The 139,008-nt window shown below is 44.2% G+C and overlaps 14 protein-coding genes and 3 pseudogenes across 17 annotated transcripts; 8 read left to right on the top strand and 9 right to left on the bottom strand.

Annotated features, from left to right (window-relative positions):
• The first annotated feature begins 754 nt into the window (after window positions 1-754).
• LOC133895605 (BTB/POZ domain-containing protein At1g21780-like) lies at window positions 755-3,488 on the top strand (annotated as a pseudogene).
• LOC133895604 (PI-PLC X domain-containing protein At5g67130-like) lies at window positions 3,044-8,401 on the top strand. Its single transcript, XM_062336038.1, has 7 exons — window positions 3,044-4,239; window positions 4,331-4,468; window positions 6,579-6,677; window positions 6,777-7,077; window positions 7,171-7,394; window positions 7,498-7,584; window positions 7,901-8,401. Exons 1-7 carry the CDS (start codon window positions 4,051-4,053, stop codon window positions 8,084-8,086), a joined length of 1,224 nt encoding a protein of 407 aa, XP_062192022.1. The 5' UTR covers window positions 3,044-4,050; the 3' UTR covers window positions 8,087-8,401.
• Window positions 8,402-9,249: 848 nt separating this feature from the next.
• On the bottom strand, window positions 9,250-13,895 carry LOC133895603 (tubby-like F-box protein 12). 2 transcript variants are annotated; one of them, XM_062336037.1, is made up of 6 exons: window positions 13,476-13,895; window positions 11,540-12,150; window positions 10,916-11,003; window positions 10,231-10,363; window positions 10,103-10,130; window positions 9,250-10,063 (listed from the first exon to the last, which is right to left on the bottom strand). In XM_062336037.1, the coding sequence occupies exons 2-6, from the start codon at window positions 11,903-11,905 to the stop codon at window positions 9,365-9,367; spliced, it is 1,314 nt and encodes a 437-aa protein (XP_062192021.1). In that variant the 5' UTR covers window positions 11,906-12,150; window positions 13,476-13,895; the 3' UTR covers window positions 9,250-9,364. The 2 variants fall into 2 exon arrangements, with proteins under 2 accessions (XP_062192021.1, XP_062192020.1); XM_062336036.1 differs by having other exon boundaries at window positions 9,250-10,130; window positions 11,540-11,986; window positions 12,085-12,150; window positions 13,476-13,890.
• Window positions 13,896-14,512: 617 nt separating this feature from the next.
• LOC133895930 (serine/threonine-protein kinase STY17-like) lies at window positions 14,513-16,782 on the top strand (annotated as a pseudogene).
• Window positions 16,783-18,342: 1,560 nt separating this feature from the next.
• LOC133895639 (glycine-rich RNA-binding protein RZ1A-like) lies at window positions 18,343-20,649 on the bottom strand. 2 transcript variants are annotated; one of them, XM_062336100.1, is made up of 4 exons: window positions 20,498-20,649; window positions 19,769-19,886; window positions 18,549-19,109; window positions 18,343-18,371 (listed from the first exon to the last, which is right to left on the bottom strand). In XM_062336100.1, the coding sequence occupies exons 2-3, from the start codon at window positions 19,877-19,879 to the stop codon at window positions 18,570-18,572; spliced, it is 651 nt and encodes a 216-aa protein (XP_062192084.1). In that variant the 5' UTR covers window positions 19,880-19,886; window positions 20,498-20,649; the 3' UTR covers window positions 18,343-18,371; window positions 18,549-18,569. The 2 variants fall into 2 exon arrangements, with proteins under 2 accessions (XP_062192084.1, XP_062192083.1); XM_062336099.1 differs by having other exon boundaries at window positions 18,343-19,109.
• Window positions 20,650-31,033: 10,384 nt separating this feature from the next.
• Window positions 31,034-32,363, bottom strand: LOC133896049 (transcription repressor OFP13-like). The gene has a single exon (XM_062336566.1). It carries the CDS (start codon window positions 32,279-32,281, stop codon window positions 31,469-31,471), a length of 813 nt encoding a protein of 270 aa, XP_062192550.1. The 5' UTR covers window positions 32,282-32,363; the 3' UTR covers window positions 31,034-31,468.
• Window positions 32,364-46,046: 13,683 nt separating this feature from the next.
• LOC133895398 (uncharacterized) lies at window positions 46,047-52,321 on the top strand. Its single transcript, XM_062335693.1, has 14 exons — window positions 46,047-46,447; window positions 46,954-47,108; window positions 47,632-47,735; window positions 47,888-47,954; window positions 48,200-48,292; window positions 48,371-48,535; window positions 48,629-48,769; window positions 48,860-48,937; window positions 50,395-50,507; window positions 50,599-50,659; window positions 51,090-51,257; window positions 51,346-51,447; window positions 51,697-51,786; window positions 51,868-52,321. Exons 1-14 carry the CDS (start codon window positions 46,180-46,182, stop codon window positions 51,928-51,930), a joined length of 1,668 nt encoding a protein of 555 aa, XP_062191677.1. The 5' UTR covers window positions 46,047-46,179; the 3' UTR covers window positions 51,931-52,321.
• A 160-nt stretch (window positions 52,322-52,481) lies between these two features.
• LOC133895927 (SWR1 complex subunit 2-like) lies at window positions 52,482-59,121 on the bottom strand. The gene is made up of 11 exons (XM_062336455.1): window positions 58,864-59,121; window positions 55,072-55,143; window positions 54,877-54,920; window positions 54,547-54,796; window positions 54,304-54,379; window positions 54,078-54,197; window positions 53,873-53,941; window positions 53,697-53,739; window positions 53,166-53,231; window positions 52,934-53,007; window positions 52,482-52,813 (listed from the first exon to the last, which is right to left on the bottom strand). The coding sequence occupies exons 1-11, from the start codon at window positions 59,119-59,121 to the stop codon at window positions 52,695-52,697; spliced, it is 1,191 nt and encodes a 396-aa protein (XP_062192439.1). The 3' UTR covers window positions 52,482-52,694.
• A 15,458-nt stretch (window positions 59,122-74,579) lies between these two features.
• Window positions 74,580-75,757, bottom strand: LOC133896196 (casparian strip membrane protein 2-like). Its single transcript, XM_062336747.1, has 2 exons — window positions 75,207-75,757; window positions 74,580-75,116 (listed from the first exon to the last, which is right to left on the bottom strand). The coding sequence occupies exons 1-2, from the start codon at window positions 75,542-75,544 to the stop codon at window positions 74,771-74,773; spliced, it is 684 nt and encodes a 227-aa protein (XP_062192731.1). The 5' UTR covers window positions 75,545-75,757; the 3' UTR covers window positions 74,580-74,770.
• Window positions 75,758-78,878: 3,121 nt separating this feature from the next.
• On the bottom strand, window positions 78,879-81,430 carry LOC133896179 (vesicle-associated membrane protein 714-like). Its single transcript, XM_062336728.1, has 4 exons — window positions 81,062-81,430; window positions 80,438-80,628; window positions 80,177-80,340; window positions 78,879-79,248 (listed from the first exon to the last, which is right to left on the bottom strand). The coding sequence occupies exons 1-4, from the start codon at window positions 81,279-81,281 to the stop codon at window positions 79,158-79,160; spliced, it is 666 nt and encodes a 221-aa protein (XP_062192712.1). The 5' UTR covers window positions 81,282-81,430; the 3' UTR covers window positions 78,879-79,157.
• An 8,931-nt stretch (window positions 81,431-90,361) lies between these two features.
• LOC133895795 (uncharacterized) lies at window positions 90,362-93,551 on the bottom strand. The gene is made up of 2 exons (XM_062336311.1): window positions 93,116-93,551; window positions 90,362-92,032 (listed from the first exon to the last, which is right to left on the bottom strand). Exons 1-2 carry the CDS (start codon window positions 93,443-93,445, stop codon window positions 90,623-90,625), a joined length of 1,740 nt encoding a protein of 579 aa, XP_062192295.1. The 5' UTR covers window positions 93,446-93,551; the 3' UTR covers window positions 90,362-90,622.
• A 6,838-nt stretch (window positions 93,552-100,389) lies between these two features.
• LOC133894850 (probable ascorbate-specific transmembrane electron transporter 1) lies at window positions 100,390-103,362 on the top strand. 2 transcript variants are annotated; one of them, XM_062335030.1, is made up of 3 exons: window positions 100,390-100,730; window positions 100,910-101,387; window positions 103,341-103,362. In XM_062335030.1, exons 1-3 carry the CDS (start codon window positions 100,520-100,522, stop codon window positions 103,345-103,347), a joined length of 696 nt encoding a protein of 231 aa, XP_062191014.1. In that variant the 5' UTR covers window positions 100,390-100,519; the 3' UTR covers window positions 103,348-103,362. The 2 variants fall into 2 exon arrangements, with proteins under 2 accessions (XP_062191014.1, XP_062191013.1); XM_062335029.1 differs by lacking the exon at window positions 103,341-103,362 and having other exon boundaries at window positions 100,394-100,730; window positions 100,910-101,655.
• Window positions 103,363-103,494: 132 nt separating this feature from the next.
• Window positions 103,495-110,729, top strand: LOC133895926 (single-strand DNA endonuclease 1-like; annotated as a pseudogene).
• Window positions 110,730-111,045: 316 nt separating this feature from the next.
• Window positions 111,046-113,740, top strand: LOC133895924 (uncharacterized). The gene is made up of 7 exons (XM_062336454.1): window positions 111,046-111,147; window positions 111,703-111,837; window positions 111,915-112,042; window positions 112,122-112,157; window positions 112,479-112,537; window positions 113,054-113,197; window positions 113,557-113,740. The coding sequence occupies exons 1-6, from the start codon at window positions 111,046-111,048 to the stop codon at window positions 113,059-113,061; spliced, it is 468 nt and encodes a 155-aa protein (XP_062192438.1). The 3' UTR covers window positions 113,062-113,197; window positions 113,557-113,740.
• Window positions 113,741-121,274: 7,534 nt separating this feature from the next.
• LOC133895922 (uncharacterized) lies at window positions 121,275-122,139 on the bottom strand. Its single transcript, XM_062336452.1, has 2 exons — window positions 122,026-122,139; window positions 121,275-121,958 (listed from the first exon to the last, which is right to left on the bottom strand). The coding sequence occupies exons 1-2, from the start codon at window positions 122,137-122,139 to the stop codon at window positions 121,275-121,277; spliced, it is 798 nt and encodes a 265-aa protein (XP_062192436.1).
• A 5,801-nt stretch (window positions 122,140-127,940) lies between these two features.
• LOC133895921 (uncharacterized) lies at window positions 127,941-132,627 on the bottom strand (the record flags this gene model as incomplete). The annotated part of the gene is made up of 10 exons (XM_062336451.1): window positions 127,941-128,383; window positions 128,598-128,694; window positions 128,897-129,027; window positions 130,187-130,296; window positions 130,389-130,473; window positions 131,104-131,209; window positions 131,410-131,526; window positions 131,792-131,874; window positions 132,051-132,149; window positions 132,361-132,627. Coding segments are annotated over 10 exons (1,395 nt in total), but the record flags the coding sequence as incomplete, so codon positions are not given.
• On the top strand, window positions 132,615-138,062 carry LOC133895335 (choline transporter protein 1-like). The gene is made up of 10 exons (XM_062335578.1): window positions 132,615-133,272; window positions 134,608-134,966; window positions 135,071-135,216; window positions 135,609-135,792; window positions 135,912-135,985; window positions 136,071-136,184; window positions 136,382-136,738; window positions 136,893-137,153; window positions 137,373-137,600; window positions 137,697-138,062. Exons 1-10 carry the CDS (start codon window positions 132,635-132,637, stop codon window positions 137,886-137,888), a joined length of 2,553 nt encoding a protein of 850 aa, XP_062191562.1. The 5' UTR covers window positions 132,615-132,634; the 3' UTR covers window positions 137,889-138,062.
• Window positions 138,063-139,008: the final 946 nt, after the last annotated feature.

Genomic DNA, 139,008 nt, shown 5'->3' with positions numbered 1-139,008 from the left:
AATTTGAGTTTGAAATATATATGCACGTTGCTGTTAGGATATTTTCTGTTAGGATATTTTCATCTCCGTCTCTCACGATCAACATAGTAGATGCAAATACAAAAATACAAGTAGACATAGATGTATGGAGAGTCTCTATTTCTTTCACTGTCATAAAGAGAACTCCTATTTAATACCCAACACACTAAATAAGTTATTTAGCATGTTGGCCACCAAACCAAGCAAATCCATGTTCACAACCGTAAATTTTTTTTTATGAACTACACTATTTTTATGGCCAGGAGAAGTTTTTTCGTCTCAGAATGGTTTTTTTTTCTGGTTTTAGGGATGGTGACTTTCTGATAGTTGGTTTTTCAGTCTTGGAATGAGTTTTTTCATTGAGAAATAGGGATTTTTCTGTTATTGGATTTTTGGTCTCGGAATGAATTTTTCTGATAAAGAAATAATGAATTTTTCTGATAAAAATATAGATGTATGGAGACTGTTTCGACAAGTTTAAATTGGCTAATACATTAAATAAGGTGACCTATATATATAAGGGATACATATTTAGGCACGGAAGCTTCAAGTTGGTTAGGGAAGCTCGTCCTTCTGAAAATCAGCATTTTAATACGATCTTCTTCTTTTAGTTCTAAGACGTTTTCGTTACAACAAGATTGGGGAGGTGATAAAGAAACCATGTCATGAGAGAGAGAGAGAGAGAGAGTTCAGCATCAGCATCAGCATCAGCATCAGGTAGCGTGCCTATCCGATTCCGAGTCGATGAGGGCCAGGCCAAAAGATGCACCGAGGCATCGTCAGTCCTCACCCTTCTGAGTGCTGACACTCGCTGGGCGGCACGGCACCCCTTTGCCGTTCGGCGACGCCACGATGAGCGGCGGTGGCCTGTGCAGGCCGGACTCCGGCGTGGAGACCATCTCCCGCCTGGCGCATCGACACCTTCGGCCCCTGCTCCCACCGCCGCTCCGACCCCTTCAAGCTTGGCATCTGGAATTGGTAACTGCCTGCACACTACTATCGATCCATCACTTCACCCACCGAGTTCATCCCCTCCAAGCTCCCACCTTTCCAAGCCCCGTGCCATAGTCCCACCAAATCCCCGCCCATTCGCTACAAATCCGTGCAATTCCAAAGGTTTTGGGTGCCACTAGGTTGGAAATCTTGATGTCGTAACACTTTGATTAGACTCACCCAGCTCTGGTTGCTGTCAATTCTTTCTCATTCGTAGTGAAAATTACTCTAGGTACCTGTCGGTGGAGAAGAGCCATTCCATATACGTGCGGCTCTTCCCGGAGCCCGGCCGACTGGCCAAGGAGCAGCCACCGCTCGTCGTGCCGCGTGTCTCTTGGGCCGGCCCGCCACGCCGCTCCTGCGTCTCCCCTGGTATGCTTCTTAGCTGGCTGGATAACTGAGCTGTTCACCGCATCAGTTCTGATGGGTAAAGGTTGAACCTTTGCTTGCTGCTGCATTTGTAGCTCAGCAGTGCGGTTCTTGTATCGGTATACTAGTAATCCGTAGAGTGAGTGCCCATCTTTAGGGTACACAGCAATATTTGCTTGATTAGCTCATCGTTTTGATGACGGCTGTTTTGACTAGAGCGGTCATATTCTAATTCCGGTCATGAAATTCCTTTAGGCAACAAGTAGATAGAAAATGTAGGTTTCAAGATAATTTTTGTTATCCACTGTCATCTCTGCCCAGTGAATCTCACTTAATAATGTCATGTGAACCTTAAGAACTACCGAGAATAAGCCAATTCGGAGAAGCTGAAAGTATAGTCAGATGAGGACGCTCTTCAAATTTACTTTGGGGGGGAACATTCCGAGGCTCTAAATAATTGCTAGTCAGAAAGTAATTTGAAGCTCACTGATCCAGTAAACAGCTTTGTTCTGCTACTTCGTGAAGAATAAGAAATGCGTACTGTGATTGTGTCATTGTGAAGGAGTATTGAGTATGTGGAATCTTGAGGCAGCTCATAACCCAGAAAATATGGTGATTATATTTTGGTGTTGGTTGCACTTGCATAGTTGCATCCTTCATAAATATGAATGAAGTGTTCATATTCCATCTGTCTGGCAGGCCTTCCTACTCTCCTAGCCTGGCCAGATTCCCGCAAGTCTCTAATTCCAACTTCTATTTGACGGACTGTTTTTTGTTATCAATGAAAAAGTTGGGGAGACTCTCCCCCTGAGTTTCTGAAAAGAAAAAAGGACTGTTCAATTGTTCATACCTTGATGCTATCCAGCATTTAAGAGCCTAGCCTGATGGGTTTCATTGCGACATGTCTGCCATTCATTTCTGTTATTATTCTCTGGTCTCCTTGCTGGTGGTGTAAAGACTTGGGTGAACTTTGCTGATAATTCTCTCAGGCGCTGTGAACATCACTGTTCTTAGATTCTTACCCTTTTTTCTGACAGTGCTGGAGCATCTTCTCCGAAGCAGCGATGACTTTGTGTGGCAAGCTGATGTGATTGCAAGTAACCCCCCCCCCCCCCCAGTTTTATTCAGATCACTGTAGAACATTATATAGGCTCCTCTATGCAGAAACTTCCATGACTTGCAAGATTCATCATCAGGAGTCCTACTGTTAGAACATTGCCTGGTGCTAATAAATGTGCTAACATTTTCGAATGTGCTCACAGGCTACTGAATCATCATCATCAATTTGGCCAAATGAAGGCATGGGGCAGAACATTGCTAGTAAGAGTCCTCTCAGATGTCTTTCCCGCATGCTCACGGAGTCTATCTATCCATGTGGACGTCACCATCAACACGACTGATGGTGTCCTCAAGGTCCATAAGGCTATCCTTGAGCATGATCTCCCATCTTTGAGAGCATGTTCGTGCATGATATCAAGGAAAAGGAATCGTCCATGATCAGCATCAATGACATGTGCCTCGAGTCCTGCTCAGCATTGCTTGGCCTCATCTACAGGACCATAAAGCAAGACCAGTTCTGCAAGCACCGCCTGTCACTGCTTGCTGCAGCGAATAAGTGTGGCATCAGTGACATCAAGGACTGCTGTGAGGAGAGCCTGTCGGAGGATATAAACTCTAGCAACGTCCTCGAGCGGCTTCACGTATTGTGGCTGTATCAGCTCGAGAGGCTGAAGAAAGGGTGCCTTACCTACTTGTTTGTGTTTGGGAAGATATACGATGTGAGATGAGATCCACAGCTTCTTCCACCACGCCGATCCTGAGCTGATGCTGGAGATGTTCCAAGAAGTTCTCAGTGTTTGGAAGCCGATATGAGGTCCGACCCTCTGGGGAACTGTCAGTACAGCATTGCGCTTCCAAAGCTTCCCTTGTGAGTTGTACTTGTATCCCAGTTAAAGCCTGTTGCGATGTGGAGAGGAAGCTGGTTGTGTAAATAGGGTACAAATTTGCAATGTCTGCTAGGAATCTTAAGTACTGATGTCCAAAGGCACCTTCCTTGTACAGTTTGTATGTGATTTCCATTGTTACAGGCAGGCAGATGCGTATGTTTATCTGGAGGCAACTTTGGTGTGCTATATACGACTCTTACTGGAGAATTGATCTGATCTAGATGGTATAGGTGCTCGTTAATTGTTGTCTGAAATGGTACTCTTTTTTGGTTGGTTGGTAGCTGGTCGCAGACTGTGGGCGCTTGCTGATCATGGCAGGCAGGCAGACAGGAATGCTTATTTGACTTGGCAAACCCGGGTTTTGGCTTCGTCAATGTGGATTACACAAGTCAGACAGTCTGTTCTCTGTTGCTATCATCTGACGAAGAACATTTCAGCTGTTCTAGATAGATGGATGTAATACAATACAGATGCCGTGCATACTAGAGGTGTTTGATTACAGGTGGCTGCATGTTAGGAAAGACACGGAAGGCAGGTGGAAAAAAAGAAGTTTTTTCATGCGTCTGGAGGTTGAAGAGAGCAAGCGATTCCAAAGGATCGAGGTGGAACATGTACACGGTTTCTCGCTGTTCACCGCGTTGAAAGCGGAGGAGTTGTTGAGATCCACCTAATCGCCTTGCTCCTTCCTTGCCCTGCCTAGCAACCAGTACGACCCATCGCATCTATGGCGCAACGGCTGCTGCTGCTCTTGGCGACCGTCGCCGCTCTGCTGTTCGCGCCTGCGGCCGCGGCGCAGGTGGGCGACACGTGCTCCTCGGACGGCGGCTGCGGCGCGGGGCTGCACTGCAGCGCCTGCGGCTCCGGCGGCGCCAAAATCTGCACGCGCGCCAGGCCCATCGACCCCGCCACCCACGTATGTTCCTTCCTTCCTCCAATCCAATCCAGCCATGCTCCTCTCCTCCGCTGCTGACGACGCACCGGTCTGCCCATGGACTCCATTGCAGGGCACCGGTCTGCCGTTCAACAACTACTCGTGGCTGACGACGCACAACTCCTACGCCCTCGCCGGCGCCGCCTCCGCCACCGGCGCCGCCATCATCAGCCCGACCAACCAGGAGGACACCGTCACCGCACAGCTCAAGGTACTCCCCGCCTTCGCCCTAGTGCATTTCTTCCTTACCGTCCCGTCCCACCAGGGCGCCACCGCCGGCGGGGCCGGCTGCCTGTGGGGCTCACCGTAACGTGCGTCACACTCACACGGTCACGCCCTTTCCACTGTAATGCTTGTCTTGACCTGTCATTGGATGATTGATACATACTCTTACTCATCTGCTTCACCTGTCTCTTTGCTTAATCTCATCTCGAACCTCACCACCACCTTCTTCTACTCCTGCAGCTACAAAACTCATACTCTCCTAAACTAATGGACTCAGTGCAAATCTAGTGAACCTTTCTTTACTCAACAAAGCCTAGGCCTTGTTTTCTGTTCAGACTATACTTGCACATCTCCACAATCGTTTTCCTAGCCGTTGTTCTGCTTGATTTTCACCTGCCATTGTTAAGTTAGAGGTAGGATCTCCTCGATCCACTGCACCTTTTGTCTTTCGGAGGAATATTATCACCAAGATCCACAAATGGAAGGCTGCGCAGCACCCAAAAGAACGGCTTTTGACACTTCACACATGCTACACGAAGCCTTTTTTTTTTCATTTGATGTCAGATGTCTGCCCTTTGCCCACGGACTTGTACTAATAGAGCTTTAAAAGATGAATATCTAAGACAAATAAGCAATTACTTTTTACAACGTGCATATACCAAGCTTTTTTTCAATTTACTTTATGCAAGCTCATGATATTCTTTTAGTTACTGAATACAGTTCAGCAGCTTTCTTTGTTACTGAACAGCAGAATATTTTTTTCGCATATGGTTATACTTCTGTTCCAGCACTGTGAATTATTTTATGAATGAATCATGTGTCCATGTGTGCTATTTATTTTTTATAAAACAAACTCCAATGCCAAAGATGCAGACAGTGGCATTTAGGCCTCAACTGCTAAAGTAACCACCTGAAGGCTGAAGAGCCTTACTTGCCTTTGCTTTCCCCAGTTGCCACCTCACAGAGATTCTCGTAGGTATGGCTCAAATTCCAAAGATTAATAGTGCTTGGTTAGTGGCCTATCTACTGTTTATTTAGGCCTCAACAGCTAAAGTAACCACCTGAAGGCTGAAGAGCCTTACTTGCCTTTGCTTTCCCCAGTTGCCACCTCACAGAGATTCTCGTAGGTATGGCTCAAATTCCAAAGATTAATAGTGCTTGGTTAGTGGCCTATCTAGTGGTTAGTTTCAGTCATGCTCAAGCACTACTACCTTTGACGCAATTCCAGTTTTCAAAAGTGCTTTTCTTAAGGCTTGATATCTTGAGACATGAAACCAAAAGATAGGAAAGATTAGAGAACAATGCAATTACTGTTCCACTTTATTCTTCCTCACATGCTGCACAACCAATAAGAATAGAGGTGCCTAAACTGCTAAAGCCACTGCAGTTTTCCCTTAACATCTTGGGAATGATATGATGTAAGTTAGGAATGGTATCACGCTCATGGCATGTCTTTGGTCTCTACCTAACTCATCAAACCATGGTGGCACTCACTGTATTCAAAAGCAAAGGTGATACAACTCATTAGTTTCTGGTTTGATTGCTTCATATTGTCAAACAGGCCTCCCAAAAGTCATGTCCAGTTCTGGTATTTTGCTGTGAAGCTATCATTTGCTTTGGTCTTAAGAAAACTAAGGGGACACACTTTCATAGTTTATCATGCCACCCTGTCCCTTTTCTTTTCAATTGGTTATCTGGAAGTCGAGATTTTGTGTAGCAAGGATATAACATTACAGTTGTTGCCATGTTAATGTTAGAGGCTTCGAACGGCTCTTGTTTTTAGCTAGTATTTCGGTCCATGTTTCAGAAGCAGGCTAAAATTCAGCTAAAGTAATCACAGAAGCCCTCAGGTCCTGTGAAATATTCTCCCTGACCCTCCTATATATCACAGAAGCTTCCTATGTTCTTCATAACTGGAAAGAATAAAGAAGACAGCTGAAGCCAACCAACACTACACAGTTTAGCAGGCTGTTGCTAATGTTTCTTATTGCTGTGAATGTATTTGCCTAATTTTCCAGTGCCGCACTGCCTGAATTTTGCCTCGTTATTTGTTTTTTTAAATGCTAACCATGGAAGCCATACTTGATTATGTGCAGAATGGTGTTAGGGGCTTGATGCTCGACACTTACGACTTCAATAACGATGTCTGGCTGTGCCACTCATTTGGTGGGCAATGCTACAACATCACTGCCTTTGTAAGATTGTCAGCTAAACATTTTTCTCTCTTCTATCATGAAAAATAACTTTGTCTTATAACTCTAATATTGAGGAGTTATTCTCTTTTTTCTTGTCAGCAACCTGCCATCAATGTTTTCAAAGAAATCCAAACTTTCCTTGATGCAAACCCATCAGAAGTAATCACAGTTTTCCTGGAGGACTACACCACTACAGGGTCCTTGCCAAAAGTATTCAATGCTTCTGGTCTTATGAAGTATTGGTTCCCAGTGGCAAAAATGCCAAAGAGCGGTGGCAACTGGCCTTTGCTCAAGGATATGATTAGCCAGAACCAGCGCCTGCTGGTCTTTACATCAAAGAAGTCAAAGGAAGCAAGCGAGGGGATTGCATACGAGTGGAATTATGTCGTGGAAAACCAGTGTAGGTTTCAATACATGATTGGTTATGTTGGCCTGTGAAGTTCTGAATTTTTCCATGACATTTTTATTAAGCAGTTTTGCTTTATTCATGCAGATGGAAATGAAGGTATGGTAGAAGGTAAATGCCCCAATCGCTCAGAGTCTCCGCCCATGGATTCCAAAAGCCAGTCGCTTGTGCTGATGAACTTTTTCACGACTAACCCAAGTCAAACTGGGGTTTGCATGAATAATTCAGCGCCGCTTATTAGCATGCTGAAAACCTGCCATGACGCTTCGGGCAATCGGTGGCCCAACTATATTGCTGTTGATTTCTATATGGTATGGCAAAGATATATCGGAAGTGTTTCGCTGGTTAACCTGAATCCAATTTTTCTGATCATGTAGTAGCTCCATTATTAACTCTGACCTTTGGATCGTGCAGAGGAGTGATGGTGGAGGAGCTCCCTTAGCTACAGATGTGGCAAATGGGCATCTGGTATGCGGCTGTGACAACATTGCATATTGCAAGGTAAGGGCTTGTGGAATTTTTCATTGGCCTAGCAACTTACGTTATGTTTAGTAACAAAATATACTGCATTGTAAAAAATTAAGAATAAGGGTAACATGGAAAACTGGTGAATAAGAATACAATGGTGCAAAGTTTTTTTTATCGTGTATGTTTTACACTAATCAAAGCTAAGCTAAACAGCTGGTGGTAGGAATGATGGGAAATGATGAAAAACCCAAAACCCAATGATGTGGTGTTCAGTGTTATAGACACAGTTCACATTTGACCTGTGAACTTCTCCCATTTCATTTCTTGTAATTGTATGCTAATGCTGCAGGCCAACTCGACGTTCGGAACCTGTGTGATACCACCACCTCCACCGCCATCACCACCCAGGGCCGGCGGCAGAGGCGCAACAGCAGGCGGCGATGCCAGTGCGGCAGCAGCCCGGCCTCATCTACCCTACCAATGTGGCTTCTTGCTCGGACTGGCATCTCTGCTGCTTCTGTTGTTACTCTCGTAAGGGCAGCACTTGAGCTGGTGGTGTTGTCCTGTGCTCGATCGGTGATCCATTCCATCCTTGTGCTGCTTTTGTAACATCCTGGTCGAGGCAATTTGATTTGATTGGTTTGGTTTCGTTTGTAACCTTGATGACCCTGAGCACATCATGTGCACGCCTGAGCCGAGCCGAGCTGTATATTTGAATTGTTATTGAGCTGGTAGATACGGAGTTTAAATCATTTTTCCTTTAATTGTGTTGTTATATTTGCATTCTCAAATCTGTGTTACCCGGACATCCTTGTTCAAAATTTTTTGCCGAGTCGGACACTCGCGTATCCGTATCGGATTTCAAGTGTTATTTGGCGTGTTCTAAATTTTTTTGCCGAATCGGACGTCCTGACACGACTCGGATTCCGACACCCACACCTGTGTCAATGTAATACAGTCTCAAATACATGCTACATGTGGAGTGAGACGAGCACGAGTCCAGGGCAAGGATCCAAGAACAGGAATTTTAATATTTACAGTTACCGGTATTAGGGACTTTTGCTAGATAAGGGTAAGAACTGCAACATCAATGGTACACATGATGGTCGTTGAACCAAACACCCTACCGGCACTCCAGCAACCGAAGGGACTAGAAAAGTTTTGCTGTTTGCAACCGAAAGAATTTTTTCAGACGCCTTTCCTTTTACAACTTTGTTCAAACTCTTCGCTTCCTCCATCCATGATTCATCCCGTTCTTCTTTCTTGGATTCTTAAAGCTCGTGCCTTTCTTGGTTTGGATCGGTTGGTTGGTCCTCCTTGGGATTGGCTACTGTGGCAGTTTCGTCGCTGCTCTTCTTGTTTTGTTTTTGGTTTAGGCCATGTGATCTGTTCTGTTCTGCTCTGCTGCTGAAGAGAAGGGAACAGGGGCGTGGATAAGCCGATTAGGCCCTGTATGTTTATATGGATGAATACCTAGTTAGTTAATCCACATGTGTGTGATTTGTTTATTTAGTCAATAAACCACAGAGTGCATTTGGAACCTTATATTATTTTTTTAGTTTTATTATCAACTGACATAGTAAATGCTATATTGTTAGAATTGTGATTTTAACTGCGTGCTATATTCCAATCATTAAGACCTCGGATCAACCAAATAGAACTTTGGTCTTTACTTAGTTCTTTTGTGAAACTTAGATCAACCAAACTAGAGGAACAAAGCACTAAATTAAAGCAGCAATAAACTACACCTGCACACACAGATAACATAATGCTTATTACACACCCATTCTGCAACCCTCTTCTTATCTCTGATCTATTCACAAGCCAACTTGGTGTCAAAGCTAGTCAAACATAAGGTAAAGGCCTGGAATGCCGAGAGCGGGTACCGGTAGTCCATTGTGAACATGTCCTTGGCGACCTTACCAAACTGCAGGATCACCTTATCATGATCGGAAGCTGAAGATGAACTTGAAGGCTGGGCTGGCTGTGAAGATTCAGAAGGCGCAGCATCTAGCTGCGGTGCAGCTATCAACTGGAAGTTCTTCACAGAAGCCACGGTCACCCGACCATGGAAGTTGAGGCACCAACATTGCAGCTGCTCGTGCCACCTTGGCTCTTTGTTGCGGAGAACCAAAGGCCTCTCCTTAGCCTGGCCATCGACCTCATCTTGCTGGACCCCTCCACTTATCTCCGAGAAGCGAGAGCTGCTGAATTCCAAGGAGCGGTCTGTAACTGAGAACCTTGAGCTGGAGGAGGCGTTTGCACTGCCAAAGGATTCTTCAAATGAAGATGAACCAGGGAGGAAGAGCTGGCTGGGTTGGCCTGGCACCACGCCTTCAGGGTCTAGCGCAGAGGCTGGGATTGAATGCATGGTGCAATTCATACGCCTGGGCCCCCTTGTGCCAAGCACGTTTAGCTCATAGTTCACCCGGGCAATGGGGTAGCTACCAGTGGGTACCTTGGGGGAGACTCTCCTAGAGGAGATTCGACGGCTGCCACGCTCACATGATACAAGGCTCCCGGCGTTGTATGGCGGCTGTGTGTCGTATACCACGAATTTGGAGCCGAGAAAATTTGACCTGTTGGCACTACAATGTCAGGTCCAAATGCACATCACCATGCCAAACTCAAATCATTGGAGGTTAGATTAAAATACTGTCGTCAAGTAAGGTACTTCACCTCATTTTTCCAACATAGCCATAACTTGATCGTGATATATTTTTAGGATCCACAGAAATTATGTACTCGGTATATGTTGCACGACGACTCCTCTTAGCTGCTAGCAGAAATTTCCCATGCTCGCTGAGCACAGCTACATGATTCAAAGCATATCAATAGCATAACATTCAGCAAAGTTACTTGTGAAAATAGTAGATCATAACTTGCTAAGGGTGTAAGAGAAAAAGATCAACTCTCTTGTTATCAATATTACATCAGAACTTTGATGAGAAGAAGCATTCATAGAACATATATTTGCATCCAGGGTTGCACACACGCAATCGCCAATTATTCATATAATAAATCACAAATTTTCTATTATAAAACTCCTCTTTGTTACCAGGGGTAGCGGAAAAAACATGTACCATGCTAGGTTACTTTGTTCATATCTAATATTCACAGATAATGAAAAGAATAAAACATATAGCAAAAGCCACAGGAAGCAACATGTTTAAGCCTGAGGTGGAAAATCAATAGTGCAGGGAGTAGCTACGGAATTGATTTCAGCAATTTCCCTGTTCATATACAGTTCTGAGTTCTGACAGTACAAAAGGCATTTTGCATTTTCATAACAAACTTCCAATTGTACCTAGGATTGATCAACAGGTTATTAACGAGGAAAGCAGAGCACATAATTTGTTCTTACCAGTGCTAAGACATAGGTAGAGATAATACGTTAATGTTGATTTGTCCCTTCTTATAAAGCACTGGATTACTCCATCTCTAGGTCCTGGCTGTGCATGAAAAAACAAAGTTAGACAGGTGCAAACATTTTTAAGTGGGCATAGCATACTGCAGAAGCTGGTCTCCACCTCTCAACTACAAGAGAATAAAATTGCTATGAGCCAGTACTTGATAAGCATCAGAACAGCTATCATCTCCATTGCATTTACTTGTCACTTTGACCTTGGAACAATTAGCAAGGCAATCACCTTTGTTACCTAATATGACCAGAAGTCCCTTGAACAAATGAGCAAACTAGATTTAATAATTTGTCCTGGGCTCACAGCTTGGAGGTTGGGGCTGGGGTGAGGAGATTTTTTATAAGGGAAAAATGGGTGAGAACTGTGTAGTGGCAAGTATTTGTGAACAAATGAAGTGTTCAGTAGTATCAACTATTCGCAAACGGAGGCAGTATATCAATTTCTTAAGATTTTGAGCCACAGGCATTTATTTGTTCCAACTATTTGAGAATATAAGTAATTAAATATGACACCAAAATACAAGCTAGTAATCAGTAATAAGACACCAAACTGAATTCAACTTTTACCTGTTTAAGTGATACCGGAAAAGTGAGCTTTCCACAAAACTCCGGACTCGGTACTATATCCTTACAGATCTCTCTCCATGTTCTGCAGACCTCTGCACAAGCAACAACGTCTTTGCGGGATGGCCAAGTGCTCTCGCCTTCCTCAAGTCTTTTCATTACATCACGAAGCAACTCAGGAGGGAGACCAACCCACCTGCTTTGATCAACTACTACAGGTCTATCGTACAGCTCGCTTAGAGATCCAACAGACTTCCCTCTGTGATGGCTAGACAGACCAGGGAAACCTGAAATTCTCACCTCAAAACTACGTCTAGATAGGCTACCAAAGCTCTCCTTAACATCATGGATTATGCTGCGAAAGGACATATCTAGTGAAAAATGCACAACAACCAGAAATTCACCAAATCTCTTATGGTGACCAAGATCTTCAAAGTGAGCTTGCTAGCACTGTGTATGCCAAAGATAAAGCATCAGTAACTCCTTGTATTCTATAATACACCCCAAAAGAAAGGAAAAACACTGCCAACAGTATACCACAGTAGTACCTTAACTTTTCTATCAGCCGGCAAACCTTCTTTGGTTTACAAATCCAAGACTACCACATAAGAACCCTGAAAACGGGACAAAGAAAAGGATTACTCGGCAATGTCGACAGCAATAACACAAAGCTGTCAGCGTCACCGCTGAAAACTAAGTTTGCAACAAAATAGGATGAGCAGCATGTACTATATAGTATAAACTAAGCAGCCACCAAGGAAGATGATTAGAGCGTATGAACAAATCCAATCATGCGAGATCAAGTCAAGGCTATTCTAGAGAATACCATTCCCACTTGAATAGTCTAACAGCATCTATAAAGTCAGTGGACCACCATTTAACTACTTGTTCTTTTCTCACACTTAGGGCTATCAACGAGCCAAGCTCAAGCAAGCCTGTCGCCTCAAGTTTGAGTTTGATAGAAGCTCGAGCCGAACTCGATCCGAGCCAAAGATCTGACCGAGCCTACAACCAGCCTTAAGCTTGGCTTGTTAGGATCTCGAGCCAAGCTCGAATCAAGCCTAGCGCGAGTTGAGTTTAAGTAGCTCACGAGCCTCGAGCTTTTTTTACCCACATGTGTATGTAGTCACATGGTCTTGAGGTTGGGCAATTGGACTTTGGATTAGATGGTGAGGTTAAAAAAAATGAACTTGGCTAGAGTGAATAGACACCGGCTTTACCTTGACACGGACAGTAATTGGAGTTAGCTAAGCTTTTGATGAGCTATTCGAGCTCGAGCTTGAGCTCGACAGCCTCACGAGCTTGTGACTAGGCTTGAGCTTGGCTTGTTAGGGTCTTAAGCTGAGCTCGAATCGAGCCTATAGCAAATCGAGTTCAAGTAGCTCGCGAGTCTCGAGCTTTTTTTACAGCCCTACTCATACTTAACACAAGATCACAACTTGAGCAACCAACCTCTCTGATGGTGAAAGGCCAACAAAACACGCTATTAGTTAAAGGCCTAACTACATCATACATTCATACCAAGGTGCAAAAATTTGACCGCCTTTTTGCAAAGAGTAAAATTTGACCATTATTGTCCCTACTTTGTGATCTGCAGTACAGTGCACTCCTCAATTATATTGTTGCCAAGTACAGGATCTACAGGACTCTTCAAAGAGTTCTAGTTCAACTTGAGCACTGAAAGGTTTTTGTAGTTTGACAAATGAAAAACGGGCCCAAGACAAAACAAGAGATTTCATCTATTTTTCGAGCAATTCGCAGTGAAAAGATGTTGTTAGCATTAAGAAGCCCAAGCTGAGGTCTGGGCCGTCTGGCACGAAAAGAAAAGCGAGAGCCTGGAATGAACTAGGAATTTCTGCGGAGAGTAAAGAATCAGATGCAAAATCGAAGCTTTGATGCTAGGGACCAACGCAATCAGGAGAAGGAACAGAAATCTTACCCTTCCCGAATCGAGCTCCTGGAATTACTCACAAATTTCAAACAGAAACTGTCACAGAGATCCGACTTTCCTACACAAAGCCAAGCGATTTCTCCAAAAAAAGGAATCAGCAAAAGCGCCCAGCTTTAGACGCAGAAACCTCGCAAGCTTTTTCCCCCCAATAGAAAGCTTTCTGCTCCGAATTATCTTCCAGAGCACCCGATTTCAAGGCGCAAGCTTTGATCCAAAAGGGCGAGCTTTTGACTAAAAGGAGACAAGACAAGCCTACGTCGCACAGGAAGAAGTCGAGCCTCTCGATCTGGTGAGGTGTAGGCGCTGTGAACAGAACAGAGCGCAGGACAGGGAAGATTGAGATGGACAAATCACAAACGGGTTTTGGGGAGAAGAGGGAGGGAAAATGGGGAACGCGGGAGGCGGAGGAGCAAATTGTGAGGGCCGAATTGGAAAATGACGTAGATTCTATTCGATTCTATTGCTTTTCGGTTTTGTTTTGTTTTGTTTCATGAAGGATTTGGATGATTTCTTTTCTTGTGCAGAATTATTCTTATTTTTATGCTGCGTTTGTTGTGTATGTAGATGGTGGAGTATTTGTGGTTACTTGTGATCAATCCCGTTTCAAACAGTTAGCCATATGCAATGCATTGGTGAAAGCTACATCAGCTAGCCATATTTGACTTGGATGACCTTTGATTCCTCACTTAATTTTATCTTTCGGGAAGGCATTGGTTTCCTCAACTTTGACTTGGGACGCAAACGTGATAACATGGTTCCCATCTCGTGCATGGTATTGACCTGCATGCACCGATTTTTTATTTAAATAACTGGAGCTCGAGATATCTAGCTCTAATATTATATTAAACTGTAGGTATAAACCAACTCACTCAACAATCTTAGCCGATAAAAAAAGATAAACAATTCACTTATAATTTAACATTAAATAGAAAGCATCCGGAGTAAATGCATGCATATATAATGTGTTAGGGTAGTGAAGAAGCACCTGCTGTTTTTATTTAGTTAAGTTCATTGGTGCTACGGTAATGGTGGTATACTGGAGTAGTAGTACATTCGAACTGAATTACTGAAAAAGTAAGTTATGAGCAAGCTAGCTTTTGTAGATGAATGACTCGATATCCGAAAGAGAACATCATGCATGTACTAACTATATAATATCCATCCGTAGCTTAATTATATATCAATCAGACTAGCAATGGTATGGACAAAGAGCATTGGGATATCATTTTAAAGAGAAATATTAGGTGCACAAGAGGCAATCTGTGTACATATGCACAAACTCATATGTGGCCTTCGGATCTAATTTGAGTGGAATTTCATCATCCCACTTGGGCCGACTTAAGCCCAATCTAACTTGTTCGAATGAAAAGTTGTATAAGTGGGTTAGAGAATTTCTAACTCTCATTTAGGCCATTTAGATTGGAACCGATGATCAAGATTGAGTTTGGTATATGTGCACCAAAATGCTCTTGTACACATGATATTTTCTCACAAGTTGTTAACTTGTAGATCTATTTCTGGAAATAGGTTGTAAAGATCACAGACTTTGGTGTGACGCGACTTGGAAGTCAGGAGGGCCAAATGACTGCTGAAACTGGAACCTACCGATGGATGGCACCAGAGGTATGGTTGAGCTCTTGTTTATCACCCTTTAAGATTTAGTTTCTCTTTCCTTAGTATAGGAATCTTTGATGTCCTGTTTACTTTTTCATTGTGCCTAGTACTTTATTCTTCATCTAGAAAAGAAAAAAGAGTGCGTCGTTGTTACCAAATGTGCCTACAGTTCTACCCAATCTTTTGCTTTTAGTCAATCTCTAATCTGCTCATGAGAACTTTAAGGGCAGCTTGGCTCACATCATCACTGGGATGGTAAGGCCAGCATGTGAACTTCTTAAGTTTCTCCAAGAACTGCACGAAAGAGGAACCCCTTCCTCCGTAACGCATGGTCCAGAGGATCTAGCTTGACATTTTGTTTAGACTCTTTCACTCTGTAGAAGTTTTAAACTACTTGAAATTCACGGTCCAATCCTGCAAAAGTGGCTTTAGTGACTCAAGTTGTCTATCCTGTTAAAATTTAAGATCAGACCCAGTGCAATTCACTTTTACTCATCGCAATGGTTCTCCGAAGTCCATTCAGGGAAAAAAAAGAAATACAAAGTAGACTCTGAAAAATATTTCTTTTTTTAAACATAATTCCCTGGCAAATATTTCCCATCGTTGTCACTGAAACAAACGGACAAACAAATAAACCCCAGACTTATCTTGTATCTCTATATCTCAGGTTTAGATTTGGCTGATTCTTAGAGAAAAAAACAATTTTTTTTATTTTAAAAATATTGCAACCTTGAAATTATCTTTGTACGGTTTGCTCAGAAGAGTTGGTTCTCTTGACAGATAATTAACCATAAGCCTTATGATCACAAAGCAGATGTATTCAGCTTTGCTATTGTTCTATAGGAGTTGGCAACTTCAAAGGTAGGCCCTGGTGTTGAATGCAGCTTGCGGTTACTTCCGAATCATTTGAACATGAGTAAGATGAAGTTTTAATTCTACTATAGGTCCCCTATGATAACATGACGCCCTTGCAAGCTGCATTAGGAGTAAGGCAGGTACGTATCTGTTTTTTATACTGGCTATGCCCATTTCCTGGATAGATTCCTTTTGATATACTTCTTTTAGAAACACAGGGCAAAAACCACCCTGGTGCCATTTTTATATCACCATGAAACCAACATCGCAGTTTAAAATCTACAAATCGGCTTTCTGAAATTAGACAAATACAGAGAAGATCCACACTAACACAGCTGCAGAGGAGCTGCTCGAGCGCCTCCGGGGAAGTGCCGGGGCACATGTGTTTCTTGATGACACATTCCTCATCTTGCAATAGGGATTCCGCTTGGACATTCCGTCAAGCGTGGACCCATGATTGTCAAAACTGATTCAAAGGTGTTAGGACGAAGATCCTGATGTACGTCCGACTTTCGCAGAGATCATCGTGGAACTTAAAGACATCTTACGTCATGTTCAGGTAATATAATCCACTGAAAATATTGCATTTGTAGAGCCGCTGCACTGCTTGTATGAGAGTCATATCGCTAATGGGCGGGGCAAATAAAGCTTCAGATTATTTCCCCAAATCTTTTTCAACAACCCCGATTTGAGCATTGTTTTCAGCAGGACCCTAAGGGGGCGAGTCGTCGTTCTAGGGCGAAGATGCAGAAGAAATCAGAGTGCTAGAGAATGCATACCACCAAAGGAGGGGTTACACAACTTGTACCTGCCGCTTTCTGCCCAATTAGAACACGATGCAGCTGCCTCTGTGGTAGCAAGTTAGGATACCTTTTCGGTGTTGTTATAGAATCGGATGGAACAACACCCGGCGTGCAGTATGGAATGAAATTTGCTGAAAACTGAAACTGGACACCCTTTTTCGGGGAAATGACAAAAACATTTCCATCCGTTTCCACCAGCGGCTTGTCGGCGTAGGCGTGCCGCCGTGAGCGTTTCCACCAGCGGCTTGTTCCAAAATGCATTGATCCATCCGTTCAGTTTTTCAGTCTCGATCGATCGCCGTGCTTGTACAGAATGCATCGGATTTGGATACATATATCCATGCATGCTCCAAATCACCCAACAGCAGCAAAAATCGCAGCTCATCCACAGAAATGAGACATGTCCTTGGGTGGTAAAAAATAATTTATACTATCGGTACCTCAAAGATACCAAAAATAAGAAGAGCAAATGATGATCCGATTCAGGACACATCTTCAATGAATTTTTTTCGCCAAATAAATTAACTTCAACAACCTAAAATAAGGAGTATGTACAGAAACAAAACAAAAGGACGAGAATTTTGTGCACAATCCCTTTTCACATCTAACATCAAGGCAATATCTACCAATATTCCATTGACAAAATAGCACGGCTGAACACAACAATCTATATGTTCCGCAACCCTCAATGTGCAATTATACACAAAAGGCAAAATTTCCCCTAACTGTGAACTCCTTTTCTGCCAAAGAATTACTTCCCTCTTCATAAACCTCCAGCTACAAAGGTCATTTTCTACAATAAAAAAGGTATGCACACTTGGATTACGGCACAAATGAGCCCCCCAAAAAAACAGCACCTGTTCCAGGTTCTCAAGGTAGCGTTATGGAATTGTAGGAGTCCCAAGGCACAGATGTTGAACAAAGTTGAGTATATGATGCTTGCCAGCAACCGAAGAAATAAAGATGACATGGTGAATTGAGACTTCTCAACTCGGATATCCCGACAGGAGCACGAGTGGCAGAACTCAACAAAGGGCACTTCAAAGCAGGATAGGTCCACTTTTGTCAATGAATAGAAAGGTTTGGAGATCTTACACTCGCTTAACAGAGCACATAAACATATCAACACCGCAGAACAGTACTACTGAGCACTCAGAAGTCAGAACCACGGCCAAACAGCAAAATATTAGCACTAAGCCATGCAGACCAATAGGAACACAAAGGCCAAATGCCTGCGAAAAATTAATGTGAGATTCACTGCTTATTAAGAAATAATAATAAAGTAAAATCTATCCTGTGAAATAAAGTCAAGATTTTTACCCGTTTTTCTTTTCCTTTTTACAGTTTGTGAAGGAATATTTCAAGCAGATGGTTACCCCAACACGGCATGCTGCTTCCTCCCTCAAGATCGCAATCAGACTAAATAACAAACCATCAATGTTCTCCAACATCCTTGGTATCAAGACTGTGATTTCAATGGTATCCGCAAGTGATTCAAGCAAAGAACAGAACCAAAGGCCAATACCATGACAGGATTTTTACCATCAGATCAAAAGAGAAACATGGATCCCACATAACAATCAGACAGAAACAAGGCAATCCACTGAAACTCCTGAGGAACCGGTTACAAGCCAAATGCAGATAAGGACATTGGTAAAAACAAGCACTAGTTAGCACAGCTAACAAGAGCATTGAAACTCTTATCAGAGTACAGAACAGCAAGTCATTTGCTGCATTATGTAACGAAGCAAACATACAACTTGCTTAAAAGCATAAATAGCTTCCATACCTGAGAAACAGCCTCCCACCATCAAGATCTGTATCCATCTCGGCTGGGACGTTCATAAGGACCAGACTTGTCACGGTTGTATCGATCACTGCCACCACCATTGCGGCTTCCTCCATCACGGCTCCCAGAATAGCGATCACCACCACGATCAGGACCATAGCGGCTGCTTGCACTGCTGCCACCATACCTGTCACCCCTGCTACCGTACCTGTCCCCTCTGTCACCATCATCAGAAGGGCATTCCCTCGCAAAATGGCCAGGCTTGCCACATTTGAAGCAATCGCCGCCGCCACCACGACCTCCACCAAAATCACGACCACGGTCACGACCACGGCCATAGTCACCACGGTAGCGGTCACGATCACTGCCACCACGACTATAATCTCGATCCCCATCATGGTCCCTGCCTGAACTTTGAGGCTGGGCTCTTTCAACGGTGATATTCCTTCCATCCAGATCCATACCATTCATCGCCTCAATTGCTTCTTTCATGGCCTTCTTGTCATCAAAAGTCACAAAGCCAAAGCCACGTGATCGGCCGGATAACTTGTCAAGAACCACCTGCAGATTGACACATACCGCACTTGAATTCTGATACTAAGCATTCAACCATAGAGCCAAAATACAGAAATAAAATGGTGAATCCAACCAGGTGTAACAAAGACTTGCATGGCAAAGCCAAAGAGTATTAGGCCACATTCGGAATGCATGGTTCCGATTGGAACTTGGAATTTTGCAGTAAACCCCCCACATCTACTAAGGGTAGATGTTTCATTTCCTACGAAATTCACGTGTTCCAAAGAGGGACATCATATAGGGTGCAAACCAGCACTGTAAAATGCCTGCATCTGATTTAAACATAGTAATGCTGCAACATTTATGAGTCTCTTCTTTGCATGTTAACTAGATTGAAGCTAAATTTAAAGGAGAACATTGGATCCTCTCATAGAACACAAGGATGAAGGATATGATACGCTAATATGCACTTTACAGAAAGAAACATGTGTAGTCCACCGCAGATTAATGAAAAAAATAGTGATATTGTCACACAAATTGACTGAATACACAGCATGAATAAATCAATCATAACATTCTAGCTGCAGGGACCATGCAAATTGTGCAAGAGCAAAACTGTGATTCTTGGAGCAGAATATCCCAATACATATATACATTGATTCATTTAAAAGAATCTTGCATATCAAAAGAAATTAATATGGTACCTTTGCCTCAGTCAGACGGCCAAATTTCCCAAAGGCATCTTTGAGACCTACTTCAGTAGTGGACCAGGAAAGGCTCCCAACGAAGCAACAGTACTCACCCGCATCCGACATTTGGCAACTGGAAAACGCAATTTTCACTAGTTACTTATATAACAACACTGGAGGGGCTTTACTTGGCAGTGCTGCTTAAAATGTTTCAGCGTGATAAATAAAGCACTTAAATTGATTTGGTCAAGGTCCATCTAATCTAATCACAAAATTTTCCATGACAGCAATTGTGGAATCATCCATAATAGGGTAGGTCGAATTCATATGCCACGATGTTTTCTTTGCTTTTGTGATCTATGATGATTTGAGATATCATATGCCAGATTGACTATCCGATTTGTCAATTTCTTCACCGCAACTGATTGCAGATTACCAGTCCCGAAATTAGGTTAATTGCCAACCCTTAGAAATCCAGTCCCCAAATTACCAGCTTTTGTTGAGCCCGAAAGGGGAAACCCTCTATTCCTCACAAACATGGCTACGGCTACATATTTCAAGTAGAGAAACCAACCCAACAGACAGATGAGGGATCAAAATCCAATTTTTATGCAGTGCTATGCATCAGGCGAATATAGCAGAAGAACACATGGATCTGTGTTTCGGGAAACAGCTCAGATCTAACAATCTGACAACCACAGCGCTGGTAAAAATAAACATCAGATTAGATTGGAGATATGGTACCTCGGTCTGCTGCGTCGGCGTCTGGAATGTCTCTAGTCCCCCTGTTCCTTTTGGAACTGTGTGTCTGTGAGGTTTGAGACAGGACGACGAAGAAGGCTTCTTAACGTACGCTCGCAATTAGCGCCTAATTGATCAAGACTCCAGCCAATCGCAACGCTTGGTTTACTCTTTTGATTAAGATTAACCAGAGCGTTTATATGGCCACTTGATTGGTATACTCCGTATTTGCCTTGCCACGTATGCAGGAGCAGGGCGGATAAGGACATCAATATCATTGCTTCTTCGCTGCCGTTCGATTATGTCAACGCTTCAGATTGCGCACAGTTTGGAAAAAAAAAACACGATCTCATCTTTTCTTTCTTTTTTATTATTAGCAGTTGCTAGTCTATGCCATGAAATTTGCCTTGAAAATCATCCATGGACACCACGTTTTGAAAAAGTGTGGTGATAATGAAGCTTTTCTTCTCCAACCTACGATTAATATATGTAATAAAGATTATCAATCACATTTCTCGTGGCAAGAGTCTCAAGTGGAGCTATAGCTTGCTACTCCATTTCCTTTCAAGTCGCATAATCTTTGGTGCTATATAGCCACGCCTACGCCGACAGCGCGGTTGAAAAACATGGCGACGAATATGGCGTCAGCGAGCCGTCGTCGTTCACGTAGGCGGCGTCAGCGTTGAGCAGCCTGTAGAGCGGGAAGATGCAAAGCTCGCGAGGAACTCTTGGCGAGTTCGCACGGCACGACCAACGAACCCCCGCGCGCGTGTACAATGTTTTACTTGCACGGATGCGTTTGCCGTCATCTTCATCGTCGCTACACATCTCGGCAACAACATTGGATGGCGTATCTGGATGCTCAACTGGCTCAGATCGATCGAAGCACGATGCGGACCAGGCAGACCAGAAGGCATACAACAAGTTGATGCAGGACCGCTTCGACGCACTTCAGCAATCATTCGAGGCATGGAAGCCGGGGCTCGATATGCACGTCCAAAGTCTTGATCACGCGGTGGAAGATCTTCCTTCTCAGGTGAAACAGATCGAGGAATATCCAGTGTTCGTCAGATGAAAGCACCTGTTGTGGCAACGCCGCCCATGGGTGGGGGTGGGTGTTCCGGGACTGATGGCCACCACGACTATGTTAATCACCAGAGGTTTGCATCTGGGTGTCTCACCACCTTTGCGCCACCTCCGGTCACAGGTGCGCAACACTCTTCTGACCCTCACTACTCTGCAAATTGTTCAATGGATGAGCAATTTTCTAAACCCACTACGCCAGATCGGCGACGATATGGCTCCAAGCTCTCCATTGCTTGATTCCGTGGGAAGACTCTTGTACCCACCTCTGCAATAGTTTCGGACGGGAACAATATGAAGACCCCATCCGACAACTCTTCGAGATCCAGCAAAAGCACACGGTGGCGGAGTACCGTGAGCAATTTGAGCCTTTGATGCACTTGATCCTGGCACACGATCCATCGTTCGACGTTGTTTTCTTCACCACCCGTTTCATCGATGGCCTCAAGGATGCCAATCATGCTCGTTGTCTACTCTGCAGGAGACGGTGGTGTCAACCACTCGTGTGTGCATTGATCGAAGTGGAGGTACGGTGTTGCAAACTCGTCCTCCGATTCACGTTCAGACAATGCCTCACAGTCCGGACCAAAAGGGATCAGCATCCGATCGCCATGGCATTGAAGCAGAACAAGCACCAGATGACTGACTGGCTGCTTTCCAGGCTTATCGTCGAGCATGTGGACTTTGTTTCAAGTGCGGAGAGAAGTGGAATCTGCACCATCAATGTGTCACACAAGTGCAGCAACACTTTGTCGAGGAATTATTGGAACTCTTACAATGTTTAGAGGATTCAGTGCACCAGCTCCCTGACGAAGATCAAAGCTCTGAAGTTGCCATTCTGATGTCTATTTCCAAACTGGCAGTTTAGGGGGAGGGACCGCGTACAATGCGTCCATGTGGTATGATTGAAGATAAAGATATTCTCGTGCTTGTCTATTCTGGAAGCTCTCATAACTTCATGAATATTCAATTAGCTGCACAACTTCGTCAGATGCAAACTTCAATCACACTAAGTTCAATCCGCATAGCAAATGGTGGTCTATTGCATTGCAACTCCCAGAGGTCTCAGTGTGAATGGTGGGTCCAATGTATCTCTTTCATTAACAATTTCCGTTTTCTTCAATTGGGAGATTATGATTTGATTCTCAGGATGGAATGGTTAAGCAGTACAGCCTCATGGTGACTGAATGGGCAAATACTATAGCTCTTTTTAGTACTGTGGCTCAGTTGTGACTCTCTAAGGTTGTAGGAACGAGGTTTATGACTAGAGTAGTTGAATAGGCACCTCAACAAGAAGACAGACAATAGTTAAGATGAGAAAGGCATGAAAGACCTTCAACACCGGTTGCCCCTCCATCGCCTCTATCTCTAGTACGCGATGGTAGCGATTTCTCTTTTTGTCGTGCTTCGCCGAATGTCAAATCTCCTTCTGCACCATATGAGCAACAAAAAATATCCAACAAATCTAGCCACAGTTTGTCAAAATGGCACCTCCCAGAAAGCGCAAAACCAGCACACAGAAGGACAAAAAGAAGGTAGAAGAAGAACCTATGTCAAACACCTACGTGGTAGGCCAGCTGTTATTGAGCAAGAAAGTATTAGAGCAATTAGACTGGACAAGTATGATTCTGCACGACCTATACATGAAGAGGTTTCATGAGGAGAAACATTTTTCTCCTTGTTTCAACACCAAGTATCAACGGCAATATTTTCTGTAACCAGTTGAAACCTTCCTCATGACCTTCGAGGATTTATTCCTCCTCTACTGTCTTGACAAGCTGGACGTTGGTCTACTGAGATGCTGGACACTATAAGTGTTATTAATCGCGTTCTATGCTTAATGAACCGTCTAACTCATTGATATGCTCATTCATCTACATTACTCTTATATTTAGACTTATGATTCAAGAAACCAGGAGAGGGAATCCAAGAATCGAATTCCTCGACTCACATGTCGTATATGGGTCAACGATCACTTGGTCTCCGGGGGAGATCGAGAAATACGTCGCGGAGGCCATGGTCACTCTCTGTGGATCGAAGGACATTATTCTTCTACCGTACAACTACTGAGATTATTGGATGCTAGTTTGTATCTATACACACAATCAACACTACATATACCTCAACTCAATGTACTACGACCGAGAGAGGTATTCAGATCTGGCAGACTTGTTGACAAGGGCGTTCACGAAGTATGTTTCGATGGACGGGATTGTACGGAGAGATAAACCCTTGACGACCCACCAACATCAGTTCCTGGTAATAATTTCTCCATCGCACATCATTTTACCATTATAATATGCATTCTATAGAACTAAATATACTGTGCATAAATTTATGTAGTGTCACAGGCAGCCACAGAGTACCAACCTCTGTGGGTTCTATATTGCCCCGTATATGCTTCAAATCGTTAGTTCTAGTCCACCAGTATATCGACCGGTTAGTGTAATTATAGTATATTAAAATATATTTTTTATTGTTGTTCCTAACTACTTAAATTTTTTTCTACAGACGTATAAAATTTCTATAGGTAATCTCGTGAAGTCTGTAGGCCGCTAGGGACTGCGCGTACCTCTTGCATGCATGTCCGTCGGCTTGCTGGTCGTTCTCGATCATGTTAGATTCACTCGTGCCGCGCCTATTCATCTCATGCTCGATCATGTTAAAACTAATACGTACACCACGAGCTGTCGACCTCGATCGAGGCAACAAAATGAAAAGGGTTTGCAAATCGATCCAGCTAGATTCACTCGTGTTGCCTTCTTAGATACATAATTTATATGCTCTCTGAACCAGTACTTACCTTGTTTTTATCATTTAATCCAGCATGTTATATATTTTTGTCCGTGGAGTATGTAGTGTTGGGAATACTCCCATATTGTTTGTGGAGAGAAACGTAGCATAACTTATAAGTACGAGAGAGTATATATTCACCCATTAATATTGGACTAGTCTTTTGAGAGAATATGGCCCAAGTATCACTTTATCGTTGCTGCTTTAGTTAGGTCTGCTCGTTTAGCGGCCCAAACTCGTTCAGTGGGACTGAACCGGACGCTCGTGTGTTTATCGGTCCAAAGGCTCACATGCGTGAGACGCGCACGCGTGTATATGTGTGGTATAAAGATAGTGTGCGTCCTCGTTATACTTTTAAAAAAATGATTGACTATCCGTTTGAACCATATTTCTCAAAAAAAAAAGGGCGAGTTATGATGTTCCAAACAAGAAGTTGTAATTTATCATTAATTAGCACTTTTATCATCATTATTTCGTTACAAATGACCGATTCTTAACTAGCACCGTAAAGATGTCTTTTTCCCAATGATTTTTTTTTTCAAAAACATGCATGAGCATGTTTTTTCATTAAGAGGAAAAAGCAAAAGCGACCGTTCCACCGCACCTAGACGAGGAAGAGCGTTGAGTACAAAATGAAAGGATTACACGGTCACTACAAGACGCAACCCGAAGCTAGCTAGAAGAGTTGAGATCAACAACCAGCCTAAGGAGGCTGGAGAAGCAACAGAACTGACTATTGCCGGACTGAACCTAGCAGCATCCTTCATCCATAATTCTCCTGCTGAGAGCACCCGCCAAGGTAGAAGTACGATTAAAGACTCGTTCATTCCTCTCCCTCCAGATGAACCAACAACCCAGCACAACAAGGGAATCGAAGCCGCGCCTAAGATCCTTTGGGAGCTGCTTACGTGACGGAAGCCACCAGTCTACAAGTTCCATGTTCGCCCGTGGAATCAGGCGATCGAGACCTGCCGGTCTTAGAAGATGGAACCAAACCTCTTGGTTATAGGCACAACCAAGGAGTGAGTGGTGGATAGTTTCTGGAGCCTGGGCACAGAGAGAGCACGGACCATCATTTCTCAAGTTGTGCCTTTGAAACCGGTCATTCGTCCAGCAACGACCATAGAGCGCCAACCAGAAGAAGAATTTGCACTTTGCCGGCGCCTTAGTCTTCCAGAGCTGTCTTGCTCCAGGGAGCTCCGTCTGTCCATGGAAGAATGCCCTGTATGCCGATGAACCAGAGTATTGTTAGTTTATTGACCATCTCCAAATGAACTTGTCCGGGTCCTGTGACAGAGCAACCTACTCCACGACTTCCCAGACGCGAAGGTATTCAATCAGATCGCAACGGTGAGGAAACCCATGATGTCGCGCACCCATCGACGGTTACACAGGGCGTGCTCGACCATTCTTAAACATGAGATGCGATTGCTGGCTGCCTGGAAGAGATGCGGTGCCATCCGTTGAATCAAATGGCCGACCAACCAATTGTCCATCCAGAACAAGGTCTTGGCGCCATTACCGACCTCCACCCTGAAGGAAGCTTGGAACATGGAGCGGATGATGGACTCAGAAGATGATGGCAAGGAAGTCCAGGTTCTTGAGTCATCGACCCAACTGAGCCACTCCCAACGCAGGCGTAGGGCAAAACCAAAGTATGAGAGATTGAGAATGCCTAAATCGCCTATGGTGAGCGGTCGACAGATGCGTGCCCAAGCCACCAAGCAATGACCACCAGACACCATGTATGTGCCACACCAAAGAAATGCACACCGAAGCTTATCGATGGCCTCTAGCGCCCAAGGCGGCAGGCAGGTTGCAATGGACATGTAGATTGGGATCGCCGATAGGGTCAGCTTGGTAAGGACATCGCAACCAGCGGTGGTGAGCAAGCCTGCCTTCCACGCCGGAAGCCTCTCAGCCAACACATCCACGAGTGACTGAACATCACACTTCCAGGGTTTCTTCAGAGATAAAGGATCCCCAAGGTATTTGACAGGAAAAGCGGCCTCCAGGTAGGGAAAAAAATTGCTTCATGGCTATCAAGTCATCCCCCTTGCAACAAATCGGAGAGAACTGCCACTTGTTTACATTAGTGCGGAGGCCGGATGTAGCAGCAAATGCATTGAGGATCACCTTAGCCAGCACCACATCCTGTTGACATGGTGAGATAAAAATGACCAGGTCATCAGCAAAGAGTGAAGCTTTGTGTTTGAACCTGGCCACACCGAGGTCCCTGAACAACTAAAGCCTATCCACACACAAGAACAATGCATTCAAAGCTTCCATCGCAAGCACAAACAACAACGGTGACAATGGATCCCCTCGGCGAAGATCGCGACCATGGAAAATCCAGTGACCAGCACATCCATTGAGAAGGAACTTTGTGCTCGTGGTGGATAACAGAATAGCGATCCAGCTGATCCACTGAAGCGAGAAGCCAAGGTGACGAAGCATATCAATGAGGAAAACCTAGGAGACAGAGTCAAAAGCCCGTGCAATGTCCACCTTTAACAGGATGATCAGTCTCTTTCTTTGGTGTAGTAATCTCGCCCCCGACTGGACCATTAGGAAGTTGTCATGAATATGTCGAACTTTGATGAAGGCAGATTGGTTCGATTGTACAAGTTGGTGCATGAATGGAGCAAGACAAATGGCAAGCATTTTAGCGAGTAGCATGCAGACACTGTGAGTTAAGCTGATAGGGCGGAAGTCCTTGATCTCTTGCGCCTCTTTCTTCTTCCGCAGTAGGATCATAAGAGACTCATTAACCAGGTGAAAGCTCCTGCCATCAACCGCCCAAAAAGCATTGAAAGCCCGTAAAATGTCCCGCTTGATCACTTGCCACGCTGTTTTTGTAAAATGTCCCTGTGAAGCTGTCAGGCGCTGGTGCTTTCTCCGCTGGAATCGCTTGGATAGTCTTCCAGATCTCTTCTTCAGAGAAGCAAACATCAAGCTCGGTGAGACCAAGAGATGGAGTGCCCAGCGAGCTTAAATTCAGAGCTAGCGACATTGACTAGTGCGACCTGAGCACATCACTGAAATAGCTGAACACTGCGCCTGTCTTCTCTTCTTCAATCACAAGAGATAAGCCCTGAACCTGTAGCGATTCAATGAAGTTTTTTCGTCAACGGTGGCAAGCCTACAGGTGAAAAAACATAGTGTTTGCATCACCCTCGGACAACCACATTATACGAGAGAGCTGGCGTGCAATGGTGCATGCCAAAGACGCGAGGCCCAGGCATTTGCATTTCAACTCCTTCCGCAGGACGTGCTCTTCAGGCAAAAGTTGTCTTCTGTGTGACACCAAATCAAACATGTAGATGACCTCTTTGGCAATTGCAAGTTGTAGGCGCACATTGCCAAAAAAAAAATTTAGCTCCATCGTTTGAGCGCCTTTGAAGTGTTGCGCAATTTATAATTAAGAGTGTGGAAGGCATCAGCGTCCTCAAAAGGACACTACCAGGCCTCAACAACTGTTTCCAAGTAACCTGGGAAACATGGCCAGATCGACTCAAACCGGAAACGATTTTTGAATGTGGACCTCATGTTAGTATGCAGTAAGATTGGAGCATGGTAAGAGCAGTGCGATGAGAGATTGCGCAGATGGTGATCAAGGAAGCCATCCTCCCAGTCCAAATTGACGGAAACACGATCGATGCATTCAAGCGTCAGGTGCTCATGCTCGTTGCTCCATGTATAGAGGCGCCCATGGAGATGGAGCTCTTTTAGTTCCAGATCATTAATGAAACAGTGGAAATAACCCATCGTTCGTCGATGCGAAGTGTTATTGTTTTTATTCCCCGCTTTGTAAATCATGTTGAAGTCGCCACAAATCAACCACGACCTGACACAGCCATGCCTCAGATCACAGAGCTCCTGCAAGAAGATGACCTTGTCTTGCTCCTGATGAGGTCAGTAGACCGAGGTGAGCCACCAAGACGACCCGCTGGGCAGCGAAACTTTGATGGTAAGTGAGTAATCTCTAGGTGTGACGTTTGTCATCGACCAAATGTTCGTGCGCCAGGCAATGAGGATGCCTCCACAAGATCCAGTAGTAGGCAAGAAGCAGTAGCTGAAACCGACACCTAGCATCTCCAACATAGTGGTGTTATCAATTACATGAAGCTTAGTCTCCTGAAGACAAAGCATCAAAACACGCTCTTGATCAACTGTTTCACGAACCACATCGCAACGTGCCTGGGCGTTAAGGCCACGGACGTTCTAAACAAGTATGTTTTCACAATCCAAGAAGAAAAATGAGCGACCAACCCTCTACAACAATTAGGCGGTCATCGCATGCACTACGGGCCCCGACGTATTCCTAGGAGCACCTTTAGGGAACAGCTCCCTAATTGTTGCCCAGTGTGAAGTAGATAGAGGCAAGTCGAAAGTGCGTTCATATTCAGCCATCACCGCCGTATTCGGCGACCGCGAGTTAGAAGTGATACCGAAGCTTTGCATCAAAACATTTTAAGCTTGGGTGATCGGGTTGGACACACACGACCTCTGCACTGCCACCCACTTGCTTTGACAGGGCAAGGACATAGTGACATCGCTAGTTGCTGGTAAACACGCCCGTCTCCTGGGAGGTTGCAAGAGCAGCACCGGCTGTGAAATTGGAGTGGACACCGAGCATATGAAGTCTGCGACTGTTTCTCTCATGACCGGATCAGTGGCCTCCACCTGGAAAGGCAAAGGAAGTCGCAGAGCATCCGACAAGGCAGTCGGAGTTCACAAATCCTGAACCACCGACGCCGGAGCCTCCAATGACTGGGCGGGATCCGGGAGCACTGGAGAAGGGGTGAACTCGAGCATAGAAGCGCCCCCCGCACAAGATGGGGGACTGCATGGGCCCGATAGCTGTGTATTTTCTGGGTGTGTCCAAACACCTGATGGGTCATGCCTAAGACCAGGCCCAGCCACCTGCCGACCCAGGCCCAAAAGGGAGTCCTGCGAAATAGCCGTGTCCGCGGTAAGCGACGCAGCGACCAGATCAAACCCTTGGTCCGGCACTGGGGGGCAAGGTTGTTGCCATGAAACCTCATAACCATGGGGTCCCAGGGTAGAGGTGGCGGTAGGTTAGGCGCTCCGAACAAGCCAACCCACTCCTCCAAGGTGACGTGTCGCGAGCGGGGTGAACGGGCAGAGTACTCAACACACATAGGGTCAAAAGAATCTGTGGGAAGTGCACTGTCGACCTCGGAATTATTGGGAAGTGCACTGTCGACGTGCCTGCCCAATGATTTTACACCAAATGATATAAATCCGATCATAATTATTGGGTTCAAAAATATGATTCACTTGATCTCGGATTATAATTATGTACTTCTGAATATAGATCGTAACTTGCTACTTCTTGAATCATTATTACATACTTGTTGGGATCGTAATTAGACAGGGGTGAGCAGAGTTGAACTATTTCTTTATAGCAAATATGATCGTAATTAATTTTAACTTGTAGTGAACAGAATCATAATTTCTTGAGTTTTTCATCGAAACTCGCCTGATTGTAATCAATCATAACTCATAGTGACAACAATCGTAATTACAAAACAATCTGATCCCAATGTTCTAAAAACTCGCCCAAACATAGCCTTCATGGATCCTATTTTGTTAAGCACGTTTTTTTTTTCCAACAATATGCTAAAAACATATCAGCAATTCAACTTGCAGTTCAAGAGATATCGCATTTTCAAAATTGAAATCAACCAAAGATTTCCTCCTGCTTGGCTAGAGAATTGGTGGGTTAGTGGTCAATGTGGCAATTGATCTAGATGTGCCTTGCATAATGCACTAGTGTTTGTTGGTCTATTAATCTAGATTCATGATTAATGGAACAGATGCACTGTGTGATAGTAGTTTATACAGCCCTGCAGGTACGCATCATTTTCTTTTGGACCCATATATATATATCAGAAAGTAATACATACATACATACATACATACATACATACATACATACATATATATACATACTATTTTTCGAGATATATATACTTCTTCATAAGTGAAACATTTTTTTAGATATATATACTACTTTTTCAGAACACTCATTAGAGATAGAGTATGTACTGGGAGTACAGAAAAAACTTCCTATACACACACATGGACAGGGCAAAATATCTTGGGTTGAAAAGTATTTGGGCACAGTATATTCTTTTCTGAATTCTAATAAAAAAGACCTTAGCTGACACTCGACTTTCCAAATAATAGCACGTGTGTGGGCCTAGCCGTACTATTCAACTTTTCAAATTTAGCTTCTGCTTCCTGTTGAAGAATCCCGAACATGACAAATTAAGTGCATCCACAGACTGGAGCACATTTCAGTAGCTCCATGTGTGCAGTGACATATGAGTGCATTTGCATTTGCTTTGCCTTTCAAAAAAAGAAGCATTATATTAGGGGAGACATTATATTGGTAGAATTACGTGCAAGATTAGCTGGTGTGTGTACACTCTAATGAGCTCTAGTAACAATTTTATCTCCAAACTGAGTAAGGAAAAAAGGCCGTTTCAATTTAATTATGTCATCAGATGCTTGGCTCGGCTCCATTACAAGCTGGGGAAGGAATATTAATTCTTGATGTGAAAACGTTGTCATTTCACCACACTTTCGATCAATGTGCCCCAACACGGTCGTGCATAAAGGAAAGGTCTTAGTTTGACTGAGAAAACAGTGTAGTACGTGTATACTGATCAGTTACTGACAAAAAGGAGTGTACAGCTAGCTAGCTATTGGAGTACATTCTCTTTACCTTTTAAACTTGCTGCTGCAGCAAACAAGACGTACGATTGCACTGCACACACCAATTTACGTACATGCATCTCTCACTCTCAGAAATAATTAACTGCAAAAGCTGGTGATCAAATTACAGTTAATTCGTCTAGCTATAGATCAATGAGCACTTGAGGTGATCGATCATGCATGCTGCATTGCACTACCCGGCCGTGACTCCATCTCCATATGCTCAAAACTGTGATCAAATATAATATAATGGAGAGAGGCCTAATCAATTGTCTTGTTGATTAATTCGTCTCCCTAGCTGCAGATCCTCCTTGCTTGCAATATTCACAGTATAATGGCCTCCTCAATTGATCACAAGGAGGAGGAGGAGCAAGCGCTGGAAGAAGAGCAGTTGGTGGGGGAGGCCGGAGCCGGAGAGGAAGCTGGGGAGGCGGTGCTGAGCGCGACGAGCAAGTCGACGAAGGCGCCGACGATGAGGCTGTGGGTGCTCTTGCCGTTGGCCATGAGGTACCACCCCAGCATCTCCTCCAGCCACCGCCAGTCCTTCACGCCGTGGCTCATCACCATCGCTTCCATGGACTCCCGGAAGTCGCGGTACGGGTTCTGCGACTCCACCGACATCGCTGTCGCACCCCCGAACGCCACCGTTGCATTGCTCATGGTGCTGTCATTGTGGCCGTCGTCGTCGTCGTCCACCACGGCCTTCATCTTGGGCTTGCTGGCCTCCTCGATGAGTATGCAGGAGGAGGCCGCCGCGCCTGGCTCGAAGAAGAGGCGGTCCGAGCGCAGCGCGCGTATGACGGCCTCAGCCTCGGCCTCAGAGGCGTCGACCGGGGCAGAGGCCTCCGACGCCGTGGAGAAGCTGTCGACGGAGGCGAAGGAGTTGGAGAAGCAGGAGTCCACGGAGTCGGGGAAGTAGGCCGAGTTCATGGTCTTGTAAGCCTGCTTCATCATGTGGCGATGGTGGCCGTCTTGCCCATTGACCTGCTGCTGCCTGAATGAGAGGGTTCTTGGGTGGCCGCAGGACGGCCATTGCCACACGGATGAGGAAGAGGCAGACAACATGGAAGAAGAGGAGGAAGGGCACGGCAACACTGCACCGGTGGTGTCCTTATTGCTGCTGCTGAAGAGAGAGGTGAGGCCACCGAGCTGCTTCTTGACCATGGCAGCTGGCCAAGTATTTTATCTATCAGCTTGTGCTTGTGTGAGATGGATAGCAGAGGAGGCTGGAAATCAATGAGCCGATCGAGGGAGGGGGCAGGAAGAGGGGGGGGGGGGGGGGCTGGGGAAGAAGACAAGAGTAGATCGAGCGGAGCCGTTGGACAACAAGGAAGGTGGTGCGGTGCGGCTTTTATTTGGAGGGAGCTGTGTAGAATTGTATATTATCTTAACAAGCTAAGCTAGTAGTGCAAGAAAAACTAAACTAAAAGAGCAGGGTAGGTTACCTAGAGAGCAGAGGATGGTTGCTGTCTAGTTTTCTAGAGAGAGAGAAGAAGAAGAAGAAGAAGAAGAAGAAGATGCATGCCTGCCATGGAGGGAGAAGTTGTGCTGTTTGTTTCTCATGACTAGGGGCGCTGCCGCTTAGTTGAGGAGCTTCTTTCCATACCTCTTCGATTCCTTCCTTCCTTTGTTGGCCATGGATCCACGTGGAGCCTTGCTCTTCCATCTACCTAGCGACTCAAGTTAGTACGCCGTCCATCCATTTTGTCCAAAGATAAATATGCACCTGTAATGTAATGTAATGGTCCTCACATTCTCTATTGGTGCAGGCAGATGAAGTCTAATGGCTGGAGGAGGTTTGTCAGTTGGGAGCCGGTGGCTTAACAAGCTTTTCTTCTTCTTTTGTTTAATCACAAACAGAACAGATGAGTTCACAACACATGACAAATTGTATTAAGATACTGCTACTGATTATATTATATTAAAGAGAACCCCCACTTGTTGATCACATTTCTTGATTAATAAGGTCGGACGGATGAAAACAAATTGCAGGGTAGCAGAAAATATATAGGGTAGCAACCAACAGGCTGCAGGGGGAACATACATGCATGGCCGGCGTGTCGTCTGTAGCAGCATTTCTTGCAGTGCGGGTGCGGCTATCCATCCATCCATCTGTCATGTTTCAGTATGGATGGGTCTCATCGCCCTGCAAAGTAATCTTAATCTTTCGCAGGTGAGAGTTAGGCTGCTCACTTGTTTGCCGGTGGTAGGCTGCTTGTGCCATGCTTCAGATTCTCCCCTCCCCAAGAATATACATGGCCCAGCTGCACACATCATAAACAAATTATGTGCATCATACACGTATGTTGCTGCCAGAGTTCAGTTGATCGATCCCAGCAATTCATCTCTGATAAAGCGTAGGGACAAGCAATTTCAGGCAGGCTGCAGCTTCAGTTTTTATTTCCTTTCTTTTATACAGGAGACAAAGAGCACTCTCACATTAACAAATTAGCAAGGCGAATCTCGAAGAATTAAAAAATTGTCGCCTGTACACATATATTAAGGAAAAATGATTTCAGTTCTGTTCGGCACTGTTTCTATCCACTGTGCAGCTCGGTGACAAACAAAGAGTTGCACATTTTTCAGAAAATTCCTGTCAAGGTTTATGTACAATTATACCCAATTGTTGAGCATATAAAGTGCATAAAACAATCTGAAAATTATGATTTCCATTATATAACTGATAGTCAGAAAATGACAAGTCAATTAAGGGGCAAATGCGGATGGAGTTTGCCCTTCAATTCAATTAGATAACATCAGAGGAAAGAAGAATCTGACAAATGGAAGGTACTGTTTCACTAGTCTCTTCTGAAGCTTATTAACCACTGAAGTTGCAAGGCCTAAAGATCGAGACAAAAACATTATGACAAATAAAAGGTTGTGAGTGTTTTTTTTTTTTTTTTGGAAACTCGCAAGAGCACTGCCCATTCTATTAAAAGAGAAGCACAATACAAAGTTCAAATGCCATAGGCAGCCGAAACTGGACCTGGGCTAGCGGCCAGGAGATCACTGGCCAGAGGTAAAAAGAAAGAAAGATGCTACAAGATGGAAACAGGGAAAAATAACTAAGAAAAAACTAAAGAGACAACAATTTGTCACTCCTGGGCTTCCTCCGCCTCACCATTGACGCCATGTCATCACCACCCGTATGCGAGTGAAGCACTGTCAATCTCCTCTTTAGCTCTTAAGGCTACTTTAGCTGGATTAAAATTTTCCCTTGAAAAATTCTTCTATTTCTTTCTTTCCAAACATTCCATCAGGTGTAGAAGTGTAACGCCCTGATTTTCAACAAAACCCGGAACACTACCAACTCTCAACAAAAACCTAACAAGTCCAAAAATTATAAGAAATTTCGGTAGAGTTTTACCTGTAATTACTGCTTTTTTGGATAAGCAAAAACACATTCATCACAGACAAGTTATATATAAACGAAAAGTAAACATAACGGTCTAAAACTAGTACCCGAAACATCTCACGGACTCGTTACATTACACTAAAAGCAGCCACGAGCTGCAAACTAACCAAGATAACTAAGTACGACGCTAAAGGGTTATGAATACAACTATAAAGTGATTTAAGTGTGATCACTTGCCACTACATGATGCTATTTCCCTTTTCAAACATGTCGCGAACGGAGATACCTAAAAACCAAATGAAACACAAGTGAGTAAAAACACTCAACAAGTACAGTTATGAAACCGGAAGAACGAACACATCAACAATGTCAAAGAAGAACGGGAAACACTGGGTTTTTCCTTTTTCTTGAAAATAGCAAGAAGACAATAGTTCCCGTCGATACGGACCATCCTGAATTTCCTTTGCATTTACCGATAAAGCTGAGCAAGTGGGACCAACACTCACTCATAGGATCATGAACATAAGAATCAAATTGTCCGGTAACACCAGACCATAAATGATAGATAAACAGGAACAACTTGAAACTGTAATACTGACATGAATTCATTCTTGAACTTGAATCATATGAATATAGGAAAATTCAAATATTGAATAAACACAATTGAAAGAGATCAGCAAAACATTGGTCAAGCAAAGCAAGCTAATTATGGATTCGTCATGCACTTGCCTTAACCGTGACAAGAAGTCAATCTCACACCGCTAGCACCGACGCTTCCAAAACCTGAGGAATAAGATCGTACTCAGAAGTTGTCCCAAATGACCACGTGACTAAACGTTGGATGTCGGAACTTCTCTCTCTAGCTGAACCCCAAAACCCCGATTGTACCTTTTTCTCGGGAATTCAACTAACACACGAGTTTGCTTGCTGACCGAGTCGTAACGCTCGTTCCGCTTAACCAACGATAAACAACTGAAGCATCTTCAAGGAATTTCCTACAACTTTGCATTTATGACTTAGGCGACATATTAATCTAAGTAGGTCAAAAACCGATAATTAAGTTACTGCGACGAGGAAAACCTACTAGATAGCACACTGCTTTTAACGTTTCTCCTAAATCGTTTCTCCAAATCGAACAAGATCGCGCCACTAGAACAATATCGACGAGACCTACGACCGTCGCTTTAAACACAAAGCCGGAACTGGCTCCACTCATTGCCAGCCTTCGAATTTACTCTTGTGGCTAGACTGTCAGGCTTCCACTCTCGCGTCCAATGACAAAATTAACCACCAAGCTATCGATAAGCATCTAGGGATTACAAAGACATTACCCTCACTGTGTGAATCACGAACTGACGACACATCCGACGAAATCCCCGAAAAAAATCCCCTTCTCCCTCCTTTTTCTTCTTTCTCTTTTTTTGTTTTTCTTTCTTTTCTTCTTTCTCTTTTCTTCATTTTTGCTCCTCCCACTCGGCAGCACGGCTCGGCACTAGCGGTGCGATCCGGACGACGGCGAGTGGCAGCGACAACGACGGGGGAATGGCAGCCGGCGACCAGGCGTGAGGGGAACGACGACAACGTAGTAGGGCGACCGAGAGACGGTACGACACGGCACACGCGGGGTTGAGACCGGTGGTTAACAGAGCAGCGGTGGCCGGCCGACGCGATAGGAGGTGGCGCGACGGAGTCGAGCCGCGGCAAGAACGACGACAGCATCTTGGACAGCGGCACAGACGACGGCGATGGCATCATGACGATGGGAAGCAGCACGGCACAGGCGGAGACGACGTGGTCGGCACTGACGATTGGCACGAAGGGCCGAGGACGGCGGTGACCGGCGACCGACGCAGGGGATGGTAGGCGGATGGGCTAGGATTAGGGTTTGGGGTGTGGCTGGTCTGGGCTCGGGGCGATGGACGGGTCAGCTTGAGGCCCTTTTATGCGGTGGCCGACCACTCGGTCGGTTGTGTTTTTTTTTTTTGGATATTGTAAGAAGATTGCAGCCGTATGATCCCGTCTTCGCTGTTGTTGCATGCTTGCAGTCATTTGATGAAGAACAGAAGCAATGCCGTCTATATGCGTGGCACTGAAATGCGATTGTTGCATTCCAAGCCAAGCAAACACATATGCATCTATTGCTCTTGTAAATGTGCATGTAACTAAAAGGTGAGTTAGATTTTCTAGCTCGATTTTGCATAGGGGGCATAAAGGGTTGTGATCCTAGCCTCTTCTTTCTAAGTTATCAGCTGTCAGGATTTTTTGGTGTATAGCTGTCTATGCAAAGAAAAAGATCTTTGGTTCTGTGTGTGCTCTCCATAATCCAGATAGAACAAAAGGCTTGTGCGATCCCCTGAATTGTATTCTGTATGCAGAACGAGACGTGTATTCGGCGCTGCTTGTCCATTTCCATGTAATTGAGTCCTTCTGGTCTGGTTGCAGGACAACTGATTGTAATAAAATCCAAATGTCCACAAATTCAAGCAATTATTGGGCGTTGCCTAAGTTTCTGAGTGACTTGATCCAGGAGCTATTTTGCATTTATGTGTGAATGGTTCTTTTCTTAAAATGCGCAATCTTGTACAGGTTAGGCGCCCGATCTTTTAGCGGTATCCCCTTGATCCAAGGGCATTGCCAGAACTTTGCCCTCTTACCATCTCCAAGTGCAATTGTTGTAGAGGCAGCGAACAATGCCCGACCTGTGTGCTCACATGGGATCAACATGCCAGTCCATGGTCTTTCATCAAATGCCCATGAATACCATAACCATGGATATGGTCTAAATTTGGTCTCCTCCAAGAAGTATGGCTAAGTATGAGACCAAATTTAATGCTCACCTGCAGGGATGATTTTGTTTATCTCATTTCCCCATTGAACTCCTCCACACCCTATGGCATGAAAAGGAAGGCTCCCTCCAATACAAGGCAGGAAACATGTGACAAAAATTATTGCATTTTTCTTATAAGTTGGTGATGCATCTGGACTCATCATTCTATGCCTATCTATACTAGTATTAGTAAACACAAAGGTTATATTAGCGACAACAAGAGTTGTATCGAATGGGACGTATGGAATAGACCAATCATCTTCTAGATCTGCAAAATCAAGAGTGTCCTTTAGTTGATACTAGCAGCAGACCAATCAACTACTATAAATGATCACCCGTAATACTAGTCTATGATCTGTTCCATGCATTAGTAATCACTGAAGCTACTTAGACGACGTCCCTAGTCTTTCTGTCTACATTATTGTGTGCGTACCTCGATGCATTGCTGCCATGCTAGTCAGTGATCGATAAAGACTGGTGCAGTTGCCAACACCTTCACTGTAGCATGCATGATCCTGCAGATTCCCGTGTCCTGTAACCAAACTGTTTGGAACAGTATTACCGCAGCTTTAAGAATCTACATGAAGTACATCTACCAGATAGGTTATAATTAGTGTAAAATTTGGAGTTAATTAAAAGGAAAAGAGCACTGCTACACGTACATACAACTCTACTCGAGTGCAACTCAGGATCCAATGGCTAAAATTACTTGCATGAAAGCTCATAAATGCAAATGCATGGCTGTACTGAAATGGTTGTCCGTGAAGCATTTCTGAAAAGAAAATACGGAACTGCAGAAGGGTAAACTGTTGCAACTTGCAAGGACCACGCACAGTCGTAACACTGTCTGCTGGTAACGGATCCACTGTACTGGAACATGTCGCATTGGACAACAGCTGCTCATTAACTGGTAAGAGGTCTGCTGTGCTATAACCTTCCATACCACGGAACTGCTCATTGCGATTTCACAAGGTCGTACTCCGGTCCCTACGCTTCTATGATGGATTTTAACAGGGCTAAGGGCAAATGAGATCATGCAGATGCAATAATGCAAAGTATGGCTCCACAGGCACATGACTTGGCCTACTCACGCTGCATGCAAGGCCAACTAACAAGGGCCAAAGAGAGAGTACCATTTTTTTAAACTCAGCTTGCTTCTCCTGACTATTCTCTCTTTGTTTCGCAGCCATAATACGAATCTTTATTATTATTTTCTTTGAGCTCAACTAATCTGACAACTAGCTAGCCAATCTCAATTCAAACTCTGTACCTACCTTGATATTTCTTTTTTTTTTTTCCGACCGCGCATGGTAGCTGTGTGTCATTTCATTAAAGAGAAAGAGAGAAAACAAAGTACAAACACACCACCTTGAGATTTTCTGAATGCCCCTTTCTAGGTTAGACACTCCAAACCAACACATAACCTTAACCTCTGAACAAAATCCACAAGATGCTAAAGAATTTCTCAGTTTGAGCGAAAGTCAGACAGACTCAACAAGGAATACTATGTCCTCATTTGGCTTAAGAAAATACTTTACTCTATTTGTCCCAAGCATAACTGCACAATTGAGAAGGTTAAGGTAAGGATTCTAATGTTCATCAATTTTAACAGGAAACTTTATTCCTTCACTTCATGAATTCAACTTACTCCAGTTTGTCTAATAGGTCATTTCTACTGTCCCTTTATATAAAAAGGATGGAAAAGAAAAAATTGTTAAAGCTGCATACAGAATCCTACTGTGTTTGTGTAGTAACAGCCACTCTTGGATTTTTGTATTCAGAGAGCGACAAATTAAAAGGACCCGATTGAACAGCTGTAGGATATATAGGAGTCTGAATATAGAGGATAGCACTGTTTGCATATGTCTGATTCAACACGGAATCGAAATGAATGCGCCAAAATTGGAAATTTTCCCAACAGTGCAATGGCACAGAAGGAAAGCTCCATCCATTCTTCCAACCGAACGTGAATGATTGAGACTCAAAAAGAAACAAGCAAAATGATGAACCAGATATTATATTGTGATCTCTTCAGTTGGGAGACAATAGGAATCAACAGGATTCTTTATTTTCTATGATTTCCTGTGTGATCTAAAACATGTTGTGGATAAAAAGGGTTCTTTATTTTCGTATGATTTCCTGCGTGATCTAAAACATGCTGTAATTATAAACTAATATATTTGTCTATTGGGGTTTGCTTCCAGACAACTTCCAAGTTTTTATCTAATCAAGTCAACACAAACCAACTAAATTGATACAGAGTTGCATAATCCAATTGAACAGAACTCATATAACCATATCTTTTTCCAACACAAAGGGGACTAAGGGTGAACCAACTTAAGCCTGTGATTAAAAATCATGTTTTAGTTTGTCTGCTATGTGGAGTACAGACAACCTACATGTGTCAGTTGTTGGACAGGTCCCCTCCATCGTGCAAGCTACAGTTCGTTCCTGAGATAGCACAATCCTATTTTTTTTTTCTGATCAGCTGCGCAAGAACCTAGGAAGCTAACCTTCTTAGTATGGGCACAACAGGTAGAATTAGCACCCTATGCTTTATAAGCTGATTTTTCACCTTTCAATCTTGTATCAGAGGTAACTTAACCAGAAGAGGATTTATAATTAGCACTGTGACTAAACTAGTTGCAACAGTCACATAACAAAGGATGCTCCATGCCTACAGGCTTCATCGAGTGCAAATATGTTTTGGTTTTTGCCTCTGAAACTGAAAGTACTTGTGGTCGCGGTTGTCTTGTTTTGCTCACTTCCCCACATCACAATTAACCACATGTTCTTCTCAAGCATATTAGCTGCATCCGAAAAAACCCTGTGAAGTTTTCAGAGAAAAGTTGTTTTCTTCTGGATCCAAGCAATGAAGCTTTGCTGGCCCTGACAACACAAAGTGCAAATTTTCTGAGAAAGTTTAGTCATGATCGGGGGGTCATCTTTTGTCTGCGGTAACAGGCTAGTCACTTCACCTCTTTTTTCAACAAATTGCCACTGTAAGTATTAAAGTTGTAAGACAGTAGGGACCTTATTGGCTATTGTAGGACAACATGAGCTGTGCTTTTGAAGGGCACAGGCACACATAAGGAGCATTTAGACTTACACAGTAACACCTGAACTCTAAGAATAAGAATTCTTTTGCTAAAGCCCTGAACACTCTGATAAGTTAGATGGTTATCATGTGGTTTTTCTACTATGATTTTCCAGACTTGGAACCCATGAGGATGTTAAGCCTTACAATGATGACACTAGCTAATTGTCCCCATCCTCCCAGAAGAAACAAAAAGGATGCTAATAGGCTAGACATACCATGTGAGATGTGAATGAACAAAATATTTCCAACTTTTCATTGGCCTGTTTTGGGTATGAATGAATCAGGCCCACTGGGCCTATACGTTGGGCTACATATTAGCTGGGCCAATTCGTTACCTATATTCAGACATACTCTATTGCTGCTTGGTTTGCGAACTGAGCAGTAACTCAGTTGATTTGTGCCTCCGGTAGAGGGACGATCACTCGGGCTCAAACCTAGTGTGCATCAATTTGTGGATACCTTCGTGAGAAAATTGCTTTTAATGAGTTTCCTGACTAGTCAAGGTTTGGTACTCTCTTACCTTAAAATTAAAAAAAATGTCCGGGGAGTCTCTCCTCGTGGTGGAGAAAAAAAAGTTTCTGAAACTTAATTTGTCTCCACAACATAGGGGACTATAGGAGTGCAGTGCAGTACATGCAGAGGAGATATTTGCAGTTCCGCAAAGCAAGACAAGTTAATATGGTGCTTGACAGTGAAGTGGCGTGCATGCAAAGTCGGCCATCTAAAGTGTCATGCGATCAGTAAGAAGGCAAATTTAAGGTGACAGGAAAGGATTAAACAGACAGATATGTGGTTGTTAGAACAAGTAGTAACAGCAACACATAAGAGGAGAGCAGGATTTGACATTTTGATTGGACTGGACTGCCTGATCGAACCTTTTGCTCTCACATTACATTTCATGCATCTAATTAAGAGGCCGGGACACAAGTTAGGTAGCTGTATGATCTCCTTTTTTATGAGAAACAGAAACTGGCCGGAGGTTGATTAGTCACGTTACTGGAAATGCAATTATTTCTACAAGACAGGGCTTTATGAGGGCGGCTCTATCTGTTGTCGGCAGGCATGCTTGATGAGCAATATAGTAGCTCCAGCAATATAATGGGCTAAATATATGATCTATCAAGATCCAAACACGCAGTAAAAAAACGACGAAGCAACAGAGGGCAAAGCGCCCACCTGAACATTCGGGACCACGCCCTAATTACTCAAAATCAGTTCCTCCGTCACAAAATCTATAATTATTTTGTGACTAAACACGTGAATATATCAAGCTAATTAAGAGATCGATCTTACGTAGATCTATACTTAAGTACACAAACACCAAAATCATATGATCTAAATAAACACAGGACAACGTACGGCATCATGGACAATCTTAACTCCTTGCTCCGGAGAAGATTAATATGCTGTATACATACCTCCCAAGAGAGGGAAAAAAATAGAGAGAGAAAGAGACAGGCTACACAGAGAACAGAAGTATAGCAAGTCCCCTGTTAATATCTGTATCATAGTTCATACTAGGTGATATGCTACGATTAAATGTCCAGAGATCAAAGGAGATACGCCCTAAACCTTTTCGTGTGGAAGTTTGCGGTAAAATGCTGCTACTGAACACCGATAAAGTAGATAACAAACTCCAGAGTCTTGGGTTGCATGCATCTATATGCCCGTTCTCAAACAAGTCAATTAGATCTTGTTCGTGCTGTCACACTTGTGGAAGTGCAGCAGCACGGGGCTCTTGCACTTGGGGCACTTGGGCTGCTTCTCTTCCTCCGAGAGCATCACGTACATGAGGCACTGGGGGCACCCAGCCACCACCATCGGCGCTGCCGCCACCTCCTCGGCATCGGATGACACACATGAACTCGCCGGCGACTCCACGGAGGCTTCGATGCTGCCGTTGACGGGCATGGTGCTCTTGGTCTGGCTCATGCCTGCTTCAACTTGGCTTCTTCCTAAATCCTAACGCAGTGTAAAGCGAGAGTGCAGTGCAAGTGCCTACAGGGAAGAGAGGTGCCCTCTGTGTTGTGTGAGTATAATGGCGCACCTCCCAGACCATTATATAATGGCTTGAGGAGGAAAAGGTGATGGCACTACTTTAAACAATCTCTGTCTTGGAAAAAAAAAACTACGGCCTCCAACATGAGTGGCAAAAGTCTAGAATTTTCTCTAAAGGAACAAGAAACAAGGGATTCTTGTCATGCTGAGTCATTTCGAGGTGCCGCAGCAAAAAAAGACATCTACAACTCCTAACTCTTTCCCTCTTCCAGCCCTCAAACTTCAGTTGGATGCAACACCAAATAACCTCATGAAAGAAGGGAGCATTACTTTCCCCCACTTCTCCTATGTCATATCAACCACTTCGGCGCACAACTTCCTCAAATTGTTGAAAATTTATTCTATAACTTTTTTCTTCTTGAAGATTAGTCATTAGTCTATCTCTATGTGAGATAGATTGAGACCTATAGCATTTTCTTTAGAATAGCAAAGGAGCATATCCCAGACTTCCTTTTCTCGGATAAGATATCAAAATCACTGCAACTGAGGTGAAGTTTTCATGAAAGAGATGAGGACGGCAATATAAGTGAAACCAATTTAACCACAAGCATAAATGAAGCACGCTTGTATCCCCTGTGAGTCTGTGAACAAGACTTGAATGTAGAGGCTATGTTTGCAAAATGAAAGATACAGTACAGCTAAGATTTGTGCAGCTCAGATCACAGACGTACACACAGAAGGTGAAGTTTTTTTGTTAAAAAATTAAATAAAGCTTCTAGCACAATGAGAATTGTTAAAAAAATCTAACATCATGATGTTAGTACTCAAGATTGATTAACGATCCTAATCAACTGTAAGCAAGCAACTTACGATTAACCTTTGAAAGTAGGTATCCAAATGGCTAGAAGTGATAATAAACTATTATTAGTAGCAGTTCTATTCAAGATTATTATTGATATTTTGTCCACCAAGTTAGTTATGTGTTTCTTTATACGTTCAATAAATAGAATTTCTTGATAACACATAACTCTCAAGAAATCTGGGTTTCTAAGCAACATTGATGCCATCCTGTGCAGGAGCATTCAAGTGGAATTGTCTCTACTAGGAAACAAAAAGAAGGCTCTCAGCTTGGTCAGGGCGTACAAATCGAAGCAAATTGGCTGTGCTACATTAAGATTGTTTGATTGAAGCAGTTGTACTGGTATGTGTCAAACCCTTGAATGAGAGAACAGTTATCACCTGTACATGATTGGACTTGAGCTTAAATAGTTTAGAGGGGGGTTTCTCCTTTGAAATCAGGCTAATTGCAGCGATGGTATACTGTAGAAGACACCAGCCTCTGAGCACCCTATTACCCTAGTCATTCTATGACAAGAACCTAAATAATGTGATGGTTGTAACAAATTTGCACTGACCGCTTTTTATAATTTGAGAAGATTTATGGCCTGTGATCATGGAGTCGTGTGCATTATGTCAGTTGTAGATGTCTCTATCTTTTTCCACAAATCAAAAGCCTAAACGGTGATTTGCCAGGAAAGTACTTCCCCATACACCATGAAGAAAACAGCCTGTTACTAAAAATGAAAAAAAAAGGGGGCAAGTTTGCCCAAATGAGTGTGGCTATGAAAAAAAAAACTAGTACAGTAGAATATCTTTCCAAGTGCAGAGTGCAGACGTGTAGTAGTATCAAGGAACTGATGCGGTTGGACTATATCTTGTGATATAATTGGCAAATCCTTGAGACGAATGCACGCAATTGTAACCGAATGAATTGCAAACTGAAATTCCAAATTTGCGAGAGGCATCACCTGGTTGAAGTTGAAAGCCTGAATCTGAATGGCAGATGGGCGTCGCATTGGGTCGGCCACCTCCTCTCCTCTCGTCGTGACCCCCACCTCACCTCCGGCGAGGCCTTGCCCCGTCATTGGATTGCGGCGCGGCGTCGGGCTTGGGAGGGAAGGATTGGATTGCGAACTGAAACTGATGGGGAGGGGTCCGGCCGGCCCATTAGAATATAAGTACCTTTTTCAAATAGACCCCCGGGGAGAGCAACTATTGCATAACTCCTCCTGCCTCATATTTTCTTTTTGTGTAAGTTTGTGGTTTGAATTTGGGATGCCTGATATTTTCCAGCAGGGGCAATTGTGTTCGTACCTCATATTTTCTTTCTGTGTACCTCTGTTTTGAAATATAACTGTGATTTTACCCTTACCTTTTAGATTTTATGATTTTGCTCTTTTTTTTTCTTCAGAATAATGAGTTATTTGTCTTTGGTTTCAACTCCCGCTAGAGGTAACCCAATTAAAAGAATTAAAACAAAAAAGATAATTATTGAAAAATGTCCAAATGATCGTATTGCCCTCCCACTCTCTTCTCTGTCCCATCCATCCGTGTCACGGGCGGGCGCACCATGCGGGTGGCGGGCAGGCGAGCTCGACGCGCTGGCAAGTGGGCGAGCTCGGTGCGTGGGCAAGTGACACGAGGGCGGGTGTGCAAGGGCATGCATGTCTTTTTATAATTGAATTCACACCGTTAAGTGCTTTTAACGGAATAGGAGCAAGTGCAAGTGCAAGTTTCAGTTTGAAAAAATAGGAGAAAAAACACAAAGTTTAAAAAGTAAAGGTAAAATCATAGTTGCACTTAAAATTAGGAGTATGAACACAATTGCCCTTTTTTAGTATGGACTTTGATAGTCCAACTGATGCAACGAAAAAGATTTAAAAAATTTACAAGTTGAGAGCTAGAGTAATTATGCAAAGAGGAATTGCAAAAACTCACTTGTAAGTCAGGGGTTATTAAATACCCACATATATCTTAATTCCATACAGTCTAACTCCTGCAAGTTTTATGTCTGTTTTAATTCACCTCTATGTCCGGTGATCGACCAACATGGTTGTTGTATGGTCTCGAGGCGTGGCTCGGCTCGTTTAGCATAGCACCGGGAGTTGCTAGAGATGCTCCGAGCTTAAAAATTGTAGCAGAGCTCACTTGAGTGGAATAATCCATAAAGGGCGACGATGACAGTCAAATTTAGAGAAAATAGACGAATCTTGATGGTCACTGCACTAAACTCTAAGTAAACTCATAGATGACCTTATCTCGGCAAGTCAAGAACTTAGACGAAGGCTGGAAAGACCACAACGGTCTGTCAACAAGCATGAAGAGGTATTTGAAAATGCATAAGTCTTGTAAGTGTTAGACCATAAAGATTGAGACCCATGTGGCATTCCATAACCTACTCGTAAGTGGATTTTTATAAAAAAAAATTATACAAAAGAAACTAAAGGATGTAGGCGGGTATTTAAAAAGCTTGTAAAATTTGCATGCGTTAGACGGTAAGGAATTGAGATATATGTGGACTTTTGAAAATCTCATAAAGAATTGAGATGTAGGTAGATATTTAGATTATGTTTGTTTTTGCTGTGGTTTGTTACAGTCTAGATTTTGCAGTGCGGATTGTAGGATTTTATAATATAACTTGGCTTGTGGATTGTGAGAATCAATTTTTAGATTATAATGGTTTGTTTTTTACTTTTACTTTTAATCTATAATCCATAATCAGAATAAAAAAACAAATAAAGCCTTAAAAACTTAACTTGTCCTTATGCAAAAGAAACCAAAGAGATGGGAAATTTGGTAAGTCCACCCCACGATGAGCCGTGTAGTCACCAATTAATCAAGAGCAGGCGACATCTGCATCTACATCTCCGCCCGCCGCCGCCGCCTCCTCCTCTTCCATCTGCTTCTCTTACTCGAGCTGGATCGCTGAAGAAAGGAAGGCGATGTCTCCCTCCGGCGAGGTGGTGGCCTCCATCTCCTCCGCCCTCGCCCTCGCCCTCGTCGTCCTCGCCTGCGTCGAGCTCGGCGACGCAGCCGCCGCCGTCGGCGTCTACCGCCTCATCCAGTACGACCTCGCCGGCGCCCCGCTCGGTTCCCGCGCCGCCGCGCTGAACCACCACGCCGCCGCGTTCCCGCCCCCCGCTGGCGCAGACCTCTCCCGCTCAGCGCTCGTCGCGCCGCTCCTCGACCTCCCGCTGTCCTTCCTCAGAGGTAAAATTCCGCCTCCCGCTCTTGCGTTTCTTCTCTTTCCTACATGTCACGTAATATAGATCTCTTCCTGCCTCTAGACGGACTTGCGCTCGCATTGCCTACTTTTCTTGTTGGATCGACTTGAGTAGTGGACTTACGATCTTGCAGTATTATGCTGCTAAGTGCTGTTGCTCTAGTATTGGAGGCTGGATCACGACCAGGATAGGCATTGTGTGCTTCAGCATCCCGAGCTTGTTTTTAGTTGCGATCTGGAATTCTGGATTGGTTGCTACTTATTATGCCAAATCTGATGTGCCCATGTCGCGTCACAAACCATAGGGTTTCCAGTACCTTTGCACATCAGCACCGGGATTTGAATTGTGTCTCAAATACAAATACTGCCAAACGGAAAGAAAATTCATGTTTCCAGTTCCTGAGCTAAAGTATGCTTTGATTTCTTACGTAAAAGTTGCTTGGATTAGTACTGCCAAACTCTGTTGCTGAATAATCTTACAATGTCTACTCAGAGTACCTGGCGGAGAAAAAACATCTGGGAGGGTTGCTCATTCTTCTCCCGACAAAACTCAGCAGCAAGGCTGGTGCAGGGAGCAACGATGGCAAGGGGCAAGTAAAGGGTGTACTGGCTGAGCTGGAAAAGTTGCTTGTTCATGAAGAAGTTCCAGTAAGTCATAAATTTCTCTTTCTCTTTGATTGAAGCAAATAACTGAATATGCCTCAGGCATTTATCGCTCTAGTGTTGCTGGACATCTATATGTTCCTCTATTTGTCCAACAGGCCGACGTTTATAATATATAGCTCCATGGGTATAAATATATAGCGCTTCAAAGATTGAATTTTAACACAATTATTATGCATCCAGCTTCTTTAATTGGTATGAATAACGGCTACACCACTCAACAGTCAAAATTTTGATTGCATTTGAAAACCTGAATGATATTTTTTTAGTGTTGGCTAGCATTTTTTATTTCAAGTTTCACAACCTTTAAATTGTTCTTGGGTTTACGATCTATATTTGTGTTCTCCTTTATTGTGTAATGTTTTTATTACATCATTTTTTTGTTGGTTTTGCTTGTCTTGTTCATTATTTTCTAGTCCAAATATGTCTACTCCCCACTTGCCTGAGTAATCTACTTCTATATTATTAAGCGATCTATTGACTAAATGACGTGCATTGATTCATGCAGTATCCGGTGTACTTCGCTTTTCATGACGACAATTTTGATAACCTGTTGGCAGATATCCGTAAAATTGCCTCTTCAAATCAACCAGCCTCTGCAACAACAGGAGGGTAATACTCATAAGAAATTTATCATATTTTAAAGAGGCCAGCCTTTTTGCACTTTGAACTTTATAATAACTCGACTACAATGTATGGGAAGTTACAAACTGTCAGTCTCTTGCATGGTATTTTCTTTTGATTGTCTTTATCTGGACTTGTAGTTACAAACTTGTTGTGTCCTCGGCGGAACCTAGGAAAGTGTTATCTCCGACCATTTCTAATATCCAGGTAGCCTCTCTTCTAACATCAATTTACTATCTGGTTAACCATTTGTCAAGTTACTTTTATTTTCTTTAGTTCACTGTAGTATCTTGCGGATGTTTTCCCCCTTTGAGAAGCAACAAACAAACACGGATGGCTATATGTTGGAAGTGGTCGTTCCAAATTGATATTCGTGTTAACAAAAGAATGCTGCTTGCAATGTTGTCTTTTGAAATATGAACACACCTAAGCTGAATCTTTTCACGTTGCAGGGATGGTTACCTGGTTTGAAAGGAGAAGGCGATACTGAACAGCTTCCGACTATTGCCATAGTTGCAAACTATGACACCTTCGGTGCTGCACCTGTATGTTCATCCAAAAAATGTTCCCAGAATATTCCTTATTATTCTTTTAGGTATCTTGCATAACACGTATCTTCTCAGGCACTTTCTGTGGGAAGCGACAGCAATGGAAGTGGAGTTGTGGCTCTTCTAGAGATTGCAAGACTCTTTTCACGCCTCTATTCAAATCCTAGTACTAGAGGCAGGTACAATATTCTATTTGGGTTAACATCTGGTGGACCCTACAATTACAATGGAACTAGCAAGGTAAGTACCCATCTGCGCCATTAAGAAAGCAAGTCCTCCTTTGTGGCATCTGCTTGAGCAACTTACAGCTGTATGTTTTCGAATTTGATACAGTGGCTTAGAAGTTTCGATCAGCGTGTACGCGAGAGCATCGACTACGCAATTTGCCTGAACAGTGTTGGTTCCTGGAGCAGTGACCTCTGGATGCATGTATCAAAGCCTCCAGAAAATCCCTATATCAAACAAATCTTCGAAGTATGTCGATCATTTCATGCTTGTTGCTCCATAACCTCAGTTATCTGTAAAGATAGTCGTATTGACATCTGTGAATTTATTTGCTTTCAGGATTTTTCAGATGTCTCTAAAGAAATGGGTGTTTCAGTTAGAATCAAGCACAAGAAGATTAATGTCTCAAATCCTAGAGTATGTACTTCTTGATGTTTCAAAGATAAATATACCCTCGCATTAATTTTGGTTCCCATCAGGAATGAACATAGCATATACAATATGCATTTGGTGACAACATCTTTTGGCAATAACTAAGGCTATTTGTTATGTATTCCAATGCATTTATGCATATACTTGTCATTTGTCGAATGCTCTATAGATTGTGTTTCATTGGATTTGCTAGTTGGGCTGTTGGTCATATTTGCAAAACCATTGCTCAAATCAAATGGAACTTAATCCTACATATGTTTGCACATGCTACACATAAGGTGATGAATGCAATCTCATGGAGACACATGTCCCCACAAAAAAAAAAAATGCAAAAACACACTTATGTTAAATATAAGTCACAGAAGTATTCTATCACAAGATGAATACCATTCAAAATAAATTATTGAATGGACGCCAGCGAAATTTTATTCAGCCCAGCCAGCGCCAAGACATGCTTTCCATTCAATATAATGGCCTGTTTGTTTGGGCTTCTGCTTTTGGGCTTTTATGAAAAGTTGTCCTTTTGGCTTGTCTGAAAAATATTTTATCACAAGATGAATACCATTCAAAATAAATTATTGAATGGACGCCAGCGAAATTTTATTCAGCCCAGCCAGCGCCAAGGCATGCTTTCCATTCAATATAATGGCCTATTTGTTTGGGCTTTTCTGAAAAGCTACTTTTGGCTTGTCTAAAAAGCTGCTTTTGGAAATAAGCTGTTAGCTTCTCAGCACATAGCTTATCTGAAAAGCGTCTCTCAGCGAGCTTCTCAGTTTTAGTTCATTTTCCTCAGAAACAAGCTTCTGGCTTCTCCAGAAACCACTTCTCCAGAATTCTGTTTGTTCTTTCTTCTGGCTTCTAGCAGTAGCAGAAGCAAAACCGGAAGCAGGAAACTAACAGGGCCTAGGTCACAGAAGCTTTCATTTGCTTGGCCATTATGTTAGTTTTCTTGTTTGAATACCTGAAAGAGTTCTATATATTAAGTATTTGGAATAAAGTACTTGTCTCTTATTTTGTTCTCATCCAGTTGTCTATGGCAAGTAGAATTTTAGTAATCTTCCTATTTTATGGACATCACAATCCACACCACCGTTAGTGCATCTTTGCACCACATTCACGTGTGCTAAAAATATAGCACTAATCAAGTTCACATGCCATCTACATTAAGCACTAGCTATATACTGATTGCTGAATTAGTCCTTTTAGCATGATAGCATGACATGGAATTTTGAATGCATTGAATGATTAAGATTAACTGAATTGGCATGGGGACCAGTTTAGAAAACAGTGCAGAACAAGATAATCTTTTAGAAATTCAGATTCTTGTTTAATTTTTACTGTATTGGAATCAGGAAGTGCTTACTTGGGCTATTAAAATGTCTATCACATTTAACTGTCTTATGTTTCTATCTCACCAAGTGGCATGTTTTGCAAACTTGTAGGTAGCATGGGAACACGAGCAATTCTCAAGGTTTAGAGTGACTGCACTTACTCTTTCGGAAATGTCGGCCCCTCCTGAATTTTTGGAAAGCACTGGTGGTCTTCATGACACTAGGTGAAGCCACTTCTAATGCATCTTGATTCTTTTCAGTGCAACTAGTTCAATCTATGCTAAATTTTTACTTGTATGTTCTTTCTTTTTGCAGAGAATCTGCAGATGTTGAGTCAGTAATCCGAACTGTCAGATTAGTTTCTGAGAGTCTTGCGGTAAGCTAAATCATTTGCTTCTGTCAGCTAGTGCTTGGACAATTATTCATTCAGTATTTATTTTTCTGTGTGCTTGTGAGTGTTAGTGTGGATACACTAAACGCATGAGTGCCCTGTTTTAGGTATCCCCTCTGGCAGGATGCTTGTAGGGTACAAACATTTAGCTTATTTCTCACTGTGCATGAAGCTTCTTCTGTTTGTGTTGCTTGGTGAAATATGCAATATGTCAATGGAGAAAGTTCACGCAATTTGGAGAGTTGATAGCAATATCTCCTGTTCATCTATATTACTATGGTCTGGACGATGTGTGTAGCATGTTTAAATGTTATGAGCAAAAGTCATCGGAGGCTTAGAGCTTCAAAACTGTACTATGATGATGATGATGATGATTGAAACTAAAACTGACTGGCTTCCTCTTGCTCTTTTACAGAGACACATCTATGGACTGAGAGGAAAGAACATTGATGTATTTGCAGAGAATAGCAGCTTAGCCATTAATCCTCACTATATCCAGTCTTGGTTGGATCTTTTATCACGGACACCACGGGTTGCACCATTTCTTCAGAAAAATGATCCCTTCATAGCAGCACTGAAAAAGGTCTGGATGCCTCTACCAATGGTTTCAGTTTTCAGTTCACCAGGTTCATAGCTTTCTTGCAACCCATGACGATCGTATGCTGGTGCAGGAACTGTCTGGACACACTGCTGATGTGCATGTTCAGAATGATGCCCTCGATGGCATGTTGACTTTCTATGATGCAACGAAAGCAACTCTAAATGTATATCAGGTATATAAGCTCCGTGGCATTTTTTCATGTTTTGCCATCATTATTTAATTTCGTATCTAAAGGCTTATTGTGAAGAGCATTCCTCAAGCTTTATAATGGCCTTATTATATTTTGTCCCACTGTTTGATTCCTTGATGGATTACTTGACACAGATGTATATTCAGATCTTAAGTTCATACCCACTTTTAAGTTGCTTTTGTACACCACATTGAAATTACCTGACACAGCCTTTGTTTCCTCAACTCCCAGGTCGCGAGTGTTACTTTTGACCTGCTGTTCCTTCTGGTGCTTGGTTCCTATCTAATCGTTCTCTTCAGTTTCTTAGTAATTACTACACGGGTATGGATCGTTTGTTTACTCTGGACAGAATTTGAAGCTTTGATTTCCTGCAACTGAGAGCGTATCATTTTGCTTGAACAGGGTCTTGATGATCTTATCAACATATTCCGGCGACCTCCATCACGCAAAGTCAAGGGAGCATAGACTAGATTGTCTTTTTAAAGTGTATTAGTATCGAGAATGCATGCCTAGTTAGAAGAGCTAGACATCAGGATGACACAGAGGCAAGCTATCTTTCCACAGCACATAGACATGTAATTGCAAAATCTTACTGTTTCTTTCTCCAGCCAACGTGAGTGGCTTAAAATTCCGCCAAGGGAAAACTTTTCTTTCTGTTGTGCGAGGAATTTTGGCTGTAATTTATCTTTGTTTTATTCTCACAATTTTGGCTACTGCGAGCCTAAGGCATCTTTGCTTGAATAATTTATCTTGGAGGTGTGTTATGTACCAAAGAAGCGCCACGCTGTGCTCCCAACTCTGTACTTGGATGCAGTGAAGCGCATCTTCTCTGAATAAGGAGTCCATTTTGTAACAAGCTTGACTGTTACTAGGCAATCTAAAACTGGGGACATTCAGAGCTTTCCATGAATAATTCATACACATAATTGAAATCGTACAGAATGCCAGTTTACAAGGCCTTCTGGATTGTTGCACAGCTGCTGTTTTGCACTTGTCGAGCACTGCAAAACCATGTATGCACAGAGATGACTGATGATGCAGTAATACACAGTTGAAGCTCACATCAACAAGTTCATAGCTAATTGTTCTGACAATTCATTAACTGACAGAAATATATCGAGATTACTACAAGACACCGTTGGCGACAGCACGATCTCAACTGCACAATGCATCAGGATCTAATGCTAAACACAACACCTATGTTTCACCCAGTCTCCGGAGATCTTTCGTCAGTCCACCGTCGTATCAAGAGCAGGTATTCGTCGGAAGCGTCCTCCAAGCCTTCTACCTGCTGATATGTTTGGCGATCTTATCTCGATTCTTCTCTTCTTAGGCGTCAAATGGTCACCTGCTGATATGTTTGGCGATCTTATCTCGATTCTTCTCTTCTTAGGCGTCAAATGGTCACCTGCTGATATGTTTGGCGATCTTATCTCGATTCTTCTCTTCTTAGGCGTCAAATGGTCACCGGTTATTGATTCGAAAAGCTCTCCCATATTCGACATATTTGGCCTCTTTTTATCAGCCTCCTCTTTCAGGAAACTGAATGCATGCATCAATTGAGAAAATGTTAGCATGTTTCGAATACACATTCAGAAATTAAGCATTGTTTTAGTTAAGAAACAGATTTTAAGTCACCAGAGCAGGCAAGCTGACAGAACAACATAGGAACCTGCAGTTCGATGAGATGAAAGGTGTACCTCTCCCGGATGATTTTAAATGCTTCCATAGTTGCATAAGGCAGCCCTGTCTTCGGATCACAGTATCTACAGGAAGTAAGCCTCACATAAGCATAACAAACTCTCAAGACTCAAGTCTCAACTCAATGCTTACTGCTTTTGGTTATATAGAAAATCCTGTTTCAACCCTACTTCTGCAGTAGCATTTCAAATTCCCGAATCAAGAACATGCTGCTAACTGCCTGGTATGCTCATTTGAAATCTGTCACATAATGAGTGAAAAATAGCTAAAACAAAGGATGTAAGCAGGATTCAAGCAGTATAATGCCTCGGTTTTCAGCTCATAAACGCACTGGTAAGCTCTGAGTGATCCAAAATATATAATAAAACCACAGACTCGAAGAAAATCCAGCTATCAAACGAAGGATGCATGTCTGTCTAATTTATTACTTGTAGTCAAGTGAAACATTATACAGCAAGAAATTCATGTGCGAGGAAAGGAACATAGACGGCCAATAAGGGATATCATAAACAGGTGTCATAAAATCTTACTTGGCAGGAAGTCCTGTCACAACACAAACAGATTTCTCCGGATCTGTAATATACAAAAGTATTATGAGAAGACGAGGGTTAATACAGCAATTTGAATTCAAACTGCTAAGCACACATTTTACGGTAACTGTCAGAGTCAAAAGAACAAATAATACAGTACCAACGAAACTACTTACAAGGAGCTGACGTAGTACAAAGTTCAGAAGCAAATGATGCCCCATTTATGAATTCCAGATGCGATTCCCCTAATTGAGAACAGTACTGATAATTAGGTAACTGGAACACCTAGGATATGGATTTTTATAACGTGAAGAGGGAATTTGCTAAGTTCACAATTCATATGCAAACAAGTGATTGATGATAATCTCATAAAGCAGTTACCATCTCTTGACCAAAATCGAATTGTAGGACCGCCATAAGTGTCCTTATGAACAACAGCTTTTTTCTTCACTTCCTCCTCCCTTGCAAGTACACGTTCTAGATTTCTCAAGTTCATGATCACTGGAAAGATAGAAAAAAGGTAAAAAAAATTTGGATAAGCATAACCAATGCTGGTAAATTCCACCTATATCTTTTTGGATAAGGTAAAAAGGAAAAAAAAGCAGACCTGTTTCAGCTGCTTCCAAAAGCATCTCTTCTTGCGTCATTCGCTTTTCTTCTCCCTCCTTTTTCTTCTTAATTTGCTGGAACAGTTTATAAGATGAAAAGAATAGTCAACATAAATCCTAAAATGCCATAGGATGACAAATTAATTTGTGTATTACAAGATTCTGTTGTCCATGAGTAGCGCTATGCACATGTAACATTTGATGTATTACAAGAAGCAGAGAGCTTGCGCATGGATACATACCTTCACTATTGCTTCTTTTTCAGCACGCATCGCTTCTCTTTCAGCTTGTCTGACGATGACTGATGTTCTGGTTGATTTCCTGATTGTCTTCTCATTCTCGAATTCATCAGGAACATCTGCTTGTCTGGATGGACCTGGCTTATCAGACTTGTCAGTTTTTGCGTCATCTAGTTTTGGAACCACCTTCTTCTTGGTTTTGGTCTTGCTCAAAGTCTTGCCAGGGAATATTAGCCGCTTTTTGATAGGTAATCTGCTTCACAGTTGAGTTCGGACATGAGAATAGAATTCATAACAAGTTTACATGATGTGATCTAACACTAACATGTGTACCTCTCACGTACTTCCTTTTCTGGTTCATCATCAGGTTCAGATTCCTGTACAATCCTGAGAAGTTAGATTGTCATAAGCAGTAAACAACTCAGTGAGATCTTAACTAGAAGCAAAGACAAGAGCTGTGTCCACTAATGGAAGCTAATACAAATAAGTCAACAGGATGGATGGAAGGAGGATCAGGAGGGATCTCACATCTTCACCAAAATCGCTGTCGAATTCGTCGCCAGCATCCTGCTCTTCCTCGTAGTTGACATCGTTTTCTTCCTGCGAGGAAAGATTGATGGAACAATTAAGTAGGAGTATTTCACACATGACGCATCAGCAAGTGTAAGTGCAGCAGCAATGTGTATGTATATTGACCTCGACCCATCATGGTAGGTAGGAACCAATCCTTGAGGGCGTCTTGATTCCAGAAAACCTCATCCTGCTCAACCTCGTCCTCGAGGAGCTTGCTTATCCTGCGCCATCGAATTCACTTCGTTTCAATCAGGAGCACGCTGACTAAGCATAAGGGAGTGGGGGCGCAAGGACAAGTAGACGCAAAGGAGCAGGGAGAAGGACGGTCGAGTAGGACGGGCGGCTCGTCGTCGTCGGCGTGGACGTCCATGGCGGCGGCGGCGGCGAGAGAGGAAGGGAAAGAAAGAGAAATCCCGTGAGCCTTCCTTAACCGGGGTGATGCAGCACCGTCAGATCTACAATTCATGGTTGAGATTGCAGACGCTTGCAATTTACTAATGCATTTGGCCCATTTGAAATGCTGAAATTTCATATTAGAATTATTATTATTATTATAAAAAATCCGTGCTCAATTTTTCTGTCATCTCACAGGTTCCAAATATAGGCGAGAAAAACCATCCAAATATGATACGGACGCAAAAGCTAACGACAAGTGTGCTATTTTTTTTTACGATTTCACTGTTGTTAGACATTCCGTGCTGTGTAAACTATGTATGGCTCTACTCAATTAATTTCTAATATATTGTGACGCCCATTTTCCTTGCCGCGGCCCAGCCCAGCAGTCGCCCGCTTTCGGCCCAGTCGCCCGCGCGCCGCTGCCCAGTGGGACCCGCCCGTCAGCTCCTTCGTCCCCGCCGCGCCCGCGCGCCGTATCCGAACCGAACCCGCAGCTGCCGTGCGCCGAGTCCGATTTCGTCGCGCCGTCCGCCCTACGCGCTGCACCCCGCAACAGCCTACGCCGCCCTCGCCTATATAACCCCAGCAGCGTCGCCTTTTCCCCCCTGCACACGCGCAAGAACACCCGAGAAAGCCGAGCGCCATAGCCGCCGCCGTCGCCGAGCCTTCCGTCGCGCCAAGCCCTCCCCGCCGCGTCCGAGCTCGTCGCCAGCTTCGCAGTAGCGGGAGGAGCTCGTTTTGCTGCTCACCGACGCCTCTCCGCCGCCGGACCGAGTCCTCGTCGCCCGCCGGTAAGCATCGCCGCCCCTCGCCGTCGCTAGCATCGCCCGAAGGTCCCCGCGGCCAGCTAATCCTCTCTCCGGCACTGCATGTCCCCCAGGAAGCTTCCCCGCTCGTCGGATTCGCCTCTCCGCCGTCGCAGCTGGATCTCCGTCGACTTCCGAGCGCCGCCGCCCGCCATTGTCGTCGCCGACCACCGCCAGAAGCTCCTCGGCCGTCGACAAGCTCTCTGTGAGATTCCCCGTGCGCTCCCCGTCCGTTTGCGCCTTTCCCCGTAGAGTTTGGTAGCCCGTAGCGTGGTTTAGCGTGTCTCCGGTGATCCTCCGGCGAGATCCGAGGCGGCGCCGCCGTGTTCCGATCGCCGCCGGCCTGTTTCCCCCCCAAATCAATCTCAGCCGTCGGATCCCCTTTGAACGCTCCTGATTAGATCGCAAGATACCCCTTCGCTAGCCGTCCAGATTGCGCCACGTGTCCTCTTTAACCTAGTCAGCAACAGAGACACGTCAGCGCGCCACGTGGATGTCCCTGTCCTACGTGGCAGAGCCCAGTCAGCAGTGGATGCCCAGTCAGCAGCCCAGTCAGCCTGTGACGTCAGCATTGCGCATTAATCCGGATTTTCAGTATGAAAATAATTCCACCTATTCTCGGAAAATAGGGAGATTTGCAAGGAGACCCCTAGGCTTCACTGTTTTTGCATATAGGCCCTTAGATAGTTCTGGATAATTGTAATTAGGCCCCTGGATTTTAGGGTAATTATGTTTAGGTCCCTGAACTTTGCACTTAAGCCCCTAGAACTATCTGTTTTACAATTTAGACCCTGCAAACTTTCAGAAAAGCCCCTGTAGAGTAGAATTAGTGTAACTTTTCCATACGACCTCCGATTTAGGTGATTTTCGCGCCCCCGAGATCGTAGCTGCGTGTACTTTCCGTTCATAGCCTTTTTAGAGTTAGTTTCTCCTGTTTAGTGTGTTGTACTTAGCTGTTTTGCTATTTCTTTCCGGTGTGTTCTTCGGCTTAGGAGGAGAGCAGAGTGCCAGCATTCAAGACCAAGTTTTTGAAGATTCTGAGCAGCCAACTTACGAAGGCAAGTGTCCTTGATCACCTTGATTTAACCATAGATCATTATAGTTTACTTTTCCTTAGTTGCATGCTTGTCTAATTTTGAATCCCATGAATAGGGTTTACTAGAATTTGTATGGCCAATTCCTTGTAGCCTCTTTTGGGGTTTTTGGGTCCTGTAAAAGGGTAGTCATGCTAGTGCAGTCGTGGATTAGAATCATTATGAACTTTGATTAATAACTATGGAACAAGTACTTGGGAGAATTGATAATCTTGTAGTAACTTGAATTTAGGGATCCCAACTGGATGGCTAGTATGTGGTGGAGCTTTACAGCAGGGTTTGTGTATGTTCTTGTGTGGGATCCTAAGGACCGGTTCTTGGAGCCTGTAACCTGGCAAAACAGCACAACCATGAGGCCTATATGGGTACGGCCTGGCTAAGTAATTAGTGTTCTTCGCATTCTGTACGCACCAATGGTTGGTTCGGTGGCACAAGAGGGGGCCTCTGCAGTGGATGGGATCCCTGTTAGCGGTGAAACCTCAGTGGGTGCTTATAGATGTGGAGATACTTTGTAACAGCCTTGTAGTGAGACCCCGGCCATACACCCCGGAAGTGTAAGGCAAAAAGGGAATCACGACTCGTGGGTAAAGTGTGCAAACTCTGCAGAGTAAAATAACTGATCGATCAGCCGTGCTCACGGTCAAGAGCGGCTTGGACTTCTTCAGGATTAGATGGGAACTTTAAGGGTTGGTTTGGGTAGTCGGGAGGTGGTACTCCCGATGAGTCGGTAGCCGGATATGGGATATCTGGTGAGTCTGGTAGTCGGATGGGATCCGATGGGTTATGTTCTTATATTGTTGGAATAAAAATCTAGTAAATAGGATTGCTAGGTTGTTTGAGTCTGTTTTAGCTGAGCATAGTCGCAGTAAATCCCCAAGTTGACTTTTCCTTGTCAATAGCCTGCATGTCATATTTTTCCTCCACTTGCTGAGTACTTTATGTACTCACGCTTGCCTTTTTCCCTACCCTCAGATGCTGCTCAGAAGGTGAAGTCTTCGAGGAAGTCCCGGGCGAGGACGCTGATTTCTAGAAGGAAGAAGGCGTTGATTGAAGACCATGTCCTAGGCTGGTGTTTCCCCCGGACAACGCCTGTGGATGGATGGGTGTTCCGCTGCCAATTGAAGATTTATTCGTATTTTCTTTCAGACCTACGGGTCCTTTTGTAAGGATTGTTTACGTTATTTGAGACACAGTTTATGCTATCACTAATGACGTCGCTGCATGTATGTAAACTTGATCCTGGCATACATGTGGAATACATCTGGTTGTTTCCTTTAAAACCGGGTGTGACATATATCTCTTCTTTTTGGCGAGTATTATGTTAAGTTGATGTTGCTGATCTCATTTATAGGTGTGATTGGTTTATAACATGACGTTTATTTGTTTTCTGTGAACACCTACACAACTGCTCGATCATCGTCATCCATCTCACAAATTTTCTAGCTAGCAACACTGTCATCGTCATGGTATCTTGTCCTCCACCGTCGCTCCTCCTCCACCTCCGGCTTCTCCCCATCGCCACCACCGTCATCAGAGGAGGTAATGACAGCCTCCTCTACTGACATCTCCTCCTCCGACGATGACCTTTCCTCCTCCCAGTGTGACGAGGACTGACAACGTTTCATGGAGGGCACTCTGCCCCTGTGCCACCCGTCGATGAGCTTGGAGGAGGACAAGGTCAGCGCAGAGGACGACGTGGATGCAACCATGTACATATTAATTATTCTAAGATTTTTATGAATAGTTTTCATTATTGCTACATCAAAGTGTAAATAACGTCAACAACAAAATAAAACAGGCCTTCTCAGCACTTGGACGCCCGACATGGTTGTCGCCTCCCTAACGTGTGCCAACAAGTTATTTGGGCACTGAGTATGCAAGAGAAGCAGCTTGTTGGCACACCCAAAGCCGACATGCACTATCGGTGCCGACACGAGGTGTTCCCACTTACACGCTCATGGAGTGCCGACTGACATCTATTCTTGTTGTTTCTCCAATCATACCATACTGTTGCAATTGTTTATTAAAATTGGGTCCTCCTAAACCCTCCCTCACCTTGTGACCTTGGTGGGGGATTTTCCAGTGCGGCTCCATGTCCTCCTCCACTGGTAGCAACGGCAGCGTCGTCCCCGACTAGGTCCTCTTCAATGCCCATGCAACTACGTCAGTAGCCTTAAGACATCATAAGAGTGAATTTAGGCCCTTGAGTGTAGATCCAATGGCCTCGTCGACGAGCTGCTACTACTACAGAACTGGGCTTATATATCGGCCCATCATTGCTAGTTCATTAGTCGCGCGGGAAGAATCAGCCATCATAGCTTATGAACCGGCAGTGATAAGGGTCATCACTACCGGCTAATGGATTGAGCCAGCAGTGATGCACCCACACCTCATCACTGTCGGCTTAATCTATTGACCGGTAGTGATATCTTTGCATCACTGCCGGCGGATCATATGAGCTGGTAGTGATATCCTCCTCTTCCTCACCTTCTTCTACCTCGAGCTAATAGAGTCTTTTCAGTATTCTCTCCCTCACAAAATCTCCTATGGCAACAACCACTTCATCCTTTCTCCCGCATTGATTCTCCCACCACTCAAGCTTAATTTTGGTAAAAAAGGAGGTCTAGATGAGCTCTCTCTAGCTATCCAAACAAATTCTCTTCTTTCCTCTCCATTTGCTCATTTACCTTTTCTTCAATTTTTAGGACAAGTGAACTATGGATTTCCCCCCAACAGAAAGCAAGCTTCTAGCAGGAGTCTCTTGAGCTCAAGTAAGTTAAAATCTCTAAGGTTAATCCTATATTTAGCATTTTAAGTCAATATATTACCTAAAAAACCAAAGTTAATCTTATCTCTATAGAGAACTAGACAAATCTTCAAAGATCCTAATGAAACCATAGGAATAAATTTAGAAGTCTACAATATAGAAACTTTATGTATGAGCATATTTATTTTTCATTTTTAATAAATTAGGAAAATTATCCATGATATTTAGGTATGTAGCAAGATCCAATTGTATTTTTTATATTTTATTTAATTAGCAACCTCCAATATAGAAACTTTAGGTATGAATGTATTTATTTTTCATTTTTTTTAATGAGTCCTAGATAAGGTTTGAATAATAAAAAAAAAATTAGGGATAGCACCAACAAATACTCATAGGAAGTGAACGCGAAAGCATACAAAAGGCCTCCAACCTGGGCTAATTCCTGGTAGGAGATGGCGAGATAATTTATTTGTTGGTGATCGCAAAATCTTCTAGATATTTTGAATTTGGATTGTAGATGGACAGAAGATGAATGTACGATGCGAGCCGTGTGAGCACAGAGTACAAGAACGGCATGGAGGGTTTCCTGGTAGCAGCCGCGACGCATAAGTCAAATACACAGTCTCAATACATGTGCTGTCAATGTGTTGATTGCGAGAACAAGAAGCAGTTCTCCGCCACCCAACAGATACATTCCCACTTGATGCCAAGGGGTTTTATGCCTAGCTATACCCGTTAGACCGAGCACGGTGAAGCTGAGATCGTACAGGAAGGGTAATACATTGGAAGAGAAGACGAAGACATGTGCACTGATATGCCGGTCGACGAATACATCGATATACCGTCTGCCAGAGATACGTTGACCGATGATGATCTAAAGGAGATGTTGGTCGACACCGACATCGATGATCAGAAGCAGATGTTGCTCGATGGGGAGGGGAAATTCACCAATGAAAGAGAGTTTCAAAAGTTCCAGCATATGGTAGAGAACTTTAAAACACCGTTGTTCCCGGGCTGCGAGAAGGAGCACACAAAGTTGCATACCGTGCTTTCACTGCTGCAATTGAAGGCAAGCAATGGGTGGTATGATACAAGCTTCACAGAGTTGTTACTGTTCTTGAAGAAATTGCTTCCAAAAGAAAATGTGTTGCCAGAAAACACATACCAGGCCAAGCAGGTTGTGTGCCCATTGGGGTTGGAAGTACAGAAAATACATGCATGTCCAAACGATTGCATGTTGTATCGCAGAGAGCATGCAGACTTACAAGCGTGTCTTGTCTGTGGTGAAGCACGGTACAAGTGTGACGGTGATAATATTGATGGTGAAGGAAAGAAGAAAAGACATTCCGTGAAGGTGGTGTGGTATTTTCCTATAGTCCATCGTTTGGAGCGTTTATTCGCAAACAAAAAGGCATATCGAACTGATGCAATGGCACGTCGATGAGCACAAGGATGATGTAATGCTAAGACACCCCGCTGATTCTATGCAGTTGAGAAAGATCGATAGAAAATATGAGAAGCCCTTTGCAAAAGATGTAAGGAATATAAGATTTGAGTTGAGTACAGATGGGATGAATCAATTCGGCAACATGAGCAGTAGTCATAGCACTTGCCTTGTGACTCTATGTATGTACAACCTTTCACCTTGGTTGTGTATGAAGCGGAAGTATATTATGATATCGGTGCTAATACTAGGGTTGTCGGTGTATTCGGAACCAGGGGTCCCTAAGTCCCGAGACCAGGCCGGCCATCCGCCACATGTCACCACCCTGCAAGGTAAGAAGAAGCTAAGTCCCGGGAGAAGGTGCTCGGGGCCGCCGCCTCTGGTCCCCGAGCACCCCAGTTCCCCGATGATCCACAGAGCCCAAATATCGGGAGAGAGTGCTCGGGGCTGCACGTGGCAGCCTCCGAAGACTCGGTTCCCCGAAGGTCTCACCCAAGTGCTCGGGAGAGAGTGCTCGGGGCTGCACGTGGCAGCCCCCGAGGACTCGGTTCCCCGAAGGTCTCACACAAGTGCTCGGAAGAGAGTGCTCGGGGCTGCACGTGGCAGCCCCCGAAGACTCGGTTCCCCGAAGGTCTCACCCAAGTGCTCGGGAGAGAGTGCTCGGGGCTGCACGTGGCAGCCCCCGAGGACTCGGTTCCCCGAAGGTTCCACCGAAGTGCTCGGGAGAGAGTGCTCGGGGCTGCACGTGGCAGCCCCCGAGGACTCGGATCCCCGAAGGTCTCACCGAAGTGCTCGAGAGAGAGTGCTCGGGGCTGCGCGTGGCGGCCCCCGAGGACTCGGTTCCCCGAAGGTTCACGCAAGATCATTCGACGACCCGAAGGGTCCCATCATCGGGGTGTCAGCCAGTCAAAGGCCCAATGCCGCATTTAATAGGCACGCGCGGCCTGACATCCTGACATCCTGACATTCTCAGCTGCCCACGCCCCAGTGTCAGACCCTGCCATGCCTACTCGGTTCCCCGTCGCCAAAGTGTCATCCAGTCAAGGGCCCGCATTTAATTAGCACGTGGCAGCCCGCGAGGACTCGGTGCCCCGAAGGTCTCACTGAAGTCCTCGGGAGAGGGTGCTCGGGGCTGCACGTGGCAGCCCCCGAGGACCCGGTGCCCCGAAGGTCCCCCCAAGATGCTCGGGAGATAGTGCTCGGGGCTGCACGTGGCAGCCCCCGGGGACTCGGTCCCCAGAAGGTTCGCGCAAGATCGTTCAAAGACTCAAAGGGCCCCGTCGCCAGAGTGTCATCCAGTCAAGGGCCCGAGCAGTCTGAATTGTCATCCTGTCATCCTGTCGGAGAGTGTCATCCAGCCAGACCGAGCACCGACAGCTCGCTCCGGGGGCCTGAGCTCCGGCCTACTCGAGCAGCTCGAGTGATGGGATTACTCAGAGCGCCCCGAAACTCGGTTAGTACCCGGGAGCCCGTTACGACACCGAATGCCACTGCCTACCATGTCGGACGTAAGTCAGCGGCGACTGCCCGCATGTATACCGATTGGGATTCTTTTATCAATGGGAAAAAACGAGAGAGCGAACTTTTTCTCGCACAACCGAGCACCTCACCAGACAGGTTAAACATAGGGAATCCAGAGAAATAATTTGCCATAGTGATTGCTTTATTAAAATACTGAATGTACGATATTTACAAGGTTGGGCGACAGCGATTTACCATACGGGGCGAAGCCTCCAGATTGCTCGGGTGAGGAGAAGCCCCCGGCCTTATCAACCTGAACCGCGAGCTTGACCATCTACGGGTAGAAGCGTCGGAGATGCTCGATGTTCCACGGATTCGGGAGTGGCCGCCCCTCCTCCGCTGTCCTAGGGATATTCCCCCCTACCTGGCGCGCCAGCTGTCGGAGGGTGAACTCCTGTCGCAGGGATCCCGAGAGACCCCTTTTTAGAGATTCGGCCGGGGGGATGATCCTAGAAAAGTTTGCACGGGAAATGAGCGGAAAAGGAAATAAATGCGATGGCTTGCGGGGACACCGGGTTTTTGGACAGGTTCGGGCCGCGCGGAGGCGTAACACCCTACTCCTGTGTGAGTGTTATCTCTGGTTCTCGAAGGAGAACTCTTTTACAAAAGAGTCGAAGGCTCTTATGTTCTAGCTAGCTGGTCTCTTGATCGTCTTGCGATCGGGGCTGTTCTTTCCTTGTTCTCTTTTTCTGTCTTCGTCTATCCGTCTATCCGTCTATCCGTCTATCCGTAGCGTCCTCCTTCCTAGCGTCCTCCTTCCTTTCCTTTTATAGATGCGCCGACCTCGACATATCCTGAATGGGAAAGAGGGGATGCCAATGCCCAGGTGCCACGGAGAAAGGCCTAATCATTTTACTTTGGCGAAGTGACAGGGGCGGTGGAGGAAGGCGGCGCGCATTCGACCACTAGCCGCTGTGGAAGCATCGGGGTGCCATAAAAGAAAGGCCCACCGGACAGCCTCAGAGGTGCCCGGTGCGCCCACTCTGTCTTGTTCTCCTGCCAGGGCAGGGTGGCAGGCCGAGTGCTTCGATTCTGGTAACGTTATCCCGAGGTGCGCAAGTGGAAACGGGACGGGACCCGTGCATTTAATGAACCCACGCCCCCCAGCCAGGGCATGGCCGGGTCTGACACTGGGGCGTGGTCAGCCGAGAATGTCAGGATGTCAGAATGCCAGGCCACGCGCGCCTATTAAATGCGGCATCGGGCCCTTGACTGGATGACACTCTGGCGACGGGGCCCTTTGAGTCTTTGAACGATCTTGCGCGAACCTTCTGGGGACCGAGTCCCCGGGGGCTGCCACGTGCAGCCCCGAGCACTATCTCCCGAGCATCTTGGGGGGACCTTCGGGGCACCGGGTCCTCGGGGGCTGCCACGTGCAGCCCCGAGCACCCTCTCCCGAGGACTTCAGTGAGACCTTCGGGGCACCGAGTCCTCGCGGGCTGCCACGTGCAGCCCCGAGCACCCTCTCCCGAGCACTTTAGAGGGACCTTCGGGGCACCGAGTCCTCGGGGGCTGCCACGCGCAGCCCCGAGCACCCTCTCCCGAGTACTTGAGTGAGACCTTCGGGGCACCGAGTCCTCGCGGGTTGCCACGTGCAGCCCCGAGCACCCTCTCCCGAGCACTTTAGAGGGACCTTCGGGGCACCGAGTCCTCGGGGGCTGCCACGCGCAGCCCCGAGCACCCTCTCCCGAGTACTTGAGTGAGACCTTCGGGGCACCGAGTCCTCGCGGGCTGCCACGTGCAGCCTCGAGCACCCTCTCCCGAGCACTTTAGAGGGACCTTCGGGGCACCGAGTCCTCGGGGGCTGCCACGCGCAGCCCCGAGCACCCTCTCCCGAGTACTTGAGTGAGACCTTCGGGGCACCGAGTCCTCGCGGGCTGCCACGTGCAGCCCCGAGCACCCTCTCCCGAGCACTTTAGAGGGACCTTCGGGGCACCGAGTCCTCGGGGGCTGCCACGCGCAGCCCCGAGCACCCTCTCCCGAGTCTCTGCTTTTACCTTGCAGGGTGGTGATATGTGGTGGGCGGCCGGTTTGGCCTCGGGACTTAGGGACCCCTGGTTCTAAATACACCGACACAGACGCTCAAACCAGCTCAAGCCAAGCTAGAACACGAGAGCCTCAAGCTCTCAGTAAGTGGCTCTCTCTTGTAACCAGATACATCCTTGAATAATTCCCTTCAAGGGCAGATATAACACTCACACAGGAGTAGGGTGTTACGCCCCCGTGCGGCCCGAACCTGTCTAAACCCCGGTGCACCCATCTTTCTCGCACTAGGACGATCATCTCCCACCAGCCACTGCATTTATTTCCGTTTACCACTTACTTCCCAAAACAAGCTCGTTCAGGATCATCCCCCCGACCGAATCTCTAAAAGGGGGTCTCTCGGGATCCCTGCGACAGGAGTTCACCCTCCGACAAGGGTCAAGGCAACCTAACAACAATATGGATGCCTACCTAAAACCATTAATGGAAGATCTTGTAATACTGTGGAACAATAGTGTGCATGTATAGGATGCATACAAACGAGAGAACTTCACCCTGCACACAATGCTATTCGTAATAGTCCAAGATTGGCCAGCTCTTGGCAACATATCAGGCCAGACTGTCAAAAACTATTGTCCATGCGTGAATTGCTTGGATGAAATAGAGAGCTTGTGACTGAAGAACAGCTGAAAAATGGTGTATCTAGGTCATCGCAAATGTCTTCGCAAGGATCACCCGTACCGCAGCAACAAGAGAGTTTTTGATGGGAAAGTTGAGACTCGATCACCTCCTAAGCATTGCACTGGGAGACAGGTATATGAGATGGTAAAGAAACTTAGGGTTATCCTTGGAAAGGGATGCGGGAGTACACCAGTTCCGAAATCTAATCTTAGAGCTCCTATGTTCAAAAAGAAATCTGTCTTTTATGACTTAGCATATTGACCGAATTTGATGGTTCGACACACAATCGATGTCATGCACATTGAGAAGAACGTGTGTGATAGCTTGATTGGTACGTTACTAGACATACATGGCAAAAGAAAGGATACACTCCAAGCATGGAAGGACTTGAAATGTTTAAAACTCAGACATGATCTATATCCCGAAGAGACGGAAGAAGGCGACAAATATCTTGGCCCCGCTAGCTACAATCTAAGCAAGGTGGAGAAAATTGTAATGTGCAAGTGCTTGCATGGAATCAAGTTCCATCCAGTTACTCCGCGAACATAAAGATACTAGTAAACATGAAAGACTTGAAATTAACTGACATGAAGTCTCATGATTGTCATGTGATGATGACACAGATGCTTACAATTGCAATTAGAGGTATTCTATCACCGAAGGTCGGAAATCCAATCGTAAAGCTGTGTTCATTCTTCAACGCAATATCATAGAAGATCATCAATCCGACCAAGCTAGATGAGGTACAAGACGACGTAGTTGAGACTCTATCCTAGCTTGAGGCATTGTTATCTCCATCATTGTTTGATATCATGGTGCATCTCATTGTTCACATTGTGAAAGAGATACGAATTCTTGGCCCTGTATTTTTTTGCATCAGATGTACCCTTTCAAGAGGTTCATGAGAGTTCTTAAGAAATATGTGTGTAACCAAAATTGGCTGGAAGGCTGCATGGCCGAGGGCTGGGGAACGGAGGAGGTCATTGATTTTTGCGTCGACTACATGAATTTCAAATCAATTGGTGTGCTTGTATCTTGCCATGAGGGGAGGCTACAGGAGAAAGGGATGATAGGTGAAAACTGAATCCACACTAACAACTCCGTTTCATTCACACAAGCATATTTTGCAGTTCTGCAACAATCAGTTGTAGTGGACCTGTATGTCGAAAAATATCAGAAGATGCTACGCACCAGAAACCCAGGGAAGTCCAATGTTTGAATCGTGTGAGAGAACCGAGATCATTTGGTGTTTGGTTACGTAGATAGGTGATAGATAAGCAGATAGAGTGTGCTCAGTTGAATGTGTTGGCTCACGGACCGTCAACTACAATCTTCATATTCTAAGGATATGACATAAATGGCTATACATTTTATACGGAGCTCAGGATAATAAGAGCTCCAACCAAAATAGTGGTGTCCGTATAGATGCCTACGATTGCAATAAAAATAGGGAGATCTACTAAGGATTCATAGAGGAGATCTGGGAGCTCGACTATGGAGTGTTAAAGGTTCCTATTTTTCGGTGCCAATGGGTCAAACTTTCAGGGGGTGTGAAGATCGACAAGTACGGTATGACTACAGTGGACAAAAACTCGTTGGATACAGGGAAGAAATATTCGTACTTGCGAATGATGTTATGCAAAATCTTCTATGTAAAGGATCCGGAGTCGGCTAACAAGGAGGAGCGCCACATGGTTCTTTAAGGAAAAAGAAGTATTGTCGGAGTGGAGAATGTTGTTGACGAGGAAGACTAGAATCAATTTGACACGCTACCTTCTTTCAGAGAGGACTTCGACCTAGGTCCCATGGAAGACACCGACAAACCTCCCTATGTATGCCGTGATCATAATGAAGGGCGAATCGTTAAGATAAAGTAGTTAAATTGTATTAATTACTATATATGAATTTGTTTTAGATGTAATTATACCTCACTTTTGTTATGGAAGCTTCAATTTCTCTGTGCGCGTGCGAAATTAAAATAAATTTTTTACACCCCGTGGTACCAACAGTGAAAGGGGTTTCGCTGCCGGTGGACATATTGGGCTGGCAGTGAAACTACTTTCACTGCTGGTGGATTTATTAAGACGACAGTGAAAGTAGTTTCATAAGGTCAACATAATGTTAATAATATAGATAATACAAACTCAATCGAAAACTCTTGAGTAGCCGAACAGTTTGTTCATTTTTACTTGGTGCAGGTCGTGGGTTTGATTCTTTGGGCACACGTGTGAAACTAAAATAATTTTTTTGCATCCTGCAATACCAACAGTGAAAGGGGTTTCACTGCCGGTGGACATATTGGACCGACAATGAAACTACTTTCACTGTCGGTGGACTTATTGGGCCGATAGTGAAAGTAGTTTCACTATCAGTCGTCCTATTTAGCTGGCAGTGAAGGTACTCTTTCATTGTCGATGCTCATATTGAGCCGACAGTGAAAGCCCTCCCCTATATAATTGCTCGATGCCAGTCCTCTGACACTTCAAAAAAATTTCCCAACCTGTTCCCTCCACGTCGAACCGCCTCTCGCTGCCTCCTCCCCGACGCCGCTGTCCCCGCCGCATCCTCCCCAAAGTCACCGTCCCCAGAGCCCCGTTGTCCCCTTCCCCGGAGGCCGCTGTCTTCGACGCCACCGTCCCCCGTCCTGCTCGTGCCACTGTCATCCACGCATGCCCACCTCACCAACCGATAGAGCAGAGGTAAATTTTTTATCATCACCTCTCTCCCTAGTCTATTAATTGGACAACAGGTTACTTGTGCTTTGTGCTCTGTGATGAAAGAATGCACTGAGACTGGGCTTGATTTTTTAGTACACTAGCATTGTCCTAGATGTTACATGTTGTATATTCGGTTCTGTACCTGTACACTGAGAAATCCATGTTGGTTTGGCTATCCAGTGCAATACATGTTAAGTTGATCTCTGGATGTGTGTTGCTATGAGTTCAAAGTCTATCTAATATACTTGATACTTGGTAAATTTTTATGTTAGCTTCTCTGAGCAGTCATTTTGCAATCTAATATTCAGTTCTCCTACCTGGGCACTTTCTTATTTGTTCTGTTCAGAGTTTGTGAACTTTGTTGGCATAGAAGCCATGTCCATGATGATGTCTTAAATTTTGAAGAACTAGATCAGATTCTATTTGCTAGCTGAAATCTTAGGAACATTGCCCTATCTATGATGTATTCACTAAAACAATTAAGGAGCAAAACTTTAACAGTTCTGGAGCCAATTGTTACTCAATATATGAGAGCACTTTTACACAAATTATATTCATGTTGTCCATTACTTTCTGTATACATGATGAGAAATATTGTCATTTATGGCTTGTTGTATTTTTATCTCAAGATCATGTGTAATGAATACTCTTGAATATTCTCTTGTATTTTGATATGTGGTATAATATCAATGATTTTGAAATACTAGTTGGTTTGGCTATCCAGTGCAATACTAGTTCAGAGAGCATTAGTGTGGTTTGTAGTATATCATTTTTGCATATTTTTTGAAATTTAAGACTGTTATGACATATTATGTTGTTCGTGGTCAGCAAAGTGGAGTGTTCTCCAGTTAGGAGGAATGCCATGCACAAGTTAATGAATTCAAAGAAGCATGTTACAAAGGATACAAGTCTAAACATGAAGCTGTTGCGGTATACAACAATCAAATCATCCAAGCTGAGCTAAAATTGTCTAACTTTGAAAATAAGAAGTGTGATGTCACGTGTAAAAATATTATAATCCTAGTTCTGGTTGTAATCATCATTATTTTGCTATGTAAGATGATGTGACTTGTAAGATCAATGTGTCAATTGCCAGTATCTTTATGCCTATTTTGCTTCGTAAGATGTGACATCTTTTTGTTAAATGTGATCATAATATACTCAATTACAATATTGTATGTGTATGCACTCTACCTATCGACTCCTTCATGATTATCTCACTCTTTTGACAGTCTCTCTCCCTCCCTCCCTCGTCAGCTTTATCTCTATCTATAGAATACTCAATCGCTCGTTGTCATCGCATGCAGAACTTTCAGGAAGGGATCGCACCACCAGCCACTGATCCGGCCCAGGTGCCAGAAGGAGATGTAGTGCCACCATCAAACATTGAAGAAGGTAGCCCGAGCCACTACCTCAACCTGAAACAAACAGACACATGTGGAGGCGATGAGGTAATTCATAAGTAGATGAATGCATCTGTTCTACATATTATCGTATAGGTTCTCAATAGTTTTTTTTTTGGCTTATGCGCATATACTTGATGCTCCGGAGGGTCACGATAATGAGCAACCCCAGGAGCGACATCGTGTCCTAGGTCCCTGGAAGATGTCTACGGGATGATTTGTGATCACGGAGGTCTCACCAGTAGGGAAGCCAACTGCACATGAGAGAGTTCTGGGGCCATAAAGTCAGTCTGTGGGATTGCTGTTAAGGATCACGTGCCCATCAGCTACAGATTGTGGACTGACGAACGAGGTGATCAGCACGTGGTTTCTGATTCAATCAAGAACGATATCTTGCGGCCCAAGATATTAGAGAAGTTTGACTTCCCTGAAGGGACAGATATGGAAGTAGGGAAGTAGTTAAGTGTAAGATGCTAATGATCATGGGCCTTTCATTTAAGAGTTGGAAGGGCACACTGAACAGAACGTATGTGCAAAAAGTTACAACGCCAAATTTCTACAAGTGGCCACAACTGGAAGATCATTGGCAAGCCTTTGCGGAGTACAAGTCGTCGGAAGAAGCACATAGGTTGAATGAGGTGAACAAAGCGAACTCAAAGAAGAACCTCTACCCCACAAAGTCGGCAGTCGTGGATTCGTGAGGAAAGAACAGAAGTGGCAACAATAGCTAGATCAACTGCGAGAGAGGTGTCATGCCTGAGACGGAAGGCTGGAGCGATCGATCGACTCACTTCCTTCTTGGGAGGGGTGATTCTTACTCATCTGATGGAAGCTTATGCTTTACGACCTTCAAAGACCAGGAGGTGACGCAAACTCTTCCAAAAAAGCTTGCGGAAGCCCATGAGCAGTCTGCACAAGGCTCTTTCAAGCCAGACAAGGATATGGACGAGGTCACCTTGGCCCTATGAAACAAGGAGCACGGTGGTCACACTTGAGGCATTGTGGTGATGGGTTGGAAATATGGATTCCCAGGTGACGTTGACAGTTACAAGAGTCAAAAGAGATCCCAAGCAGAGTGAGAGGCAGACAAAGCTATGATGATGTAAATACTTGAACAAGCGCTATAACGTGAGAGGGAACATACAGACAGAAAATAGCACAAGCGGTACAACAAGCCCCCATGCGTGAACGGGGCGCCATTGTGAGCGATCGAGAATGGCCTGCAACGTCTCCTAATGTTGCACGCTCTAGCCCCGGTGCTTGTCAGAATAGCTGTGCGTCTACGGGAGTTCTGGGAGTTGACCCCATCACTTTTCCCGTGGACCTCATTATATCACGGATATCATGTGAACTGCAAACATTACCATCAAAGTGGCTTCTGGCGTGGCTTATCCCTGTGGCTCCTACGAACATTTGCACGGACATCCGATACCGGAGGACCTACGCTGTGGTTGAAGTAGACAAGGCAGCTGACCAGTACCGTCATGTTGAGTGGATTATCCCGCAGTGGAGGGGGCGTACACTATAGGAGATAACGAGCACACATTCATCGTGTGGGAGAAGGCCTATATAGTGTTTCCACTAGGGACAACTACCGAGAATCTTTACTCTCCACTACGCCCCGAGCCGCCATCGCCTCGAAGGTCTCCCTCTCCTCAACCATCTCCCAAAAGAAGTGCACCTCCTTAGCCATCGCCTCAAAGAAGTCCACCGCTCAAGAAGCCAACACCATCAACAAGCCACCCATCAGCTCGGAAAACAAGATCAGGTTCTAAAACATCCAAGCAGATGACATCATCTAAGAAGCCAGTGGTATCTATGAAGTTGGCGAAACCCAAGGATGTCTATTCACTCACTAATGAGGAAACCAAAAAGATTGTGGATGCCAGTGTCAAGACCCATTTCCATCCTTCACCACCTCCACCGAAACCTGTTGTGCCTGAAGATACCATGAAATTTTTCATGAATATGACCAAATCTAAAACAGACGGGGGTGGCTTCAAGTAAGTCGCCGAGTGACTACGAACATATCACTAAGAAGAAGGCCAAGAGCAAATCAGCTCCAATCGTTCAGGATGCTCCAAGCATTGGGGACTTCCTGGCTACTTCTGGACTATTAGCAGAAGAACTAGCACGGTTTACTGTGGGAGCGGATATTGTAAAGTTGGATGTTACATTGCCGTTTGAGTTGACCAAACTTTTGGTCAAACCAGATATAGAAAGAAACCTTAAAACTCAAATGCGTCGATTACATCAGTGGTACTTGGATCAATCCATGTAGGGTTTGCAGGCATTCCCTGTAAGATACACAGAAGAATATTTCCTCAACGGGGACGACTCCTTCTGAGTGTATTTCAAGGACTTGTATGAACTGTACAAGGAAGATGCCCTCGACGTGGCTATAGTCAGAGCGTGGACTCTGTAAGTGACTTATGCATATAAATCATGTTATATGATCTTGTACCTTGAAATTGCATGGCTAACTTCTCTATTTCGTAGAATGGAGAACCCCGCATGCAGAAAACAATTTGATCGTACAGTAGGATTCATTGATCCTGGGCTTGTGAACCAGACACTTGTAAGGGAGAGTCCAAACTTCACCAAGAACTACATATTAAAGTATCTACTTCACCACCAATATAAGAAATGCATATTCTTACCCTATAGCTATGAGTACATGCTTGCGCACCTGGGCATTCTGCTTTTATGAGCAACTCGATTCTAGCACTAATTTTCTATGGTGACATAATATTCCTGCAGTTTTCATTAGATCCTCTTTGTTATCCACCCAGACTTGAGCAAGATCATTGTATTGGACTCATAAAAGAGAGCTCATACGACTTACCAAAACCTCATAGACATGCTAAACAGGTAAACTCGATCATTTCATCGTCTCGATGATTGCATCTAAGTTTAATTGGTATTCATATTCACGTACAAGGTGTACACAAGATACCGTAAAAAGAGTGTTATTCACTTTCCATTCAGGAAGGAGTATAATGTAAAAACTGACTTTCCGGTACGCATAGAATATTCATGTATTGCATTTCCTACTGAATAAAAATGTTCAATTCATTCCATTTACGAATCATTTCCTCTTGAAGTGTATGAGGCAGCCACTCGCCAAAAATCTCTGTGCATTTTATATTCTATCTTTCATGCATGGATTTAGCCTGGACGGAGACGCCGTCAGGTTCAATGATCTTAAGGTATGAAATAACATATCGATGCTTTATTTTCAATTTCTACACATGTTCAATGACTAATTCTTTCAATTCTTCAAACGCAGTGCTCAAAACTACGCACAAAAGAGTTACAACCTGTAGAAATAAATGCCCTTCAAGAACAGATCATCGGTTTCTTCATGGAACATGTTATCAACCCAAACGGCGAGTTTCATGAATTGATCGTGCCATCGACCAATGACAAACCTTCATATTACACCGTACCTTCTAGCAGAGTATACGACAAGGAGGAAGTCTACCAGAGGGTTAGACGACGTACATATCGCCAAATGACACCATTTTAATGAAGGGCATTACTTATTATGTATTAATATAGGATATGAATTACTATGTATTAATGAAGGTGTATTTCGGAGTTGTTACCATCGGACGACTCTTCGACATAATGGCCTTCCAACGATGATGCGAAGGAGGAGTAAGAAGCAGTGACCCGTCAATGCGCCCAAAAGGAGGAGGATGAGAGGCTGGCCCGTCAGTTTTGCGCTACGAGAAAGGAGCAAGAAGCAGCCTCCTGTAAGCGTACCCAAAAGGAGGACGAGAGGGTGGCTCGTCAGTGCGATGCGGAGGAGGTCGAATGCTCAAACCGTACTAGCGTTTAGGAGTCGGACTTCGATGTCCTTGACACGCTGGCGAGCCTGGAGCTTAGGTGACACTACGGTCGATCGGGCGTGGTCGGATCCTCCGCTCCACCACCATTGGCCCCTCGCGTCCCCGCACGTACAAATGACATCTGCCGTCTGTGCGGAGACGCAGTCCTCATCGCGGGAGATGTAGAGGGATACTGGATTGGCTCAACTCGATTGACTTTTCGATGGGTGACTTGTGAGAACTATTATGTATATATGTGTGACATGAATTACTATGTATTAATAAAGGTGCATTTATTATTTCTTTACATTACATATGTCTCATTGTATGCATGTATTGAGTGAGAGAGAGATGGAGAGATTGAGGAGAGAGAGGGAGGACAGAGAGGGAGGACATGACCGGAGTAGAAGGGGAGGCACAACACTGCCGGCTGAAACCAACAATCGGCAGTGATATCCAGGGCATCACTGCCGACTATCACTGCTCGTTACACACCGTCGGCTCCAAATTCGGCAGTAAAGGAGGTTTTGGAGTCGACTATGAAAGGGGTTTCTGCAGTAGTGTGCGGCGCGACGACGTCGCCAACATCGTGCCCTACACGGAGCCATGAGTCGTGGGGTTCTATCACCTGCTCGACTTCGCCTTCAACCCCCGACGGCATCAGGGAATGGCCGCATAAGTCCACCTCCACTCCGCGAATCCACGAGATTAAGCAGCAGCAGCAGCAGCAGCTTGATTATATATATTGTTGGAGGAAATTAATCCGTTATGTTCTTCAAGTTCAAGTAGCTTGACATGCATACATTGATACACACACTTACATTATATTGCCCACGTTACCTTCTTACATGCATGACACAAGTGAAGTGAAGTGATAAGTAATAACCAGCATTCTTGAATGAGAGAAATCACAAGCTAGCGCATCTCGAACACAGCTAGCACACCGATGGAATTGAAAACAAGAATCCACTCAAAGATATATAAACGCCCGAAGCAAAGCAATCTCTGTTCAATGCAGGCGCCTCCGGATGGCACATGCAGCCATGAGGATGAGCACGATGAAGACGAGGACGGCGAGGAAGGTGGCCACGACGGCGCCGCTGGTGCGCTGGCAGAAGCCGTGGAACTGCATGCAGATGGGCACCCAGTTGGCGCGCCGGTTCCCCCAGTGCGCCACGTACACTATAGCCGCCGCAGCAGCACCGGCCGCCGTCAGCAGCAACATCATCACCACGTCGCAGACGAGCAGGAACAGCCTCACGCCGGTGGCCTTGGGCCGGAGGATGCCCACGACGGAGAAGGGCAGCGACAGCACCAGGTACCCCGCCGCGATCGCGTTGCCCACCATGAAGAACCTGCACGCGCGCAACTCGATTCATTTCTTAATTAGTTACCACAAGCAATTGCAAAGCATGATGGATGGATGGATGGTGTAGTGGGCGTACGTGAACGCCGGGAAGTCGTCGAATCTTGCGTGGAACTGGAAGAACTGCGTGAACACGGACAGCCTCTCGTCGGCCGTGCCCGTCGAGATGGCTGCCGCCAGCGTGGGACCGAAGGCGGCCACCCTGAGCAAGAAGTCGATGACGGCCAGGCAGCGCCGGAAGCCATCGGCGCCGGAGCGCAGGAGAAACGGGAGACCATTGCGGGTCATGCGCGGCGCAGCACTACTAGTCGTGCTGGTGGCGTGAGCTGGAGCTGTGGCGTAGGAGGACGCTGCTGCTGGTGCTGCAACCGGGGCCTTGCCGTCGTCCATGTGGATCACGGTGGCGGGCTCGCTCATGGTTGCTGCTGAATTGTCCAAGGATTGCTGGTGCTGCGATTGGTGCTGGAGTGCAAGATAGGAGCAGATTTATACCTGGAAATGCAGGGGAGTTGTTTGAAGACGATGAGCTTCTTTATTTGCGATGATGGAACAAGTCGGGAGAATGCATTGCAGGAGTGGTTGCTTCCCCAGCAGCAGCCTGATTGCTCTCTTTCTAACTGCTCTGACTTGGCACCCATCATCATAGTTTCTTGAACCTGCATATCAAGCTGCAAAGAACAGGTAGGAAACTCCGACAGTGGGCAAAGCAAAATGTTTCTCGTCGCGGTACAGCAACTCATATGGATTTTGGACAGGGTCCAGGAGTAAAGATCGCTCAGTGAAGAGTAGCTAGCATTCAAACGAGACCTCAAGCAGAGGTTCCTTGGCATCACAACAGTAGAGAAACTGCGTGCGCGGCAACGATCAAGACTCAATATGATCAGTGCAGGCGATGCCAATACATAGTTGTTTTTTCTCAGAGCAAATGACAGAAAAAGAAAAAAAAAACTACATACAGAATATCGACACTGCAGCTGGTCAAGTGCAGATGCACTCCCACTTCAGTAAACTTCTCGGTCCTCCAGCTAGGAGAGAGATGACATTAGATTGGGAGCAGATTGGACTAACCCGACATAACCTTGGGCATCTGGAAGACCCTTTTACATAGGATGAAATTCTAGTAGCTATTTCGGATTTGCCGGCGGAAAAGGCACCAGGGTCAGATGGGTACATTGGCATTTTCTTTAAGGAAAGCTGGAGCACAATTAAGGAGGACATCTTGGCAGCACTAAATCTCTTTTTCAGCCAATGCAGACAGCACCTAGACCTATTAAACTCGGCACATGTCGTGCTAATCCCAAAGAAACCGGATGACAACAACATCGCAGACTATAGGCCTATTAGCCTCACGCATAGCTTGGCAAAAATCATCTCAAAGGTGTTAGCAAATAGACTAGCTGGATGCCTAGATACCTTGTCTCTCGTAACCAAAGCACTTTCATAAAGAGGAGCATCCGTGACAACTTATATGCACAGAATATGATCAAGGAACTGTACAGAGCAAATATTCCAACAATCTTCCTGAAACTAGATATTGCAAGAGCCTTTGACACCGTAAGCCATGTTGTCCACATCTTCTTCTTCGGTGCGGCTCAAAGGATCTCGAGGAAGCAGTTTCAAAAACTGAACTGGATTCCGACAGGGGGATCCATTATCCCCCATGCTGTTTATCTTGGCACTGGATCCCTGCAGAAAATGCTCGGTCTCGCCATGGAAGCATCGGCAATGCGCCCAATTCAGCATGGGGCTGCAAAGTTGCGAAGAAGCGTGTACGCTGATGATGCAGCAATTAATCTTTGCTAATCCATCTAGAGAGGAGATCAGAGTAATACATGAAGAATCTTTGGTCAGGCATCCGGGTTAGTGAGCAATTTGAGCAAATATGCAACCTACCCGATCAGATGTGAACGAGTAGATTTAAGTGAGATCATGATGTGGTTCCCTTGCAAAATCAAGAGCTTTCCTTGTAAATATCTCGGGCTACCTCTAAGCACTCGCCAGCTCAGAAGAGCTGAGGTCCAACTATTGATAGATAAAATTGCTAAGAAATTACCTGCATGGAAAGGAAGGCTTCTCAATAAATCAGGAAGGCTGACACCGGTGAAGTCCGTCCTCTCTGCCATTCTGATATACCATCTCACAATTTTTCCTCTCAAGAAGTGGGCTGTCAAAAAAATAAACAGAATAAGAAGAAACTTCCTATGGAAGGGTGAGGAAGATGGCAATGGAGTCCACTGTCTGGTTAATTGGAATAAGGCTTGTAGGCCAAACAAGTATGGTGGTCTAGGTATCTCTGATTTAACCATGTTCTCAAGGGCTTTGCGAATGCATTGGCTGTGGTTCGAGTGGACAGAGCCAGAAAGGCCATGGGTCAGCATTGTGCTACCTTGTGACGCCGGGGACAAGCAGTTGTTCAGGGTGTCCACGGTGGTGACGCTCGATGACGACCGCACAACTAGATTTTGGCAGTCCATCTGGTTGAATGGGCTCACGCCTATGGACATTGCGCCCAAGCTTTTCAAGTTGGCATGGAGAAAAATAGAATGGTGGCGGAGGAATTGTAAATCAGAATTGGACGAGAGGCTTGCTCAAGATGTCGACAACGGATGAGATGGTGGAACTTATCATGCTTTGGGGTCTGGTGGAGAATCTTAATTTAACTTACCAGCCCGATTCAATTGCCTGGAGATGGACCAAATCAGCTTGTATGATTCAGTTCCAAGGATCGTACTGCTCCAATGATATCAAGTCGTTGTGGAGAGCTCATGCAGAAGCCAAGCTCAAATTTTTTGCCTGTTACTAGTACAGGGCAAGATTTTGACAGCAGGCAGGCTGGCTCTCCGAAACTAGCTATGCAATCCTGAGTGTCTGCTTTGTGATCAAGAACGACAAATGACAGTACATCTATGCCTGAATTGCCCATATGCGAGAGAGGTTTGGGAGAAGGTGAGAGGATTGTCACATGATGCAATAGTCCTGCTTAATCAAGAACAGTCCATTCAGGATTGGTGGAACGGTTCCATGTCCCTGCTAGCACCAAATCAACAGCGTACATCAGCGGTGATCATCATGTATACTGCCTGGAATTTATGGAAGGAGATGAACCGAAGAGTGTTTGAAAACAAGTCAGCGCAACCTTATCAGGTCTTCAATCTGATTAAAGAAGAGATCATCCTGTGGAAGCTAGCTTGTGGTCTGCCGGAGATAGCCTAGTTTCGTATGTTATACATTGAGGCGCCTATCAGTTTAATTATGCAATCACAACACATGTAATATTTGAATTTCTCCTTCTTCTTTAGTGAAAGAGCAGTGCTTCTGCTCAGGGTTTAAAAAAAGCATGTGCTTAATTTGCTTATGATCACAACAGGGGCAGTTCAAGCAACATCTTGTGCTGCACGCTTGTCACAAGTGATAGGACCTTCATTTACAAATACTCGCAGTTTGTGAATTCATATACATTTGTTTCATCTCCCCACACTCAGGTGAAAAGATGGAAGAAAAATCGAGACATATTTCATTCTGATTGGTGCAGGTTTATCCCCTCGAAACAAGCTAACCAATCAGTGAATTTCCAACAAGAACAGAGCTACATACCATATTCGTTCATTGTAATTTCGATTCGATAGTATATAACATTCACTGCAGTATATGACACCCAATTCATCCACAAGCGCAATGACTGGTTTATAGCAAAAGATAAGTACAGCAAAGTGATAACCGATTCATCCACAAGCACAGCGACATCAAAAGATAACCACAGAAAAGTGCAACCTCCATCCTTATTGCTCAGGTGCCTCAAACAAGAATCCACATACTGTACATGCTGATCCCATTTTCTACAAACCACTTCATATTAACTCCTATCAGCAAAAAGCAAACTCCCTCTTACTCAAAACCAAACTGCAAATCTGTTTCTCAAACCATATTTTCTGGCTCTGAAAGCTCAAGTGCTCAACAGATCTTAACACAGCAGCATGCATCATTCCATGGTATTACACCCCAAATGGGGAATGGCCATATGGTGTGTTGTTCATGATCTGCAGGATGGTAGGGAAAGACCTCCACAGAAAGCGGCAATGATCAAGTAAAGTAGCAGTACGATGACAACTGTCAACACAGCTCTACAACAAAGGATAAGAAATATCTCAGGAGCTGCCAAGTATCTTAAACCTTTAAACAGAGCAATTCGGAAAGACAAAAATTTCAGTGTGCAAGAAAGCAACTAGTAGTTAGCTGCACCTGCCAGTAACCACCTGTCCAGAGCTACATAGATTTTCAGCTGAAAAGTGGTATTGTATGTTTTCAAACAGGATATCCCAGCAATTTATAGTTTCATTCCACTCTACATGAGCCTATACATGCAGTTTACACCCCCCCCCCCCCACCGCCATTGCTCGTTTTAACTAGAACACATAATTTCACTACTTGGGATATGTATAAACATCAGAGCCCTTTTCTTTTTGGTCCAAACTACTTTAATTCGATAATATGATTAAAAAAAACAGCCAAACCGAACTGAAGAATATGGCAAAACTGTAAATGGCAGGGAAACATTAAGAACAAGCACGAAACCAGTGCCACTGGCCATCATCTAGATAATGGACCTAGAAGGGCTGAAGGGCTCTGTAAGACCGTAATAGTACTGTAGTGGTCAGGACTGTTCAAGTGCCCATTGTAGGGCAAGCTGTAGAACTTTACTACGAAAGCGTAAGGGCCTGTTTGGCAGAGCTCCAACTTCGAAATCCATGCTAGATCTGGAGTTTGTATGATAAAATAAAGTGGTTTAAACTTTTATTTTTAGTCCAAAATAAAAACCAGATGGTTCAACTAAATACCCTCAATCCACCCATAGCTCAAGATTCAAGATTTCTTGAAGCTAGATTTGACCAGCTCTAAGAAATCTTGGATTTAGAGCTGTGCCAAACGGGGCCTAAGTTAGTGAGCACATGACTGATCCATAATTGGCTGCTAGTGTTGATTGTCGTTTAAAATAAACAAACAGAAAGAAATTAGTGCACGTATGAAATATGGAAAAGGTATAGCACTTACAGAAGCTTGGCATTCTTCATCCAAAGAGCTCTCCGGAGCCTCTTGGATTGCTTGCGGAAGTGAAAAGAGCTGTCTTGCATGGTGGAGGTCTTGTCCACAAGAAGTGAGATGCGATCACCTCTGTCCAGAATTTTCTCAATGTTGTCAACCATGACCGTGTGTATCTGCAGAAGTATGGAAAGACGACAAGTTCAGCACTCTGAAACTGTTGGAAAGAAAAGGCAAATATTTTTTCAGTTTGAACAAATTTCTGGTACTTGCCTCACTAACTTCTCCACGGAGACGGTTCAGAGTGTCAGCGCTGGGGTTACTGGAGAAGAACTCCATTTGCTGATGGAGCACTCTGGAGAACTCATCATTCATGGCGTAAGCCAGGGCGGAATGCGCGACTCTGCCGTAATTCTTCATAAACCTCATCTGGATGTCCTCGAGGTACAGAAAGGGAACCCTTCCTGCATCATGAATGAATAGAACATATGAATTGTACTGACATGACCAGTAGGTAGGCCCAATCAGGGCAGAAAAGAGGGTCTTTGTTCAAGTCTTTGTACATGGGACGACTGCGGTTCGCAAACTGATAACTGGACGAGTGCAGAACATACAATGATGAACTGGAGTACCAAACAATAGTAGCAAAACTACAAGAGGATCATAAGAAGTTATCTAGCGCAATCAACCTAGTTCCTCCAGATGTAAAGAAGTAATCTTTGTGGAGTACGAGTTTGGCGGTACCAACTAAGTAATCTTTGTGGAGTAGCGACTAGCAGGGTGGTCGGAGAATGGAATACCGACCATGGCGGGCGGGCTTAATCATAGAGGGGGAAGGAAGCTTAGCTAGGAGTTGAGGAATTGAGGAAGAAGACGGCAGCAGGGGAGGAAACGTACTGCCGAAGGTGTCGTTGGCCATGCAGAGGAAGGTGATGCCACCGTCGGCGCGGAGGACATGGAAGATGTATCGGTCCTGCGCGAAGCAGAGGCGCGACTCCGCATCCGGCGGCAGCTTCTCCAGGATGCGGCGGGCCACGGCGCCGGCGTTGCCGGAGACGGCGGCGAACTCGGCCAGCACCACCGTGCCGCGCGCCACCAGCGCGTACACGATCGCCATCGATCCCCGGGCACGCCCTTGAGATCCTCGGAATTGGAAATAGGACTGGGATTGGATGAGATCTGATCCGATCTCGCCTTGGGTTGGGGGACTGTAACTGTAATTGGGGATTTGGACTCTCTCGACTGTCTCTTTGCAGCTTCACTCGCCTTCTCTTCTTTTCTTTTCTTTTTTTTCCTTTTGCTATTGTTTTTCTTTTCTTTTTTTCAAAACTTAAATGATTATCGATACATCAACCAATTGCTCCAGAAATGAAAGAAACAGTGCAATTTTCAAATCCAACTACACATTTTTCACCACTAACATTGGATCGACCACTACATTAATTGTAACATACATAGTTTTAACATTTAGAAAATAGCAAAATTTACTCATATTAAAAAAAATTAACTATTAAACCAGTATAAAATCAAGAAAATATATATTTAAATATGTACACACATGCACGTATATATCCAAATATATTATTTTGGCTAAGTATTCCAAATAGCACTAAATTAATTTCTAAATTAACTCTTGCAATAAATTGAGCTTATGCATTTTGGTTTAATTTTTATTTTTGGTTCTTTGAGTGCAGATTTGAATTTGAACCTCTCCCAAATTCAAATATATTCCTTTGATCCAATTCAGTTAAAATTCAACTTAATTCAATTCTTTTGAATTCAAACCTCTCTCAAATTCTGAAGCTTCAAGTCCAAATCCTTTTCCTAATTCAAATACCCTTATTTGAATTAATGTCAAACTAAATTTCAAATCTAAATTCAAATAATCCTATTTGAATTTAATTCCAAATATCTCAAATCCAGACTCATTCAAATTGTCGTCAATTTCATATTTGAATGCAAATTCGAATCACTCGATATATATTCAGTTCATTCCAGCTTGATCATAAATCCCATTTCACGCCGTTTAGCTAGCCCAGCCGCTGCCCCACTTGTGCGCTACCCTGGCCGAGTCCATCGTCGCTGTGTTAATCACTTAAAAATATTTTAGATCACCATTAGCCCTAAAACAGACACATCTTGATTACAGAAGCGTGAGTACATACCGGCGTTCGGCGTGGATTATCCTATCGGTGTAGTCATGGATGAGATTGATGTAGACCGCTAGTGGAGCTTGCGTGTAATCGATGTAGTGGTGGCCGGCTCGGTGAACATGAAGGCGACGCAGATGAGCTCGATGTAGTTGCAGCGGCGCTGTGGTGTGGACGACGGCGGCAACCTTCTCTCCACTGCAGCGCCCAGACTATTGGTCTAGGGTTTAGGCGTGTAGGGGTGTGCGTTAGCTGCGTGAGATCGATAATCCACGAGCCCCGGCATAGCCCCCTTTATATTATAGCGTTGTGTGGAATGGGATCGCAACCAATAGGTTGGTTGGCCCCCGATCAGGGCGCGTGAGAGGAAACAGACTACCCCTCTTTCTCGGTCACGTTAGGGAACATGTCAAAACATAAGGTCGAGATCAATTCCAACATTCTCCCCCTTGATCGTAAGGTTAACATCATAAGCCCACTCTTAATGAAATAGCACACCAAGATAAAGCATTACAATAGCTAATTAAATACCACTGAGACCCGAGTACCTATAGTGTACCACTCCATCTCGAAATGAAAATTCATTATTCCTAATACCAGTTGGTTTGCATTATGGTCCTGTTATCCAGAATCATAGGCTATCCAATAACCACATACTAGCAACATGATCACGAAAGATATGGGGTAGTAAGCCTTTAGTGAGTGGATCCACAAGCATTGACTTAGTACTTATGTGCTTAACACTTATTGTTTGATCTTGAATTCTATCTTTCACAATATGATACTTAATGTTGATATGTTTGGCAGCACCACTCGACTTGTTGTTAGTCGTATAGAAAACTGCAGGTTAATTGTCACAGTATAACGTAAGTGGCTTTGAAATGCTGTCGACCACTCTTAATCTCGGGATAAAATTCTTTATCCATATAGCCTGTTGGGTAGCCTCATAAAATGCTACAAACTCAGCTTGCATCGTTGACGATGCCGTAAGTGTCTGTATGGAGCTTTTTCACGAGATAGCTCCTCCAGCGATGGTGAAGATATAACTTGACGTGGATTTCTTAGTATCCACACCCCCCCCCCCACAAAGTCTGCATCCGAATAACCAGCAACTTTGAGGTTATCGAATTTTCTAAATATGAGCATGTAATTCTTAGTGCCTTACAAATAGCGAAGGACTTTCTTAACAGCTTTTTAGTGGTCTGGTCCTAGATTTGACTGATATCTGCCAAGCATCCCGGACATGAAAGCTAAGTCAAGGCGCGTACACACTTGAGCATACATAATGCTTCCGACAGCTGAAGCATAAGGAATTGATCTGACCAGCTTCATACTAGTTCCTCGGACATTGAAATATCCCAAACTTACCGCCCTTAACAATGGGAGCAAGCGTAGCAGAGCACTTATGCATATTATATTTTTTTCAATACTCTATCAATGTATGTATTTTGAGACAAATCTAATACTCCTTTGGACCGATCTCGGTGAATTTCAATGTCAAGAACATAAGAGGTTTCACCGAGATCATATCAAGATTAGAGGAAATAAATCTCTTGGTCTCAAACAGCATATCCTTATCGCTACTGCCCAATAAGATATCATTCACATAAAGAACTAAGATTGCAAATTTTCAAAGTACTTGCAGTAGTTAAATCATATCCATGTTTTGCAATATCTAATTGATCAACTTAAAAGAATGACTTATTATCTCATGTGCTATGTATTGCGCTATTTTCAAAGTACTTGCAGTAGTTAAATCCTATCCAACAATTGCCATGCTTTAAATATCATCATCCAGAATACATATCACCATAGAATTACCTGTCATTATCTATATTAACGTCGGACGACACCTTGATATCTAGCATTAGGATTGAATACATCTCTTAGGAGATGTCACTTCACTCTTTTATCAATTCAACTCATATATCATGAATTCTTGATGGTTGTGGGATCCTGGATGTCGTGTGGGATATGGTGGGTGGTGCGTAATGGGTGAAAACTGTTTTTGGCAAGGGCATATAGAGTAGTCCTCTAGGGAGGATGCTCTTGGGGGCTTGAGTTACCTGGTGGTATTCATTGTCAATGAAGATACCTGCCCCGGTCGTATAAACACCGAATCTTGCGCCATCACGCTTAGCCACCCCAGTGCAACTATGAGTTCAGAATGGGCAGGACTTGACTTTTCTTTCACCGGACCGAGTTGGACATCATAATAGGAGGTTGAGAGCAACGCATGAACCAAGTGTTTGTCAGGTACTCGTGAAGGAGTTTTCGCCCCAGCCATGTCGATGGTCTCGGGGATCTACCCTCTATACGAGATCCGGAGCACTTGATGGTTCACGTAGAAAAGTTCGGCAAGAAAGGTGAATGAAAAGTCTCAGTATGATTTGCTCCTCCGCTTGCAACGGTTGGAGGCTGAGCATATCGTGTGGGTATAGTGTACAACCTTTACAAAGTGTAAATCTATCCGAATAGTCATGTCCACGGTCATAGACATGCAAAGATATGGCCACGCTTTGATTAGACTCGGGAGTGTGTGTATCTTTGATGAGTGAGTGTGGGGACTAATGTCCCTGTGGTGAGGTTGTTGACTCAATCCGCCAGGAGCTGTGTGGTACTAGAGGTACAACATACACAACGATAGGAACTGTAGAGCGAGGTGTAGCCCCTCCCAGGACCGGAAAAACCCCAGATATACCTTGTTACTTGTTTAAACTATTTTCAAATCTATCAGTAGAGAATCTATATTGGATACCTGCATAAACTACTTTATGCCTAAAACTAAAACCATAAAGTCTTATCCTTGAGTCATCCCCTATGCATATATCAACACCTTGAAATAGCATAGGATTTGTTGAGTACCTTTCGTATTCAATCTTGCTGCTTTCAGATTATTGAGATGGAGATCAACCTCAACCCAGATGAAGTTAAAGAGAAGAAGTCTAAGGTCACGTCCGCACCCGAGTTGCCTGTGGCATTGTGTTGTTCCACTTTGTGCCGCTTTGTTCCATTGTAGGCTCTTCTGCCTAGCTGATATGTCTTGGATCCTAATCCACAAGATCATCGATTACTCTGATCATGTAATTATTTTTAGGGATGGCAATTGGACCTATGGGTTCAGGTACTCACATGTTTTACACCTGACTGGTTCGGGTTTTATTTTCCACCCACGGGTCTATCGGGTTGGGTACCCGGACCGAACCAGGTCGGGTCGGGCTCGGATTTGAATTTTTACCCGTGGGTGCCCATCAGGTCACCGGAAACATAGTTCAGTCAGCTCAGTCTCCCCATCGACCCAGCTTCCAGTCAGCCCAGACTCCCGTCGGCCCAGTCTCCCGTCATGTCTTCCAATCCGCCAATCAGCCACACAACGGCAGCGGGTAGCGCACTCCTCACGACCGACGCTGCGGCGCTACGCTCCTTGTCGAGCTCCTGCAGCAGCTCCATGCATTGTGCCTCCCGCTAGCGCTCCTCCTCCACCTCCAACCTCAGATCTTCATCGACGACCTCCTCCTCCTCCTCCTCCTCCTCCTCGGAGGTGGGGGTGGCATTGGCGGCAAGGGGAAGCGGGAGCGAAGGGAGCCGCGGAGGGAGTCGAGCGCGCAGGAGGGGTAGCGCGCGAGGAAGGCAAGGAGGCAGGGGAGGTGCGGGCACACGCAGGTGTTGGGGAGCGGGCAAGGTCAAGGAACGTATTGGCCAGGGACCGCACCATCCAGTGTGCGTGCATGGAAACCATGGCTGGGCAGCGCGCCATCATCATCACATAGCTAGCAATCACGATGAGGAGCCAGAATCTGTCCTGATTCGGGTGGTTGAGAGAACGTGCGGGGTGGGGAAAGGAGAGGGGGATGGAGACGTGTGGGGGATTTAGGTGCCGCTGCCGCCACGCCTCGTGCCACCGCCACACGCCGTCATTGGTCGATCCATGTGAGCATTGGACCAAAACCCAACAGGCACCCGAAACCCAATGGGCACCCGGCGGGTGTGGGTTCGGGTGCCAATTTTCACCCGTTTATCCTTTCAAGCTCGGGTCCAATTTAGACTTGCGGGTTTTGGGTCGGGCGTGGTTTTGCTTCACCCGACCCTGACCTGACTTATTGTCATCCCTGATTATTTTATTTGAAGTATGTATTTGATATCATTCTGTTGAGTTCTGTGCGTATAGGCTACTTGATCCAGAGACTGATACAGGAGGCACAAGGGAACTCGAGGTCGGGGTCCTCACATTAATTATGAGCACTACTATAGAAACCGTTATCAATACCGATTTTTGAATCAGCACCACGCAATCAACAATGATATTTATGATTATTACTACTGGTTGCTAAACCGACAACGATAATAGGCTATCATTACCGGTTTGAGCCATGAACCGACAGTGATAACAGATTTTCACTGCTTGTTCATGACATTAACCGGCAACAATGAATGGTGGTATCACTGGCGGTTCGTGGTTCAAACTAATAGTGATAATTCCAAATAAAAAAATAACACATATGGTTCACATATAGTTCATCATCACATATCACATATGGTTGACATGCAGTTAATCATTCACATATGGTTTCATCATTTACTTATATAGAAATTAAAAATTAGGCATTAATATATAAAATTGCATACTTAGCTGTTCTGCCCTGGTGAAATCTATGCTGCTATGATCATCTCTCAAAGTTTGATGGCTAATCCTAGCAGAGGAAATTTCATCAAGATAGAGGAAGAGGGAAGGTGGCACCAAACCTAATGCACCTTCCTCTCCCTACTGTCTCAGCTCAGGGGCATAAGTCATAAAATCAATAACACGTGGATTTTCATAATTGGCACACCTTCTTATTCCACATCTCATAGAATATGTGAGAGATTGAATAAGAAGATGTGGAATAGTGCCAATCAAGTTACTGACCCTCTACCATATAAGTGCATAATTATCATAGGCTCATACGATTAGTCATACAAAAAAAGGGAGCAAGATATTGGGTCAACAAATGCCAACAAAATTATTTATTTGTACCTCAGTTGTGTGTGTCCTAAAATTTGAATGTGATGTTATGGGTAGCAATGTTTAGATAATTTGCCTGATGTAAACTCTGATACCACAAAATATCACATTCAAACTTAATTCAACATGGTATCATCATTGGCAAACTGCATCTAGCTATCCACATCGTCATTTTCTAATATATGCCTTATCAAGGATTTGTATATGACTGTCTATTATAAAATATGAAAAATAGGGATACATGTGTAATCATCGAAGAATATCACAAACAGAGACACAGATTTATACATGTCCATGCCTCCGAGTTAGATAATAGCCCTATGTCCTGCCTTGCCTTGATTATACTTAGGATCACAAAGTACAAAGGGGATTGTGTGTGGATCTAATCCTAATAAGTAGGTGGATTTCCGTGTTCCTACTGTTGAAGATCTATTCAAATGGGAATTACTTCTGTCGTGGATCTTCAATGGGTGTTGGTCTTCTATCTGGCTCAACTCGATTAGGGGTTCACAACTTTGGAAGTCTGAAGGCACGTGTTGCTTGTTGTAAGGCTTTTGATTGGCTTCTATTCAACGTGTTTCGATTGATTATGTTGGATGTGCTCCTCTCCCCACCTTATATAGTCACGGGAAATAAGGTAGACCTACCCGGACTCTTCCGGGCGCAATCTATCCGAGCTGCTAGATTTCAAACATCTAGGAATTCTTCCCGAATTAGGGAATAACTTCCCTATTTCGTATGATTAGTTTCCCTTGTGTTTTATCTCTATGGCCTACTCCATGGCAGCTACAACTAGCCCCAGATCGGGTAGAATACAGGCGATCCTCATATACCTTTTATAGATATACGATATTTATAGAATATATAATATTAATTATATATCCTCATCATGCCTCGTATCATTTGCTTATTTCGTCAACTAAATTTGTATAAAAGAAAACTAATCCACTAAAATACACCTAAAATTAATCACTTAGAATGCGCCTAAAATCCTCTCAAATGAAACTAAAATTACCTAGCCATGATCCATCCATTAATACCTCGTTGTGGAGGAGGAGGCTTGCGTCGGGGTGGAGGAGGTCACGACGACTCATGGTGGAGGAGGTTGGATCCAAGGAAGTGGCATTGGGGTGGAGGAGGCCCAGGAGGGCACAACGCGTCGGTCTCGTCGAGGCGTCGGGGTGGAAGAATCCAGGGAGGGCATGTCAACAACACATGTCAGGAGCCGAGCATCGATGTGGAGGAGGCCAGCTCAGGGTGGATGAGGAGGCGACATCGAGTCTGAGATGTGGAGGAGCTCATATAGTGTAGGAGGAATGGGATGGGAGACGAAGCATCGGTGTGAGGGAGGCCAGCGTCGGGGTGGATGAGGATGCAACATCGGCTTCTAGATATGGAGGAAATCGCAAGGTGGAGGAGGCGCAGGGCGGGAGCTGAGGCGTCGGTGTGGTGGAGGCCAACATCGGGATGGATGAGGAGACGTCATCGGCTCTAAGATGTGAGGAGGTCATGGGATGGAGGAGGTGTGGGGCGGGAGCCAAGGCGTCGATGTGGAGGAGGCTGGCATCGGGTGGATGAGGAGGCAACGTCAGCTCTGAGATGTAAAGGAGGTCACACAGTGGAGGAGGAGGTCAAGGATGGCGCAGTGTGGGGGTGGCAGTCGAGGCATCAGTGTGGTGGCTTAGGAGTGGCTAATTGTTAAAGGCGAGTGGAGAAGGATAGTTATATTGGGCAGCGATACTATCACTAACAGATCAAGTAACCAATCGACAATGACAAACTATCACTGTCAGTTTACAATGACAATTGACAGTGATAGTATCGCTGCGTAAGGTGCGGGAACTGAGGCATCAGTGATAATATAACACTGCCGGTTGGTAACTAGTAGTCAGACAATAATACTACTCAATATAAATTGAAAAACATGTGCTTGAGTTGCAGGGCTAGGAAAGCCACTCGTACATTCTCCATCACTGCAAGCTCAACGCAACCTTTCGGTTATACAAGTCAGAGCTGAGGTTTATAAAAGATGCAAGGCAGTGTGGTACTAAAGGATAGCAAATGTAGCAGGTTGCGACGAACATGGATGCATATTGCGAGTAACTAAGTGGTCAAACTTAATATTAAATACAAACCATAATATAGAAAAGTTCATTACAACTATTAGATAACTTAATATTATAACAAACTACATATAAAATAGTTCTGATCTGCACAACCCTCCTGATATTACACTACGCAGGATCCTCTGCCTCATCGTACATGCTGGTGTGGATCACATTGGTGAAGACGATATTGTCTTCATCAACATTGTATAGATGACGATGCAGATACTCTACATCTAGGTGTCGGGGCAGAGAACAAATCAATTATTGTTGTTGGTATCAAAAGCAATCATGCAGGTGTTGGTAGCATTGATAACGACGATGGTAGCATTGTCTAGGACGAGCTTGAGAAGGAGACACATCGAGTCGTCAGATGATGATGGACTGCTGTTGAAGAAGCGTGGGCTAGCATAGCGGTAGGCTAGATAGCTAGCAACTAATGTCGATCTTTTGCATTCCGAATGTTGATTTTTGTGTAATCCGGAACTTCTTTTGTAATTAATCAAGACCTTATATATTTTATAATCGATCGGGACCTTATTTAGTGTAATCATATATATTTCTTAGTGCAATAAGGAACTTATTTAATAGTTATCTTATTTGTCTAAATTTTGGACTTTCAAGCAATGACACACTCTTTATCATTGCTAGTTAGTGGAAGCAACCGGCAGTGATACACTTCTTATCAGTGCCGGTTGATGTCACGAGCTGGCAGTGATGTCATTGCCGATAGTGATAAGTGGTATAACTGTCGGTTTCATCAAACTCATTATTTTTTTTGTCTTTGATGGTTATGAATCAACAGTGATAACTTTATCGCTACCGGTATTTGCTAAACCGGCACTGGTAGACGGTTGCTGATTGAGGTTTCTGTAGTAGTGGAGTGATGCCAACACGGTGGTACATACTAACATGGGCACACTGATATGCAATAATATAATTTAGTGAAAAGTGCAATAATATAATGTCGTTAAATTTGAATGGCAAAGTGTATATATGCTGCCTCCGATCGAAAATACAGTGCATCCATCGAAGAAAGAAAAAGGACTTTTGTATTGCTCGTAGTTCTTTGCTAGATCTCCCTATCTGCTATAGTAATTACTTTACTACTCCAAATGAGATGAGGATAACAAATCGCGACCTGGTAAGGTAAGGTACGGTACGGTACGGTGTAGCTAATATAATAATTAAGCTAAGGTAGCTAGCTCTGCTTCTCCATCATCTTTTGCACTTTCCGGCGCAGCTCGTCGTCCCTGTGGGCCATGTCCCTGAGCTCTTGGGCGGTGAAGGGCGGCGGCAGCGTGCATGGCTCGTAGTCGGCGACGTACCTCTCCATCGACTCCATCATGAAGTCTCTGTCTCGGCCGTCCGCGGGGCACGCGATGGTCTCGGGGCGGAGTTCCACGGCCTTCTCCGGCACGGTGGGCCTGTAGCGGAGCAGGCGCGCGTACTCGGTGAGCAGGTGCAGCATGTAGTCGTACACGTAGTCCATGCTCAGCTCCTCCCGCGCGAAGCCGCTGCCTTCCTCGGCCATCCGCTGCGCCTGCGCCGGGTGCGCGTTGCCCCAGTCCACGGCGAACTTGATGGCGGTGCACTTGCGTGCGGGGTCGATGGGCCAGTAGTGCTTCCCGGCGACGAGCCCCCGGGAGAAGAAGTCCTTGAAGGGAGTGGCCACCAGCAGCATGGGCGAGTCGCAGGCCAGGATATACTTCTCGCTCACCGACCACGACCGCCCCTGCACGAAGATCTTGTACATGTACCTGCACTGCTTCGCCAGGTTCGAGTCCCTGAAGCCGGCTCGAATGGCGGCGCCCCAGTCCTGCCGGAACGCGCGCACGTTCCATTCCTTGCCTTCTCTGGAGGTGTTGCAGCGGAGGAGGTCAGCGCGCGCGGCTGACACGCCGGGGTTTCCTTTCCAGTACGCGTAGGGCTCCCTCTCCGTCCACGGCAGGCGGCGGGTCTCGCGCGCCATCTCCTCCAGCAGCGGCGCCCAGGGGCGGATGTTGACTTCGGGCCAGCCCCAGAAGGACCAGTCCGGGAAGACGATGTCCAGCGTGGCGTCGTCCTTGCAGTAGCGGAACAGCGGCGGCGCCTCCGACGGAACGGGGAAGTCCGCGGCGCGCACCTCGGGCATGTCCTCGCAGTTGAACATGAGGTCCAGGTCCGGGACGCGGCCCGGGTAGCGCGCCAGCAGCTGCGCGATGCCCCACTGCGTGAACGTGTCCCGCGTCTGGAACACGCGGTGGTACGTCTCCACGTACGCGCGCCCGCCCACCACCACCAGCCGGAACGCCGCGCGGCCGCGCCCGCGCTCCACCGCCTCGCGCGTGATCCCCGTCTCGCGCCATGGCGAAAGGTCCGAGTGGATGTGGCGGAAGTACTGAGGGCACAGCGGCGGAGGCGGAGGCGGAGGCGGAGCTGCTGGTGCGCGTCCCGCCGCTGATGCTGATGGCGATGGCGATGGCGAGGGGGATGTTCCGGAGGAGGACGTGGTGTTGCCACTGCCACCGCAGCTGAAGGGTATCGGTATGAGGTTCGCTGCAGGCGAGCGAGCGTGGTGAGGAGGCCGTGGTCGGTGCTGCCGGATGCCGCCGCCCAGCAGGAACGACGACTGCCATGTGTGCCATGCATGCACGCACAGGATCAGTGCGGGAAAATTCAATTCAGATCAACCACGGCAATTATTGACTTATACTATTAATCATGGGTTCAGTTCAGTTGAAAGACCCAAGTTACTCTTCCGCGGTCATATCAATTCTTACCACAACGCGTACGCAGTTGACTTAGACTTGTATATATATATACTTAAAGTTAGCATTATATATTAATTAAGCACGAACTGGGAAATAATTAAAACAGTGCTGCAGTGCTCTGCTCCATGGATCGTCACAAGTAGGAGTAATATAATATATATATATAATAGAATGAATTTGCAAAGCGTTGAAGTGTCAAGTGATGATGATGATGCAGGTACGTGGAAGTGAAAGGAAGGATAGATGGCGACGTCGACCACAGAATTGCTTCGCCCACTAAGCTTGAACAAAAGATGTGGCGCGTATCCCGTGGGACACTTTCCTCGTGAATACAATGCTCTCTCTCTCTCTCTCTCTCTCTCTCTCTCTCTCTCTCTCTCTCTCTCTCTCTCTCTAGCCACGTAGCCACTTCGAATTGTTTCTCTCTCTCTCTCTCTCTAGCCACGTAGCCACTTCGAATTGTTCGGTCAGTGAAATTGACGTCTCTACTTGTTCACTACCGATAGGCGATAGATAGATCATATATATCGAGCTAGTATTATTTAGCAGTGACCGTATTTATATATACCTATCCTCTTTCAAAGTATGTCGATTTTGATATAGATACACAGACAGATAGATCCGTAGAATAGAATAGTTTCTATATATTCTACTGGTACTATTTGTTTCCAAGTCAACGTTGGAAAAATAAAGCTCGTCATGAACGGCAACGCTAGCTGCATGCCTAGCTGGCTGCCTTTCATTTGCCATGCTTGACAATTTTCTATCGATCGCACTGACTTTCTAGAACCGGCCGGAAACCAGAAAACAATACCATGATGGATTAGTAAATATATGTATGCTTCATGAATTGAGTTCGATTTTAATTTTCTCAGTTCTTCTTCTTCTTCTTTGTAATACTACTGCATAGTAGTACGTGATTGCTAGCTGGTGTTACATACCGATGAGTAGTCGAGGTGGATCGGCCACCAGCTGACGGTGGCGCCGAGGAGCAAGGCCAGGACGACGAGACCGCCGATGACCAGCCCCACGCCCCTCGTCGGCACCAGCTGCCCTCTCCACCACGCCGGCTTTGCCTGCCGCTGTTCCGTCGTCGTCCCATCAGAGCAGTACTGACGCTCCAGCTGGACCGCCGGCGCCGGATCATGATGATCCGCTCCGTCGTCGCCCTTGCACTCGATCTCCCTCAGGGCAGGCGGCGGCACCAACGCTGCCCCCTCCTCGTCGTGCTGCTGCCGCCGCTGCCGCTCCGGGAATAGGAAGCTCTTCATCGATCGATGGAACAGTTGCAAGAGGATCGCTCGGTCGCTAGCAGCAGCAGGATGGACGGGGCACGCGCACAAACGTGTGTGTGTGTGTATGGACGACGGGGGACGCGCACCACAGGACTATTCATAGGTTAGCTTGACTATTACAGATCACGTCGCTAACAAATATTAATATTGCAATTTCACATGTGTGTCTATATATTTCGTTTCGCAGCTAAAGGGAAAGGTTAGAATTTTCTATGGCTGGATCTTTGACTTTTTTTTTAGAAATCACCATAACTATCCTTGATATGGATTGAAAAGGGATGCTATGAATTGAATGTGCAAATCGAGACTTTTCGGAGATTGGATGTAGTTGCTAATTCATGATCAGGTATGTACAGTATGAAATCTTCGTTCTCGGTTCTACGAGAAGTTTTATGAAAACATTTCATTTGCTTCACTCAACTGTAAAATGTTCTTAATTTTAATTTTCATTTGTATTAACACAATTTATAATATAAATTAAGTAGGGTTTAGGATATGTATTAATTAAGTATATGCAGGAATATGCATTTTTATGCGAATTATTAATGTAAGTATTGTACTTGAAATAAGTTTTAGAATTAATTGCAAGATAAATAGTAAAAAAACAAAAATATTTCCAATGCTTGTTAAAACAAAGAACCGACAGTGATAAAAGCATTACTCTGCCGGTTGAGAAATAGAACCATCGGTGATAATATTATTATTGTCGATTCTTAATTTCAATTGGCAGTGATACTCAGATTATCACGACCAGTTATAGTTATCAACCGGCAGTGATATGTTATTAACATATAAACGGCGGTTCCACCCTCTTCTTCCACACTTAGATGCTGCAGCACCAAAGTCTAACCCTAACAAAGTAGACACGCCACTAATGCCGCGACATCATCCACGCCGCCGTCATGCTCCTAGCCTCCTCCATCCCAATGTCGACCACCTCCACTCGCTCCACCATGGCCTCGTCGATCCGCACCGCCACCCCCTCATCATCCTGCACCACCAACATTCCTTCTTGACCTACATCGGTGCCACCGTCCCCACCATGTCGTCAACCCACGCCACCTATGACCCAGCCCCTCCACAATCGTCACGGCTTCCTCCACCCATTGCCTCTACCCCGACCCCTTCTTCCTCCATGCCATCACCACCGAGGGCTGCTTTGTCTCCTCCACACCATCACCACCGACACTGCCATGGCCCCTTCATGCCGCCACCACATCTACCCTCAACTACCAACCACCGATGCCCCGACCACCGATGGTGTGCCCCTGCCCCTTCTCCCCTTTCTCTGATGCATGGATGGATGCCAACAGTTTGCCCTTGCCGACGATGTTAGGATTAGTTTAAAATTAGTTTGAAATGTTAGGATTAGTTTGAAATTAGAGCTAGAAATGTTAGAATTTGGAGGTGTATTGCTGGAATAGGTTTAATTTGGAGGTGAATGGTTGGGAGAGCTTCAATGTTGAGGTGCAATTTCAATTAGAATGTGCTTTACATGAGGAAAATAATGTTCATTATATCATCTGAAACTGACCATTGTAGTAATTTGTATAATTTGAAATGTTAGGATTATTTCAATTTCCATTTGTGTCAAATGTGATGCTTAATTATTTTGGAGAACTAAATTTGTATCAACGAAGAAGAACCAAAATTTATTGAGTTCAATGTGAAATTGTCTTTAGATTTGGATAATTGAAATGCTTAGTTTCGTCAGTTTAATAGTGGTAATTAAGGTTTATGATTTCTAGTTAGAAATTCATGTGTCAGCATAGCTAGCTCTTATACGCTAGATATGAGCTCAGTGCTTGTACTACCGGTAATGTGTTCGGTGATTGATGCTTAATGCCCCCTACATGGAATTAAGAGGGATGAAGAAAGAACTGCACTACCTAGCTAATCAATCATACTAGAAGAATTAAATGCATCTACTTGGTTACCTCAAGCCTGACTAATTAACTCAGCTCATAACTAACACTTTCATTTTTCATTGATTAGAGTAGTATACCCCAGGAATTAAAGAGTCTAAAAAGTTAGGTGTAGTACCATCACTATAGTGCTCGAAGCTTGTTACTGGCCAAAAGAACAGTGAAAATTGAAATCCTAGCTATGCTTGGTTTCATCATCTTTAGTTAAATATTGGTAATTAGGGTTTATGATTTCTTATTAGAAATTTAATTACAAACTATAGTTAGAAAAATCTGAGAAATGCCATCTTACATAGAAGAAGATGACTCAATTAGGACAATAATGAATGAATGATGATAAATAGATGATGAATAGATGGATAGTTGAAAATTTAGGTTGATTTAGTATTTAATCTACATCTAACAATTTTCAAGTTATCTCTTAGATTACATATGACATGACAAATTAGGCTGGCAGCGAAAAGCATTCGAGACGAAGAATGACCCAAAAGATCGCAAATGTGAATGTACAGTCTTCCCAAGGCTCTCTGAAGCCAGATAGGGAGAAGTACGAACTAACTATGGCCCTGAAAAACAAGGAGCAGCTAGGTCACACGCAAGACATTGGTGTTAGTACTCCATGAAAACATGCAATCCTAGAGCATGCCAACACTTGTAAGAGTCAAAAGACAAGGAAAGAGGAACAAGATGGAATGATGAAACAAGTGTGGATGCCCTTATACAACAAGAAGTGGACTCCCTCATGTAAGAAGTACATAAAAAGCTACAAGTATCCATGAGCCAAGTGCAACCCCCGACAATACTCTACTCACTAGCCTCTCTGATTGTCAGAGTAACTGCACATCCACGGGACTTTTCAAAGAAGACTGGGGCCATTATCCTGTCGATGACATCATGACTGCAACATACTAGATTGAATTCAGAGTCCAAAAGGAGTTCCTAGTACATACAAAGTATTCATATCTCGCAATTCTTAGTAACACCTCGTTCCATGACATTGAAGATTCATTTAATTTTTCAGTGTCACAAGCAGGATCCAGGTAGCAATTTATGTGACTTCTATGTATGCACGTACATGTGAATGATCATCAATTCTAGTGTCCCAGAGAATAATGTATAGATTTGTAATTAAATATTAATGTCTACTTTTCAATTTCTATACGTGTTCACGGACTAATATCTCCAATTCGTTAATGCCAGCAAATGAGATTGAAAATCAGTCGATTGCTACTCCATGAACTCGTAGCCATTCAAGGATACCTCACCGAGTGGCTTCTTAAGGAGGTCATCAATCCGAATGGTGAGCTTCATGAACCGGACAACCATAATTTCAAGTTGTGGACCCAAATTAACCGTTGGATGTCTCCTATGTTCGAGATTCATGACTTTTCTAGTACATCTCCATCTATTAAGAGTAAGAAGAAAACATGAATCGTATCCTCTCTCTTTTTACCTTCATATTGTAAAACTTGTCGCAAATCTTTGATGTATGAATGAATTATGAACTATATGTGAATCATATGTAAAGAATATGTGATATATGCGAATGATGATATGCATGTGAATATCTATGAATATACGTGTGGTCTGTATATCTATGATTTGTTGTATGCGAATAGGTATATGCTTGCAAATTATACATAGGGGGTGCACAATTATCACTTTCGATTAAAAAATATGAACATACAGTGATAGTCACCTTATCACTGCCACTGTCGGTTCTTGACCCGAATCGGCAGTGATAATGAGGCAATCACTACCGTTCCATGTTATAAACCGACAGAGATAGTTGTATGTATCGACGATTATCGATGTCACTTGTGGACTGTCAGTTCAAAAACTAACAGCGATGCCAGATATGAACTGACATTGATGGCATTTTCTGTTGTAATGAATCCACTAGCTACAGGAGTACACAGGGAGAAGCAAATGGCTATTCTTTAATTTAGGAGTGGAGTATATTTTTTGCAGTTTCATTGACCAAAGCAGCGAATAAGAATTACTAGAACACGTATATATAAGATAGATAAATGAGTATGAATTCCTCTTCCTCCAATAAATAAATAAATTATTTACGATGATGGGCTAGCATGCATGCGCAACAAGACCTGCCAACCCAGCAGCTAAGTTAAGTAGTTATTTAGCAACAGACTAGTTCACGTACATCGTCCACATCGACTGACTGACATGAGTAATACTGAACATCTCCAACAATACATGTATGCTAGTTATAAGAGTATACATGTCAGATTTTTATCTATGTGGAGGAGAGAAAAAGGGAAAATAGAGATAAGCTAACTACTAATTAGTGTAGTCAGTATGTAGCACACTCCAAGACGCATGTAGACTTTAACACCCAAATGTGGGTTAATATTAAATTTGGAAAGCATGCTATAGATAATTCATTAGAGGGGTTGTCTATTATACTATCTATACTTGACATGTGTCAATCCCCTCTCTTCTGACTAGGGTGGGCGCGGGCAGGGGATGGTGGTGACAACGCAACCGCTTGCTCACCCTAGCCGAAGTGTGTGCATGGGTGGGTGGCTCAGATGGCGGCCCTCTTCTCCTCCCTTCTCCCAACTGCACCTTGACCCGACGCTCCTTCATCCCAACTCCACCTCTCTCTCGCTCGACTCTGGTAGTCCCGATGCCCATGTTGTTCCCCTCTGTCTCCTCACGGTGCTTGTAGGTGTAAACCTCTGCGCTTCATGCCCAGCCGTGAGCCGGAACCCTAGCAGCGGCGGTGGATTTGGTGCGGTACTTTGGTGATCATGCCATATCATGTTTAGTGACCAGTTTTGATGTGGTTGTCGATGTTATGGTGGTTCTTTGGTGTGGTGGTCCTGATCATGCTGGGTGCTAATTCCTTTAGTGCCACCATCCTGGTTCACCTATCCAACTCTGGTTCCTCGTCATAGTGATGTCCGACCTCTGATGTTGTGTTGGTGGTTCTATGGTCGGCTATGGCCGTTGGCTATGGTCGCTAGTGTCTGTTGTGTTGCTGTACTATTCGTGGTGTGGCTTTGTTATGGTTGCTATCCACCTTGGCCTAGTGTTTGGGTCCCTTGCTATGCAGTGTACTTCTCCTTCTCACGTTGCTATCGAGGATGATCCCCATTGATTACAACAACAGCTTTTGTATCTTTGTTAACCTACTGCTGATGACTCTCTGACATGAGTGGTGAAATTAGTTGCCTCAGCCTAGCTGGAGGGTGAGACCTCCAAGTCGACCGAAAAGCACAAGGAAAAGAAGAAGGATGATAAGGTCAAGAAAAAGAAGAAGGTTGAGGTGCCAAACGTTATGTCTGTAACCCACGACAAGGAATTTTGGCCTCGTTGTTTTCTCGGCAAGGGTAAGAAACCCTCATCGGAGGATGGCACAAATAGAAGGTGGTGTTATATTCATAAATCAGGTATACATGACTTGGCTACTTGTTGTGTTATGCTTAAACATGTGAAAAAGAACTTGGGAACGAAATCCTCGAGTAGGCCTTCTAACTATAAACCCCAACAACGCGAAGAAGATAATGAAGATGGTGATATGCCATTCCAAAGCATTGAGCATATCATCAGCCATATGTTTAGGGGATTTACCACCTACGAGTCGAAGCGACAATACAAGTGCATAGAATGGGAGATCTGTGCTGCAACTCCTTATGTGCTAAAGGTCCTCAAGTGGTAAAAAATTCTGATTATGTTCGAAAAGAATGACTGTCCCGATTTGATTAGTCACCCCAATCATTATCCGATTGTGGTTGAGCCCAATAATTGCAAGGTAAACTGAGTTCTGGTCGTTGGTGGATTTTTTTTGAATATCTTGTTCCTTGATACTTTGGATACTATGTAGGTGACTAGAACAAATATTGAGACTATGAAACATGCCTTCCACGGCATAGTCCTGGGTTCTTCGGCCCCACCTATCCGACAAGCCTCGCTCTCGATCATTTTCGGGATGTCTGAGAATTTTTTAACAGAAATAATTACATATGATATGATGGATTTCAAGATAGCATATAATGCTATTCTTGAATAGCCGACTCTGGTAAAGTTCATGACCAATGCTCATTACGTGTACTAATGCATGAAGTTGCCAGGGCCAAAAGGAGTCATCATGGCTCTGAAGTGCGATAAGAAAAGCCTTGAGCTAGTTGAACATTTTCATTTGCATGATGTTAATTTTTTGCATATGCAATTCAAGCACTCCAGGCCTAAGATAACTCCGAAGCTCAACGATGACATCAAGTCTATTCCGTTGGATCTACAGAGCCATTCAAATAACGAAACAAAATCGAGAGTCTAGCTAATGCAATTGTTGGTCATGTCTTACGTGTTTGTTTAAAGTGCATCTCTTGAGAAATCATAAGAAATAGTGGAAAACGAGTGGTGCGATGATTTATGGGGTTTCATGGACATCATATTCACTTATGATGGTGTAAATGATCGAAGATGGATTATTGAGAGTAAACTGAAAAGGCAGGTAAGGTGACTCATGAGTTTTGTCCAACTAAAATTGAAGCTCGCCGGTGTAGAAGCCTTTTTTGGAATTGAGAAGGACCAGACTAGCCCAGCAACATGCATCCATATAGTATAGGAGTATCATTCTTGGAAAAAACAAAACATCGGCGTATCATCCCTCCAAGTTGGTTTGGATTTCGTTGGTATCAATTGATCTGAATTTTAGCTAGGTTGGTAACGTTGATCTGTTGTTGTATACTGAATGATCTAACGGTCCAAATAAATATAAATCGACCATGTAGCGATACGAATACGATGTATCTGTCAGTGTGGTTGCTATCGAGTGCCTTGTACAGCAGGGCGGGCGCTTGCATGAATTTCATTTTCCTTTCCTTGCAGCTTTCAACAGCTTCAGTTTCCTTTTCCCAGAAGGAGAGGAAGAGAGAGAGAGAGAGAGATAGACAGAGAAAAAAAGAAAAGAAAAGAAGAGCTGGGTTGGTTTGTGGCTGGTCGCTGGCCACCGGTAATTGCGGCGGGAAGAGCAACCACGTCCATATACATGTAACTGCCTGCAGTTAAGCAGCAGCTGCTCTCGGCTGCAGTTGTTGTGCTCTGATTCTGCCCCTGCCCTGCTCTCTTCACTTCTCTTCTCACGCCAGCCCACAGGATGGACATGAAGGGGGCGTCCGCGTCCAAGGCGGCGGTCGACGCGCGCACGCTGGTGGTGCACGTCCTGGCCGTCGCCGCCACCGTGCTCGTGCTGCTCTGGTGCGTCCACTTCCGCGGCGGCCTCGCCCTCCGCTCCCACGACAAGCCCCTCATCTTCAACGTGCACCCCGTGCTCATGGTCGTCGGCCTCATCGTCCTCGCCGGAGAAGGTACGTACGGTACATACCTCTACCTGCGTCGTCGTCCTGCACGTACAGATCCATTTATTTATTATTTTGTTATGACTCGCTACATCCGTACAAAAAGATTCATTCCATCATTATTGGAGTAATATAATTTCGATGCGTTTAATTAATTAATTGTTCCATGATTAATCGTTCGCGTGCAGCGATCCTGAGCTACCGTTCTCTTCCGGTGAGCCGCGACGCCCGGAAGAAGGCGCACCTGGCGCTGCACGCCGCGGGCCTTGCCGCGGGGCTCCTCGGCGTCTACGCCGTCTTCAAGTTCCACGTGGAGAGCGGCATCCCCAACCTCTACTCACTCCACTCCTGGCTCGGCATCGCCACCATCTCCCTCTACGCGCTCCAGTGGCTCGCCGGATTCCTCGCCTTCTTCTTCCCCGGCGCCTCCCCGGCCACCAGGCGCGCCATGCTGCCCTGGCACGCCGTCCTCGGCCTGCTCGTCTTCGTGCTCGCCGTCGGCACCGCGCAGCTGGGCTTCCTCGAGAAGCTCACCTTCTTGCAGGGCCCACCCCTGCGGCTGCCCAAGTACGGCGCCGAGGCACTCCTAGTCAACTTCACAGCCGTCGTCGTGCTCCTCCTCGGCATCGCCGTCGTGCTCGCAGCCGTCACCATCGACGGCACCAGGTACAACACAATTATGTGAGTCATTCACATGTCGTTGGCGATCGAGCTGCCTGGCTAATTCACGATTCAGTTGAAGCTGCTCTTTATGTATGCGGTTGCTTGTACGTGTAACATGAATTAATGTTACTGCAAATCAGTTTTAAGTGTCCTCTATATAGTGGAGTATCTCTGTAAATTTGCAAAGGTTGGAGGATTGCAATGGTTACATCATACCACTGCCACCAGGGTTCAGTCACCATATATTATAGGAAAATTAATTTTTGCAATCCGATATTGTGTCACTGGCATGCATGTATCTGTGGACCCACGTGTCAGTCACTTATTTTCAAAACTGCAATGCCGTATGAGGAATTCTCCGCTTTTTATTTTAATGGCTTGTCTGTAGCCCCTCGCAGTTGGCGGTTCAAGCTTAAAAAAAGCCTTAGAGATTAGGGTTTGTTTATTTTTTATTATAATTCTAACCGTCGGCGATGGCGGTGCCTGAGGTCGTCCACCGCCCAGAGGAACCGCTCTACCTCCGCCTGGTCACCACCATCGTCAAACAACATTTGCTCCTCCCCCGCCCCTGCCCAGAGGCACCGAGGACCCTGACGTCGTGGAGTCCTATCGCATCACCACCCTCTCTGCGGCCTCCAGATCCGTTGCGGCGGATCCGTCCATGCTGCCTCACCCCACCGCTAGAGGGGGCGGGCGCAGAGAGGAGGCATGTGTCGGTGGCGAGTTGGGAGAGCGAGGCGGAGGAGGAGAGGAGCGAGACGGTGTGGAAATTCCCGAGATGAGGCGCGTCACTAGCGGTGGAGAGCGACGCAGACAGCGAGGATAGCGATGTGGTGATGGATGGCCAGTGGTGGCGGAGGGCCGGGGATGATGCGGCGGCGGCTGACACCTCCTTGAGAAAGCGGAGGCACTCCGTAAGGTCAGGATCGCCGGACTCTGGCGGTGGCATGGCATGGTGCGCGCGTGGTGGGAGAAAGGGAGGGAGGGGGATGGGAAATGGGTTGGTGCGAGGAGTGCGAAACGTTATATTTGTAACGGTAATAGTGGGTAAATATGTGCTATAATATGATAGAAACAATATTTTTCTGGATTATGGATTGTGGTATAATCTGATCTCAGATTGTGAATTTTGTATTATAAAATCGACATATTTGTTTTCGATTCTGTTTTTAGAAGCTAGAAGTCACAATCAAAATAAAAAAACAAACAAGCCCTGAGACTTCCAATAGCTTTTGATAAAAATATGGCAAGAGCACCGATGACGTTTTCACTAAGAAGGAAAAAAATCTTACAACGTCAAAAGCTCCTCATTTACCAGGAGCCAAGTTTAGTCTAAGGAATAATAATAGAAGCAAAAATAGACAGTGACGACAATCTATTATATCCATCTCGTCCTGCACACTTTGGATGTTCATTGCGTGGTACATTGTCTCCTTAAAAAATGAATCGATTAGTTTTTGCCCATACGTACCCATTATATGCGCAAAATATCGTACTGGTTATCACCGTTCTTTCCTCTTTAGAGGCTTCCACCGGTTAGAGGCAGCATTCAAACTCTCGCACTTGTGAAAACTCTAGCTCTCCCCTCCACGGGTAAACATGTAAGGGATGACGCCCTTGCCGCCGCTACCCTCGTGTTGCCATTGTTATGTGCATGGTTAGGAAGTAAGAAATCTGCTTGAAAACTTGCTGTATTTTGAGAATAAGAATAGAGGAAGGAGATGCTTTATGGGCACCTATTTGTGTAAAAGCTCAGTTACAACTAGATGTTTAAAATCATCCGATTTATTCCCAAGCCCCGATTTAAAGTTTAAACCATCCATCCATTCCTGGGTTCTACATGAGTGAGTGAGTCGTAATAAATGGTTCTACGCAGTCTGCTCTGTATGTAGTACTGTACATGATAATAGTGCTCTGCATCTGCTGCTGCCGGCTGCCGTCCTATTTTTCTTCAAGGCAATGACAGAATGAAAGCGTATTCCAGTGGATGCGTATCGACCAGACGAGGCAGCCGTTTCATTTCATCATTTGGATCCGCCCCCACTACTCTTGCATAGCCTTCTTCTCCCACTCCGGTGACCGCTTCTACCTCCGATTCGCCCGCTGATTTCTTGCCCCCAGGAACAAGAAGGTGTGCGTGGACCTTTCCTGCTGGCTTGTGCAGCTCTGCAGTGCCAACCGCTCCCCGGCCTTCCTGAAGGACAAGGTCTACCTCAAGAACCTCTTCCACCGCATCCGCGCCCTCCTCGCCCTCAACTGCAGCCTCATCTTCGTCACAGGTGACCTGCCACGCTTGCCCGATTCTTGTATATTAACTGCATTTCAGGGCATCCGCACAAAAATGTCATCTTTCTTTCTTTTTTTTGGCCTGACATGACTATGCCCGTGTTTCATTTTCATTACAAGAGCCTCAGGTTTGTTCTTTCTTGCTCTTTATTTTTCAGATGGCGCAATACCTTCAGTCAAATTGGCTACTTACAGGCGCCGTCTGGGATCAACTGCTGAGGTCAGTGCTGCTTTTCTCCAGGCTTTCTCAACCCCAGTTATTCAATTTCAATTTCTGAATTCACTCCAGGCTGCTCGAGAGGAGGCAAACTCACAACCATTGACTTCATTACGCCGGAACAAGAGCTCGGAGTTCTCAAGCATGATTAAAGAGGCCAAGCATCTCGGGATGGCTCTGGGCATCCCTTGCCTGGATGGGCACTTCTTTCTGCTCCAATCAATCTCTGTTGACTGGTTAAATGTTTGCAATTAATTTGTCTTATACTGATAATGGCATGAACACATCACTGCATATGAAAAATATATCGATGGTGACTAGTGAATTTTACAATTGTCGATAACGACTCTGGGTCTTTGTTTAACCTTGTGTTCCTTAACAGAGTGGAAGAAGCGGAAGCACAGTGCTCATTGCTCAATTTGGCCTCCTTGTGTGTAAGTACAATACCGTGGCACGATCCTAACCAGACAAACATTATATAATATACATGTTTCTTATGTACTGTTTATGCTATTTCAGGATGGCTGTTTTACATCAGATTCTGATTCATTCCTTTTTGGCGCAAGGACAGTTTATAGAGATGTTTTTATAGGTACAAATATTTTGTGAGACTTATTGCTCCATTTGATTTTAGTCATGCTAATGAAGTGTAGCCTAAACCCTAGTGATTTGCTTATATTCTCTCACAAATCAGGAGAGGGTGATTATGTCATTTGCTATAAAATGGAAGACATAGAGAAAAAACTTGGTTTTGGCAGGAACTCAATGGTATGTTGCATGATTTTTCCTGCTTGAGCTAAACTATTAGGATCTCTTTTAAATGACCATTGGAGTGTTCCAGCCAATTTCGTATCTCAGAGAATTAGAACTTTAGAAGAAACTTAATTAAATATTCCTCTTAGGTTGCCAGAAAGGTCATTTGGTCTTAGAGAGATGCAGCAAATTAATTTTTCGTTTGCCTTTTTCCAACTACACTGTCGAAGTAGGCACCAGTTAAGTTGTAATATCTGATAGTACAAGAATTTCCCAGTGAACTGGCAGCTGTTGGTATTAGTTACAATCTTGCATGTATTGCTTGGTTGTAGCTGGAGGTTAGTGGAAGTTGCACATATAATGAAGATGACTCATGTCCCAGTGTGCTTGGTCCTAATGTGAATTTGCAATGACAACATGACTCTGTCTGCCTTAACTTAAAGCCTTTTCATTATCTTTTAATGCCGTTGCCTTGTTACTCTTCTAAAATACTCTTTGCCTCTGATTAATAAAACAGTACTTCCTAAATTCTGGTACAAGAATGCATAAATTATGACCTGCTTCTTTGAACTGGCCCCAATCTTTTCAGATATCACTTGCGGTGCTTCTTGGTAGTGACTATTCTAATGGAGTTCATGGCTTTGGCCCGGTAAGTACCAAAAGACAGCATTCGGACTTTTGACTCTGTAATACTGATTATTTAGTATTTTCTTATAGTGACTGTACTGCAACTATTCTTAATTTGTTTACTGTCCTTAACTCCATATTTAATCTCAAAATGGAAGTAATGAAGCTTATCGTTGTTTTTCTTGTCATATTCTCAATCACTGTTACAGGAAGCAGCGTGCCGGCTTGTTAAGTCTGTAGGGGATGATGCCATTCTTGATCAAATATTGTCTGATGGAGTTGAAGCTACAAGAAAATGTAAAGGAAAACACAGTGGCACTAATACAGGAAAGGTGGGTGGCATATGCCCAAAAGCAAGTACCTGCGTTAATCAATCTTTTGTAGTTTTCTCCAGCTATTTAGCTACATCATGAGCGAGTGTAGGACTTTTGCTGTTCATGTACTATCTTTTTGTACAGAGGTTGGAATGAGCCAGGATTCTTGTGGTCAATTTCGTGTCATAATAAATGCGTATCTGGAGCCAAAATGTCATTCCCCGTATTCAGAAGCTGTGCAGAGGTGAGGAATTTGTGGATAAATCTATTTCTTGATCTGATGGTCTATTTTGTGGATTAATTTTGTTTCTTAGCCTCAGGTTCACATTTGATCACTTTCAAGTTTGGCTCCCATCTTTCCTATTATCTTGGATGACAGGGGGAATGACACAGGTTGTCAAAAGTTGGTGTAGTTGGCTTATGGTTTGATGTTGATTGTTGATTTTCTACCTCCAGGGCATGCAGCCAGCGTCCATTTCTTTGTTCACAGCTGCAACAGATATGTGAGCAATACTTTGAGTGGAGCTCTAAGAAAACTGGTACCCTTGAAATCATTAATTTTTATGCTTGTTTTTATCAGATATATGCGATATAAAGGTAGCACCGCATTTTAGTACATATAAAAAGTTCCTCACTTATTGCCTTGAATATGTCTGCAGATGAATATATCCTTCCTAAGATAGCTGAGAGAGACCTCCGAAGGTTTTCAAATCTTCGCTCCACGTCTTCAGATCTGGGAATGAAACCTTTGCTGAGTGAGGTATATGCTGCGCTCGCTGAGTGCATTTCTGAATGGATCGTTGTGCATATGCTTTTCAAGTCTAAGTATCTAATTCACAGATTCCAGTACCATGTCCCGTATCAGCGATTTTGAAGCAGCGAAAAGTTCATGGAAATGAATATTATGAGGTTTCATGGAGAAACATAGATGGGCTCCAAGTTTCAATTGTTCCAGGGGATCTCATTAGAAGGTAGTTACAATTTTCCTCCTCTCATAGTTGGCACTTGATGGCATTCATTCACTTGTTTATCTACCTATCTTGTGAGGTGTTTCACTCACTTGTCTCGTTTTTGAAAATGAAATCAGTAAGAAGTCACATCACATGTTTCTAGTAAGAAGTCACATTACATGTGTCCAGTGTGGAGCATTATTTGTGGATGACCGATGACATGTACAAATTTTAACTATGGACAAAAAGCATGAACAAGTACTATATTTTCAGTAGAATTTATGGACAAAAGCATGAACAATACCCATTGTTGTGGCTGATTTTAGTACATAATTTCTACGGTAAGATACTTAACGTAGTGCAGGAACTGTAGCGAGGGGAGAGGGAGGGGGAATCCACTTACGTGACTGAGAAGGATTTAATTTGCTAGTTGAATTTCTTGATTTATAGTTACTTTATGTGTACTTTTATCTGTCTAACATGCCCTACTTGTGCAACTGCAGTGCATGCCCTGAAAAAATAACTGAATTTTTGGAAAAAGAAGGATGAGCAGAAGAAGCAGAAGAGGAGAGCTAGGCCAAAGAAATCAGCTCAAGCTGTGGTAAAAGATGTCGATGCGCAGCTCCAAGAATTGCTGCTTGGCATTGAATCTGAAAGTGGTACATTTCGATCTACAACCAATGGCCCCCAGACAATAGATATACGCACTGTGGCACCGATCAAGGATATTGTTGATCTGTCTTCTCCATCTCCGCCTCTACGAGCTTGTAAGATTGCCAGATCGAGAAAGTTGAGTTAGGCAAATGCTTAAAGCTTTACATCTACATGTCAGAGAAGAAAAAAGAGCTGGAGAGGAGCCAGATCAATTTGTCAGAGAAGAACATCTACATGTCAGAGAAAAAAGGGTACCTGCAGAGTCCAGAAAAATTGGTCGATGACTGGATGGAGAGAAATCCGGCAACTCCACCAGCTCATCATATGTGGACATTTTTATTGAATCGTAGATGATATTGTCCTTAGGATCCATCACCCATCCATGTAGCAAAGGAATCTCTATAAACGTAAAGAACCATCATCCATCGGTTTGCTCGAATATGATAATGTTACAATGAACACACAGTATGATTTGAATAAAAAAATTAAAGAACACAAAAACTAATAACAAAAAATTTAGAAACACTATTTACACCTGTTTAGAATCGGACGAACATCAAAACCAACTGAGAGAGTATCTATCATTTTGAGAACCATTGTCTTCTTGTCATCATAATTTTTAGTAGTCTTGTCAGATCTAGATCTCTCATAGATCATAATGTTATTCAACAGTGTCTTTCTGATAATGACTAGCATATTTTCCCCTGTCACAGCCACATCGGCTATCTCACCATACCTTAGAACCTAACCGTTATAAATGGTTACCAAAAGAGAAGGTCCCCCGGGACCATGGCAAGCAACGCCTTTAAGTAGTCTGTCGCACTTGAATTTAACATACTTGTAGCCTGGCATTGAGCTAACGCCTAGCAAAAGGAAGATTTAGTGTCAGCTAGGGTTCGGAGTCCCATCAAAAAAAGGAAAAAAAACTAGGGCAGAAGGGAGATTTAAGAGTCAGCTATAGTTCGGAGCCTCAACGGAAAAAAAGGATTTGTCTAGCTGAAACTTGAGTGTTTCAGAGGGACGTAGCACTTTATTTTTTTTTCACCCTTGGATCTAGGATTTGGTACATCATAGAAATATTTTGGTACATCAAAAGAGCCACAAACCCTAGATCCAATGGTGAAAAAAAAATCAAGTGTTAGGTCCCTCTGAAACACTCGAGTTTCAACTAGACAGATCTTTTTTTCCGTTGGGGCTCCAAACTGTAGCTGACTCTTAAGTCTCCCTTCCGCTCTAGTTTTTTTCTTTTTTTTTTGATGGGACTCTGAACCCTAGCTGATACTAAATCTATCTTTTGCTATGTGTTAGCTCAATATCATGCTACATGTATGTTGAGTTCAAGTGCGATGGCCTACTTAAGGGCGTTGCTTGTCATGGTCCCGGGGGACTTTCTTTTTTGGTAACCATTTATAACTGTTGGGTTCTGAGGTATGGTGAGATAGCTGATGTGGTTGTTGCTGATTATGTGACAGAGGAAAATATGCTAATCATCATCAGAAAGACACTGTTGAATACCATTATGATCTATGAGAGATCTAGATCTGACAAGACTACTGAAAATTATGATGACAAGAGACAATGTTTCTCAAACTGATGGATACTCTCTCAGTTGGTTTTGATATTCGTCCGATTCTAAACAAGTGCAAATAGTGTTTCTTAATTTTTAGTCATTAGTTTGTGTGTTCTTTAAAATTTTTTTTATTCAAATCGTACTGTGTTCTCATTGTAGCATTATCATGTTCAAGCAGACTGATGGATGGTGGTTCTTTACGTTTATGAGGATTCCTTTGCTACATGAATGGATGGTGGATCCTAAGGATAATATCATCTACGATTCAGTAAAAATGTCCACATGATGAGCTGGTAGAGTTGCTTACCAAACTTGAAAGTCTTAAAGAAGAGTCAAATGGTGATGTAGCAGCCGAATGTGAGAATCCATTCGTTGAAACTATCTGCTCATATGAAACTCCATGTCTAATACTTTTATTCTATTTGTGTGATTCAAGGATATTTGGATGCTGCTAAGACTCACTAGCTATGGGTACGTTTTTTAGTATGTAGGACACTAGTAATATATTATTATTTAATACATTATAATCTTCTCAACTATATAGGTTCGCTTCTTTGTGCTCTGAGCTAGAAGAGGGAGAGTTTGCTGTTTTTTATTGGGATGGCAATTTTAGTGTTATACACAAGGTGTGAATACACCCTCCCTGTAACGCCTTTTTGTATTCATATGTTGTCTGTTTATTTTGATAATCATGTTACTGTACTGCAGAAGGATGGATCCTTACTTACCCTGGAAACAGACTGATTTTCTGTACCTGTTCCCTCAAGCAATATGGCAGGTTTTTGATCCCAATCTGCAGGGGGGTGGCAATAGGATTTATCTGACAAGTCTATATGGCCCGTCTAAAAATCAACCGAACACCACAAAAGTATGTTGCAGACTTGAGAGTTTATTCCAACACACCAGTTTATATGTGTCAGCTGAAATCCATAAATAACAAGTCGTTTGTTATTATTTGACAGGCTATAGCATGGTACAGGGAAAAACTTTCAAACAAGGGTAAAAAAACTGTAGAGGCTTCTAGCAGTGCGGAGCCTGCAAATAAGTCTGGAGAAACTGAGAAGAATGTAGAGCCTACAGAGAAGAATGTAGACACTGACATATCTTCTGGACAACTAACCAGGCGCCAGAGAAGACTGAACAGGAAAACTAAAAACATAGCGCCTGCAAATAAAGGAGTGGAAGCGCAAAAAGATGGTAATGAAGCAGCAACACCCTCACATGAGGTGCAAAGGAGAAGCTCTTAACATAGCAATACCCTCACTTGGAGAAACTGAGGATCATCTCAGGGTGCCTGCAAATTCACCATGCCCTACTGAAGAACAGGAGAAAGAAGGGCAGGCAAATGAAAATGTGGAAAAGGGAGGAGCTCAGAAGGTAGCAGCACCCACACTTGTGGAAACTAAGTATGATCATCCTACTGCAGAATTGGAAAAAGAAGGGCAGACAAGAGAGAAATACGAAGGAGGCTGTGAGGCAATAACATCCTCACAAGAGCTTGTGCCGAATCATTCTAGACCAATTACAAAAGACAATGAGGAAAGTTCTATGGTCGTTGATGATTTTCTGAACTTCCTTTGCAAGTAAGCTTCCATCTTAGTTCCATAAGTGTTTGTTGTTCTACACTAGACTTTTATCCTAACTTTGAGTTTTCCCTAGGTTCCAAGATGGCCGCAGCAAGTTGAAAGATGGCAGTAGGATCCCATACTTTGAAGGTATTGTTGAAGCCATGAAACATACAGGGTCACCTATATTTTATGTGCCATATGACTTCATCATGAAGTACAATAAAGGCTTGGCTATAGCAATTCAAGATCACTATCCCAGGTACATTAATTAGCCTATAAGCTGTTATCATCCCTTGAATACATTTTATTGCTTTTGGTTGACAAGCTGTACTTTTTTTTCAGGATTAATGGTGCTCTGAGACAATCTGTTGTTCAATATCTGGTACAACAGGGACTTACTTATTAATTGTTTGTGGTACTGAACTAGAAATCCTTCATTTGCCAGAACCAAAAACGTTAGTTCTCTTAACAAAAGTGATAAGATTCCATTCGTATTAATGATAAACCTGCTGATTGCTTTTTCTTCCCCCAAATGTAGTGTCCACTCTTTCAATAGCTTTGCTGATAATAATGTGATGCTTGAAGATTATTATATTTATGGTTATGGGCTGGAAGAGTCACCGTCATATGTTGGTAGGAAGATGGCCCTTGGTTACCTACATTGTATTCTGACCAAATTCAAGATGGGCAGATGTTGGGGTGGGAAGTGGAGCGAATCGAACATGGAGGTCACAGATAGTGGTTCAAATTTTGTTATTAACTGCGAGGATGAGGAACTAACTCCAGAAGCAGGACTTAAGGATTTGCAAAAATTTGATGAGACTGTACTTTGGCGTTTTAAGGGTAAAAGCGGAAAATACCCTCCATTCTATGAAGAGTTTCAAATTGATTGCTTGAGAATACCTGACCATCGGACAGATTCTTCGAGATTTGAGAAATTTCTTCAGATAATGAGTTCTCCGTTGTTACTGAAAGCGCCTCTGGTTCGGTCTGCTTTTATCTGTAATCTTTATCGAGCTGCAGATTCAATGTGTATTGGGACACCATCAGTATTTGTTCCATTAAATGTTAGAGAAGAACTTCATGATTGGAGGAATCCTGCAAAACTTCATTATCTGTTTAAGAAAGTTTATGATTATGATAATTTTGCCAATGGTCCTCGTAATACTCCATCCGGTTGCAAATGCAGGTCGTTTTAGACTTGTGCACAAGGATTAAGAAAGTAGATCAAATGACCTTGTTACCCTTTATTTATTCTACATTGGAAAAGATAACTCATTTATTTGTGAGAGTAGTACCATTTATTAAATAAGGGTAAGAAGGGAACAAAAGAGAAAAAGTGCATAGAAATTCGAGAATCACTTATATTTAGAGAATAGTTGAGGAAGCTAAAACGACCTACATTTGCAATCAGAGGGAGTAGCTCATATGTCCTTGACAAATGGGCTGTTACCCACTGGGATCTGTTACAATTCTCCGGACATTTCATTGAGCATGTGCTTCGATATACAAAGGTGATTCTTCTTTTTTTTACTTTTAAAATTTCTGCTTGCAAACATGAATGACAAATACTAACTTAATGATTTTTTAGAAAGACAATTTGGTGCAGCAAAATCATGATGTCACAAAAATAGTTGATCTGATGCTTTCACGTCTTCTTGGGAGATACATTGCCCAGTTAATTAGATTCCTTGTCTGCACTTGTGATATTGATGGCTTGTAAGTTTTTTTAATCTTTTCTTGTAATATATTTTTTGCATTGTAGAATGCATTTAATGAAAGTTTTTGTCTTTTGTAGGTTTTCAAGTGCATGGAGACACTTTGTGGCATCAGAGTAAGTATATTTAATATTTTCCTTTCTGAATAGGGAATCCCACTGGTTACAAGCGGGAACCTGGTTTCTCGGTGAGGCCTGGGACATATGGTTATCCTGGCTTCTATTTGTTGTGTAGTGCTTATAAAGAACAAAGTAAATTGATGGAAAATTTGAGTTTGGTCCGGAATTGGACAAGCTCTGGGTACTTGCTCCTGGCCCTGGGGGAATATCCAGTCTGACTTTCTGAATTGAAAAAAAAAAAACAAACGAGAAATTTCCTGACACCGAATGTATTGCAAGCCTTTTTTTTTTCCAAACAATGCCTACATATGCTTATAGATGCACTGACAAGCCACGGAAAGCAAAGGTTGGAGGGTTGGAAGATGCATTGTCCGAAGGTAACATATAATTCAATATAAAAAATGTTCTATACCTCAAGAGTTTTTTCATTGATTTGCTGTTTTGACAACTTTCAGAAGAGCTGATGAGCAGCGTTTGTCCTGAGAATGTATGGACTATTATCTTTCCATATAACGTTAGGGTATTTGCCCCTGTTTTGTTTCTTAATCGTTTGCCCTTGAGAAAACCTAGGTGGCACCAATGCCCCTTGAATTGTGGATTAGATTTGGACCTTTGTTTTAATTTTACATCTGCATGTGTAATGTGATCTGGAGGTCTGCTCGCCATGACCTTGAGGTATTGTTTACTTGTGACAATAAGGTTGCACTTGGGATGTCATTGGATTTCATTTCTGCTTGTGCTTGATTATACAAATTACATACATGTAATCAGACATGTTTACATTAGGACTTATGCCATGGTATCAGCTGGTTTCAGTCAGTGATTGTTGGCTTTATTTTTGTTAATTCTATATGCATTTGAGTGCTAACACTTCATTATGACAATACTTGCAGTCGGTTGATCCTGAAACTGCTTGGGCATGTAAAGAAGTTGGAGTAGCAGACAAGCGTGCTTTGTCACTATCCCACAAGTCTGTTCTAATGGGTAATGTGAATTTGACCAATTTTAAAGCACTCCTGGAAAGACATGGTGTACAGGTAGGTCCATTTATAGATGATAGTACTCCATTCATGAGTTTCTGATCCTTACGTTTAGTTTAAGAATGAGCATGAATTTTCCTTTTTTTGGATATGTTGATACTTGACAAAAACAGATGGTAGACTTAGCTACTGTCAACTCTCACTCCCATGCAGGCAGTTGTTTGATGACTTAGGAGTACACTTAATTTGGTTCAAATAACTTATAAATATTATAGTGTGAATGCCAAAACTGATGTTAAGTACTAACTTGAAAGCTAAGGCAGATGTTAAGTAGGCAAGGCTAAGTAATATCTGTTTATGCCTTATATATTCTGAAGCCATTAAAATTCAGTGTTAAGGCCTGAGATTCCTTGCAGGTTGAACTTCAAGAAGATGATACTTTATTGTGTGGTGGATCCATCCATGTGTATCAAGTATTATTCTACACTCGAGGTAGGCAGTGGATATAGCATTTTGTCATGCACATGTTCTTGCCACGATTTGATGACCTTGAGCGGTTTCCTCATGAAGCAATTCAGTTTACGCAACACTTGTTTTGAAGATTTTTGCTGGAACATGGGTAAGTATTTTCAGTTGTTGTTGGGACTTACATTGGTATATGATCATGTGTCGCAGGGCTCGAAAGATGCTCCGCTTGTTGCCATCGACGGACCCTTATGTAATGATTATTATAAGATATTTGAACTTCTTAGGACGTGGATGCATTTGCAACGTCACATGGAGCTCCCGTTCATCTACCATGGAACCATTAGACCATTAGTTTCGGATGTAAGTGAGCGTTGCCACCCCACTGATTAGAGAGTAGACTGATGGATGGCAATAAATCCGTGTTTCCTAGATTTCAGTCGCGTAAAATCTCCAGTGTGAACGCCGGGTCGCCGGTGATGTTAGCGGCCGGGGTTAAGGGAGGAGAGGTTTCGACCGGCGGAGGAGATGTGTTAGCACGCGGGGCGGTAAAGACGGAGCGTGGCAGGGGAGTGAACAAGCATGTGTGCACAGCACAGGAGAGTGACGGGAGAAAGAACCGTTGGGAGGTAGAAGAAGAGTAGCAGACAGTTGGATCGTGATCTAACGGTTAGCGCGCGTTGACTCTTTTTTTGGGCAATTGGGCAGATGCTCTGCCTTTTCATATTAAATCGAAAAGAGTTGATGTACAGGAGAAAGAAACAAAAAAACAGACGGAGGTGCAGCTCCATTTTAACAATCTATAGCGACTTCTCCCGACGCGAGGAGCAACATTCTGATGTCTTGTTGTATTAACCCGACAACAGATTCCGGGTTCAAATATTGGTGCTTGAATATCCTTGGGTTCCTTCCCTTGCACAGATTCCATATTATGTACTGTAGATGGCTAGCCATGCCGTTTTAGATTGTTGACCTTGTCTAGTCTAGTCCACCAGGTGTTCCACCCCCATCTTGACTATACAGAAGAGACTTCTCGAGTCCTCTTGTTCCCCAACTACAGTAGCAACGCGATTTCTCCAGTCCTGACATCGATCCGGCCGCTTCCTCTCCACGGACGGCCTTTCAATTGTCAGAGTGAGGGGGAACGGGTGGATTGATGGCCTTCCAATTAGTTATTGATTTTACAAGATTAAGTTAATTTTAAGGTTTTTTAATTTAATTAAAAATTGAGAAAACTAAACGGTTACCGACAAAACCGAGTAGTTACCGACAATAGAAAAAATTCGAAAAAACCGTGATAAATCGAGAAAATTATTTGGGTAACCGGTCTGATTCAACCAGTTACCGAACGGAGAATTTGGTATTTTTTATCTAAATTTTAAATTTTTAGCAAATGAATTTTGTATAAATTTCAGTCAAATTTTAAGCGGTTATCGTGATAATCACGCATTTTCAATTACCGCTAGGGAGCGGTTACCGTTTCAAAAATGGTAAGTAAAACCCTGCTTACAACTACCACCTTCGTCATGGGCTCGTGGCCATCTTTTTCGTCATCCACGCCGTTGTGGACTCAGCGGAGCATAACAACCGCGATGGGCGATTAAACTACATCTATAGTGCAAAATTCATTACAAGCGTAACTCAACATGTAATCTATACTGCAACAACATATTCCCGATTCTCTAAATCAAACACATCTAAATCATACATCTATCATATTAGTTATGACTACACTATATCTAAATCCTACATCTAATACCTAAAATATATCTAAATACTATTTCTAATTACTAAAGTATACGTATCAATATGATCTAATTGCTGAACTATATCTAACTCTAATTCTAAACCTAGATCTACATTTTACCCTACTTCTAGTAACTATACTAACAGGTATGTAAAACAAAACCTAGATCTAACATCTAACCTATGTTAAAATGTAGTACTAGTTGCTATCCTATCGGGTTTGTTAAAAAAAAGGGGGGAAATTTACCTCTTTTTTTCAGCAGGGTTTCACCGCACAAATCTCTCTCCCCTCCCCTCCCCTCCCCTCTCTTCTCTCGGTTGAATGTGTCAAATGAAGTGATGACGTCGACAGGGCCAACCGGGCCAGCCTAAATACTCAAAAGGTCTCACTCGCTCAGCGGGCGAGAACAAGATCTCATCCGCTGAACGGGTGAGACCTTCCTCTCCTCGATTATTAAATGTGCCGCCAGCCGAGGCCCACAAGGTGTCACCTATTGAACGAGCGACAGTAGGATAAACTTCATTATTTTTTAAACGAGCATGTAATCTTGAAAAATTTGGATATATATATATATATATATATATATATATATATATATAATTTAGAAAAAAGGAGCCTCTCGTGTCCACCTCAACCCGCCTTTGCCGGCGACCATCCTGCGATGAGGCTCCTCCGGATGCATCTATTAGGATGTGGCCCATATAAGACCCATTCATAATAATACAAATTAAGAAGGTTTAGTCTTGTATTTCCAAGATAAGAGGATGTAGACCAACTTAAATAGTAAAGTTCTTTTCCCCTCTTTAAAATAGAGAAATGAGAAAGAGAGAATAGACTTTGCTATATTTACACGTGTGACTTGTGGCTTAGGATGCGCGACTGTGGTGTGACAACACAAAATAGCAAATCTTTTTTGTTGTTCTCCCCTTTAATCACGTTCAATGCTATAATCACTAGAGTAATTGGTCAGTTATAAGAGGTTGCCAACTAGTGACCATTTTATGAGAGGAAACGGCTTCAAAGGGCAGCCAATTTCATATAAATACTGGAGATGTCCAGCCTTTAAAGGATACAACTTTCTGCTCAATTCGTCATTCTGCATCTATCTAGATCACTGTTTTGGTGTGCTACACTCTTGTATCTCACCGACCCTTCTCCTTGGCGTGCAAAAGGGTGGAGGATGAGCGGTATCTCCAAGCCTTTGCCGTCGTGAAGCCCGCACGGGGGACAACAATAAGATTTTTGGGCAGCACATCTATGTGATCGCTCTGCGCTGCTTCATCTACAATATGTATAGCTGTGAGTCGACACATTGTCAAATTCATCCCTTCATCAATCCGACTGTGAGTTCTTGACAGTGGTACAAGAGAGCTTCTATCGCTCATTTGGCAGGAAGTGCGTTCAGTTGAGCCAGCACAGGACGCTGAGATGGGAGTACTTGCAGTCAGCTGCAGGGGGAGCAGATGTGAGACAACATTTTGATGCATTCCCAGGTCTCACCGCTCTCCTCACTCAGGTGGACAGATATGTTGGGGATTGGGTCAGAGTATTCTATGCGACAGTGTGGATCGCTCCCGACAGGTCGTTCATTCAGTTCATGTTCTAGGGAGAGGTCTACAAATTGTACCGGGCAGATATGCTCGAGGCTCTGAGGCTTCAGGAGAGTACCAGATTCTTGCATGAGGTCGTTCATCCGAACGCTCATCCTCCTCGTCGTCCTCTGACCGGTGGTGTTTTCCCGACGGATGACGAGATCCGTCCATTGTTCAGGTCGCCCTTCCCTCCAGGTTCACTGAGACTGCCAGAGATGCTGACTCCGGAGGCGAGGGCAGTTCACTTTGCACTCAGACGCAGCCTGTTGCCTAGGATCGGGAACGCAGAGGCTATCACCAGTATCCACACTAGTCAGCAGTTCGACATTTTAGATCTCATCTTGTGTGAGATTGAGGATAACATAGCAGAGGGTCTGGGCAGACAGCAGCCATTCGCGCATTTCATCTCATATTTGTTGGCTCGCTCGATTCATTATCCAGAGCATCTTGACGACTACAAGAGATCCCTGAAGCGATTCCCGGACTATATTCCTAGCGCTCCGACGGACAGACGTCGCGGACAGCGTGCTATGGCGCAGGCTCAGCGGCAAATCCCAGCAGAGGAGCGAGACAGAGTTGCAGCTGAGGACCAGGCCCTTGCAGAGGCCGAGGCAGAGCTACCGCATGCCTTCATAGACTTGGATGACGACGACAGTGACTCAGAGGACATCGAGTTCATTCCACCACTCCCGAGACGTCACGATGCTGAGGCCGGTGGTTCTACTCAGGGTGCACCTCAGACTTCAGTTCCCTCCTCAGATACTGAGACAGCTACCACCGAGCCCTCTGCTGCAGTGCCTTCGGAGATCACTCTTATCCTTCAGCAGATGCAGCAGCAGCAGGCAGCTCAGGCAGAGGATGCTCGCCGCCGAGAGGAGCAGCAGTTTGCACTGATGCAGTCACTACAGCAGCAGCAGCAAGCCATGTTTGCAGCACTTCAGGCAGACCGTAAGAACAACGCCAGATTGTTCTCCGTTCTTTTCCAGGCACAGGGCCTTCAGTTGCCAGCTCCTGCACCGAGTCCTCTCCCAGGCAGTGTCAGTGCACTCTTGCGTACTCCGGGGTCCGATTTTCCTCTGTCAGCTCTCTTGGCTTCCGGAGTGTACTCTCTGCCTGCTGGGATGTCTCAGAGGCCAGTGTTACCATCGTTGGCTTCACCTGTACCCATTGGTCCTCTGAGTTTCGAGGACACTCCACAGCCGACAGTCCCCGAGCAGCAGCAGCTAGTCGTGTCTCCCCATGTCCCTCAGCCGTCAGTTGTGCCTTCTTCAGTCGCTGAGCCAGCACTTGACGCTCCAGATGCTACTCTTCAGTCAGTGCAGGATCAGATCGTTGAGGCGACAGTAGCTGCGGGTCACAGTCCGTCCAGCTCCGACTCTGAGGCCGACGGTTCTCAGTTCGTCGTGGCACCTTCTTCGACAGCGTCGGGTCCTCCGTCTTCTCCAGCTTCGGATGCTTAGTCATGTCCTAGTTTTCTCTTTTTGGTGCTTAGATGCCAAAGGGGGAGAGTCTAGTAATAGGGGGAGTTGGTAGAGAGAGTAGCTGGAGGGTCTAGTGAGATTTTGATTCAGGGGGAGCTTAGATTTTTGGGTAGCTAGTTTTGAAATGTTGGATCTTATGGATTGATTTTGATGTTATGACAGGCTATTTGGCTCTGTATATGGATGTGTTTCGCCTGTCATCACATTGTGTTCTGTCATCACATTGTGTTTATTTTCATGCTCGCATAATTCTTACCTATTCTAGCATGATAGTTTTGTAGCGCTAGGCTTTATCTCGCTTTTATTGCTATATGCATTCTTTTGCCTAGTATGATAGGTTGCTCTTCAAATTCATATCTCTATTGTTATTTGTGTTGTCATCAATCACCAAAAAGGGGGAGATTGTAGCATCTAGGCCCCTAGGTAAGTGGTAAGTGTTTCGGTGATTAATGACAACCATATTACCGTGACTAACAATTTGTTTTGAAGGGAATCAAAAATTCAGTATACAATGACATTTGGGTAATATTGGTCCCTAAAGTGCTTATATGGACAATCAAAGGGCATATGCTTTAAGACTAAGGATCTTCTAGTTCTAAGTGTCACAAAGGAGATGGAGGATACTTAGAGTAGTATAGGTCTTCTTTTCTTTTAGTCTTTTGACCGTACTATAAAGGGGGGCTAAAAGTAGTAGCTTGACTTAGTGAGTCTAGACATAGATGATGCATACTTGTTAAATTCTAGCACTAGGTAGAGCATACAAGTCCATGGTGAAGCTGTCAAGGAATTAGAGCTCAAAGAGAGTTGAATTGGACGAGCTCACAAAAAATTTATTCACCGGATTATCCTCTGATGGATGTCTAATACTCACCGGATAAACACTAATTGAGGCATCCGAATTATATGAAAATTTTCAGAAGTGTTACACCGGAATATCCGGTGATGGAAGTCCGGTGACCACCGGAGCTTTTCCAGCAGAGAAAATTTTGGGAGAAAAACAACTTTGTATTCACCGGATTATCTGATGCTGCATAATATGAACACCGGACTATTTCTTGCAAAGAGCATTGCTTCGGGCCACAGTGGAAAATTACAGTCACCGGACTATCCGGTGACTTAGCTGGTAGACCACCGGAGAAATGTTGTGAAGAAACTCAGACAAATTGAACTCACCGGATTATCCGGTGAGAGCAAAAAAAAAATCACCGGAGTATTTCTTGCAGAAGGTTCTGAAATTTAAAGGGTCGGGTGAGTTGTACTCACCAGATTATCCGGTGATGACTGTTGTTCACCGGAGTTTATCACCGGACAAATGTTGCCGTGCAACGGCTAGTGACAGCTGGCTCTGGGTTTGAACTCACCGGATTATCCGGTGATCTTAAGGATATAGCCAGCGGATTATCCGGTGATTACAGAAAAATGAGAGTGGTTAGCCAACGGCTAATTTTTTATCTCTAGGCTATAAATACCCACTCAGTTGGTTTCAACAGGGGCTCTTGCGACTCTGTAGCAGCTCATACACTTGGTGTGTCATTTAAAAGCAAGAGAGAGAGCACTTGTGTCCATTCCAAGTTCTTAGTTGAGGATTAAGGACTTCTTTGAGTGTTTGAAGAGTAGCAAGTGTGCATCTAGTTGTTGTCTAGGCTTTGTCTTTGTCAAGCGAAGCTTGAGGCTTGTTACTCTTGGTGGTTGGCAACACCTAGACGGTCTTGGTGATCGAAGGATTTCTCGGTGAGCTCTTGGAGGAATTGTGGGAGCCCCGGGAGAAGGAGGATGTACTTGGTTTGATACCCGCCAATCCGGAGATGGAGAAGGGGTAATTAAGAGAGAGCACTTGAGCCTTGGTGACTCAAGGGGGAGCGACATCCTTGGTGGATGCTCCAACGAGGACTAGGGGGGAAGTGCCAACTTTTCGAAACCTCGGAAAAAAAATCGGTGTTGTCTTCTCTAACTCCTTACTTTCTTGCATCTTATTTTGAGTTTTGTTATTATTGTAAGTTCTTCTTAGTGATTATCTTTCTTAGTTAATTCTTGCTTGATTAGCTATCTAGTTCTAGTTAAATCCCTTAGTCGTATTTTCTTTTAGTTTTATTTGCTAAAGCGGTAGAAATTTTAATTAATATCCTAATTCACCCTCTCTTGGGCTATTCGATCCTTTCACATAACCCTTTTTTTTTGGTTGGAAAGGCACACTTAAAACAGTGCAGACATACACAACAGAACCAGTAACCCGTGTAAAAGCAAAGCAATTGTAATGGATAATTAAAAGCCAAGCAGAATCTAAACAGAAAATGCAATTGACTGACAAAGGCAATAAATGAATGATGTTGATCGGATATCACTGGCTAGAGTGTTAATTATTCTGATGTTAAGCCACCACTCCATCTAGAAAGGGATCGAAGTCACAGGAGTTTGCATTCCTCAGGTACTTGGAGATGGTACTAGGGCAATACATGGCATATGCACAGGGTTGCCTTTCAGTGCCAAACTCAGCTGCGCCTAGCAGTGTGCTATTCCTCAGGTCAAGAGCGAGAACCCATGCCTTGGGGTGCATGAATTTTTCCCTGGCCATCAAGTAAACAACGTCTTGATGAGCAGCGGAGATGTCTGGAGTGGGATCGGACACCAAGAGATTCTGAAAGGCTCGACCCGCCGTGGCAGCGTCCCGTGGTTTAAGCAGCAGTCCGGATTGCAGCAACTCTGACTCGATTTGGCTGTCGACTGTGATGTCAGAAGCTTGGATCCTGCAGTCCATGTGCCAGTCCTTCCAAGAGCTCGTCATTTTAGTGTTGCTCCATGAGACGATTGCCCAGTTATGCATTCGGAAGGGGCGAGACCCTGTTTTGTTATCAGGGAGGCGAGTGCCGAGTGGCGTTAGCTTCCAAGTGAACAAGCTTGAGACAGTCCTCCGTGTTGCTGCCGCCTTTCTTGATGAAGGCAATGGCCCGACGGGAGTTTGGGCAGCCTAGTTGGACCCCCAGCCCATTGTTGCAGCTCACCAAGTCCAAGGGCAACGGCAGTGGTACAGCGCGGAGCGTGGGCTCGTCGCGGAGTAGGTCGCAGAAAAGGATGCCGCGCCAAAGATCGACCCAACCCATGGTGCCGCCTTCACCTCCGATGGCCATGACGGTGCTCGTGTCATGGTGAAGGAGGCGGCTGCAGTTGTTGGGGATGAGCAGCGACGGGAACCCACTCTGCTGCGGCTCCCCCACCGACACCTTGGTGTAGGTCCATGTCCCGATCTCGGAGTGGAAGCGGTGGAGGTGGAACACGTTAAGCGTGGGTGTGGCAATCAACGCGGCGATGGTGTAGTGGTGGCCGCGGCTAAGGAGACCGACGTCGTCGTCGTGGAAGAAGGGATGCGGTCGCGAGAGCCGCTGAAGCGACGGTTCCCTTTTGGTGTGGGCGCGGTAGATGAAATAGTCGGGAGTCTTCTGGCGAGGAGACGTAGTCGGGTTGACAATGGATGGCGACACGGAGAAGGATGAGATCTTCCGCCGCGCGGACGATGCGGGGGAGAACGGTGGCGGCCCCTTGTATTTGGGGGCAGTGCACGAAGAGATTGGAGGGGAGCGGTGGGCACGCCGGACACAAGGATACCTCGATGGTCTGATGGTCCCTGGTGGTGGCGCTGGCGGTGGTGGCGTTCCTGCGCTTGCCGAGGTATGCATGGATGTTGAGGAGAACCCAGTCCCCTGGGTGGGAAGTGGACATGGCGGGTGGGCCGGCGGTGATGGCGGCGCTGGAGGAGGGAGCTTAGGGTGAGTGCACTGCGAATATATATATATATATATATATATATATATATATATATATATATATATATATATATATATATATATATCCAGTGCTGGTCGGGCCAGCCCAAAGTCTCCTTTTTTCTCTCTAGGCCCATGCAGACGTGAAGTAAGCGGGCTGGCCCATATGTATACAGCGGGCTGACTAATCGCTCCCCCCTGGTGCGGCCGGGAAAAAAGGAGCCTCTCACGTCCACCTCAACCCGCCTTTGCCGGCCTCCTTCCGCTGCATAGGTTGGGATGTGGCCCATATAAAGCCCATTCATCAGAATGAAAAATAAGGAGGTTTGGTTTCGTATTGCAGAGTTCTCTCTTTTTTGAAATGGGATGTGGCTCATATAAGATAATGGGATGTAGATCAATTTAAATAGTAAAGTTCTCTCTTTTTTTTGAAAAAAAATAGATAAATGAGAAACAGATAATAGACTTTGCTATATTCACATGCACGTGCGTATTTTCATGTGACTTGTGACTTAGGATACGCGACTGTGGTGTGGTAGCACAAATAACAAATCTGTTTTGTTGTTCTCCCCTTTAATCACGTTCAATGCCATAATTATGTAAGTAATTGGTCAGTTATGAGAGGCTGTCAATTAGTGGTCATTTTATGAGAGGAAACGGTCCCAAGAGGGCAATCAATTTCATATAAATTCTGGAGACGTCCAGACTTTAGGAGGATACAACTTTCTGTTCCATTCGTCATTCTCCATCTATCTAGATCACTGTTTTGGTGCACAAGGGTGGAGGGGTGAGCGGTATCTCTGAGGCTTTGCCATCGTAAAGCCCGCACGAGAGATGACAATAAGGTTTCTGGGCAGCGTATCTGCACGACCGCTCTACGCTATTTCATCTACGATCTGCACAACTACGAATCGATACATCATCAAATTCATCCCTTCATCAACTCGAATGCGAGTTTTCAATGCCCCTGATGGATTTCTGGTATTGTTGCTTGCTACTAAGGTTAAAAATTTATTCATCTCTTATAGTTCGTAAAATATGTCTCCATGTAGAATCTGATATTACATTTTTGCGTATATTACCAACAACATCCACCTCCAACCGTCACCCCTCCCACGGCGCTGCCTCCACCGGCCAGGAAAAAGCCAAAAGGAGCCTCCACCGCACCCGCCTTGACACGGCCGTCCCAGCCTTCATGACACGGGAAGGATCCTCTGGCCGCATCCACCTCTGACCGTCGCCACTGGGGGTTGTTCTCACGTCGTCGCAGCCACCGCCTCCTCCTCCACCCGACCCCGCTGGTGGTCATCAAGGACACGACGGCCTCCCTACCTACGGCCAATGTCGCTTCCATCCCATCTACAAACACAGCACGACACCCTTCGTGGGGCCTGTTAGCCGAGGTACCCCTTTACTCGATACATCGACAGGAGCCAAATGAACACTTCGATCGTTTTGGAGCACTTGATCTTTCAGATCTTGATAATGTAGGTTGAAGGTAAGATAACCTTAAAAGGCAAATCTTATAATTTACTTGAAGAGTACTTGTCGCTACCCTAGCAGTATTTCCAACAGTCCTTATGTGTGCTCTAGCTCTGGATGGTCTTCAGCTTTAGTTGCAAAACCAAGAACTCCTGGAAGGCTATGTTCGAGAGAGGGGTGTATAAGTTCGTATGTGACAAGAAACACTCTCTGTATGTTGCAATAGAAATATTCTTGTCCCTGGCAAACTAGTATAGATGAGGGAGACGATCCTTAAGGTAGTTTCCATCCCACACGTCATGCCAGAGGAGAATGGTTGAACCCAATCAAGGTGAGCCTAAAGCAATGCCTCTGAAGTGATCCGAAAAAGGATAATATATCTCGCCACCGGAATGATCCTCTAGGCCTAGAAGCATGCGGGACCCTACTGTTTGTGTAGAGAGTATTCCAAATTAGGTTGACTTAAGAGATGTCCGGCTTGTTGTAGAATTTGTGAAGGTGTTTACCGGGAGAGCTTCATTTTGCATTGACAGGTTGATGACCCCCTATTCCTCCTTTGTTTTTGGGTATACATACATGCTTCCAAGCAATCAGAGCCTTCCCCTTGGCTGATCTGTTGGGTCCCCTCCATAAACAATTCCTCCTAGCCTTGTCAATCACCTCAATTTTCTTCTTGGGCAACTTGAGAGAATACGTTGCATAAGTTGAAAGTGAAGATAAGGTTGAATTAACCAGAGTAAGCCTGTCAGCTAGACCCAGAAGAGAAGAAGTGGTTGTAATTCTCCTCTCAATTATGTTCATGATGCCGGTTAAGTCCTCAAACTTTGGCCTAGTGGTACCCATAGGTAAACCTAGATAGGGGAAAGACATCGAACCAATCGAGCAGCCAAACACACCAACAAGAATTTTGGTCTTCTCAGCTGACAAATTTATGGAAACTAGACAAGACTTGTTAAAGTGCACCTTAAGACCAGAAGCTTATATGTAGTTGTGCAGAAGCCCTTTCAAACAGAAGAGTTCCTTCTGATTAGCCTTCATAATGATGATCGTATCATTAGCATACTAGACGATGGGGAACTCATTTGTATGAGGGAGGATCAACAGTAAAGATAGAATGACCCTTGCTCTAGCCTTATTGATTAAACACTGAAGAAGGTCAACTTCAATGACAAAAATGAGAGGACAGAGGGGATCACCCTGCCTAACCCCTCTGTTGCAGCTGAAGCTTTGCCCAGGACCCCATTTAGGAGAATGGAGGATGATCCTAAAGATAAAATTTTCTCAATCCAGCCAATCCATTTTCTGATGAAGCTAAGACAATTTAACATACTTAGGGTGAGCTTGTGATCCATCATGTCAAAGGCTTTCTCAAAGTCTAACTTGAGGATGACAATTTCTTCTTTTGATTGGTGACATTGATGAATGTATTCAAACGCCCATCCCAAACAGTCTTGTACGGCTCACCCTTTGATGAAGCCATACTAGTTTTCATGGATTAAGTCTAGAATCATGGTTTGTAACCTATTAACAAGCAACTTGGTAATGAGCTTGATAGCAGTATTAAGCAAGGAAATAGGTCTGTAGCCATTGGCTGCCACCTGGTTATTGAACTTGGTGATTAGAGTGATATGTGAGATGTTAAGGGGTTGGAGGGAAAGAAGACCCTCTTCAAATTGCTTAATCAGACCATAAAGTCCTCCTTAATGATGTTCCAGCACTTCTTAAAGAATAAACCATTGAACCCATAAGGTCTAGGAGTCTTTTCAAAAGGAATTCTCTTAACCATTTCATCAATCTCCTCAATGGAGAATGGTTCGGCAAGTGTAGACAGTCTTTCTCTAGGATGAACAAGGGATTCCAACTCAAAGACCATCTTAGTGTCACCAGCAACGCCCATTCTGTCTCTGTAAACCTACCATAGGATGGTAGCCTTCTGGGATGATTAGTGACTAAAGTTTCATCCTTAGTTTCCAGGCTTGTGATAGTGTTGATTCTATATCTTTCAGTAGCTACTGCATGAAAGAATTTGGTGTCTTTATCCCCAAATTTAACCCATCTTATAGTGTATCTCTTCCTTTGGTATTCATTCTTTGCTTTGAGCAGCTTTGAGATGTGAGTTTTAAGGATATTCCTAAAGTTTTTCTCTTGCAGATAGAGGGTCCTATTCTCCTCTAGTTTGTCCTAGACTTGCAGAGAGTCATTACTTTCTTTGAGAATCTTGTTTATATATGAAATGGATTTATTCCATTTCTTTAAGTTCCTTTTGAGCAACTTCATCTTGGCTAGCAGCTTGGAAGAGAGGTATGTTGCCTTGAGGTTGGCATTCCAAGAGCTTTGAACCACATCAAGGAACCCGGGTTGATCAACCTAAAAGTTCTCGAATCTGAAAATTTCAGCTTGAGGAATGTTGATTCCAATTTAACATAAGATGAGATGTGATCTGAAATAGGCTTAGACATAGGCATAAGTAGAGTGTTGGGGAAGCTTATAGCCCAATGGACCGAAGGGAAGCACATATCCCTTCTCTTACATCAAGGGTGGCCCAATCCACACTGTCACATTTCAGTTCATGAACAACATGCACATTCTAACAAGCAAAACCCATATGAGTGGTAGTGGAAATGTGTGTTAAGGTTCATGGTGTTATAGAAGAGGAGGTTGCCATCCTTGTTGGGCATTTCATCAAATACGGTGGGGACACCATGGAAAAATTTTGTCGAAGTCGGGCCTAACACCCTTTTGCACAGCTAGCTCAGACATTTCATCATACACATAGGAGGTGTGCTGAACAAGGATATTAGACTAAGGCCAACCGTTTCCGTTCGGGACGAAAATCCCGTCATAAAGGGATTTTTGTTTCCTTCAACATTCCAACGGTTTCCTTTCACGGTTCCTGTTATGAAGTGATTTACAAGGCCATTCTCTTTAGGACAGGATTATCTCTTCTTTCCTTTCGTGATTCTCCGCGAAAGGAAGCTGTTAGATATGAGAGAAAATAAAAGGAATGAGAACGGGGAAGGGAACAAAATAAAATGAATATGGTTAGAGATGGTCTTAAGATCACATTTAGCACATTTCCGAATCCATGCGACACCACAAACAAAGTACCAGAATCATTGAGTGAATGGTACAGGTCAAATGCTTGGTAGAAGAAGTGGTCTAACTCTTCTTGAAGAACAACCTGTTGATCAATCTCAATCTGATCCATCCTTCTCTCCATTCGGTGAACAGAATACTTCCATCCATACGAGCTAGGCAACTTTCACTGGCGACATCAAGCTTCCCCATGATTGGACCAATGATATCTTGAATCCTCTGTGAATCTGCAATGTAAGAGATTGGGGATTTTACAGAGGCAAACCAACCTTTACTCCTGTGCAAAATCCAAAAATCGAGTGGGCTCTAATGAGACTAGTTTTTGTACCAACCCACACCTCAAATCCGAATCAAATGGCCACCAATCTTGACCAGAATCGCTGAAAACTCCGAGGAACGGGATAGGCTCTGCTACCTTTGTCAGGATCCAGGAAGATATAACTAGATTTTCGGTGAAATTTGAGATAAGGAAGGAAGAATTTGGGGAAAGTAGAGGTGCTACGAACTAGGGTTCTACAGCTACAGTAACAACCAAATAATTTAGGGTTTTCATTCTGTCCATTCCCTTGCAAACTCGGTACATATAGGCTCTGTTTGGTTGCTCGAACACGCTCAGCCTTGCTAGTATGTCTCGTGCAGTCTGAATTAAGACAGGCTAGGAAGATACAGTAACTTTTGTTTGGTTGGCTGTATGTGCTCAGCCTGACTGAGAAGAGATTGTGTTTGGTTACCCGCATGAGTATATGTTGCATGAGATTAAAATAAAAAAAAATAAGTGTTAAACATGATATTTATTTTGCATAAATACACTATATAGTAATTAATTTATCATATTAAATCTTAATATAATTTAAAATGTACTAATGTGAGTTAATATTTGCTAATTATTCATCATTAGTGCTAATCGACTGCATCCCACTGGCCAGCCCCAAGAGAAACGGCCGAATCCGATGTTTCCCGCTGGCCTGGCTGGGCGGATACATTTGCACCGGCGGGTGCAACGTTTCCCACCGGTGCAGACAGGCATCCAAACGCCGGTCCCACTCCGTCTAGCTGCACGCGTGCAGCTCGCCTCGCGAGAAATCAAAATAACTAGGATAATAACACAATGTGCCTTTAGATGCAACTGAACCGGCATTATCTATTCCCCTTTGGATTCAGCTTCTTCAAGGCCTGACATTCACGTTAAAACAGACGCTGAATATCAAAGGACTCTAGTTTGTTGGCAATTTAATTTAAACTTGCTCATCTTTTTCTACTCCCTTTTACAAAAAATTATATCCTTGGCATGCAATCTAAAACTCAAAGTTAATAGTATAGGCTCAGGCGTTCCAACTGGCAGAGAAAGAGAGTACAGATCCAACTACAAGAGCAACCAGCAGTGCAAATAGAGCAGCTAGAATGTTGAAACTGCCGCCTTGTCTTCTGCTTGAATCATCTGTCTGTCCAGGATGACTATTCTCCAAGCTGGATCCTGCACGCTCATGTGATGAAGCTCCAGGCACCATATCCCAAAAGGATTGTAGTGTCACAGAATCCGCTGCACTTTCTGGTTCTAACATTAAGGAGCCTTCTGCAACTGTTTCCAGTGATATAACTTCCTTGCATCGCTCCGTTGCATCCTGCAGTCATGTCAGACAAAAGGCTGTCAAGGACAAATTCTAGCAGAATCAAGGATATGTGACACACACAATCAAATGCCACAGAACTAAGAGAGGAACAAGCGGCGGGATTTATAAAGTAAGATATTGCACAAGTTCTAGAGGAAATGAAATATTGTGGACTAGAGATCATTAGTGTGTTCATCACATTATAGCTAGGACAAAGCGTAAGTACCTCCGTTGTCTCTGATCGTTGCAGGTAATCACAAACATAGGTGCCGCCCAACCAAGGTATCAGAACTCTTCTAGGGAACGAGAAATTATAAGGTTCTCTGTTTGAAGAAAAGAAAAGAAAAAAAGGGGATGCAATCAGTTGTAACAGACTTGTTGTTCTGTTCTATTATACACAGAGAAAAGTTCAATAAGACAGTGTCTTTATGTCAATAACTCAATATGTTACCCAACATTAATTAAATAGAGTTGGTGTGGTTTTAATTCTTTTCAGAGTATAAAGGTTCTGTACAAAATCTGTACCTCAACTGACGAAAAATAATTTGAGTGACCTTCTGAGATGGTGATTTCTCCAAGTCATTAGTGGTAGAGTCATCATCTGCCTCATCGAGGATGATATCCAATCTGCTTCTTAGACTTGCTATGATGTCCTCCTTAACAGGGAGTAAGAGAAGCAGCACAAAAAAGTTGTTAGCTTTCTTTAAACTGATGATAAATATTCCAATAACTTGAGAAACAAACAAAAATGATGGTTGGAACTAGAAATCGGCTAATGGACATTCAAATTCAATTATGATGATGAAACAGTGCCAAGTAAATTAAAGCTCAATCTCCATCAGAATCTATATCACTCAAATAAGGGTGCGTTTGGTAGGGATCCAAATTCTCCTAGAAACGTTTCGGTTTCAGATTCTTTTTGAAAACGTTTCTCTGGTGAATCAGAATCACCTTTGGAAACCGTTTGGCTAGCTGTCTGGATTCAGTTTCTTGAAAGGGATGATGGTGGTGCAATTGACCATTTTGCCCTTCGCTAATATGCTTTTTTTTGTTTTTTTAATAACAACAATAAGACAAATAATGTTTATTTAACTTTTCTTTTAACATTATCTTTCTTTTCTTGATGGGCTTCCTATTTGAGTCCACCAAGCCGAGCCCACCCACACACGTCATGTGCCTGAGGTCGTCTTCTTCCTCAGACCGAACCCCATGGGCTACGGCGCTTCTGTCTACCGGATTGGGGAGGAAGAGGAATGGCATAAGTGGGTAAATAGATTAGAAATCCATGGAGAGGTCCAAAGGAAAGGGGTGGAGAAACGGGAGAAACTGGGTTTTGGCCGATTCGCTCGCACAGGCAAAAATCTTGGAACTGATTTTGCCGTTTCTTGCTTGGAACGATCCCAGGCAGACGCGTTTGGCAGGGATTCCAGCGTTTCTCGTCAGAAACGGAATCGTTCCGAGCTGCCAAACGGGGCCTAAGTATCCACTTAATAACATATATATAGTCAAATAAAAAGATCATGTGTATTGAACCCAAAAAAACTAATGTAGAATAAGAATCTTGAGATACAAAATGCCGCCCAAAACGCCTTATCACGTTTTGACCATTAATGCATGAACAATCACTTCCTTACTCTTGAAAGACTTGTGTTTCAAATAAGCACATATAGGAAACAGAAAAGCCTAGCACAACTGCATGTGAAGCACATGTAAAAAACAAGCTGGGAACTACGTACACAGTAAAGCCCCATCATGAAAAACAATGCTAGGCTCGGTGTTGAAGACAAGCAATGGAAACAGATATTTCATAACTACCTTCAGATCAGATATAGCTTCTGAAATAGATTCTTTCGGGCCTAAGTATGCCAAGGCACTGACTGATCCAACGAAGCGAAGAAGCCCAGCAACTCCCTCTAAACTGCATTCTTTAGTGCAAGCACACAATATTAACCTCTCATAATGATATCACGAAAAACGTGTCACCAAACAGAACAGGAAACAGCATTTTCTGAAGCACCTTCAACAGGTATAGAATTCTTGAATGGTACAAGAAAATCGACTCGGTGTGGGCCCTCTGTACTTATGTTTATGTCTTCTGAAACCTAGTTGGAAAATATTTGAGAAGTAAGAGATATAAGTAGGTATGAGAAACGAACAAGATTTAGCAAGCTGGTGTAAAAGGAGCAAAATCCTCTTCCTCTACTGCCATTGATAGGACAACAGAAATACAAACAGCATATTTCCAATTATTGAAGTGTTTAATTAATGAACATGATCCAGTGGCTCTCAGAAGCTGGAAGCCATACAAGCATATCATTTGTAATGAAATTCAAATAATAGATGGGTAACCTTTTCACATCTTTTATACTATTGCCCATCCAGTAAAGAATTTCATCTTATTATTTCCGAATGCAGATGTTCTTGCAAAAAATGATGAATTTTCAGTAAAGGGGTAAAAGGAATCAAATAACTTATACAGACTATTAATTTATGCATTGGACAGTCCACTTCAAGAAGATGCAAATTTAAATTTGGATTAGATTTAGTTGTTGATTGTCATGTGAAGTACATCTGTTTCACCTTTGTGTTTCTGAAACCAGGTCTATGAAAGTCAACAAAATTAAAGGAACTTGGAATTAGCCACTAGTATTCTTCTAGGTAATGAACATTCCCAAATTTGTGGCATTTCTGCACTTCTCCAACTGCAATAAAGGCTAAGAATTGTAACTTACCAGATCTCTATCAATTAAAGTTTTGGCATTCTGCACTTCCTCTGTGAGGTGATTGATTGCCTTTGAAATAACTTTCTTAAACGGCTCATCTTGAACAACTGTCAATCTATGCAAATATGTATTGCAAGTAATCAGGCATGCAAGTGCCAGAAGAAAATCTCATTACAAGGAAAAATAACAATGACAAAAGATTTGTTACAGGATAATCAATCCGTATAAACTTGCATGCAGAGTTGATAGTGTCTTTACCATAATGAGACAAGAAATGTTAAATTTAGCTAGTAGGCAGCACTGAGAAAGTGGTACCTTATCTCAAAATTGTATGTGCATCTGAAGCTTTGAAGAGAAGCCAATAGTTTGCTGTATTTGAAATCACATGGCCGCAGACTTCCTGATGCAATCTCGCATATACGACAGGCCCACCTGTAACACATCAAAATTTATATGTTAGAATTTTCGTCTCTACTAAAAGTAACCCATATTTTCATAGCAAAACAGAAATCAAAAGACAGCTGAAAAAACAAGGTTTCAAAGTGCAATGCTATTTCTTGACATAAACAAAATCATGGAGATATCGATAGATGGAACAAAAATCCATAAATCCACATGATTGCACTGAATTTTCGGTTGCATGAAACTTATTTGGTTAAGGAAGCCAAGGTAATATATGGGCAAAATAATACAGCACCTTCGTGGACTGTAAGAGATATGAATGAGCAGCCTCTCAGCAAAGCCACTGCCATACCAAGCATGAGAAACCGCTCTAATAACCTGGAAAATGACATGTGTAAATTATCGTGCAGTCCGGGCCCTAGGACAAGGAAGGTACTATGTGATGTGAACCTCGAGAAAGAATTGTTTGTAGGCCTAATAAAGGATCCTAAGTACAGACACTGGTAGAACAAAGTAGAGAGACACCAGCAGAAGGTCCACTCATTGATACTAACCTGGGATAAGACAGCAGGGGAAGTGGCCTTGAAGGAGGCCTCAGAAGCCCATATGTAAACACCTATGACACTCATTCCTCCGAGTAGCATCCTCGCCACCTGAAGGAAATATTTCAAACTACTGAGAGGGCAGCGCAAACTACTTAGTGTTGAAAATTCTTAGTGTTGTGCAGACCTCAAGGTGCATCCATACCATAATAGGCTAGGGAGAGAAAGATCCAAGATTTGCTGAATCACAGGGAAACTGAGGACGACCTCCTGAATGGAATGGAATGGGATGGGATGGGATGGGATGGGATTGCGAGCGTACCTGTCGCGCGTGCTCGGCGATCCAGTCGACATCGAACTCGAGAGAGGGCGTGGAGGCCGAGGGGCCCTTGGATGTCTTGGGCTTGGCGCCCGAAGAGGAAGAGGAGGATGAGGCGCGGAGGGAGCAGGCAGGGGCGTCGGCGTCGGTGGGCGGCGTGGGGAGCAGGGCGTAGACAAGGGCGCGGTCGGAGGAGGCGCTGAGCTTGCCGACAACGAGCCCCACCTGGTGAGACGCAACCACCGCAAGGATCAAATGAGATGGAGGAATCTAATTGATGAGGGCGAGGGGAGGAGAGCACAAGGGAACCTGGGATTGCGGGGAGGAGGAAGAGGAGAGGGTTTCCTCCAAGGCCTTGAGGTGCGCCTCGTCGCCGACCACCGCCTTCACCATCTTCCTCCTATCCTATCGAATTCGAATCCGCCGCGGCGGCGATGGGGGCTCCGCTCCTGCCCTGCTACCGCGGCTCTGGCGCTGCTTACGTAAACTGCGCTTTCCGCTTTTCAGGAAGCACTGCGGAAAAGGCTGTTCTTTTCGGGAGGACGCGGGCAGCAGCAAGCCGACCGACCCCCAAGCCCCGCCCCCGCCCCCGCCCCCGCCGTCGCTTTCCTTTCCCCTCGCCACCACCGACACTGACACCAAACACCACAAGGGAAGCGGAAGCCCCCTCTCCCGAGCATCAACAGAGGAGAGCAGTGCCACCTGCATGGCATTGGGAGGCCCCCTCGGCGCTATCATTGGTCGCTACCCCTCCGCCGCCGCCGCCGCCACCGGAGATGAACAAGACCCCGGACGCGGCATCATTCGCCACGACCGCAAGTGCCGGGACATTCCCTTCCTCCTCCTCTTCGCCGCCTTCTGGGTCGCCATGATTGTCAACTCCAGCTTCGGATTCAACCAGGGCAATCCCCTCAGGTCCGTCTCTCTCATTTCACTGCCCAAGTCCCCCTCCCTCCCCAACTCTGCTGCCACAGCCACAACGAGCACCATAAACCCACCCCAACATTCACGATTTTTGTTCCTCGCTGCAAAAAAATATTGAGATTTTTCTTCCTCGTTGCAACAAAAAAAAGGATTTTTTTTTCTTTCTCGTTGCGATCATGGGCGCTGTCGGTGGCTTGCCCCCAAATTTGTTTCGGTTCCCTCCTTATAGTGGCTTCTTTACTACCGTAGATCTATCTTTTGAGTCTGCTGGTACCAAGTTCCACAAAGTTTCCACTGCTTTTTTCCCATCTGCCGGATATCCACCACATTTGCTATTTTTTCGCTCTTCTTTGCTGCTTACATACATGTTTCAATTTTCAAGTCTGCTCCATTTAGGGAGCTAAAAATGCTCGATTTTGCTGCCTTGCAGCATTCTTGCTTACCTCCTTACTATGAAGCCCGCACATAGCTTTCTGCATTTCATTTTCGCCGCACAAATGTTGTTCCCTGTGCCTGCTGGCTGTTTCGTACAACTTCGATCGAGGGAAATGCTGCAACTCCTTGCCGCTAGTGTTGGTTGCTTCTACTGTGGAGATTTCTTCTTGGTTGCAACCAAGTCTAACTAACCGTACAACTACTCTATATGAGGGCTTAACCCACCCTCGCTTGCATTCAGTGAAAAAGAACCCTAATACTATTTGGTGTGCTCCTTGGACTGCTCTCTTCCTCACGTTGCCCTCCTTGTATTTCTGTTCTAAACGATTCGTAACTGGTGCTAGTTGTACATCTAAAAAGAGCTACCAAGATTTGTTGCGTGGTTGGGTGTTCTTGCAATGTAGTACAATCGTCTAGTCCCTATAGAAACAAAAAAAAAAAAGGATAAGATTTTTCGCGGTGAAAGTTCGACATCATGGATTCCATGTTGTCGCAAACTTTTTCACTTATTGCACTCACCTTGCTGCAAATCGGCAGCTGCCAACCAACCACAACAAGGAAATAAATACTACCATTGAGGTCCAGGGATCTGGTATGCTCTCCTTGATTTCAATGCTCCACCTTATTAGCGCATCCACTTTGATCCCCACTGTAACCTGTTACTGGTGATTGGGTTTGATGTAATGATGTGTGCTGTATATCTCTGGTTTATCATTCAGGTCCTCATTCATGCTAGTAATAATAAAGATTAAAAACCTTTGGTGCAAAATCTGGGGTCCTTGTCGGCCCCAAATATCACACCTCTTGAATAAATTCCTTAAAGGATGTATTCTTCCCATCCAGAATTCCAGATAATAACTAGATATGATTGGTTCTTCTTTGATCATGCAGGCTGACATATGGACTGGACTACAAAGGGAACATATGTGGCAGCAGGCATGGTGATCCAGATTTGCGTGAACTGGATGTTCTTTATTGGATGAACCCCAACCAGGTCTACCAAAGTGGGCTCAAAAGCAATCAAATCAACCTAGCTGACACTAAGGCTGTCTGCCTGATGGAATGCCCACTTCCCGCGGAAGATGGTTTGAATTTTGTTTGTGATTATCCAGAAGGTGACATACGCCTCTCTGTTGATGATTGGATTGACAGGGACTATGATTACTTCGAGTATCTCACACCAGGTATGAGGAATAGTTCTCTTCAGTTGCAGGGTCCATGTTACCCTGTCATATTTCCAAGTGTAAATGGTAAGTCTGACATGGATATCAAATCCTCAATATTTAGCAGCATCCTACAATTTTTTGAGAAAGTGAGCTATGGACACTAACTTGATCTCTTTCTGTCACTTCAGTCTACTGGAGCTGCCAGTTTATTGCACGGGCATCCAATGTCTCTTTGAAGCATTGGCAGCAGATGGGTGGTGTCAACATCGATGAAAACATGCTAATAGACAAAACAATTCACAATGCAATCAACAGCAAATCCGCCGTCTTGAAGGTTTGTTGTGCACTTGGAACTGCTTGCACTCTGTCCATTTCATTGTTTCGTAAAGAAAATTTGGCCAAAAAAAGAGAATTCTGCTGTCTCACATGTTTGCCATGTGCCAACAGATTAAACAGAAATCACAATTTTTTTTTTCTTATGAGGGGGGGGGGGGAGGGGATCTCTTTTTTTTCCCCTGTAAGTTACATGGCATTAGATGTCCCTTAAATTCTAATCATCTGGAGAAGATGGAAGCATCTGCCTGTGATGAATAGGCAGACCATTAAGTCCTATATGTTAGGTTAGATTCGCATTGATGTACAAGCCGGCTTGTCTACATGTCGATTATCAGAATTACATACTGATTGTTTCTTTTTCAAAAAGTGATATTTTCCACATTTCCGCAGAGATATGTTGCAGATATTAGGAAGTCCTGGCCTGTGTTAATCGTTTGTGGGGGATTACTCCCTCTGTTCCTATCGGTGATCTGGTTACTGATGATTCGCTATTTTGTTGCTGGGATGCCATGGATAACGGTGATTGTCTTCAATGTCCTTGTAATATCTGTTACAATGTTCTTCTATTTAAAAGGTAGGATGCTTCTAATTATAGTGACTGTTGCGGACACTAAGCAGCATCATATAATCGTTATCGTTTAACACATCATCTTATAAATGATGCCAAGTCTTCTAACTATTTTGTGTACTCAGCTGGTTGGATTGGCCATGACCCTTTAACTGTTGTAATCGGTGAAAGTGATCCATATGTCAGCGTAGGCGGACGGGTATGTTTTCTACCTCTTGTTGGTGCCATTTTTTACAACATCCTGCTAAGCTGCTCCTTATTTCATCATTCACCTTTTTCGTCAGGAAATATATCACCTTCGTGTTGCTGCCATGTTGATGACAGCAATAATGGCAATTGCTTTCGTGACTTCAATAGCTATTGCTCGGCGTATACTGAGAGCGACATCCGTCCTGAAGGTGTGTTTTGTGCTAAATTCATTGGCTTCATCTTTGCACCATTTCCTTTAGTTAGATTTTTCTGGGGTAGCTAACATATGCGATAGAAGATAGCATGGTGTGTTAAACTGTTAATGCCAGATCCGGTAGAACGTTGTTTTTTGTGTTGCTTATTTTATTGTAGTTTCAGATTACTCATCTTGGTTAAACTGGTGTAGGTTGCTGCCAAGGTGACTGGTGAAGTCCAGGCACTAATTATTTTTCCGACTGTGCCATACTTCATCCTCGCTATCTTCTACATGTTCTGGTTTTCAGCGACACTTCATCTTTTCAGTGCCGGTCAAGTTTTACAAAACGATTGCAATACCGATTGTTGTTCCTATGATCTCAAGCTGGGCAAAGTAAACTGTGATAGCTGTTGTGGGTACAGTATTCATTACACCCCACATATTGGCATTGCCATTCTTTTCCATTTCTTTGGGTGTTACTGGGCAACCCAGTTTTTCATTGCATCCTCGTCAACTATAATTGCTGGATCAGTGGCTTCGTACTACTGGGCACATGGTGAATTATCGGTAAGCACCTCAGAAACCTAACCCTGGTAAAGAAGTATGACTGTGGAATATATATCATGTTTCCGAGGACTTTCATCACCTCTACCAGTTATTTTATATAACTAGAGAGATACTGTTTTCCATTGACTAATGTTTGGTGAACATTGTGATGCAGCGTGATATCCCTTTTCGTACTGTGGTCTCTTCCTTGAAGCGCTTATTGCGCTACAGTCTTGGATCTGTAGCTCTAGGCTCACTGATTGTATCTGTCGTAGAGTGGGTGCGGTTTATACTTGAGTTACTTCGCCGTAGGCTGAAATTTGTTGATTCGACCCCTGAAAGCTGCTTTGGGAAGACAGTGTCATCCTCATCTCAGTGCTGCTTGGGCTGCATAGATTGGACTATCAAATCAGTGAATCAGAATGCTTACATCATGGTAAGTTTCAGCATATCTCTTTCTTACAATCTGTTTCCTTTCTGATTAGCATTTGGCATAATCTGGTGATATACCCTAATTTGTTTTAGCAGGGAACTCCTAGCTGTTTTATTAGCCCAACGCACATTTGTAACAATATGATGAGTAATGCTGGTTGTTCTAGTTGTGATTGGTCACGCTGATGTTAGGTGGTAAATATATTGTGATTTTCTACTACAGATTGCTATTACAGGGAAAGGATTCTGCAAGGCTTCTGTGCTCGCAACTGGCTTAATAATGAACAACATATTGCGCATTGGAAAAGTTAATGTGATCGGGGATTACATCCTCATCATGGGAAAGCTGTGTGTTAGCCTGTTCTGTGCACTGTTTGCTTTCCTTATGTTGGACAAGCACCAGTACAGATCTGCTCACAACAAGATATCATCCCCGCTGGTCCCCGTGCTGGTATGTTATCTATCAGGCCATTCAGCATGTAGTTTAGTTCCTTATGTGAATTCACTCTGTGTAGACTGAAGAAGCTAACTGATGGCAACACTGCAGTTATCGTGGGCGCTTGGTTATATAGTGGCAAAGCTTTTCTTTGGAGTGGTGGAGATGTCGATCGACACCATAATCTTGTCATTCTGCCAGGATGCGGAAGAGCATCAGGGGAATGCGCAGTATGCGCCTCCTCTCCTGATGGAAACACTGGATGACGAAAGCGAGCTGCAAAGACTAACGCAGGGGCCATGAGGCATCTTTTTTTGGTTTTCTTATGAATAGAGTTAGAGCTAAAATTGAATGCAGCATGCAACTAAGGTGTTTGTGTTTGTTTGACTCACCTGTAATGGATCGGATTGGATTGGATGGATTAGTAAGTTAGTATGTATGTACAGCGTCATGGAATGGGAATGGCTCAGTGAGTGAGATGGATGCATGGAATTTGTCGGGCTCCTTGTGATTTGTTCTGTGAGTAGTTGGTAATAACGGAAGGAAAGTCTTCCTGCGGATCTTGAAGCAATTGACATTGGCAGAAATATAGGGTTTAGTTAAGGCATTGCATTGCACTGCCCCCTTGTTACCTTAGCTTTGTGGTTCAGTTGATATATATGTGATTTGTTAGAGAGACAGACTTGTAACTTGTTGGTTGGTTCCCCGTCTTGGACCCCTGGTAAGGCTCAACGTTTGATGCTTTCTGAAAGCAGCAGCCCAGCCGTATGGAATTGAAGCACCAGCTAGTGTGTGTGTGTGTGTGTGTGTATTTATATAACTATGTGCTCCTCCTAATAGACAAATAAACTTACTTGCATGCTGATTCTATATATTCTATTAATCAGGAAAACGGCAAGAAATTGATTAATCTAGACAACCTGTGATGCATGGCCAGTGACAAATTAAGCACAAGCATAAATTAAGCTTATCCGATCTTGGTTTAGTTCCTCCCTAACTAATTAAACAAGGAGGCGAAATTGTTTGTTAGAAAAAGAGCAAGTTGCATGCAACCAAACTCGAACTGATCTCGTCTCATGAAGGCAGCCGGCCGCCAGCGATGGAGGAGGAGGAGCAGCAGCGGCAGCCCATGTTCCATGGATCGGATCAGCCGAGGTGCAGGCTGCGGCTGCAGATGGGGAGGCTGCCGCAGGAGTGGGTGCACTTGGCGGCGCACTTGTTGTGGGCGGACATGGTGCACTTCTTGGCGCACACCAGCCGCTTCATGTGGCACTCCTTGGTCGTCACGCAGCCAGGGCCGGACTTAGGCTTCTCTTTCTTGCCGCCGTCGCTGCTCTTGTTGCCACTCCCATTACCGTTGCTCGCCTCCTTCTTCTCGCCTCCTCCTACCGGCGATGGTGACGACGACGGCGAGGAGGAGCCA

Source organism: Phragmites australis, chromosome 16, assembly GCF_958298935.1.
Source record: "Phragmites australis chromosome 16, lpPhrAust1.1, whole genome shotgun sequence".
In the NCBI taxonomy this organism is placed as follows: Eukaryota; Viridiplantae; Streptophyta; class Magnoliopsida; order Poales; family Poaceae; genus Phragmites; species Phragmites australis.
This window is presented reverse-complemented; position numbering and strand designations above follow the sequence as displayed.

What these genes read in the sequence shown, in the direction of transcription:
- LOC133895604 (XM_062336038.1), top strand. Translation starts at nt 4,051, where the DNA reads ATGGCGCAACGGCTGCTGCTGCTCTTGGCGACCGTCGCCGCTCTGCTG. An exon ending in CCATCGACCCCGCCACCCAC is followed by an intron (nt 4,240 to 4,330) that starts GTATGTTCCTTC and finishes ACTCCATTGCAG; the next exon opens with GGCACCGGTCTGCCGTTCAA. An exon ending in CCGTCACCGCACAGCTCAAG is followed by an intron (nt 4,469 to 6,578) that starts GTACTCCCCGCC and finishes GATTATGTGCAG; the next exon opens with AATGGTGTTAGGGGCTTGAT.
- LOC133895603 (XM_062336036.1), bottom strand. Translation starts at nt 11,905, where the DNA reads ATGTCCTTTCGCAGCATAATCCATGATGTTAAGGAGAGCTTTGGTAGC. An exon ending in TTCCGGTATCACTTAAACAG is followed by an intron (nt 11,004 to 11,539) that starts GTAAAAGTTGAA and finishes TTTCATGCACAG; the next exon opens with CCAGGACCTAGAGATGGAGT. An exon ending in CTACCTATGTCTTAGCACTG is followed by an intron (nt 10,364 to 10,915) that starts GTAAGAACAAAT and finishes TGAATCATGTAG; the next exon opens with CTGTGCTCAGCGAGCATGGG.
- LOC133895639 (XM_062336099.1), bottom strand. Translation starts at nt 19,879, where the DNA reads ATGTCGGATGCGGGTGAGTACTGTTGCTTCGTTGGGAGCCTTTCCTGG. An exon ending in GCCGTCTGACTGAGGCAAAG is followed by an intron (nt 19,110 to 19,768) that starts GTACCATATTAA and finishes GTCAATCTGCAG; the next exon opens with GTGGTTCTTGACAAGTTATC.
- LOC133896049 (XM_062336566.1), bottom strand. Translation starts at nt 32,281, where the DNA reads ATGGTCAAGAAGCAGCTCGGTGGCCTCACCTCTCTCTTCAGCAGCAGC.
- LOC133895398 (XM_062335693.1), top strand. Translation starts at nt 46,180, where the DNA reads ATGTCTCCCTCCGGCGAGGTGGTGGCCTCCATCTCCTCCGCCCTCGCC. An exon ending in TAGTTTCTGAGAGTCTTGCG is followed by an intron (nt 50,660 to 51,089) that starts GTAAGCTAAATC and finishes GCTCTTTTACAG; the next exon opens with AGACACATCTATGGACTGAG. An exon ending in TCTTAGTAATTACTACACGG is followed by an intron (nt 51,787 to 51,867) that starts GTATGGATCGTT and finishes TTGCTTGAACAG; the next exon opens with GGTCTTGATGATCTTATCAA.
- LOC133895927 (XM_062336455.1), bottom strand. Translation starts at nt 59,121, where the DNA reads ATGGTTGCATCCACGTCGTCCTCTGCGCTGACCTTGTCCTCCTCCAAG. An exon ending in GTGACAGGACTTCCTGCCAA is followed by an intron (nt 53,232 to 53,696) that starts GTAAGATTTTAT and finishes TACTTCCTGTAG; the next exon opens with ATACTGTGATCCGAAGACAG. An exon ending in GCTTTTCGAATCAATAACCG is followed by an intron (nt 52,814 to 52,933) that starts GTGACCATTTGA and finishes ACATATCAGCAG; the next exon opens with GTGACCATTTGACGCCTAAG.
- LOC133896196 (XM_062336747.1), bottom strand. Translation starts at nt 75,544, where the DNA reads ATGAGCGAGCCCGCCACCGTGATCCACATGGACGACGGCAAGGCCCCG. An exon ending in GACGACTTCCCGGCGTTCAC is followed by an intron (nt 75,117 to 75,206) that starts GTACGCCCACTA and finishes GCGCGCGTGCAG; the next exon opens with GTTCTTCATGGTGGGCAACG.
- LOC133896179 (XM_062336728.1), bottom strand. Translation starts at nt 81,281, where the DNA reads ATGGCGATCGTGTACGCGCTGGTGGCGCGCGGCACGGTGGTGCTGGCC. An exon ending in GGCCAACGACACCTTCGGCA is followed by an intron (nt 80,629 to 81,061) that starts GTACGTTTCCTC and finishes TTCATGATGCAG; the next exon opens with GAAGGGTTCCCTTTCTGTAC. An exon ending in ATGAAGAATGCCAAGCTTCT is followed by an intron (nt 79,249 to 80,176) that starts GTAAGTGCTATA and finishes CCTTTGTTGTAG; the next exon opens with AGCTGTGTTGACAGTTGTCA.
- LOC133895795 (XM_062336311.1), bottom strand. Translation starts at nt 93,445, where the DNA reads ATGAAGAGCTTCCTATTCCCGGAGCGGCAGCGGCGGCAGCAGCACGAC. An exon ending in TCCACCTCGACTACTCATCG is followed by an intron (nt 92,033 to 93,115) that starts GTATGTAACACC and finishes CACACATGGCAG; the next exon opens with TCGTCGTTCCTGCTGGGCGG.
- LOC133894850 (XM_062335029.1), top strand. Translation starts at nt 100,520, where the DNA reads ATGGACATGAAGGGGGCGTCCGCGTCCAAGGCGGCGGTCGACGCGCGC. An exon ending in CATCGTCCTCGCCGGAGAAG is followed by an intron (nt 100,731 to 100,909) that starts GTACGTACGGTA and finishes GTTCGCGTGCAG; the next exon opens with CGATCCTGAGCTACCGTTCT.
- LOC133895924 (XM_062336454.1), top strand. Translation starts at nt 111,046, where the DNA reads ATGGAGGTCACAGATAGTGGTTCAAATTTTGTTATTAACTGCGAGGAT. An exon ending in TGCAAAAATTTGATGAGACT is followed by an intron (nt 111,148 to 111,702) that starts GTACTTTGGCGT and finishes TTTAGAGAATAG; the next exon opens with TTGAGGAAGCTAAAACGACC. An exon ending in ATGTGCTTCGATATACAAAG is followed by an intron (nt 111,838 to 111,914) that starts GTGATTCTTCTT and finishes ATGATTTTTTAG; the next exon opens with AAAGACAATTTGGTGCAGCA.
- LOC133895922 (XM_062336452.1), bottom strand. Translation starts at nt 122,139, where the DNA reads ATGTCCACTTCCCACCCAGGGGACTGGGTTCTCCTCAACATCCATGCA. An exon ending in GGGACCATCAGACCATCGAG is followed by an intron (nt 121,959 to 122,025) that starts GTATCCTTGTGT and finishes CCCAAATACAAG; the next exon opens with GGGCCGCCACCGTTCTCCCC.
- LOC133895335 (XM_062335578.1), top strand. Translation starts at nt 132,635, where the DNA reads ATGAGGGCGAGGGGAGGAGAGCACAAGGGAACCTGGGATTGCGGGGAG. An exon ending in CATATTTCCAAGTGTAAATG is followed by an intron (nt 134,967 to 135,070) that starts GTAAGTCTGACA and finishes CTGTCACTTCAG; the next exon opens with TCTACTGGAGCTGCCAGTTT. An exon ending in ATCAGAATGCTTACATCATG is followed by an intron (nt 137,154 to 137,372) that starts GTAAGTTTCAGC and finishes TTTCTACTACAG; the next exon opens with ATTGCTATTACAGGGAAAGG.